Below are 144,179 nucleotides of genomic sequence, written 5' to 3' on the forward strand. Positions count from 1 at the left end.
AGGTATTTTTAGTGAATATTACATGGCCACGGCAGTGGCCATGTAGTTATGGTTAAGTTGCTGTTTCCATAGGAAGAGCACTTTTTGGGCGGCTTATAACTTATAGCTTATACCTTCGCTCCCCCTGAACGAATCCTCACCAAACTTTGCAAAAAAAGTATATGGCCCACTCTGAATTGTTTTGCAACGTTTGGTGAGGATTCGTCCAGGGGGAAAAAAGTTATAGGGGGGGTCCCAAAACTTTTTTTTTTTCCCATAGACTGAAAAAACTTTGCGCACGGCTACAGCCCGAACCGCTGGACAGATTTACACCAAATTTGCGGTAGGAGCGGCGGCCTGGTCCCAAAAGCGTGCGTTTGAAAATTTGGAGTAAATCTGTCCAGTAGTTTTTTTAAAAATGACCAAAATGTAAGGCAAAAAAATTAGTGATATCTGTGTTCGCTTCGCGGACGGACTTCCCTGTTCGCATGCGACATGTTCGCTGATTGGACGGCGAGGGGCGTGGAGTGCGTCAGATTTTCTGTGGCGCCCGCCATCTTGTATTCGCAGTGGACTGCGTACAGCGCAGTGAAACGTGGATAAAAAATTGTATTTAGTGCCATGTGTTGGTGTGTAAGAGTGTTTGGGGAGGGTGGGGGAGTATGAGATAGATTCAATGTTTTGTTTTTTTATGTGCTAGACGTTTTTGTTGCGTTCGATTTGTCCGCGGAGAATACGGCTGTTCTGACATTTTGTAAATAAACTAAATGGTGGGGTGTTTAGAGGACGGAGTATGTGTCATTTTTGTTCGCAAGGAAGGTAAAAATGAGCTATGAACACTCGCGGTGTACTTAATTGTTCGTAAATACACAAACTGGGGGTGTCCTCAGGACGCTGTCCTTATTGTAATCTGTCTAGTTGAATATGTTCTAAGAACACTCGCAGTGTCCCGAAATGGTTACAATTACACAAAATGGGGGTGTTCTGAGAACGTTGTTTGTATTGTTCGATGTCAGGGTGAAAGTGTTTTAAGACCACTCCTTTTGTCCACTAATAGTACAATTTCCTAGGGGCGTCAACCGACTTTTTGTCCACTAACGAAACGATAAATCCGGCTGGTGTGCACCGACATTATGTGATAATCCTATGACTGGCGCTATTGACCTGGCTGACTTGCTTTTGCGACACTAAATCATATCTCCCGCCCCTAAGCCTGATATTATCAAAGCATTCATATTCCCCGCCTCTCTACGTGACGTTACTGGGTGCGTAATCAAACACGCCCAGTTCTCTGCAGTCCTAAGTGACTTTACACAGAACCCGGAAGCAACACATATTATGTCACAACACAGCGCGCCACAATTCGGAATATGAAACAGTGATTTAAAAGCAAACAGCAAGATTGTAAATGTTGTAAAGTACATTTATTTGACATCAAATGTTTAGAGAATATTTAGCAATTTGCATTTGTCTTTGTTGTCGATCCGCAAAAGTTCATGTTGAGGCACGCGATGTTCCTTTGCGGTACAGAGGGTGTTAGATCAGCTTACAACTCAGTGCGCCACAATTTGGAATATGAAACTGTGGTTTAAAAGTAAACAGCAGGATTGTACATTTGGTAAAGTACATTTATTTCACATGAAATGTTTAGTGAATATTCAGCGATTTGCTATTGTCTCTGCTGTCGATCAGCAAAAGTTTATTTGGAGCCACGCGTTGTTCCTTTGCGGTAGATAGGCTGTTGGTTTATGATAAAAGCAGTAAATGGTCGCTCTGATAATCGGAAGGTTGCTCCAACAACGAGCCATTAGACCACCCTATTGGTTGGTATGTTGTTTGTAGCCTCTAGTACTGCGTAAGGGCATATTGGTCCTTGGCGATTGTCCCATAAAATGGTGAGCGTCATGAAGTTGCATATTTGGACCTGCACCTGGCAGTTGAAGACCCCATCCACTGGAGTCTGTAAATCGTGACATAGGCAAAATGGGGCCACATACCTGTTTTAAAAAACATAAATTAGTCTCACCAGCCGATCTTCATTAAAAATCATCATTTTATTTATTAGGGCGTGAAACTATTTGCTATGGAAGATAGTGCAACAGAGTATGTTAATAATAAAATAATAATATTTTCCCATTCATATAGCGCTAAGAACCGTGAGGTATGTAAGCGGTGCTTATTATTAACCACGGTGTGTGGTGCTCATTTATCGACCACGGAATGATGAAAGGCTGAGTTTGGCCTTGCCGGGATTCAAACTTGCGTTAGCAAGCTGTGCACGGATGTCAAAGCGAGCGCTGTACTCGCTGTGCCACTTGACAGGCTACAGTGAAGTGGCACAGCGAGTAGAGCGCTTGACCGCCTATAGACCGGTTAAATTATTTCTATTAACCCACCCTGTGTCGTCTGCCTTTTTCAGAGCCCTCTAAACGACAGGGGATCAATTCGGCGGTGATAGTGCGCAGTAGAAAACATTATGCCACTTTCAACGAACAAGTTCAACTTGAGCGGTCTTTAATGCTACGCTATTCTAATTATATTTGGTATAAAATAATCTAAAGGGTTACTTTCAGTACAATTGCAATTTCCATTGTCTATGAGTGGTGCAGTCCTAAAATACGACTCCGCGTGTGCCAACGATCTTTCGCATAGTGATATAATATATAAAAGTGGTTCAGTTTCAGAAATTTCATCTTTATCTTCTCTTACGTTTTAGCAACATTCCTTCAAGAGAAGTCTTTCATCACAATCTCTGTCTGTCAAGGTCAAAACACAATACAACCTTATAGTCCGCTTCGTGAGCCTCTCCGGGGCCCGAGAAAAAAATGGAAGCAGCTGACCTTCACTGTGAATGAGCATAAATTCTTACTTTGCAACATTCTGTGTAAAGCCATCTGTAGAAGTTGGTTTTTGCACGCCATGTTTGTATATTGTTTGCGTGATATTAAAAAAAGTTTGTTTAAAGGACGTTATGGTTCTAAGTACAGCCGAAAGACCCCGGAAAATCGCAAGTTATGGTAAGCTTTGAAAAATAACTCGCGCCACCACCGTGCACTGCTAAGACTAACACCCAGGACATCAAAGATGACATCGCAAATGTCATTGATGAAATCACTGATGACATCACATGTGTATGTAATTTTTATGGAATTTGTGTACTAGGGATTTTTATTATAATGTTACGAAAAAAGTGTCATGGATATTGCAATAAATATCATACCGTTATTAGTGCTTTGAACGATGCATTGATATAAATAGCATAGTATTATGGGATTCTATCTAGTATACTGAGCTACTAATGGAGAAACATAGCATTGTGTTCAGAGTACAAGATGAAAGTATAATATTTGTAATGTTAATATGTTGAATAATGAAATAATAATTGTCCTGAACTGTTTGAAAATTCACAAAATGGGGGTGTTCTGAGGACGTTATTCGTATTGTGTGATTGCTTAGCTGTAAGCAATGAGGGAATGGCACAGAGAGTAAAGTGGACGCCGTCCGCGGACACCGCGGCTGTTCGTGGACAGGGCGTGCTACATCCGGGTTTTTCCAGGAAATCCAACATGGAAAGAAGACTGTACGGGTCAGCCAATCAGATGTCGAGGTTGTGGATTTGTGTTGGAAGAGACTGTGTGTGGTGAAGATGGCAGAAGTGGAGAAAGTCAGGGTGTTGGTGCTCGGAGATATGTTTGTGCATGGTTCACAGCAGTACACTGAATGCAGGCATGTTGCAAAGAACTTTGATGTGAAAGGAGTGGAGGGGGTGTGGAGCACTGTGCCTGATTGCAATGTACAGGGAATTGTACAAGTTTGTGAGGATAGGCCACGATGAACAGTCTGCATGTGGTAGTTTTGCACTATGGTGCTTTCCATTTGGGCAACGTCAGTGCCCCTACTTTGTTGGCTGATTTGGAACGCTTGATTCAAGCCGTAATGAAGATCCTTCCAAATGCGAAAGTAATTTTTTCTGGATTACTACCTAGGGCAATATGGGACAATAGTTCAGTTTGTTGTCCTCAGCAAAATATTGCTAGGTGTGTCATCAACCGAGGCATGTGTGCCTTCATGCTTAGAGCTGGTATGTTCTTCTGTAACAATGAGAATATTGATGCCAATAATGCTGTTAATTTTAAAGAAGATGGCATTTCTTTATCTTTTACAGGAAATGCCTTTCTATTTTGGAATGTAAGGGTTGCTTTGGAGAAGGTTATGTGAAGATTTTAGGAGTAAAGTAAGAAAAAAAAAACAAGAAAAAAAATACAAAATAACAGGTGTCTGTCAAGCATCTGTAAAAAAAAAAACGGCTCTTTTCAGAGCCAACTTCAAAGGGGAAATGGGGCACACTATTTAAATTTACAATCACCACGCTCAGATTTTCGATGTGTCCGCGGACCTGGCTGTAGTCCGCGGACATGAAAATCACTACGAGGGGGTTAGTATGTTCTATGTTACATGTATATGAAGTCAGGGATATTATGGTTAAGTTGTGCTACTAAAAACCTATGAAATTCAGTGAAAAAACTTTGTTAAAGGGACGTTATGGTTAAGTTGCGCTACTAAAAACCTATGAAATTCAGTAAAAAAAACTTTGTTAAAGGGACGCTATGGTTAAGTTGCGCTACTAAAAACCTATGAAATTCAGTGAAAAAACTTTGTTAAAGGGACGTTATGGCTCAAAGTAAAACCGAAAAACCCCTGAAATTCGGCAGTTATGGTAACATAAGCAACCATAACTCGCGCCACCGTGCACTGCTAACACTAACACCCAGGACATCAAAGATTGGCCAATCGTTGTGCGTGATGTTCGCGGACATACAACGTGTTCGATGATTGGACGGCGTGGAGCGTGAAGCGCGTCAGATTTTACGGTAGCGCCCGCCATCTTGGATTCGCGGACGTCCACGGACAGCGGGGTGAAACTTTGTTCAAAATGTGTATTTTGTAGAGTGTGTTGGTGTGTAGGAGTGTTTGGGGAGGGTGGGAGTGTATGAGATAGGATGAAAGTTGTGTTTTTTATGTGTTAGACGTTCTTTTTGTGTTCGATTTGTTTGCGGACATCACGGGTGTTCTGAAATGTTCTAAATAAACTGACTAGGGGGTGTTCTAAGGACTCAATATGTGTCCGTTTTCTTCGCAAGCAAAGTGAAACTGTTCTAAGAACACTCGCGGTGTCCGGTGAGTGTTCGTAGGGGGTGTCCTGAGGACGCTGTCCGTATTGTTCTCTGTCAAGTTGAATGTGTTCTAAGAACACCCGCTGTTAGGAAAGATTTCGTAATTGTAGGTAATTTTCCTTCCATGTGGCAACCCCTAAACTTTTTGCTGTTGTTTTTCATCTTGTTCTTGACTTTGCCAGAGAAGTGCAGCCTTCTGCCGCACTCCTCTGGGCTTTCGCTCCTTTTCTTACGGGGAAACTGACATGCCCTTAAGACAGTCAGTACCGGGGAACGCTGTTTCCCATAGTTTCTTTTATCATGTTGCGGCTTTAGTGCAACATGACACAAGAGGGCACTGTAAGCTAAGTTACAGCTCTCTTGGGTCTCTAGCCTTCTACAGGCCCTAGATACTCGTTTAGGATTGTATTTGATCGGTGCAAGTAATTCAGGGACGGGAATGGTGGCAGCGATCGTTTCTTTGTATTTTGAGCTCCTTTTGGCGTTCTAAGCGCGTTTTCTACGCTTAACCCAAAATGGTGGCCTGGCTCCCAAAATGGCCAGTCCACGAGGCTCCTTTGTCCTGTCCGCTGACCGTCTTGCTCCCTTCACCTTCCCCAGGTCGAGCCGACCCGGGGCATTCCTTATTTGGGCATGTACTTTCCCGCGAAACACGGATGCTTTTGCGGGCTTCTACATGGCTTTTGTGTGCCTCCAGGATGTGGGCTGGGATGTCTGGTCCCAATACACATCCTGGGTGCCAGAGAGTCTAGGGTGGTGTGAATGCCTGGGACCACCGTGGTCCGTGATTGGTCCACGAATGGTGTGAGTGTTGATGAGCGGATCTCTCATTGGGTCCCCTCCGTTTTGGCGCGAAGGGAACCGTGGATAAGAGGGGGCTGGAAACACCACTACCATGTCGATCTCCTGAGTTCTCACGAACGAAGGAATACAGGAGCCAAGTATCCTGCAAACAAGAGGCTGGACCGAGGAATCGCTGGTGACCCGCTGAAGGACTTCTGCTCTACACTGCTGTCGCCTTGTGAAACCCTTTTCACCTTTGATCGAACCAGAAGGCCTGTACTGGTACTTCGACCTTTGGAATAGCGGAAACAGCTATTCTCGGCATCTTCATCATCTCCTGCCAGTAAGCCTTCGGAAGCGTCTCTGGGCCATCCAGTTGACTGACCAGCTTACAAGGGAGTCTTGCTCTGTAACCGCCGCCAGGTTGTGTTGTATTTCGAGTCCTTGTCACTCTCACACGCTTCGTACACTTGGCGTTCCCAGGTCGGAAGTGAGTAGTGTACATTTGGCTCAGATACACACGGCCGCTCCGTTGCCCTGCTGTGGTGACAAAACTGTGCAGGTTTCTTCGATTGGGACGTCTTTTTACTCAACACGACGACGAGGCGTTCCCTGCTCTTCTGAACCTGCCAGCTGCTGAAACTGACGCGGAGAAGCCTGGGTCTGCTTGCATCGGCGACCGGTGAGTAGTTTAGCTAGGATCTGGTCGCCCTCCTGCAGGAGCCCATTGCTTTTCCCCGCTGTGTAAAACAGCACCCTTTTGCCGTACTCGCGCTCTGCTTCTGCCCACTGTGGAGCCTGCACTTGAGTCGCGGAACTTGTTCTCCTTCATTTGTGCACTGAACTGAACTGCCTGATTTCCTTAGAAGAGACTCCCCTTTTGCCCGTTTGCACCAGCGTGTGCAGGTACTTTTGAGCACAAGGCTCCACTCTTCGCAGGGCTCGGACTTCCATCTAGTTAGGTGCCTCTGAAGGTGAACTGGGTCTAAGCATTATCTCGCACTGCCTGTTTTCCTTCCCTTTCAGGTGGACTACACATTTCGTGCATATAACGCTTGCGACTGTCGTATTTGTCTATATATTGTGTTGATATGGTATGTGTTGGTTTAATATTGTGATATTGTGATTTTCTCGCTACGGTCATTGTTTTAAAGGCCTTAAAATAAATGTGTATATATTTTTTATATAACACCTGTTTGGAGTAGTTTGTAAGTGATCTTGCTTTGTGTGCTCATTGCGGGCTTTCAGTCACCCTCACCCCTCTTGAGACCTAGTCTTGACCGCCGCGATCGCTACCTTGATTGGTCTGGCTCGTCCAGAGGTTACCCTGTTCCAAGTAATTAGGTTGGCCTTCTGAACTTCTGCGCCACCAGGACAGAGTTCAGAAATCCGTCTTAACAAATTGGTGTACAGCGGTGGGATACGACTGAAGGTATCCAGTGTTGCGCACGAACTAAGGCATTTCAGGTTATTCCAACCAGGACACATAGTGAATTGTTGTAGTAAAAAGGCCATAGCCCTATCTAACAGTATGGAAACAAATACCTTGTTAACTTTAAATGCTTCCAAATCAGAAACATTGAAGAAGATGTGTGCGGAAAGAGGTGTTTCCTCTCAAGGCACGAAATTGGAAATGATCCAAAGAATCGTGGCGTGGCAAGAAGCGCAGCTTGACGCTATAACTTCTGAGGACAGTGCGGAAGGTGGTGGGGCTGCTCTCACTGGTAGAACCGACGGTTCTGCCGCCGCACTGATCCATCGCGACCACGAGGACAGGGAGGACGAGATGTCTAATGTTTCCTCTGCCAGTGTTGATGGGGATGCTATGCTTGAATTCAAGAAGCAAGAGCTGCGGTTTAGGCAGCAGGAGCTTGAATTCAGCATAGCCAAACTAAAAATCGAACAGGCAGAAAAACAGAAAGACAGGGATCACCAGTTGGAACTGGCCAAGCTTCAGGTTGCAAATGGGTCCAAGGGTCCTGGACATGGGTCTGGGGCTTCCTCTCATCAACGGTTTCCGAAAGATCTGCTCAGTGTGTATGAAGAAAGGAATGACATTATGGACTGGCTGAATGCGTTTGAGTATGCATGCGAAGTTCAACAAGTTGACAATGCTGATAAGATTGCCTGGTTACTCAGCAGACTGCCCCATTCTGGCTGTAGTGCCATTATGGAAATGTCGAAGGCTGAGTGAGCTGATTTCGCAATGTTAAAGCAAACTCTCATTTTAAAGTTTGGGAAGACTCCGGCCCAATATTTGAAACGTTTCAGAGAGTATAAGAAAAAGGAAGGTGGTACTTGGGTATCTTATGTCACTGAATCCTTGAAAAACTTAACTGGCTGGGTCGAAGGTTATAAGGTTTCTACCTTCAAAGGCATGATAAATCTTGTCATGCTGGAACACATTTTTGCTTCTTCTTCCCCGGAGTTTAAGCAGCATTTGGCCGATTCGAAGGAGATAGATCCTAAGAAGCTGGCCATTGCAGCAGACTTATGGGTGTCACATCGAGTGTCCCATAAGGACAAAACTCATCCTGGTAAGCAGGAGGAAGGGAAAATGTCCAAAGATATGGAGGGTGGAGAATCTGCTAAATCTTCTTCTCATAAGGGCCACAAAAAGAAAAATAAGGGTAAGACACAAGAGAACTCACAGGGTAGTGGAGGACAGCCTCCGAAACAGAACTCTGGTTACAATAAGCCTCCCTATGTAAACAGACCCAATGGATCTTGTTTTGCTTGTGGAGCAACTGACCACGTGAAGGGGGATCCCCGTTGTAAGGTTAGACCTTTGGGGGTCCACTCCGCTAATCTGGCCTTCTCCTCCTACGAGGAAGAAGAGATTACAGGAGCATCCTTCTCCTCAGACTCATTTCCCAGCGTGATAGAGGCTGAGGTAGTTTTAGTGTCCCTGGGTTCCTGGGAGCCTAAAGTCGCAGAGGCTTACGCTAGGATTCCGGATAATACCAAGCACTACTTTAAAGACAGTGTGCTGATCAATGGAGTAGATACTCCAACTCTTAGGGATAGTGGGTGCAGCCGCACTGTAGTGGATTCTACCTTGGTAGACTCAGAGGAAGTTGCCAGAGCTACTCTGATGCCCACTAAGTTGGCTGACGGCCCCCTCCGTATGTTTCCCGTAATACCTGTAAATCTTACTTTAAATGGTACAGCAGTCAGGATTCCAGTGAGCATTCAGAGAAACGTCCCGGGAAAGGTCTTGTTAGGTAATGATCTCAGAGCTTTAGGGCTCGTAGGAGACACTGCCGAAAGACCCTACACACGGTCTCAAGCACGGGCAGCATTGGCCAAGTCCAATACGCCGCCCCAGCCGAAGGGGAAACCCAAGGCGAAAGGAGTCGACAAGTCAAGACGAGGGAAAGAGAATATTCCCCCGAGCTCGCCTACCACTGCGGTGGAGGAAGTTGGTCAATCGCCCGGGCCTGACGAGAAGGTGGCGATGCCTCAAGTATTTGACCCCAACGATCATCCTGAACTAAAAGACTTGTTAGTTGAAGGAGGTCCTGATAGGGACGAATTCAGTAAAGGCCAACGTGAGTGCCCATCTTTGGAAGGCCTAAGGAGACAGGCCTGCTCCCAGCTTGAGGGTGAACCTCCTGGGACGCATAGGATTTATTGGGAAGGTGGACTCCTGTATAGTGAGCCCACAGAGTCTACAGAAGGAGACCATAGGAGGTTGGTGGTTCCCCTTGCAGTTAGGCCCTTCCTCCTGCAGTTGGCGCATGAAGTTCCCCTTGCTGGTCACCTTGGTATGAAGAGGACCAAGCAAAGGTTATCCATGCACTTCTACTGGCCCAAGATGGGGGTGCAAGTAGAAAGTCACTGCAGGAGTTGTGCCTCCTGCCAGTTGTCTGGTAAGGTTGGCGCGACAATCCAAGCTCCGCTGGTACCGCTCCCAGTTGTGGGGGTACCATTTGAAAGGGTAGGGATCGACATCGTTGGTCCCCGTGACCCGCAAACATCCTCGGGCAATAGGTTTATCCTGGTGCTGGCCGACCATGCAACCAGGTATAATTAGGTTGGCCTTCTGAACTTCTGCGCCACCAGGACAGAGTTCAGAAATCCGTCTTAACACCCGCGGTGTCCTGAAATGTTCGCAAATAAACAAAATGGGGGTGTTCTAAAGATGTTTTTGAGAACACTCCCGGTGTCCTGAAATGTTCGTAGGGGGTGTCCTGAGGACGCTGTCCGTATTGTTCTCTGTCAAGTTGAATGTGTTCTAAGAACACCCGCGGTGTCCTGAAATGTTCGCAAATAAACAAAATGGGGGTGTTCTGAAGACGCTTCTAAGAACACTCGCGGTGTCCGAGGAGTGTTCGTAGGGGGTGTCCTGAGGATGTGTCCGTATTGTTCTCTGTAAAGTTGAATGTGTCCTAAGAACACTCGCGGTGTCCTGAAATGTTCGCAAATAAACAAAATGGGGGTGTTCTGAAGACGCTTCTAAGAACACTCGCGGCGTCCGGGGAGTGTTCGTAGGGGGTGCCCTGAGGACGCTGTCCGTATTGTTCTCTGTCAAGTTGAATGTGTCCTAAGAACACTTGCGGTGTCCTGAAATGTTCGCTAATAAACAAGATGGTGGTGTTCTGAAGACGCTTCTAAGAACACTCCCGGTGTCCTGGAATGTTCGTAGGGGGTGTCCTGAGGACGCTGTCCGTATTGTTCTCTGCCAAGTTGAATGTGTTCTAAGAACACCCGTGGTGTCCTGAAATGTTCGCAAATAAACAAAATGGGGGTGTTCTGAAGACGCTTCTAAGAACACTCGCGGTGTCCGGGGAGTGTTCGTAGGGGGTGTCCTGAGGACGCTGTCCGTATTGTTCTCTGTCAAGTTGAATGTGTCCTAAGATCACTCGCGGTTTCCTGAAATGTTCGCAAATAAAGAAGATGGTGGTGTTCTGAAGACGCTTCTAAGAACACTTGCGGTGTCCGGGGAGTGTTCGTAGGGGGTGTCCTGAGGACGCTGTCCGTATTGTTCTCTGTCAAGTTGAATGTGTCCTAAGAACACTCGCAGTGTCCTGAAATGTTCGCAAATAAACAAGATAGTGGTGTTCTGAAGACGCTTCTAAGAACACTCGCGGTGTCCGGGGAGTGTTCGTAGGGGGTGTCCTGAGGACGCTGTCCGTATTGTTCTCTGTCAAGTTGAATGTGTCCTAAGAACACTCGCAGTGTCCTGAAATTTTCGCAAATAAACAAGATGGTGGTGTTCTGAAGAAGCTTCTAAGAACACTCCCGGTGTCCTGGAATGTTTGTAGGGGGTGTCCTGAGGACGCTGTCCGTATTGTTCTCTGTCAAGTTGAATGTGTCCTAAGAACACTCGCGGTGTCCTGAAATGTTCGCAAATAAACAAGATGGTGGTGTTCTGAAGACGCTTCTAAGAACACTCCCGGTGTCCTGGAATGTTCCTAGGGGGTGTCCTTAGGACGCTGTCCGTATTGTTCGTTGTTAAGTTGAAAGTGTTCTAAGAACTATCGCGTTGTTCTGAAATGTTCGTAGGGGGTGTCCTGAAAACGGTGTCCGTATTGTTCGCTGGCAAGTTCAAAGTGTTCTAAGAACACTCACATTTTTCGCGGACATTAACAGTTTCCCATAGATCATAGTTGAAATGTTTGACTCTATGGATGTGATATGCTGCGGTGGTTGTTGCCAGGGCATAGAGTCTTGGGTGCACCCAAGACTCTATGCCCTGGCAACAACCACCGCAGCATATCACATTCATATTTGCTTATAACTTTGGGTGAAAAACAAATGTATAAGGAACAAAGGTATTAGATACTATGGATGTGATATGCGGCTATGGTTGTCCTTATTATTGTATACTTACTGTTTGGTCTAGTAATGGGAGTCCATGTTTTTCTTCTTCATTTCTGTGATAAAAGAAAATAGCATGTTAGTATTAGTATTTTGTAATGACTTATTACATTGAATAAGCAATATACTTTTATTTTTTTTCGACCCTCATATTTAGTAGAGTACAAATCAGAGTACTGTGCAATTTACTCAGTTTCTGTATTTGTTGCTAAAATCATTGGGTCTGTGGGAGAAAAACAAAATCCATGTTGGATTAAAAAAAAACGTTTTCTGTTATGCTACAGTTTATTTGTTTGTTTGTTTTCAGTGTTCACTTTTTGTTTCTGGCTAATGCTTTATACTTTGCTTTGTTGTATTTTTTTTGGAGCAGTAACACATTCTTCATTTGTTTTGATATTATAAAATTTTGTAGCAGTTAGATACCAATTGGCGTATTCTAACTGTCTATTTTTTTAATATATTTTAGTGGTTTTGATTTATCTATTTGGATATTGTTAACTTTTGGGACAGTTAGATACCAATTGGCATATTCTAACTGTGTATTTTTTGGCCCAATTTAGTGGTATTCATTTATCTGATTAGTTGTTGTAGAATCTTTGAACTGTTAGATAGCTTTTGGAGTATTCTAACAGTTTATATTATTTTAACACAAATTTATAATTTTGGGACAGTTAGATACCAATTGGCGTATTCTAACTGTGTATTTTTTGGTCTAATTTAGTGGTATTCATTTATCTGATTAGTTGTTGTAGAATATTTGAGCAGTTAGATAGCTTTTGGAGTATTCTAACAGTTTATATTTTTTTAACACAAATTTACTTAAAGGTTGAAATACAGTTTATTTATCAAATTTTGGTTTTAAGAACATCAAATAAGCGTTTGTAAGATTTGCTGGTAATCTTTGCTTTAGAGTAATGGTACTATCATTACATTCAAACCATCCACATTTCTTTTTTATATATGCAGTGTAGTGCCCTGAATTGGTTGTGGCTCCTGCGTGGTAGATTATACCTATTGTTGTGAAGGTTTTCTTACTAAGTGATATTTGACCATGTGTGAATCCAGTCAGCTTGCAGTTGTTTTTGGTACCATCTGCATTGTAACGTAGAAGCATTAGTATTATGTATTTACTATGTGTTTGTATTACTAACGTGGAGCGATTATCTGAATTGCAGGTAGAGCATAATCTACCATGGTTTGCATTTTGTACAAGTTGCTGAAATGGAATGGATTCACAATTTGGTATTGATATATATATGAAGCGTTCATTGGGGATTTCTTCTTGTGTCACATTGTTGCAGAGAGTGCATGTATTTTTCCACATGTATGAAATCTGAAAGATTTCATTTATAGGTATGTTTTTTTTTTCCAGTACTTGTAGTAAGTACATTAGAAATTCTTGTGGATCTTCCTGTGAGTTTATAGTGAATATCACCATTCCAGCACAGTAGTCCAACTGTGGTCTTATTCCAAAAACACTATGGCCCTCATTACGACCCTGGCGGAAATCGAAAAACGATGGCGGAAATGCAATACCGCCATCGAATAGCGCTCGGTGTGACTATGACCCGTCACCGTAAAGTACGATGCCATTAGCGACACCGTAGTGAACGCCAATGCTAACTGCACCAAGTACGCGCGCGCGCGCCATGCCAAACCGTAATTAGCACCATGGCGCAAGGGTACGCGAATTCCGACCCTAGCGGACATGTACTTAACGCCATCAAGCACGGCGGAAAGTACCATTCCGCCATGGTGAGAAGTACGGCATCGCGAATCAACCGTAAAAGGCCCCACTGAGTGCCTGTACACCGCTCCCTGGCCACATAGTACAACTCCCCGTAGGTGCAAATGCAACCAGTGAAATGTACAAGTCAGCCATGCATGCCAACGAACAAAAGAATCACAAGAGGGGCCAATGGGAGCTGCAGGGCACAGATGGCACGAATACAGAAGCCATTCCAATGGACATGACCACAGTCTCCCACCAAGAAACGCACGCAAACACAGGCACCTGTGACCAGCAATATTCCGATAATCACATCATTCCACCAATCCACCTGGCTGACCGGCATCTGTTACACAAAACCTAATCCCCCGCCCCTGAGCATGACATCATTCAAACAGTCATATTGGCAGCCCTCACCCCTGACCTCACTGGGCTTCGTAGGCAAACGCGCCCAGCACAGTACCACGCAACTATACTCCGAAGCTGGAACCCAATGCAGATCTCCTCACAATACATCGCTCCCCAAATAGGAATATGCCACATCACTTGCAAAGAAGAACGCTACACGGCCCATATCAGAATAGAAATTTAATGCACAACAAATTCACCAAGCCCATACAGCCATTAGGCCATGAACTCCAAAACACATTTCACCATTGTGGGCTGCATCCGCAATAAATGACCAGCTACTTCTTGTGTGACGCCCTGTTCCCTCATGGTACACAGGGGCTACATTCTCGTACGAAAAGGCAACATGGAAGCGCCTAGAACCGCAGGGCCGTCCCAATAGGGAGGCACTAGTCCAGCTGAAAGGCCGAAATGTTGCTCCGAGCCACTAGTACTGCGTAAGGGCATGTGGCCCATTGGCGATCGTCCCATAAGATCGTAATGCTGCTCCACTGATTAACACGAAGCAGCAGGTGTCGGGAGTAAAACCCATCTGCAGGAGTGGCATACAGATGGCAGTGGCAAAAGGGGAGGAGATACCTGTCAACCAAAAGAAAAGAAAAAGAATAGAATGGCCATCAGAACTACATTCGAACAACTCACTTCAATGATCACACTAGATCCACAGCCATATGCATGCTAGCCCACTCCAAAGGATCATCACCACCCCAAAACCACTTGCGAATCATAACTATCCATATCGAGGTGAAAACACCATCACAAAAGAGTGTACCTGTGCATGCGTCTGTGAAAACAGAATCCATCAGATGGGATTGGTAACGTGCATGGACACAAGTGTCTGAAGGCGCGTCGAGACAGGGAGGGCTCAACAAGGCCAGATAGACGATGGTCCCACTATGGCAGCCCTGCATCACATAGCGCAGGGGAGGCGGACAGATTCCAAGAAGCCCTGTACATTGCAAACACCGTATCAAATCATCTGTCCATGCATCCATTCATCATTCCCTCATCCCGTAATGATAACGCCTGTTTCCATACTCACATAACATGTGAGAATTCCATTGAGTCTGTGTGTTATGCAGCCTGCAAAATCCACTGTGCCCCAGCCCGTAATTCCAGTGTTGTGAAGTAACATGTATTTGGGAACGTCCGGCCTCATCATCCACTTCGCTATTGCGCATCCCAAACTATTCATATCAATCATTGCATCCCCGCCATGGCCCCTGTCCCAAGGACACTGAACAATAGAACGTTATATTTGCAGTCAGACCTGTGGGCATCTCCTCGCCGCTAGCTGAAGACCGAAAGCGCCGCCCTTCGAATTCCTCATTTGCAACGTCACGTCGAAAAGGCATCTGTGGCCGCTTGAAATCACAAATTAATCCATCTAGTGCGGCTGTGTGTGAAAATGGCAACTGCCTTCACTCACAAATGGGAGGCCCCGCCCGTCGGTGAACCTCGGTACAGTGATGCATGAGGGTCCACCGTTACTCGAGTACTACGTTCCACTGACCCTTCACAAGTCTGTTCGCGACTGCAAAGAATGCATGTGAAACAATGGGACCATAGCCGAATGAACATATCAACCAATGTTACACGGCCATCGGGTACAAATACATGATTGTAATAGCAAGATGCCATTCCCCGAATTGCAGCGTTGTGTGCGGGACGTGCTCGCCCAAAGGGGAGAGCAGCTTGCACAGGTGGAATGAATCACCACAGGTGGAGGCCATACAGCCTGAAAACACATAAATTGCACACCCAGTCTCCTCCCACAACCACACCCACTCCGAAATGCTACCGGCAGGACTCGCGATGTTGGCCCTGGGGGACCTGATAGCACTGCAAGTACTCCAACTCCAAGAAGAAGACGAACACCAACTACAACCGGCCGCACGGAGGAGACGCAGGAGGAGGAGGAGGGCAAAACAGGGCCAGCAAGGGCCGCCAGCACAGCCACTACCACCACGCAGGCAGCCCGCAATCCCACGCCTCCGAGCACATCCGTTCAACCTCACTGATGAGCAGATCCACACCCCCTACCGTTTGGACCGGGACACCATAGCCGCCATTGTGGACATGACACAGGCTGACCTTGTCAGCATGATAGATAGCCCAACCGCCATCCCACCCCTACTGAAGGTGGTGTCTGTACTCCACTTCCTGGCCACAGGCACCTACCAGCACACAGTCGGACAGTTGCATGGCATTTCTCAGCCACTGTTCTCACGGACACTATTGCAAGTGCTCGATGCCCTCCTGCAGCACGCAGACGACTACATCTCTCTACCACGCTCGGAGCAGGAAACAACCAACACAAAAGTGGGATTCCATGCACTTGGCGGCATACCGGGTTGCATTGGTGCCATCGACTGCACCCATGTGGAATTGGTCGTCCCACATGCCATGGAGGCCCAGTACCGCAACCGAAAACAATTTCATTCACTGAATGTACAAATGGTGTGTGACTCCAACAGGATCATTACACATTGTTGTGCCCGATTCCCTGGATCAACCCATGATTCTATGGTCTTGAGGAACTCTACAATACCACGCTACATGGAGCGACACGCAGGGAACAGATCCTGGCTACTCGGTGAGTCTCATTTCATGCATGATGATGTGGGGTATGTGATGCGGCAATGACCTGGCAGGAAGGGGGGGGGTGCGTACGTAGCAATGGCATTCCACATAATTCGTTTATCGTCCACATACAGGTGATGCCGGATATCCACTGAAGAGATGGCTCCTCCCACCAGTCCGGAACCCACGGGACCAGCATGAGGAGGACTACAACCATGCCCACTCACGTACCCGTGTAGTCATTGAACAGGCATTCGGCCTACTGAAGACCCGTTTCCGGTGCCTCAGCAGGTCTGGCGGGGCACTCCTGTACCGCCATGAGAAGGTTGCAAAGATGGTGATGGCATGTGTCATGCTCCACAACATGTGCGTACGTAGAAATGTGCCCATGCCCCCTGACGCAGAACTGCAAGCACCTGAAGATGGTCATGATGAGGGTGGGGATGTGGCAGCACCTCAAGGAGTCTGCGAGGCACAGGAGGGCCGTGAAATTCGTCAGCATCTCATAGATGCATGCTTCTAGCACTCACGCCTGGTGGCTGATACATGGACACGGGACTCGTGGCACTGTGTGTGTCTGGTACATGCACAATATGGACTGTACGCCTATGATGGCCTAGTACACAAAGATCATTGTCCACACATCTCATTGTTTGATCGTGCATTGTTTATGGCATATGTGATATCATGTTGAACACCCTATCGACCCGCCACCCAAGTGAGCCCAACACACCCCCTCCACCCTCCTACCTCCCCCCGAACACCAGTGTCCAAAGATGCTCATTGTCAGTGGGCAGTCGCTATTGCAAGCCCCCTCTGCGGGTATCAGGGGCACCCCTGCCTGTGGAGCGCAGGTTCCTCCCAGATCTACGTTGGGGGCTGCCCTGGACGGAACTTGCAACGGATGATGTCTCTGCCTGCTCACGTCCATGCATGTCCCTAAGGGTTTGTGAGAGCTCAGTGAACACACGGCGCACTGCGGCAAGTTCGGCACATACGTCTTTGGACGTCGCATGCAGTTCCCCCCTCAGGCTCTCGGTGCTTCTCTCCATTTGGACTCTCAGGCTCTCGGTGCTACTCTCCATTTGTGCCCTAAGTGTCTCAGTTGATGTTTCTATGTCTGCCTTAGTGCCCCCACATCCATCAGCATGGTCCTTGAGGAGCGTGGCCAGTTGCTGCTGTTGCACGATTAACTGGTCGAGGGACTGTTGCCTCTGCTGGGCCATGGCCATTTGCGGTGGTGTCACAGAGGGGCTGTTCGCCTCATGTTGCCCTGCCACAGGGCTTGTGGGGGATGGCCAGTCGTCGTCTTGTGGGTGCCCCTGCGTGGTATCCTCATGGTGTACGGGATGGAACAGACAGGGGGATTGGGACAGGTCATGGATGGATCTGACTTCGACATCCCCGTCTTCTGTGTCGGAGCATGCTGCCATTAATGGGGTGTCACCTATGGTGCTGCTGCCACCAGAGGCAGTACCTTCTGTGGCATCCATTGGGGGGACCTGTGGTGGTGCTGTTGTGGGCATGCTGGCTGCTGGGGTGCCTGTTGATGTTCCCTCCTGTGTGCTGCCACTTGATATGTGCTGCTGCCGTGTCTTGATGCGTGCAGCTGAGGTGGAGGGTCTTTGGCCGTCGGTCTTGGCCCTCTTTGCAGGTGTGCTGGTAGGGGTGTCCTGGAGCTCGTCGTTTGGATCGGACCCTGTGGTGGAGTAAAGGAGGGCGAGCGTTATTCATGGGTCTGTGGGAATTGGAATGGCAATGTATCACATGCATTGGGGTGGTACCTGAGGGTGATTTGGGTCGGGGCCTTGGAGGTGCTTTCATTTGTGTGTGGAGTGAGGGTGCAGTTGTTTGGCAGCCTGCAGTTAGGGTGTGCCTGCTGCACGTGTAGTGGGTGTTTTTGGGGTTTTTACTTATTTATGTATTTATTGTGAGTTTTAAAGTGCGCTATCAGGCCAATGTGTGTGGACGTTCTCCTGGCCATGTGTTGCTGTTGCGCTATGTGGACACATGTGAGTCACATGATTGGACATTGTGGATTTGGCATGGTTTTATTTGGGCCACCTACCTGATTCTCCGGATGTCTGCACTCCTTTCTCCATCCCTCCGACTCCCTCTATGCTCTCCATTCCAATGGTGGAGGCACAGATTTCTTCCCAGGGGGTCAACTTGATGGGTGATTCCGACCCTCCCCCGGTGGCTGTGGCAATGTTGCGGTTGGCAGAAAGTATGCTACGGACGCGTATCCGCAGGTCGTCCCACCGCTTCCTGCATTGCTGTGGGTTGCGGGGTGCGGTCCCCACCGCACTTACCCGCTGTGCCACCAGGGCCCATATGGCCTTCTTGTTCGCAAGTGCCGTCCTGGTCATTTGCGTGGAGAAGACGGCGGCGGCATTCTCCTGGAGGGTCTCTGTAAGCACGGTGAGTTCCTCACGGGAGAAGTGGACCTGCCGCTTGCGGTTGCACGCTTTCTTCGCTACTTTTCCCATTTTTCTTGGTTTCACTAGGGTGGATGACGGGTTGGGATGTGTCTCAGGGTGGTGTTTTTAGTGGTTGTGTGTATTTTGTGGTTTTATAGGTGTACGGGGTGTTGTTTCCCGTTCCGGGCCCATGTTTTTACTTCCGTTTCCGTATATTTACGGTCACCGTACTTTCCGGTTGGTGCTCACTGCGGTGTCCGCTATGATGGGTGGCGGTATTGCACCTAGGGCGCCGTACGGCGGTGGTGTGGGCCGTTTTGGGGTCATTTCCGCCATCGCGGACTTTGCACTTCCGCCATGGCGTGGTGCTCGTGCCCGATGGGTCGGAATGGGCCGCACTTTGCTCCATCGTGCAATGGCGGAAACGCTATTTACGCTGTGGCGGTCCGGTCAGTCACTTTCCGCCAGGGTCGTAATGAGGGCCTATGTGTTGTCAGGATTGTTTGCTGCATTTCTGTGAAGTGCTAACATTTGCAAACACAATGGGTCTGTACTGTGTAAGTAAATGTTGTCAACAATTGGTGGTAATTGAAATAGAATTTTCATTGCTACATTTGCATAGCAACTTACACCAACTATATTTGAGAATTTAAATGGTCCAGGTAGTTGTGTATCTAACTGCTTTTTTTGGAGTTTGTCTTCCTTCTTTAAAGAAGTACCTGGTTTACTTTCTCTAATTGATTCTTTTTTGTTTGTGGTACTTGATGAAGTATTCGTTTCTTTTACTCTCTTTGGAGGATTTGCAGTGACGTCCTGTTGCATTTCTGTTTAATTTAGTTTTCTTTTACATCGTTTTAGTTTTTGTGGAGCAGAATATGTCTTTAGATGGGGAGTGTATAGTGAGCGAAGTCTATTATATTCTAAAATGCAAGGAATATCAGCGTTTACTTTACTTGCATCAAAGTTGTTTAGAAATACACCGTCAAGTGTATGTAAGCGTGATAGTGCTACATAGCTCATGCCTTCTTTAAAGACTGTGTTACCAATATCTATCATTGCTTTGTCTAGGGTAAGACCTTGTGATTTATGAATCGTGACTGCGTATGCAAGAGTTAGAGAAAATTGTTCTCTGCGTACATACATATCTTTGAAGAGAAGGAATCTAGCTGTTGAGCGTCCTATCCGTTTTACTTCTGAAAGTTTGTCAAAGAGTATATTGACAAACTGAATTTTGTTGTCACGTGGGTATGTTTGAAAGCCAACAACTGTACCCAGTGCTCCATTAACTAGTCCTTGGTCCATGTTAAGGTTACGTTTAAGCATTACTCTGCAATTTAAGGATAATTTTAACATCTTTCCTAAGCCTGCTGTGTTTGAGATTGATTTTTCTAAATTATTTAGTCTTGTTGTGGCTTGGTCACACATGGGTAGTGTCATACCATGTACATCTAGTTTGTCTGTGGCGCTAATTTCCATTATTGGTTGCATTTCTTTACTTAACATTATTTAATTGAATTTGAGACAGCTTGCAAGAGTTGGCATTAAGGCCATACAATTGACATTTTTGTGGTCTAATTGTTCCATAACATCTGTAGCACATGCATTATCGCCATAAAGTGCATTAATGTGCTGAGTTTTCAATGTTGCTTCTGCTTCTTTAGAAAGTATACCAACTCTCAAACTTTTTAAAATGTTGGCATAAGTTAGATCTGCAGATTGGCGCATGTTTTCTGTTAATTCTCTGTATTGGAAATGTTGCCAAAGGTTGACATTTCCAATGCTGCCAACAGTTTTACGGCAGAGTTTGTGCCCTAATGTTTTAAAAATAGGTTCACCTTTTACTGGTGTTAATTGAAGCAGATCTCCAAAAACAATAATGTGTTTTCCTGCAAAGAGCTCTTCATAGTCTGTTTTGAGTACTTCTTGTAATCTGAGGTGAATCAAAGCTAACATCAGGTTGGAGACCATGCTCACTTCATCTATTAGTAGCATTTTCATTTGTTTCAATACTCTGCGTAATTCCATTGCAGCTTCTGCAGAAAGTTTGTAATAGTCTAATTTGTTCTGGTGTTCTACTGGTAATAGTAGTAATCGCTGTAATGTAACACCACCTATGTTGTAGGCAGCTAAACCTGTGGGGGCAGTGACAACAGCTGACAGTTTGTTGTTTGTCAATTGTTGAAGGAACTTACTAATGATTTTGATTAGGAATGTTTTGCCAGAACCAGCTTCACCACTGACGTACAGTAGTATAGGTTTATAATTATGGCAGGAACATTCTTTATTTTCATGTTTTACACCATGTGCAATTTGTTTTGTTACTTCTTGAAAAATGCTACTTTGCTCAAAAAAGAAAGGGTTGGAAATCTCATCAAAACGTTTTGAATTATGGAGAGGGTTTATGGATAATTGACTGGGATATGGTCAGGAGGGACAAGTACATGTGGGGCAATGGTAGAAGGTTTTTGGTTTGGAATGATTTGCTACAAAAGTTTTTAAATTATTAAAATTAGCCAACAATACATCCATTTTTTCTTCTATATTGTGAAGACTGTTATCCATAACAGGGTTTTCTGAAGTTTTTTCTATTCTGGTATGCTCTGTACAAAAAAATAATATATATGTTAAATGTATACAAAAAAATAATAAATACATGGTTTATATTATAAAGTGTTTACCATTAGTTTCACTATCTTGTGACATTTCTTCATGTGGGAAATTGTCCTCTAGCCATTCCAGAGTACTAGACATTTCTGTGAGAAAAAAAAGATAATATATTTTTTAATCTAATACAGAAAGTTTATAAATATATGAGTAAAATGAAGAACACCTACTATTTCTGGTAAGATAAGTCCTATGTATTCAGTGGGTCTGGTCTTGTTCTCAGTTCTGTTGTGTCTGTGAGGTAATTATGTTGGAAGCCAATTTATCTTCGTGTGGTATATTCCATTTCAGAACATATTGTATTTAAATGAATGGTTAGATTGTGTTACATATATGGGTTACATTTCTTATATATTACTATATATAATGTGTTTGTGTGCTGCTTTTTGAATTTGTTAAATGTTCCTATATTATGATATAACAATCAGACATACCCCACCACCCCCACCCACAGTTTTTAGGTAGTGGTACTGTTCTCCGAACATGTCTGCGAACATTAAATAAGTTCGCGGACATCAAGTTCATAAGAAGAGATCTAGTCAGTTCCATATGACATGTATATAAAGTCAAAGTCAATATTGTTAAGTTGTGCTACTAAAAAACTATGAAATTCAGTGAAAAAACTTTGTTAAAGGGACGTTATGGTTAAGTTGCGCTACTAAAAACCTATGAAATTCAGTGAAAAAAACTTTGTTAAAGGGACGTTATGGTTCCAAGTAAAACCGAAAAACCCTTGAAATTCGCCAGTTATGGTAAGCTAAGCAACCATAACTCGCGCCACCACCGTGCACTGCTAAGACTAACACCCAGGACATCAAAGATGACATCACAAATGTCATTGATGACATCACTGATGACATCACATGTGTATGTACTTCTCATGAAATATGTGTAGAAGGGATTCTTATTATGTTGCGAAAAAAGTGTCAAGAATCATTGCAAGAAATATACCCTAATAAGTGCATTGAACGATGCATTGATATAAATAGCATCCTATTATGGGGTTCTATCTAGTATACTAAGCTACTCATACAGAAACATAACATTTTGTGCAGCGTACAAGATGAAGGTATGATATTCGTAATGTTAATATGTTGAATAATGAAATGATAATTGTTTTCTTAATAGATTTTTGTGTACTGTGAAATATGTAATAAGTAGCTAAAAAAAACCCATGTATTACATAATTGCATTACTATAGACAAAACACAAAGACACAAGAACACATACCAATATGGGTATATACAGGGAAAGTGAAGTTAGCAAAAAAGCACAAGTAGTAGCAGAAACAATTCATAACTTAACTGATTAGTTTCATGCAAATAAATGATTGCTCTGTTTCAAAGCTGCTATTTACCCTATGTATATGTATCACTTGATGTGATTGGACCCTAAGGAAAGTAGTGTGAGTACAATGTATACAAATATGACCATATACAGGGAAAGTACAGCCATAAAAAAAAAACAACAGAACTATTAGAAAGTGCTCATAAGTCTAGTGATTATCTTTATGCACAAAAATGATTGCTGTCTTTCAAGCTTGTGTTTTCCCATATGTATATGTTTCATATGATGTGACTCTACTCTAAAGGAATTACTGTAAGAACCTACTAGAAGGATATGTATACAAATAAATTAAAATTCTTAGTTTCTGACTGTTACTGAAGAAAACCATGTGGCCTAGATATGTAAGCGAAAGAAAAAATAGTGAGCCAGACATGTGATGTCATCAGTGATGTCATCAATGACATTTGTGATGTCATCTTTGATGTCCTGGGTGTTAGTCTTAGCAGTGCACAGTGGTGGCGTGAGTTATGGTTGCTTAGCTTACTATAACTGGCGAATTTCAAGGGTTTTTCGGTTTTACTTGGAACCATAACGTCCCTTTAACAAAGTTTTTTCACTGAATTTCATAGGTTTTTAGTAGCGCAACTTAACCATAACGTCCCTTTAACAAAGTTTTTTTCTCTGAATATATATATATACAAACATGTGAATGTGTGGAACAATACATCCTTGAAAGGATGGAAGGTGTCCACTACCACCTTTACCAAACCTGGTATCAAAATTTTATGCAACGTATATCCTAGCGACATAAACTGATAGGATATACGTTGCGTAAAATATTGATACCAGGTATGATTCTGAGACAGGACCCTACCAGGGATCACTAATATCCGCTAGAAACCCTGGCCGCTAGAGGACAATGCCTTTTTTCTAAAGCCTTAAGCTGTCGCTCATGTGCGGGAGCTTAAGGCTTTAGGAAAAAAGGCCTCGGCTTCCAGCGGCATCACCTTTTCAGCTTTAATTCTGCTGCTGCACCATGCCAGGGATCCCTTTAGCTGAGAGATGCAGTGATCAAACGTGTGTGACTGCTGCATATCTTAGCTAGAGGAATGACTGTCAAAGCCACCATCAAGCCTGAAAACGTGTGGCACGGTCCCCCGCCAGGTATCTCTTTAGGTAATAAATGCAGAGATGAGGGGGGGAGGGTGCTAATCTCTACAAAGGGCTGCCTAGCAGGGGGAGGGGGCTCTAGCCCTTTAATCAGGGGCTCATCAAGGGGGCATGGCCTAACAGGCTGGCAGGCGACTCCCCACCATTAGGCCACATCCCCCTGATGAGCACCAGCTCATTTTCCCATGCCGCTTCAGTCACTGCCTACGAGCAAAGCAGTATCTGAGCAAAAAGAGTGCACCGTTGCTCTGCTGCACTGTCAATAACATTGCTTGGTGAAAACATGCACTTTGGCAGTGCATCTTGGGACTGGGGCATTATTTGAGCAATGCAAATGATGATAACCAGCTGCACTGCATTAGTGCAAAGTTTATGCATTATCTGCCTGAATAGTCTCACCAATGTAAGTATGCGTTTACTGCCTCTCACATGAGTTCAGACAATTTTTTTTCACATTTAATGCATCATGTCCTGGTGGATAGCTTATGAGTATTGTGCATGCCTCTGGCGTCGTTCAAGCGTAATTTAGCCCGTTATGTTCGATTAAAAGTCACTAACAAATATATGCACATCAGTGGGAAAACCGCGCCCTCATGCGCTATGTGCACACCAGATACTGTGCCTCAACAGGTTGGTGTTTTTTTAGGGACTATCCAGTAAGCTGCTGCTTGGCGCTTCTGCCAGTGTGGTTCCTCTGTGAAAGCACCTTGTTGAAATGGCAGCATTGAATACAGTAAAACATGCTCCTGCTTGAAAGCTGCTCTGCAGAAGATTCCAGAACTGTCAGCTCAAGAGAAGCCCGATTGTTCAAACAGGAAAGATGAGAGCATTTACCAGCCGACTCTGCAGCCCAGACCCGGCTCGCTTTACAGTAGTTGGAAGCACTACAATTCGTAATGAATGTGCGTCACTTTCACATCACGTCATGCTTCCATTTTTTGCTACACGTAAAGTGGGCTAAATTCATTACTCGGGGTAATGCCAACTCGTGTGTTTCTTAACAAAGCAACTTTGGAACCAGTTTTCCACATTAGAAATGGAGTTGGTGGCTATGCACTTTAAAAATACGAGCTGGGCTACGAAGCTTCCGGGTAAATTAATACGTTATTAGCTTAAGAAAGACCTTTAGAAAATCCATACGTAATGCCAAGGATACAGACTTAGCAGTGCATTAAAGTAGGCGAACGCTTTCACAAGATGAACGGCTATTGACTAATGCATATGAAATTAAAATGAAAGCTAAGTAGTTTTTATTAGATATTCAGATGTCAACTGAGCCCCAGTGCTCTCACATATTAATTCCTGCCATTAAGCAGGTCGCGCATGCATTTCTCCAGATGAAAATCCCTTTTGGCTCCACTCCCTTCCTAAGAAGGGCCTAGATATGATGTTTTCATGGACAAAATGGCGCCTGCTGTAAACCATGCACTGCTGGCCGGCTAATCACCTGCCTTGTAAGCACTTATTGTATTATTGTACTCTCATTAGGCAAGCAACACATCTTTTTTTCATATTAATGAATTATGAATTTGCCTGAAAAAACACTCTCTTAAATCATGATTAAACAGTCTAGGTGGGTAACCATGTGAACCCCGTTTTAAAGGAGATAGGCTCATTGAAATCCTAGCTTATGCTATATAGAATAAGAAATCCTCTAAGCCTTTGCTCTGTAGTACATGTCATATAAAATGACTGAATGATTATAGTGGAAATATATATTCATATGAAATATGTAATCCATGGAACCCATGTACAGCATTAGTGCAATATGCGATGGCTTTTGAATAGCCAGCTGTCACTTTGTGGACATTCACTTTGTTATGTATGAAGCAGAGCTAGGGTGGGGGCAGGTTTCGGCAAGTGACGTGATGAGGCAGGAAGGCTAGCAGTGTCAGCAGTTGAATAAAGTTGGAGTTAGAAGACTCACGACTGTGTGGGCCTTCTTCCTCTGCGCACACTGAGCAGTTAATTATCTGCGGCTCAGTGAGCATCGGCACATCCCGCACTGAGGCTGACATTGGTGACAAAGGGGTCGGACCCAACATCGCGGCCGGTCTGACAACCGTGAGTGCCATTCCCCAATGCTTGCCACCAACTTTGGGCCCGGGCACTGGCGGTGAGTCACAGATAGCAGCATACTTCGTCCGGGCGGCAGCGGTGATGAAAAGTGCCCTCAGGAAGCGCGGCACAGATTTATTTAAATCTCGGACTGGCGGCGGTGAATTGCTACTTTTCCTTTTTTTCTCTTCAGACACCCGGCTTATCACAGGTGCGCGCCAGGCACGACGGTGCCAGAACAAGCTGGCCTGCATATCCAGGTGGGACTCTTATACTACTGCTGGACCAAATCTATAAAGGTGAGAAGGAGAGCTCTCCACTGCACAGAAGGATCCAAGGCCTCCACATACACAAAGGGCTCATTGGACAGACACCATATACACACCTAAGACTCCCTTAAGGAGAGCCATCACACCATTGTGAAGCATTTTATAAAAATAATGGAAAAAACCACACCACTGCGATGATGTCTGATGGCGAAATACCGGCCCGCCCATCAGAAGTGTTTTAGGTTGCGCAAGGTGATGTCCCTCCATGGCAACTGGCCACCGTGTTTGAACTCCCAGATACTAGTAAATTAGGCCCACGGTGGGTCTGCTGGACAAAGGATTTTGAAGTATACGTAGGGGCAATGGGCCCCATGGATGATGAGCGCAAAAAATATATACTGCCCCCTGACAGTAGGGGCATCAGTTCGAGACATCCCAGCTGAACTGATAGATGAGGAAAAAAGCCACTTTTCAGGAGATTCAAGAGGCACTTGCCACATATTTCGCCCCCATACCAATGTGGAGTATGAGAGACATATCTTTCATACCACCAGACAAGAGAAAGGGGAAATACTGGACAATTCTGTTATGCAACTCCGCATCCGTATTAAACACTGAGCGTTCCACCGCTATTTGAATGAGGAAGCGCTACACTCTCAAGTCGTAGCGTTATGTGAATCCCCCAAATTCAGGAAAACATTGCTCCAAAAACTACAGTCCCTAGACGTGATCCTGGCCATGGCATGGACTGATTCAGCCATATCACAGCAGGTTGTTAACATGGGAGTCAGTCAAAAAACTAACGCTGGTTTCTCAAGCAACACCAACAGCACAAACAAAACCAACAAAACCTGTTTCCTTTGTGGATATGAGTTCCCCCATGAGGGCATATGCCCTGCCCTGGGCCAACAAGTGTGCAGCCTGGGGAGGTGATGACCAGTTTAGGGCAGTATGTAGGAACGCCCCCATGCCGGATCCCCAAGGGACCTCCACTAGGAGCAGCAGGCGACATCTGAAACATCGCCCTGATGACAGGAAGCCCAGTCGTAAGTACCATAAATATCACTCGATTGAAGGAGAAGGTGACAGGCAGCAGTCTCAACGATCATACAAGTCCACAGACAGAAGAGGAACCTACAGGACAAGACAAAATATAAGATATGTGGGAGTGAGATCTCATTCAGGGAGTGAATACACATCTGCTCTGGATGATCAGCAGAAGAAGGGCTATGTGTGGGCACTGGGAAACGAGATCGCCAAGAAACACAGCCCCACATTGGTCTTACAAGTCAACAACACCCCAAATGAATTCTTGATTGATACCGGTGCAACAGTAAATGTCTTCAATGAGGAATCACACAACCGGCTCCTACACCCGCCAAGGCTAACACCATCTGAGGTGGACATATTCCCATACGGCTCCAACACACCATTGCCGAGCAAAGGGATGTTCACAACAATCTGCGCCCACCAATCTCACAAGGCCAACAACCAGTTGCACATGCTCTCCACCAAATCCAACAGTGGGTGCGTCCTGAGTTTCTGAACAGCCATCAACATGGGCCTTGTCCACATCTTATATCACATGGTGTCCCACAAATTTCTGGCCCCAGATGGCAACGTTGCCAAGGCATTCTCCAACCTCTTCAAAGGTCTTAACAAACTACGAAATTGCAGTACGACTTCACATGGTCCCAATGGTCAAATCCGTTATACAGCACTATCATGGCATTTCCATAAACATCCAGAATCAGGTGGAAGAAGAAGTCAGGCACTTTCTGCATCTTAACATCATCGAACCGGCAGCTGGACCCAACCCTTGGGTTTCACCGATTGTACCCGTCCTGAAGAAATTGGCCAACGGGTCCATTCGCCTCTGTGTGGGCATGCACAGAACAAATGTAGCAATACAGCAGGAACGTCACCAGGCCCCCAAAATCATGGACATGATCCACCTCCTCAATGGGGCGACCGTGTTCTCCAAGCTCGAACTCAGCATGGGCTACCACCAGCTGGAGCTTGCCCCAGAGTCATGCTACATCCCCATGTTGTGTCTCACATGAGGCTATATCGCTACAAAAGGCTAAATCTCTGGATATTCTCAGGAGCAGAAGTTTTCCAAGAGGAGATCCCCCAAGTCAGCAAACATTGTTGCAGTCTAGAAGTTCCACAAAGTCAAAGTCACTAGTATTAAGGACACTCAAAGAACGTATTTTATGAAGAATATGCAAAAGCTCAGAGCGAGTTACCCTTCTTTTTGTTGAGTCATGGGGTCTATTCCAATTGTGAAGATCTTTGTATCTAAAATCTTCTCAGCCTCCACTGGCTCAACAGTTGCTGCTACCTTTAAAGAAGGCTCCCATGATTGATACCTTGACATTGCAATCGCTTCATGACCCATTACTTCTGAGGCTGATCTATTCAAGCTATCTTGTGAAAAAGCACATGAAGATTGATTAATATCCGTACCCATTTCTTCTATGAGCTCTGGGTCTTTATCACTTACCATCCAACTTGTAAGGGTCTAAAGCTCTTTTTAGTTCTTTTTTTACAGCAGAACTCTCTCTTTCTAGCCTTCTTTGATTTAAGGCAGGAAGCCGGTACAATCATCGAATTAAGTGGATCAACATAAGGTTTGCTAACGAGGGTTTAGTGCCTGTTTGAGGAATCATTCCACACGTGTCAGTCGCTTAGCTAGCTGCCTCTCCTTACAGGTCTGATATATGGTGGAATAATCATCATTGCAAGCCATCTCTACCCTCTCTTCAATTCCCTCTTATGTGTGTGTAGGCAGACAGGGTACTGTAAGTGCATCTTATCCCTCATTCGCGTTGAGCTGCATTTTGTCTTGCAGCAGCCCAGAGGGATGGGCTATGGAGTCACCCTGTAATTTCATCTCCTCGTGAATTGTGCCGCACAGTTTAAGGACTCCTGAACTTGTATTAGAGGCTGAGTTGCTTGCATTTCTATGTGTAGAAAAAGTGTTTGGGCACTAGGTTTTTAGTATCCACTTGCCCTTCACTCGTTAGTTTGTTGATGCTTTGTTAGAGTTTGTAAGCTCTAGTTCACGCTTTGTGGAGGTTTTGCCTACACCTCTTGTCAGTATTGTGGTTTGTTTGTACCCGGATACCTTGCGCTTTGTTAAATAATTTGTATTCTTTATAACCTTGATGGTAGTGTCATAGGTATATTATATTGTGCTCATTGGTGGACAGCCGACACATGTTTGAAACTCTCTGGGTCTTTATCAAGGCTAGAGCACATATTCCTTGGGTGCTGGTTGGCAGGGGTGTGGTGAATATTTGCAGTCCTGTTGGATTTATATCAGTCCGGATGAACTTGGGTCTGGCTGTTGAGCCTGGATTGTCCTCTGCTGTCACGTCGGCTGACCACCAATAAGTACAATAAAATATACATACTTGTCCCCCGTACCCTCTTATAATTATGCCCATGGTGACAATGACCTTTAAACCCCTTAAACTAGAGCGGGTAATGTTTACTTTGCTTTCTTACCTTCTGCTGCTGCCGTTCACTTTAATCCACTGAACCCATTGGTAGTGAACATTAGAAAAATGTCAGTCTTCCACCAACCACCGGTCCCCAGCGGACCACAGAAAACCACTCTCTGTTCGACTCTGCAGGGCGCTCTGCACATGTTTAAAAAGTTCAAATGTTCGAAGCAGAGCTCTTGCTCTGTAGCTCCTCCTGTCAGCAGTACGCACAGTAGAAACACTCCAAGTAGCAGGTTCTCTAGCAGGCACAGCAGACCGCTCTCTGTACCACTCTGCTTGGCGCTGCATGCATTTATAAAGATTGATATATGTTTGAAGCAGAGCTCCTGCTCTGTATCGCCTCCTGTCAATAGTAACCACTGTAGAAACACTCCACATTGCTTCACCTGTACAAGACTCAAAAAGTGTTAACACAAAATTTTAAATGTCAATCAATATTCTACTTTCAGCACACCACACCTTTCTCCTCACTCTACTTCCTCACACCAAACCTACTCAATCTACCCTCACACATAACCCATACTAGCTCAAAAACATTCCATCACCTCTACTACAATCTTCACTACAATAACCTACCATCATAAAACACACAGCAACACCTACTACTCACTCCAACAACAACATTTTCTGGCCCATGGCCCAACCACCAACACCACTGCTCCTTCTAACAACAACTATAATTTTCTAATCCTCAACCCGTACAATATCTCTAGCGCTATACTGTGCGTTCTGTCCTCCCTTAACAACAATTCAATAATATTGCCACAACAGCAACCCCTTATTACACGCTAAACTCACCAATACTAGCTACTATATACAATCATAATCTCATATCCACAATTTCTCATGACCCTTTACCCAGGACAGAGGGAACACCACACCTCCACTGCTTCCATAATGCGAGGGTGTCCACACCTCCTCACACCTCCTCACACCCCCATAACTGGATCAGAGGGTAAACCAGCCTCCTCTGATTTTATAATACACGGGATGGAGGGAAAACCACACTGAACAATCTAAATAATACAAAATCAAATATATGCATATTGCTGTTACTTTTCTCTGCACAGGTATACTCAGGTGACTATGAACTCTGAGTTTCCCCGATGCTGGGTCTCCCCTGGCAAATGCCTGCACCACACCGCGGTCACGAAAGTGCCACGGAGTCAGACAGCCTTCAATAAATCAGGTGACTGCAAAACCTCTGCACTTTTATTCCACTCCCTCTGGTCTTGGCAGGCCTGCCACGTGCCCTCAATGTGTGTGGCAGGGAGCCCCATGTTTGCAGGAAAACTGGAGTGCCCGCATTCTCCAACATATGCAGTCCCAAAGGGAAATCTGAGAAAAATACAAAATCAATCGAAGGGAGAGTGTACACTGTGCAAGAAGGAGCACAGCTATGTTGTTCGAAACAGCAGGTAGAAAAACAGACTGCTTGGTGGAACTGAACTGGAAAACATGTTCTCAAACCAGTCAATCTGGGCTACAATATTTATGCAACACAATCACATATTAGCATAATCCACATTAGGTACATTTTTGTGGCAGTTCTAATAGATGATTGGGTGCTCGTCACTGAGCCCCTAAGGAAGCCTGCACTTGAGCATTCAGAGTGGATAAAACATTTCTGGAAAGATAAACCATAACACCCCTTCATGCCATAATGGACCTAAACATCCCACCCCTAATGACATGAGCATGTGTTAACTGATAAAAAAAACAGTGAATTCGGATTGGCTGGCACAGCTCGCTGTTTAGGTGGATAAGCTTGTGGAAGCTAATTGGACCCTTGTGCCTGGAGACAGCACGAGCGAGAGTAACCCACAACCTGGACCAATGATGTGCCGTGCGGACATCAGCAAGGCCACAAACATTGTTGCACCCCTGGAACATGCAATCCTGTTCCTCTGATTGACTCCCTCTTCTCTCGCCCCCCTGCACCTGCTCTGTCCTTACCTCCCTTCTCATGCCTGGTGTCAGCTCTTCCTGGAAAAAACTCACAGGACACCATTGCTGGACAGTAAGTCCTGCTATTGTATTAATTCTACCATGGAAATATTGCCTGAGTCTTCATGCGCATGGCACCTTGGCCTTAGAATTATCTTCTGGGAATGCACTGGCTGGATTGCGTTGCCATGCGAAAAATCCTACCTTGCATCGTTAATTAAATCTGCTTGGCATCCTCTGCGATCCTGACCTTCGCTACTTTGGATTTCTGCCCATCTGCAGAAATATAATACAGCTGAAATGGAGCCTGTAGCCTCTGTTATGTGCTGGCTGAAAATGCATTTCTACTATGGGCCTACAAAAAGATGGCCACCCTATTGCTCACATATTGCTCATCAAAAGATCTACAGCTCTACCTATTGTGGAGAATCCTACAGATCCTCCATGAATACCCTGTGTAAAGTCTCCTCCAAGGTCGCCAGGAGATGGCAGATGCTTCCTGATCCCTATCCTGGGGGTGGTGTACTAAGGGAGGATCACTTGGTTGGAGACAAGGTCCAGGGGAGTAGCGTGATTTGCAAGGGTGAGACATGGTATCGTCATTTGGATACTGATAAAATCATTCCAAGAGAAGTTATTGTCATGGCCACTGGCCCAGAAACACTGACCTTGCACCATCTGGAGACGAGGGCAAGGGGTAATATAACTTTTGCTTGCCACTTTGGGACAATACGGCATAAAGAACCCAGCTGGACTCAGTCCTGGTGCCTTTAGCGCCAGGCTCATGAACAAATGTAAACCGGTACACTTGGTTTGGTGAAAAATGCTTTATTTTTCACAAAGGAATCTCCACGTGCATTTGTTCAGGCGTGGCTGCTGGGGAAAGCTGGATTGCACGTGTAGCATCCTTAGGAGTGGCAGGGTGGGGCCAGTGAGCCAAGGCTGATGGACGTGGCCAGAGCTAAACTATATAAGCACGCCCAGTCTTCATGCAAGCGCTTCGCGTTATTCTGCACTGATGGCAGCGTAACGCTCACCGCCACCTGAGCGCATCTTACCTTTGTGTTCCAGCTACCAGCCTCCACACCTTACCTTGTTTCCATCTACCAGCCTCAGCACCTTACCTTGTTTCCAGCTACCAGCCTCAGCACCTTGCCTTGTTTCCAGCTACCAGCATCAGCTTCTTACCTGTTTTCCAGCTGCCAGCATCAGCATCTTATCTTCGGTTCCCGCCTCAACACTTACCTTGGGACCTGTATTCATCAGCACGCATCATCGTGGACTCTGGCATTCATCAGTCATCTCCAGACCTCCGGAAGGCAGCACTCGAAAACCAATGTCACGGCACGGCGCGCAATCCTGCAAGAGAAGAGATAAAACAAGGTTAGAACTCACAAAGACATTACGTTTAAAGTCACGCTTTGACAAATCTTCACGCTCAACCTAACACCAATACTCACCCGCTGTCAGAGCATCGTGCCTCGCTTCAGGCAACGCAACTACCGCAAGACCACAACTTCACCTGTGGGTGGAAAGCAGAGGAAAGACATTATTAAAATACAGAGGCAATAATCAGGAATCAACATCACAACATTTTAAAGCCTTAAGACACTTACCATCAGGAGTGGTGCAGCCGCAGCTGGACTGGGCCGCCACCTACAATGGGCCAGTGAAGTAACTCGGTCCATCAAGAGCACCCTGCAGTGAGAAGCAGGACGGAGTGGTCATCATCATTATTCAACAGGTGAGCTTATATGGGTCGGCGCATGCTCACCACACTTTGGGAGGAAGGGTTTGAGAGGGAAAACAGTTGCATAGCAGCATTCTCACGATCTCTCATCTCCACGCAGGAGCAGTGTCATCAATCGCTGAAGCCCATAACATATGTGCAGGGGAAGAAGTCGGACATGGGTGACCCATTTCCAGGGAGGGACGCAACCGCGCCCCAACGTCCCCGCGGAGACCAGGTGAGCGTAATAGTTATAGCATCTTGCCGTTCAGACAGATGAATGTCAGTCTATGGTTAAAACTAAGCTAATAAAACCTAAACTTAAAATGTCGAAAGTTACCACCTCTACAGAACCAAAAGTATACCAAAAGGAAAGACAAATATGTATCTTTTCCAGTCCCATCTGTCTCTCAAAGGTTAAACCTTATATTTACCCTTTCAATAATATCAAGGGAGGGAGGAAAAACCTTCTTAAATCTTTTTAAGAAGTAAGAAAACGGAATCTTTCTAAGGTGGACTGCATGTCCCAGAATCCCTCAGGAACTGTGATGAAGAAGAGGGCAGAGGAGGCATGCAGGAGCCAATGACAGGCAGAAAGGATGGCCCAATAGCGTTTGGCAAGGTCAGGCAATTAACCCTAAGGGTCTGTACCTGAAGCCAATTAACTCTCACCTGAAGGGCATAAAAGGCTGCAGCAGGATGGAGCAGTAGAAAGAAGCTGGAGCAGGAGCTGGAAAGTTGGCAGTAGCGGAAGCAGAAGAAACAGAGCATGAGGGTGACCACAGAAGGGACGCCAGAGCAGAGGAAAAGCAGATGTCACCTGCAGGCTCTGAGTTGGTCCTGTGCTCACAAACCTTGTTTGGCTGTGGCAGCATTGGAAGAGGCGGGAAGAAACAGGCAGTCTTCAGATTCCGTGCAGAGGGGACCTGGCCTAGCAGTTCCGGCTAGGCTTCTACCATTGCTGGCAGTACCTGACTGATTTGCATATTGCTGGACACCTTTGGAATTGCACAGACGGTCTAATAAACAGTGGTGTGGAGAGTTGCTCAGAGCATTGGCAGTGGTTTGGGTTTTATTCAAAACCTTCCACCCATCACTTTTTTGGTTTTAGTTTGTCTCCCTATGTAAGAGAGGGTATGTCCAGACATCGGTCCCTTGCTCGCTGCACCATAGGGAACCAAGCTGCACCACACTGAGGAGGCCCAACAAGGCCAAAACACGTCTGGGGTTGTTTGTGTTTCTGTGCAGATGGGTCCTGGCCTTGCAGTTTGGGGTGGGCTGCTACTGGGCTGCTGTTAAATTAAGAACAAGTATTACCCAAACCTGAAGACCAAACCCTGTTACCGTGAAATCCACTAATTTAAGAACTAAACATCAGTACTTTAAAGTCACCTAAGCTGTTGTAACCCCACCCCCCCCCCCCCAAGTCCTCTAATACAAGGATGACAAGGTTGTCAAAGGCTGAAAGAGTCACACTACAGCCTAGGGGCAACTACTGGAAGCAAAAGACATATTAAGGTGGGGAAGAGAGATGGGTACTTGTTAAAAGAAACTTAATAAAATATGCCAAGCTGAAAAGAATGTTAAATCGAGAAGAAACAGTCTGGAAGCTAAAGACAGATTTTCTGGTATCTGCAAGACAGAAAGGCGAAGAGTACCTTGCCAACCTGTAGAGTTGAAGAGTCTTGTGGACATTTCCTAAAAAGATTTAGTAGGCGCAGTAGAACTGTGGTTGTCTGTACCTTTGTCAGAACTGTAGCAGTTGCATATAGTAGAAGCAGAAGTCAACTGGCATGGAAACTGCTCTCCTGATTACCCGTGAAGAACTGCTTGCATCCCTTGACTCCAACACCCCTGCTGTACCCATCCTCCTCGATCTTTCTTCTGCATTTGATAGAATGACCCACTCCATCCTCAAAAAAAGATTTTATGACACCCTTGGTATCTCGGAGCGGGCACTGGACTGGCTCACCTCTTTCCTAACCGATTGCTCCTCCAAAGTCATACTGGGTACCTTCTCCTCTCCTACTTCTTCCTCCAACTGTGGCGTCCCTATGACTCCATTCTTTCACTGTGGCTCTTTAACATCAACCTTACTCTGCTTGAGCGGATAATTTCCTCCTTCTCTCCTAACATCCAGTGCTATGCAGATGACACACAACTCTTCTTCAAACTTCCTACAGACACCCTTGCACCCTCCTTCATCCCAAAATGTCTCTCTGCCATCCAGGCCTGGTGCCCTTCTAATGATCTCTACCTCAATACCAGCAAAATTGAGATTCTCCCTATTTGGACTCCTGAACACTACATGAGACATGATAGGTTATTTATAACGCGTTTAATACCCAGAGGTTTCTAAGCGCAGACCGGGGATCGAACTTATGTTGCTCCGTGTCGTCTTGTTTCCAAGGCAAGCACGTTGCCCCTGAGCTATCCTCCCATGGCTACATATGCCCTCCTCTCGTCCTTCCTCCATGGGTCCTCCCCTGCTCCCTCCTTGGAAGCCAGGAACCTCTGAGTCATCTTTGACTCCTCTATCCCTCCTCCCTCATACTCAGGACATTGTTAAGAAGTCCCACTTTCAGTTCTTCCTTCTGAAATGAATCCTACATTTCCTCACCTTCCCCCAGAGACTCAATGTTACCCAGGCTCTGGTTCTCTTCAGGTTTGAATATTGCAACAACCTTCTCCTTAATCTACCTTTGTCCACTCTGTGACCCCTCCAGCTAATCCAGAATAGAGCAGCAAGACTTATCCCTGGCCTCAAGCCCAGGGATCGCATCTCTCCTGCCCTACAAAGTCTCCACTGGCTCCCAATCACAGCGCGGATTAAATACAAATCCCTTTGCATCATCCACAAGGCTGTCTGGGACCTTGGACCACTCTATCTGCAAATCTTTCTGACCAAACACCCCCCTCTAGACACCAGCATTCCTCTGACACCATCTCCTTGTGTGTGAAGCGGTTTGCTAAACAGAGAGCAGATGGTTGTTTGCTCTCCTCAGCAGGCTCCCTTCTTTGGAATAGCTTACCCCTCCCTCTTTGTCTTGAACAGGACCTCCTTAAGTTTTCCGAAAAGCCTCAAGACCTTCCTCTTCTCCTCTCTCCCCTGCTAATCACACAGTAGTTTGACTGAAGTGTAGGGCCCTTATGCATATTTGGGGATTTGACCTCCCACTTCTTATCTTCTCAGCTGCTGTCCATCCTCTGCACTTGATTCGGCTCACCCTCCCCTTGGAGATTGCACTTACCCTTTTTTCATGGCACTTCACCTGATGCTCACCATGGGTACCATAGCACTTATCCCATACCACCCTCCCCTCTGCACGTGCATGTTCTGAACACACACAATGCATAGTAGGTTCGTCTTCCCCTCCCCACTATCTTCTTTGGTTCATTTAATTAATTAATTATTTATTATTGTTTGTAATTACATTTTTTATCATCCATATCCCGTCCCTGTTGCCCTGTGGGCACTTTGAAACATTATTTGCTTCCCGTATAAGCGCCTAACAAGTGAACAGTAAATACATAAATAAACTGTGGAGCAAGGGAGCCTGCTCTCACAGTATCATTGGCAAAAGGGTGTTGCTAGAGAAAGAGTAAACCCTAAGAAGAAAAATCATCCTAACAACTGTATTTAAAGATGCCGCAGAAGAAGAGTTGTTAAGCAGAAGTGATACTTTTGTCTTCAACTTTACCCATTCTTTCCAGGAAGGAGGTTATCCACGAATACCATTGGTGCCGTTGTTTTCTTTGTGCAATTTCGAAAAGGAATCTTATTCATCTGGCAAAGAAGGCACTTATACCAGGGGATTTCTATTTGTGTGAACCTTTGTTTCTTTGGAACCTTTCAAGACTTGCTTTATGACTTTCATTTCCTTGGAAAAAATTGACTTTGGGACATCCCTGGGGGAGCAAGACCTTCCCAGCACAAGTATAAGTCACCAAACACACTGGTTGTTTGGTAACCTTTTATTTATTTAGTTTCTATGTTGCTTTGAATTTTTCTGTAGTTTAGTGTGAGGGTTAGTTTTGTATATGCTAGAAGGGTTTCCTTAGAGGATTTAGTTAGGGTTTGTTTTATAATTGTTTTTAAAATAAAATGTATAACCTTGAGAAAAATAAACACAGTTGTGAGTCTCACATTACTGACCCTCACACTATCAAAGCCCAGTCTATATAATAAAAATATCTGCTCTCTATTCTCCTACCTACCTCTGCATGGGTGATACAACTTGTCTTGTGACAACAATTCTCTCATGCTTGTGTTTCTATGTGCATGTACAGATCCATGACGTGGTACACAACTATGTGTGTTCCGCCTATGCCGTGATGTCATCAACCGCCTGCCCTCCGCATCACAGTGTTTGTTATTGAGTGTTACCCTCCTAGTTGGCACATGCGCCCACACTCCTTGTGGACATTGGATCTGCATCTCTTCAATTGTTAGGAAGCAATAATTTCTAGCTACAATTAGTTTTAAGTTAGTAGGACCTTCCACCATAAAAATATTATTTTTCATGATTGTATTTTGTAGTTAGTTGATACACCTCATGCACATTCTCCTTCATGATATTTATTACAAGTCGAGGATTTTTTATTTTGCTCTGCACGGACATCAGGTATGCTGTTGCATAGCCTAAGCTAAACAGATTTTATTAGGGGCCTGAATTTGACATAAGTGACAGATTACTTTGTATTACATGGGTCCAGGTCTGTTACCAAACCTTCTGACAATGGTTTATTGCCCTAGACTTCAGAACCAGTTTAAACACGATGAATCTGAGCCTTACTGTGGATTCATATCTTGCGATGTGGCTGGGGTGCAGTGAGGTGAATCTTATGTTAACGCAAGATAACATAAAGTAAAATCCAGCTATATGCTCGGCCATATCTCATTTCGTGTTAAAGAGTTAGCTAAAATCCAGAATTATTCAAAGTTTAGTGAAAAGAATGGAAAAATACAAGGGAAATTTGGATGGTGCCTTGTTTTCATCATTACATTTTTCATCATTGTAGTTAAAATGTGGTATTTACAGGTTATCTGGTGCACACTTATGGTGCATCACTGCAAATATTGCTGAAACAATAATTATGTTTTACTAATAGAAGAAGATTCAGTTGATTGATGATAGGTGAGTGTGAGTCTTAATTGTATTATAAGTACACATCTATGTTGGAATATTTTGAAGATGGAAAGAGTGACCATGACAGGCCAAACTTGCCTCTCCCCACACAGAATACTATTGTGCTAATTGGAAGACTGAAATCTTCCTTAGTGAAGTCATAGGTTTTTTCCACTCGTTAGGTTGTAAATGTTGCTGATATAGTGGAAGGGTCACACAGGGTTGGGATTGCCTGGGAATTGTGTTCTATCTGATTCTGTTTATACCCCACAGTGCTTATATAATAGATTTACCATACTAACCTCTTCTGAGATTCGAATCCTGCCTCTCATTTCCAAGACAGATATCAATGTGAATTCTTCTTTAGGTTCACTTTCCATGCTTCATGTCTCTGTATTTGGTATGGATGATATCAGAACCACCACCACTAAGGGAGACTTCATTCTTATGTCTCGCCAGTGGGGCAGTGCTCCTGCTCTAGCTTTTGGGCTATTACAGATACAAATCCCAATGGTCAATGCATAACTGATTTAATTGTCTTAGAAAGAGTCTTTACTATAGATATTTTAAAATGGTCTTCTCTTTCACTGCAACTACACCTTTATATTATTGCTGTCAATCCCTGAAGGAATACATATTTAGCCAAGTTGAGGTGTTCATCATTCGTGTGCAAGACATTTGTAATGTTTTCACCCCACTCCAATTAGTAATACATCTCTGGCTTTCTCAACTGGCTTATTACCGCCAAGGCAGCTCTTTTAGGCTTTCTGAACTATGCTTCTCAATAGATGCAGAAGTGTGCAAAAGTGTGCAGAAGTGTGCAGAAGTGTTTGACAGTGCTGACGGCTCTTGCTGCTGTGTGGCTTTAAGTGGATTACCCATGATTACTCTGCTGCTAATTTGGAAACTTAAAGACTGCCCTCTTCGGCGAAAGCATAGCAAAAGTGTTCAGAAGAGTTTGGTGGTGTTCGGCGAATGGTCACAGAAGACAATGAGATTTTTATGAGAAATTCTTGAGTGTGCTGTTGAGTTTGCCATTTGTGACCAGCTGATGCTCAACATTTAACCAGATATTTTAACCAGCTATAAGGAACATAGGCTGTGTTTGTTTGGAAGACAGGGAAAGGCTGTGGTAAGACTTTAAACTGCTGCTTTGGCCACACACTGTCGGAATTGAAACAATGTTATGCCTCCTATCGCAACAATTGTATGTGTATTGGCCTACGCCAAGTTGTCTAAACATCATATGCGAACAAACTCCACGGCAAGGTCTTGACCTTAGAGAAAGTAATGTAAGTCGCCATCTTGGATTAAGCCGCCATTTTAGGTTCTCTTGTTATTTGGAAGTCACCCTGAACATCAAAATGGAGGCCGAATGACATTCTGAGTAAGATTCTGGCCGTTGTGACCTCCGTACACATGAATAATTAATATGCCTGCAGGCCACTTGTCGGGGTCGCGAACTGAGACCTTGTCCTACTGTTGACCTATGTGTAAATGTACAACTATATCAGCGAAACTAATCAAAATGCATATATTATAGGATTGACCTGGCAAGGAACCCATAGGCCGACTCCTAGAATGGTTAACCCGCGAGAGGGTTGGCCAAGGGCCAGATAAAGCGTATAAAAGGCCTACATATTCCAATGTACGGTCTCTCTAACTAATGCATCGAACCTTCGTTGAAGTTCGTTACGTTACTCTGAGAGCCGAATAGCTATCCGTTTGTCAATTGACTTTGGTAACTGTTGTAGCTTTTAAATAAAGCACTTGTATGTTCTTTGTAACCTGTGTTGGTGTGTTTCTTTTGGGCTTCCCGGCCTCATATTATTTTTATGTTTCCACAACACTTACTATACTAGTATAATTGTATTTATACTCTGCCCTCTTACAGCTTACACATATGTCAGACTGAACCAGCACTGCCAAAAAATCTCCATCAAATAATTAAATGACACACTTGGAAAGAATAAGAGGTGCCTGTGGGTAACTAAGCCGCTGAGAATGCAACATATTGAGCACATAGGATGATTACATGTAAAGGTCAAAGGAATGCACTGTTTGTGCCCGAGTATTGACAGCCACACGTAAGCTGAAAAAACAAAGCTGTAAAAAGCAAAGTAAACAGTCACTGGCCATTGGAGTCACAGAATCAATTCTTGAAATTAATGAAATAGAGGCTAACGACTGTGGTAAAATAACTGCCTTTCTGAAACCGATTAGGAAAAAAGGAACTCAGTAAAGAAACACTTACTGAAAGTGCTGAAGAAGAACCTAGAGAACAAATAACAGACTCAAGCATTTTTTCTGAAAATCCTATTGACAACAACCCACTGCTAAATCTGTGTTTGAGCCTGCAAGCAGAGGGTGTGATGGAAAAACAGTCTATGGTAGTGAGAGATCAGAGTACAAAGACAGGTATTCAATAGAGTATTCCAGCTAGTGATTTAGCTAAATCACCTAATCGTACATCATTGCAAAGGGTGCCCATGCCTCTTCCCCTTATCTCCAGGAGGAGCACTCCTCTACTGATTCTTCTTTGCTGGATGACCCTCGAATAGTAACTGAATCATTGACAATTTTAAAAGCTCTTTTATCACTCTGCAACAAAATCTATAAAGACCAGCAAACAATAAATCAGGAGTTGGTATTGCTCGGAGAAAATGTACTATTGATAAAGGGGGCACTCCAATTTAGATCTAGCGAAGAGGATATGAGAAGGTTGAGGTGGCAAACAGTACAATTATTACTGTTCATGATTCTATTGACGCCCGCCCGAAGGACAATTTCATTAAAGATATGACTGCACTGAATCAGAGATATTTAATAGCCAGCAAAAAGTGCACTAAAAAGAAAAATTATGTTAATACGAATGTTAAGCTTACTTCTGAACCTGCAATAGTAGCAGAAGGATTGGCATCTGTTTCTCCAAAATATTTGGTTTGTCATGAGACTGCAAGTAACTTCACAATCGATACAAAAAAATTACAGGTAACTCAGAAAAGGAAACCTAAAGGATATATTCCGTGTCTCTGCCTTAAGTGTAATAATGGCCCTCCTTTACAGAAGATAAAAGTAAATGGCACTTTAAGAGATAATTGTTTCCTCTTAGTGGAAAACACAGAAGAAGAAGACTATAAAGTGGCGGAGCGGAGTGGACAGAGTGTTTCCTGTGTGGGGCAGTCTGTCATCCATTGCTATACTGGAGAGGAGGAGCCAGCCATTAAAATCCCCCAGCAAAACGAAGCGGAGCGGAGCGGAATGGACAGAGTGTTTCCTGTGTTCCCTGGTGGTCCGTGGAGGTCCGGAGAGGTTCGGATACTCTCACCAGCAGAAGGCGGAAGGTGACACGATTGCAGGATAGAAGGGGTAAGAGCAGCTGCGCGTGCACCTTCCCCCTATTTTCCTGCCCGCTGTCCGCTGCGCCGCGTTTACTGCGAGTGAGCTCTGAAGAAAAAAGACGAGAAGTGCACCCTACGTGAGGAGCATTTGGAGAGATCCGGAAGTCTCAAGGATGAGGACCGGAGACACTGCTCCACCTAACACGCGAGCACACGCGAAGCGAGGGAAAGTAATGTTAAATGCCCCGATGAAGGGCTTACATACCACTATCACAGCGACGCGTGGAAAGTCATCAACAGAGGTGAGAGAGGAAAGAGCAGCAGGAGCAGAGGTCTAACATGCAACGAGCACAATCTCACCGTACAACCTCGCTGCATGTTCTGAGCCCCACGCTGAATCATTGAGATCAAGAAATGTGAGGAAAGACGGCTCAATTTTAACCCGAGAGGTAGAAGTCGCTAGCTCAGCTAGTGATGAGTTGAGCATTGTAAGTGACAGCGAGGGAACAAGTGAATCAGAGCACACTGATGGCGCTGATGAATCTATGGAGGGGATACAGGTGGCTGAGGGGAGTGGGCTTACGTGAGCGAGGGACGTGAGAGCGATACAAAAGAAGGGACTCCCCCCCCCTGCGCTCCGATGCAAACTGAGGAAACCACTGACACGATAAGGACTGAAATAGAAGAGTTGCAAATACAATCGAGGTGGAGAGAAAAATGGGGGTTGAGTTGAAACTGAATATCTGCACTGCTATGGTACACTGCGGCTCTGCCGCGACAACATCTAGTGCCGGAAATTCATTCTTCAGACCCACGAGCGAAACACTTGCATTTTCGACTGAGAGGAGAAGGTCTATGAACGTTACCTCAAACCCTATCCAGATGGACGCCCAGATAGGACTTAGAGACCACTCTGATAAAGTCAAGGAGAGTGTGGATTTACCTAAAGACGATTCACACTACAATAAGCAGAGGAAAGAACTGAATAAAACGACTTGTGCGTCAGAAGAGGATACAGCAGCAGTGGAAATGAATTCCAATCTATCGAAACGACGAAGGAATTCAGTAACACATTCATGTGGAAGGACATCCCCACAAGTAGATTGGCAAGGAACTAAGGAAAAGAGCCTACACGACGTGATGACGCTAGAAGTGAACACTCCTTCCTTCAAGTCTAGAAACAAAGAGATTGTAGTTTCACAAAAAAGGAGCCGAAGAAAATTAAGCTCTGACTTAGAACTCGAAGGTGGACACAAAAGATTTAAAAGTAACACAAGACAGAGTCTGACACCCACACCGAAGAGATTAAGTGAGCAAGCACCGAGTCATGCATCATTTGAGTCTGAGGACGAAGCAAAGTCTCTCCATCCAAGAAAGGTGAGACAACAGTCTGAGCAACCCCCAGCTCCGATGGCTCCTCAAAATTCTTACGAAGTCACGACACTCGTTGAGACGACAATTGGAAATTTGGGCCCCATTTTAATGTCTGCAATTTGGGCCCCTAAACGAGAGCCTTCGCGACCAAACAACATTGGTCGCCCTGCTGAACTCGAAAATTGTAAAACTCGAACTAGATTTGAATGACATGACGGCACAGGTCGTGGAAACTAGAAGAGGTAATGACATATCTTAACAGCGCTATGAGAGTCCTTAAAAGCAACAATCGAAGATAAAAGACTCTTGGCAGAAGTGACAAAACAATCTTTGATGCTCTTACAAAAAGATTGTGAATATAGAGCGGATGCAAGTGAGAATCGACTTCCATCAAAAATTCAACTGAACTCAGAAACAACACATGCCACGATCCCAAAAGACAGCGACGTTGTATCACTAACAAATGAGAAAACGTCAAAACTAAAATCTGTGCCTATAAGAGCAAAGAAGAATAAGAAGTGCTGCTCTGAAGCAGACTTGGAAATGTCAATTCTGACGAGGGACAGCCCAGAGAAAACAAATAAGATAAAGGACTCCTCTGACGAAGTGAGTGAAAGAAACAGCAAAGAGAAAAACAATTAAAAAAAGGAACCCACTAAAGAGATCAAAGATAGTGGTAAGGTCACGAAGGAAAATACCCTCAAAACCCCAACAAAAAAAAAGATGGCCGAAGAAACGGACCTAATCGAGATTGTACAAATTGAAAATGACGAGGGAGGAAGTGAGAGTGAAGTTATAGATGTTCCAAGGCTGAGTATGAAAGAAAAAGATGCGAGACAGATGACTTTAAACAGCAAAGTCAATGTCATAACTGAAAAGAAGAACAAAGCTGAATGGTTTGATATTTTCGAGTCTAGAAAATCAAAAGGGAGCGCGGGTCAAAGTGTGAAAGGCAGGTCTGTCGACATAAATCAGAGTAAACATAAAAAGAAATCTAAAAATCAGCAAGTGCAGAAGAACAAAAATCCACGAAGTTCTGCAAACTTCTTCCGAAACATTAAAGCGCTAATCATCACAGTAAATAATACTGAGCCCATGGGCGTGACTAACAAAAAATGCAGCACAGACTCCAGCGAGGCCGCAAGAACAACGGCCACAGAAGATCCAGCTAAGAGCAAGACCAGACAGATGGAGACAAACGAAGAAGAAGGAAAAACAAAAACATCATTGGTGATTGAGGAGGAAGTTGAGGATGACGAAAATGTACTGAATATGTCAACCTATAGCTCACGGACTGAAGGAGATGTTGAGGAAGACAACGCCACTGAGACAGCTGATGAACGCGAAGTGAAAACCCAGCAAGACAAGATGAGAGGAGTGCCAACTTCGACATGCAAGACCCCTATCGAACCTGAACAAGAGGGAGCGACAGGGCAACCAGGAAAAAGAGTCTTCCTAATGGCCTGCGACTCCAAAAAAAGCAGAATCAATGTTAAAGAATAAAGAGCCCAAAGAGGGAAATGATAAAAGCTTTTGCACGTTGGAGGAGAAACGTGCAAGGATTATACAACAACAAAAATAAAATGCTGTATGTAGTCCAAGTGGGTTATCAACCAAACCAATAAGCAATGACATGAAGTGCCAAACGACGAGGGGGGCCCAATCAATTACAACACTTTCTCCGAAAAGTCAAAGAAAAACAGCTAAGCCCATCGATCACAGCTGCAAATCTAAGAAAGATGAGAATTCCACCCGATATAGGGTACTGGTGGAAAAAATTGATCTCAAAAAGAGTGACCCCGCTTTAAACAGATACACGATATTGCAGATACTCCAAAAGATCACGGTGCTAAGAACTTTAAAGAGCCCACAAATTGACAGGGTTGAAAGTATAGCAGACTCAAACCAGAAATTTGTACTGCTTCACATTGCTGAGAAAAAAGTTGTGGAACTGATAATGCTGAGCGAGAGACAATTGTTAAACGCAGGTTACCAAGTGTATGAGGCAGATAATGCACTGGGGGGAAACGACTGTGATAATCCAAAAGATAAATGTGCTCAGTTGAGAACCGAAAAGGAATTACAATTGAAAAGCCATCAGGAGAAAAGTCTAATAAATGAAGCCCAAGAACTAGACAAAAATGGATGGGACGAAGAAGGTGGGGGTATACAACACTCGTTTGAGGAGATAAAGCAGAAAAAAATCAGAATAATAGGAGAGAACACCCAGGATTTAAAGAGGATGAAGTGCAAAAACACACTGAATACTGAAGATGTGTCCCAATCATGGGGATGGATAGCAAAATCTTTAAATGGGTCACCAATGAGCTAATGCCAAAGGGGAAAGCTGGTGATAACCTCCTGGAACACAAGGGGGTTCAACCATTTATTGAGTTCAACACCAGAGTTCTTGAGAAAAGCCGATATTGTCTGCATGCAAGAAACATGGAACATGTACACCGTGTGTAGAAGGCTATGAAGTAGCTTTCAATCCAGCGATTAGCAAAAGAAAAGGTCGCCCAATGTCGGGACAATTAACCCTGATTAAAAGAAAAAGCGGTCTGAGAATTAAAGAAGGTTGGAATCTATCGTCCCATCTACAAAAGATTTGCATTGAACCAGTGTGTCTGTCAACAACTAACAATCAGACCATCTACATTTTAAATGTGTATTGGAATACAACAGCGAAACTACATCTAAAATTTGAGGATGACATCTTAGATGCAATCGACAGCATACTAGAAGGAGATCCAAACGCTCTAATAATATTGTGTGGAGACCTTAATATGAAACTGATTGAGATCTCTCAACTTAAGGCATTAGCGAATCACAGAGAAAAAACAAACTGTGATCGCTGGCTTGAGGAAATGTCTCTAAGAAACCTAGTAATGCTGAATGGAGCGATAAAGGGTGATATTCCAGCCAAACCAACCTGGATACGAGGAAGTCAAAAGTCAAAATTAGATTACATTTTCGTTTCTGACAATCTATTCCAGGAAATCGACTCTTTCCACGTGGTTATGACTAACCACAGCGACCACAACATGGTGGCAGCCGAATGGAATAAGAGCATCTCGGTGGAGCGTAGGCAATGGAGACAAGACCCATCTGTGGTTCCTGGCCGTAATAGACTGCGTCTGAAACAACGCGACATTGTGTCAATCACTGAATCAGTAAAAAAATTTCAATAACAGAACCTCCCGAGGTCAATTGAATACCAACAACTCCTTGAGATCTATAAAGTCAAAAAGAGAACGTCTTTGACGAGATCGGAGTACAGAAAACACCAGTTTTACCCGGAAGTAGCACGAAGAAAAAGAGAATCAAGAAAATTAATACGGAAAATTAGGGCCTACACGCAGTGGACATGGAAATACAGATAAAAAAGGTGAAAAACCAATATAACAACTGGTACAAACAGCGTAGAGCTATATTTGAACAAAGAGACGCAGAGTCAATGCTAAAGGCGCTAAATCGAAAGAACACCAGAGGCTTTTGGGACATTATTAACGACACACAGAACTCCGATAAGGCACTGCTATCAAGCATGGTGCACGAAAAAGAGTGGGTAAAGCACTACACAATGTTATTCAAAAGGAGAAAAACGTCTGAGCCATCAAATGAAGACACTAGACAGCCGTGGGAAATCGACATGGAAAGAGAAGACATCCGAGCGACCATCAAGTGATGTAACGCCTCCCGTGCAGCGGGACCTGCTGGCCTGTCAAATGCAGACCTAAAAGAAAATATCGAAGAAGGGTCAAATTTCTGTCATACACTTTTCAAAGCAATAAAAAAGGAAGGGAAAATCCCTGAGACATGGAAATCCGGGATTATCGTTCTGATTTACAAGAAGGGCATCCGCACAGACCCCTCGAACTACCGCCCAATAGCCCTACTCGATGTATGGGGAAAGTGTTTGCATTGATGCTGCTAGCTCAACTGACCACGTGGATCCACCAAAACACAGTATATGATGAACGCCAGTCGGGCTTTGTCAAAGGTGTAGGCTGTAGTGTAAACTTGTTGATATTGAACCTGCTAAAAATCGATGCCATCAGATCAGGACGAAAAATATCCCTGGCCTTTATCGACATGGCGAATGCCTTCGATGGTGTAGACAGAGAAACCTTATGGGAAAAACTCAAAGAAAGAGGATGCAACGCGAGCCTCATCCATGCTATTAAAGATCTACACCCCGACACCTATATACAGGTGAGACTAGATCGTGAAGGAAATCTAACCAATCCCATACCAACGGAGAGGGGTGTGAAACAAGGGTGCCCGTTAGGAGCTACCTTGTTTAACTTTTATATATCGGAAGTTGGAACAGCACTGTCATCTGTTGTTTCATTTCCACCGCTCATAAATGGAGTCCCAATAAATCATATCATGTGTGCGGACGACATGGTAATTATAGACCAGACCCCCATAGGGCTCCAAAGAAAACTTACAGCACTAAGAACTTTTGCTGAAGACTTGGGTCTTGAGATCAATGTGGCCAAATCAGAGATTTTAGTATTGGAAAACCAAAGAGGAAGAACTGCAAGTAAAAAAACAACAACTTGGTCAATAGGAACAAATAAATTAAACAAGGTGCTGCACCAAAGATATTTAGGAACCATGATTAACTCCAGCATAAATGACACCCCAATGATAAAAAAAACTCCTAAATAGCTGCAAATTATTAACAGCACAGGGTACCATTTTACAGCAAAAATATGGCAAATTTTCTTATGAAGCGGTAAGAAGATTTTACCAAAGTAAAGTAAGCCCAATTGTCACCTATGGTGCCGAGAATATGTTTGGGTGTGATTACAAAATATGGGCCCGTTGCGAAAGCATCTTTTGGAAAAGGATTCTCCAGATCCCACTAAGCACACCTACAGCATGTGTACTGTTTGAGATAGGAATCTCTACTCTTAACGCGAGAATCACCTGGAACAAACTGGCTCTGTTTAGGAAAACACACGAAGTAGCAAACTTACCCTCCGTTAAATTCTTGATAGAAGACAAAGGACAAGGAAAATCAGCATTGTGTGAGTGGAAGCGCCAGTGCAAAGAAATTCTAGCACAATTGGGTTCAGACGAAGATACTTTATGGCAGAATCCAGATCTAGTAAAACGAAAACTATTAGACTGGGACTGGATAGAAATCAACGAAAAAAGATCTTCGTATAAGTGTATGCTAAACACTCCACCTGAAGCCAAAAGACGCAACACACTGGCAAAATATCTAACGCTATCACCGTGTAAACGATTACGAAGACTATACTTAAAATTTCGCCTAAACATCTATGAAACCAAAGAGATCCTAATCCATCGAAGGAAGATTGCGGCTGGAAACTCTAAATGTAGGTTCTGCGCAAAGGAAGACGAAAACTTAAAACATCTGGTCCTGCATTGCCCCGAACTCAAAGTTCAACGAGAAAATTGCTTAAGGAAGGAGAGGAGTAGAGTCCTCTTGTATGGTCTGGAAGAATGGTGGATACATCTTCACATTGGCGAAAGTAAATCCCTGCTGATTGCAACGATGCGATTCCTTGATCAAATGCAAATTCGGTTGGAGGAGACTTCTCCATATTGCGAGGATAAGACAATCGCAAACGATTGACTTGGTGAATAGTGAAGACACTGAACAAAAAAGCATTTAAAAAGCATAGATCTGAAAACGAAAGGTGTAAAGAGTACAGAAATAAACGAGAATTAGAGGAATCTCCCGAATGGAGATATACCAAGGTCCATTTGCGCTAAACTAAGAGAAAGTTTGCCATTTAGTTGTACTTCCTATTTTTGTTTTTGGACTCAATTTTATGTATTCTAAAAGTGTTTTTTAATAAGTTAAAGTGTTTAAAAAGTTTTCAAAAAGTTTGTAAAAACTGAACGAAAATAAAAAAAAAAAAAAAGTGGCTACTACAGCAGCTATCCCCTTAAGAACTGTGGTAAACAAAAGAGCTAATGAGGAAAGGCCAGAGAGAAATACATTTGAACATTTGCCCCTCTTGAGGGAAAATAAAATGTTAGTATTGAAGCTGTTAAGCCAAGAACAGGGCTTCATACAAAATAAAAATACTGATTATTATGCCACCTCGGAAAGACCCTTTTTGAACAGATCAAATATAATTGAGTTTTTGCATCAAAACTCCTTATTCCAAATGATTACCACCAAAGACTTGAAATTAGTAGAGATTCCTCGGACACCATGGGGTCCTAACTGGGAGATAATTCATTTGGTGTCTCCTAATATTACAGAACTGATTATGACACAACCAAGTTGCTTCCTGGAAATAGGAAATATTCTGGACAAAAAGATGTACTGATAATACAGAAAGAGAGAACAAGTTCCTTTAACCATCTCTCAGAGGAAATTCTATCAGCAAAGTTCATAAGTGACATTGTTGAGAAGATTTGTGCCTCCTTACAGGCTAAAAAAGATCTGATAGGTAGCCAAAATCATCAATCTCAGAAGCTTCTAGGGTATGATTGGGTTGAATGACAGAAGTCCTCAAATGATATATACATTACTATAAGATCTTGGACTACAAGGGGTTGTAGATGTTTATTGGATAATATTGAGGCTTTACACCTTTTGCTCTCAGCTGATATTTCTTTATTACAGGAGATGTGGGTAGCTTAAGATCTTATGTTGAATGGTTTCGTGGGATGTATTGACCCACTAGGCTCTGCCCTGTGACATCACTGTGTGCTGCTTTCACCAGAACAAACAGATTAGCCGCAAAAAGCCCTATGTGTGCTAAACCTCTGAGAATTGCACAGTGAAACCGGAAAAGATGGCTGCCAATCTACTTTGCCTGGGTCAGGGGTGGAACAGGAGACCACACTGCCAAAACCTGTCATTGGGCTGCCCACAGAGGGAAATGGAACTACACAAAAGGCAATGCTTCACTGCAAGGAAACCCAGAAGTGATCTGAAATCCATTTTTCCTTGGCTGCCTAAATTGCAAAATAATGGCTCCCAAACATCAAAAAAGATCCAACATCCTTGCTGGGTGTTAACCATCACCTTATTTAAGGAATCCACATAAGCACATGATGTCAGGAAAAGCAGAATCCATCATAGGATATCCACATTAAAAAGTGTGCTTGGCTGTGAAAAATCTGTCAGAAATGGGCTCAATACCACCAGCTGCCTGTGTGACAGCTGTCAGTTGAGTGCATTAGAAGTTAAACTTGTGCATTAAAGTGAAATTGTTGAAAAGAAGTGACTTGCCATCAAAAGCAATATAGGTTGTCACTATCCAATCTCTATGTTTTAAAAAGACTGGAATTAGAGATCTGTGTGTCTATTTTTGAAAATGTAAGTTTATTTTATCAAAGATAAATTTAAACAAGTTGGGTTTTAAAGTGACTTCAAAGCACATTCCACAGCGTGCCCCAAACAAAGGGTACCTTCCTTCTGATCTCTGCCCCAGGAACTCTCAGTCAGATGTTAATGAAAAGGGGAAGGGATTTTGCTCTGCTGCCCCTGAGAGAGACAAAGGGTTTCCTTGGCTGAAAAGAATATGCAGATGGAAGTGTCGACTGAAACTCCTGCCAGAGGAAGAGAGGCATAGATTGCTCTTGGCCCACCCAAAACTTTGGGGGCGGGAAAGACAGTTATGTGTATCCTTAAACCACAGGAAAGTATATTTTTTGAAAAGGACTGACAGAGGACTGTGCAAAATTGTAAACATTTGTAAAATACAGTGTTGTTAACATGAAAATTCTGGTCACGTTTTGAAACTACTCAGAACTCTGTGCTATGTTCAGGGACATGACTACAGAATTTGTGGTTTTGTAGCAATTGTGATGATGCCAGAAACATGAAACTTCACATGATTATGCCCAGATGTCCTGCACACATATGTGTGAAAAAGTGGACAAATCTGACATTGGGTACCAGACCAAAAGTGCGAAAAACTATCAAACCTGAACCAAAGATCTCACCGAGATGGGACTCGGATGAATACTTGCTCCACTAAATCTGTGATGTAAATATGTTATTTGTAGCAAGTTGGTAAAATTGTAAATATGCCTTGTATGAAAAATAGATTTACTGTGCAGAAACAAAGGGGAGGTTCTCCCTGGATCCTAAAATACAGCGTCATCACGACACCATGTTTCCTTCTCAAATCAGGGGAGAGGAAAGACCCTAACCAATAGAATCCCTAGGGGTATGCCTAGTACAATTCAGCCTACCCACCCCTTTAGAAAATACATAAATAGAGATAGCTTAGGACCTAGAGACACACACAGATTCACCCATCAACTGATTGCTGGTGGAGCACTTTGCAAGAGAAATCCATATCCAAGACTCCAGATTCCTGACTCCAGAACTTTGAAAGCAGAAAGGCCCATTTCCAAAGCTGAACCCTTCTCAGCTTGGCTATTTAAAATCCTGAAACCAGATTTTACCCCAGACCTCCAAGGGGAACAGAAAAAAGAACAGCCTGGCTGAGCTGACCTGCTTTCTTGCTCCAAACTATTGTCAGAATCCAAAGATCCAACCCAGTAGAGCTGTGACCAGATAGTTGCGAACCAGAACCAACCTCTCAGATCCAACCAAATCCTGCTGTGCAGTGTCCAGAGTGGCGTGCTCAGTACAGAACCAGAGCGCCTTGAGTCCAGTCTGGTGTGCTAGCAAAATTCCAGTCCAGAAATCTTTGACCAAATCCCTGACGGGTCCATTCCAAACAGTGGTAGTGAGTATCCATAGCATAGGATTGTCACTATCAAATATCTTATCCATAAGTAATCCTACCCAAACCATTCTCTTATATCCAGAACTGCATTGTAGAAAATCTGTTGTCTTACCTGAATCTTTCTCTCACCCCTATAGTCCTTTGGTAATAGTAGTGTTAAAATCATCTTTACGCTAATATATTTGCTGAAGAAAGGCAAGCATCTCGGCAGGCAAAAGCCTGATCGGAGACGTCCTGATCTGGCGGCTGTACCGTTGGTAGTTTGTATCTTCCTAGTCTCCCCTAGCATAAGGAAACCTTGTTTGGTAAGTTTAAAAAGCGCATCTTTCTTATACAATTTGCCAATTTTGACTCTTTCTGAAAATACCGACCTCCACAAAAACCTTCATAACTTCTTCACCGTGTATGCTAGAAACGAGATTTAAATATCTACTTGAAGCTAACATCCACTGCTTTCCAATAAATACATAAACGCATTCAATAATTTTATACTTTTCCCGCAATCACGCTTACCGCACGTGGAAAAGTTTGGCGCACATTTTTTGTTTGGCTCAAATCTCTCATGTGTGAAATGCTGTTCCTTGCATCCGACCTCAGAATTCAGTGTTCAATCTTCTAGTTACTCAATCATCATGGCTAGTGTTTGTCTGATAACATACAAAGCTGCTCCCACTAGTATTGAATCCATTTTAGTGAATCAAATCCATTTTCAGTGTTTTTACCATTCCGTTCAGAGCCAACTTTAAAACCATTTTGACAAGTTGCAATCATTCCTGTTTTTCTCTGAGTTTGCTGGGGGAAAGTGGGATTGATACTGTATTTGTTAAGTGTGTATTCCTGAAACCTGTTTTCTCTCCTTCCATCTCTTTATACTGCATATTGGAAGGATTGAGTAGTGTGCAGGGGGAAAGAGTGATCACTTGCATTTTGATTGAACCCACACAAAAGTATTCTTTCTATGCTGAATTAATGTTCCTACCAATACTCTGTGTGATTAAAGAGATTTATTGTGATATCACCCCATTGGTGATCATTGCATAAATATTAAATATTGTGTTATATATATACATATTTTGAAATATATAAAATAAATCCTTTTAACTTTGCAAAACAGCCTGCTTCCTGGTGCAGTGTGACCGGAGGGAATCAAAGAGAGGGGCGTGATATAAGGGTATATCATTCAGAAATAAAATAACTTATAGACATAAATAAATAATTAAGGGTTCCAGCTGTGCATCACACGCTAGGCATTGACTTAGGTGGAGTGCCGGGTTAAAATCACTTACAAGATTGGGGGCTCGTGTCTGGGATTTCTGAATTAGATATACCATTTGTGACAGTCTAATACAGTGTGCTAACTAACAAGGTACATAATCCCTGTTGGGCTACCACGCTGTGTTACACTGTGAAAAGCACCCCTCAATAGAAACGCTCTAAGGAATTGGTCTGTTTTGCAAAAATAAAAAAAACTCCTGTAAGTCAGAAAGGAAATCAATATTTCCAGAATGGCAACCTTGGTAGAGATCAATATGGCTAAAGAACACCTAATGCATACATTATTTGTAAGGGGTGAATGGACAGAGCAGGATCAGAATGTGTGGTTGCAGGCAATCACAGAACAGACCACTGCAACAGAATTAGACAAATGGCAAGATCAGGGTCCATTACATGTGGCCCTGAGTGAACTGTATATGGCCCCTAAGGTAAAGGAAGAGCAAAGCAAGATTGGCAAAATAGCAGCATATTTGTACCTCCATATTGGAGCAATACAGGTCAAATATGCCGAGGGCCAAGATCTGGTAAACAAGCAACTGCAGGCATTAGAAAAAGCTCTGTAGAGCAGCGGCTGCAGAGGAGCCATGAATCAGAAATTGAAATTAGGCAGTATCTAACCAAAACAAAATAAGTTATGGGTATCCTGCAGCAGGAGAAGGTAGAACAGGATACCAGAATGCTGGCCTTGCAGAAGGATTATCAAGAAAGTTTGGACTCTTTACTGCAGAGCCAGAAAAAGCTGGAACAGCAAATACATTTTAACAGGGCATGCGCAGAGCAGGTAGTCACCCTGCAAAGCTGCCTAGACAAAAAAAAGGAAGAGAATAATAAACTAATTATGAAAGACCTGGACACCCAGGCAGAATTTAATGAAGAGTGCCAGAAAGCTGGTGCGCTCCAAAGACAGTGGGACGATCTGGCTGCACAGAGGCATACTCTTGCTCAGGAAAGGGACACCTTAAGCCAGGAAGTCTGTTATTTAAAACTGACCCAGTGCTCTAAAACGACACAGGAAGCACAGAGAGACAATGAGGCTCTCTGTGAGAAAAATGACAGGCGCCACAGACAGGTAGCTATGCAAGAGCAATTGATAGAATCTAGCAAGGCTTTGATAGAGGAACAGAAAGCTCAGGTTCTTGCATGGCAACAGGGAGCAGGGGATGAGAGAGATGAGGTTCGCTGGGAAAGGGAAACACCTGTGCATAACCTGAGGAACCCTAGTACCAGAGGCCTTCATCTCTTCCAATCCCTGGACTCTGCCTACCCCATGTCCACTGGCGCACATGAGCAAAGGGCCACGGGGATGGCAGACTTTGATCCAGTGAGCAACATGGGGCTCATGGATCAGCGCCTCCCAGGAATGAAAGGGCGGGCATCTGGGTATGGGTTCCCAAGTACTGTAAAATTTAGTGGGGAACTCCATGAGAGTATGCCCACTAAGGGCATCCTGAAAACCTCTGCCCAGCTAGGACAGTGGGGGGGGGGGTACTCATCAAATCCTGGGAGTAAGGAGGAATCAGAAGACTCCCCTGAGCGCTCCAGGACACAGGAAACTAGGCCCGACATTCTGCCAGCCATTCCCAGGCTCGCAGAATCTGGGAGAGCCTAGAAGACCAGACAGGCACCTCTGAGAGCAGTGCCTCTGAGTCAGAGGAGGAGTGGACCAGGGTTACCCGAACCAAAAAAGCAAACAAGGTCAGAAGGGCCTTGCTCAAAGACCCCCTAAAGCAAATCAAAGCGATAAGGAGCAACAACACGCCCTATCATAAGAATGCAAAGTATTCAGTTAGGGAGCACCTAGAGCTCTTTGAACAGATGATGGAAACTTTCCATTTGAAGGACAGCCAGAGCTGTATTCAATATGTGAAATGGACTTTCTCTCCAGAATACTCCAGGGGATACAACCAAACGGCAGCTAACCCAGGCAACTTTCCTCTGCACTTCCCCCAGGTGGGCAGTAATTCACCAAATCCTGGACAGAACTTCTTCCCCAGGTACCCACAAAACCTTCAACCCCAGAGCAATCCATCCTTCTTTCCCCAATTTCCTGAGCCCAGACAACCTAATCCGGGAGAGGGGAGGCCAAGGGTGGAGGGGTAACCAAACTTTCCAATCCCGGGGTATTTTCAGAGAAGGGATAGCTACCCTTCCCGGGATCAGCCCAGGGGAGACAACAGAACGCTGTATCAGCCTGAGCGGGTGTCACAACTAGAGCGCCAGGTCCAAAACATGGCATAGGATCTGGGTCGCATGCTGAGGACTCAACAGAAACCTCATTTGAGCATGCCGGTGCAGAATGCCTCAAACTCCGGACCAGGTGCTCCAGATCAATGACGGGGGAAGAACCCCGACAACCCACCGGTTCCCAGGGAGGAGGCACAAGGGGAAGGGTGGGTGTAAAGCCTTGGAGGAAGCTTCCTACCACCACTTGTAAAAAGCCCCTGGAAACCCAGGAACCAGATCCAAAATCTCCTGCCCCTCAAAGTCTGCAATCTAAGAAGCAGAGGGGGGTAGGAGAAATAAAGATCCCAAAAAGACCCATTTTGAGGAGGAGGTACAAATCTTCCAGTTTACAGGAGAGGGGTCCTCAGAGGATTCTGGGAAAAGGATCTTCTCCTTCAGAGATGGGGGAACTCCTCCCAAAGAAAAATGGGTCCCAAAGGATCCAAATCCAGACTGGGTAGATGTGGGGACTGAGCTAGCGCCGCCCATCATCCAACACCAGAATCAACAGCAGGAAAATCCCCTGGTTCAAACCCATCCTGGTAACTGCCTGCAAAAAGGGGGGGGGCTGTCCGGAACCAGAACCAGGGGAACCCAAAACTTCTCCCATATCTAGCTGTCACATTTTCTTTTCAGATTCCCAAGACTCCAACAGAATTCTGCCCAAACCACCTCTCTATCAGTGTCCAAAACTAAGAAATTAACCCACCAGTTGTCCAAAAATCTACATGATCTGTGCCCCCTTGAGGAGAAGGAGGGAAGATTCTATGTCCCGGCCCAAATACAGGGGCAGTGTACAATTCTGGCACTGGTGGACACTGGATCCCAATCTACCCTTCTGTCCAAAAGGGCCTTTGATAAACTGAATTTGGTAAGAGGGGAGAATTACCAAATTCCTCTCACCCCTCTTCCGGGACAACTTCAGAACTTCGACAGGAAGGAAATTCCCATTGAGGGGACTGCGGATTTGGACATTAAAATTGGGCGACACAAGGTGAAGCACCCGGTCATCTTTGTAACTCCAGAGGGCACCCCTTGTTTACTAGGGAATGACCTCCTGCGAAGGTTGTCACCCCTAATAGATTGTGTAAACAAGGTCCTCTGGACCCAGACTAGCCGACCAATAAAATTAAAACAGAGTGTCAACCATGTTAGTTTAAACGGCACCTGCCACATGGTTGAACAAAAATCTGACCAAGTAGAATTTCACTTCCAGAACAACCATATCCCAGACGTGACAGTAATAGCAGTAGGACATCGAACTGGTGATGGGGGGTCCTCTCTATTTCTGAAAATCAACCTTGCTTCCAGGTTAAGGTGGCATTCCACACTGGAAGGAAACACTCTGAAATTCTTTACCAATTCACAATCCAAAATTCCCACTCCTATAGTCCAGAAAGATGAGAAATCAGCTCAGAGCCTGGCTGATATTCAGCAAATTGGAGAGCAGTTGTTCATCTCTGTTCAGTTAAATGAAGGGAAGGACTCTGTTCTCTCCCGAGTGTGTGTGAACAACGGTAGAGGTTCATCAGCAAGGCAATGTTCTGCAAACTCACAAAAGATCCAGCCATTCCCACATTTAAACTGATAGACAAATGGGAAATGGACCTGGAAACCCCCAATTCAAAACAACTCCAGCCAAGCAGGTGTATGCTCAAAATCTCCATAGGCAACAAGAGCATAGTCCATAATTGTTGGGTCGTGCGAGACGTCACTGTTGCCTTTTACTTAGGCAGTGACATTCTCAATCGCTTTGCCATTAATTTGGACCTGATAAACTTCAAAGCTTGGTCCCGATTAGCGGATAATCCCATGGGCTTTGATGACCCAGAGAAAGCATTTAGGTCAGCTCAAATGCTGCCTTATGCAGTTGAAATTCAGATTGGAGAGGAAGTCATTATCCCAGAAAGGACCTGACAATTCTCACTGGAAGTGAAAGTTAGAAGAGGTCAGAAATTGAAAAGCCCTGATGCCTATATTCATCTAAAGGCTTATTTCCAATAGCAAGGGTTGGGGGTAAACCCAACACCACTAGTCAATATAGAACATGACACCATTCCAATAGAGGTGGATAAAGCGATTTAAAGAGTATCACTCCAGCCGCAGGCAACATTATTGGATTGGCGGTTGATGACCGACATTTTTCCATTGATTTAGGCAATTAACTCTTAGGGCCAATCCCCAAGGACTGTTTTGACAGTGAGAGTGATGACAACACAACACCAGACAGGATCTTCACCCGGCATGGGGGGAATTTCCTGGTGTACACTTCCTGCCCTTATGGTAAGGAAGATGTGACCTGTGAATTCAGGGGGGATGAGGTGATTTTCCAAGTCCGCGAGGACTGCCTGCCCCACCTGAAGCCACCAGTCCAAATCAGCACTCTGACCAGGGACTGAGATAGCAAAACCGGAAGTCTTCAGGCAGATGGTTGAAGAGAGAGTCAACCTAGCTGATGCCTGTCAGACTCTGGAGCAGAAGAAAAATTGAAACAAGTTTTCTTGGATTTTCAAGATCTCTTTGTGGTGGACTCATATGACTGTGGTTGCACCGACATCCACACAACAACAATTCCTAAGGACCCTGGCATAACTCCAGTGTTTGTGAAGCAATATTGCTTGCCTCTTGCATCAATGGAGCCCCTTACTGAAATAATTAAGAACCTTGAATCCCGTGGGATAATGCGTCCAGTCCACAGCACCTTCAATAATCTGGTGCTGTGGATTTTGAAGCCAAACGGCCAGTGGAGACTCTGCGCCAACCTTAGGGAGCTCAACAAATGGGTCCATACTTCCTGATGGCCTCTTTCCTACATAGACCAACGGCTGGCCCAGATCCAGGGGTCACAGGTATTCACTGCAATAGACCTGACCAATGGGTACTGAACTGTACCTGTCCATAGGGAGGACCAATACAAGCTGGCCTTTACCTTTGGGGGGCAGCAGTACACATGGACCCGAACTCCCTTCGGATACATCAACTCCGGCAATGAATTTAACATTTTTCTACATAAAGCCATGCCAGACCTGGGTGAAAGGGGTAACATGGCTTAATTAGATGATGTTTTAATCAAAAGCTCAACTGTGGAGGAACACATAGCAGAGATCCGTTATGTTCTGACACAGTTGAGGGCTGCCGGAGCAAAACTCTCCTTTCAAAAGGCACAGTGGTGTAGAACCTGTGTCAATTTCTTGGGGCATGAGATTACTCCTCAGGGTCTCTCTACCCAGGAAAAGAAAGTGGAAGCACTCCAGAAGTTGAAAGACCCCACAACTCTGCGGGAACTAAGGAGCCTCCTTGGACTGACTAATTACAGCAGAAAGTTCATTGAGGACTACGCAGAGATCACAAGACCCCTGATCCATATTTTGAAGGGGGGTCAAGTGGGAGTGGGTTCCAGAACAAGCCGAGGCAGTAAAACAACTCGAAAGAAGCCTCTAACAAGCACCTTGCCTAGCTTACCCTGTCAAATTCATGGAGTTCTTCTTGTAGACAGGGTTCTCAAATACATGCTTGACTGCAGTATTATATTAAAAGGATGACAAGGTCAATAAAGTAACCTCCTATGCGAGCAAAACGTTGTCCTCTGTGGAGGAAAAATTCAACGATTGTGAGAAGGCACTCCTGGCAATGGTGTGGGCATTGAAGAATTACCGCCCGTTTATCCAGGGGGAACACATCATAGTGGAGACTCCACACCAGCCTCTGCAATATCTTCAAAGTGACAGAATCCGGTCCAGAAATGCAAGTAATTCCCAAATTACTTCCTGGATTCTGTCAATGCAAGGCTTTCCTGTGGAGGTCAGATATGGCCAAAACAAGAAGAGTCCCCTCGCACAAGGTCTGGCTGACTTGCATGATTGTGCCAGAGAAAAATGTCTCAAGGACGAAAGTCTTAAAATCAAGGACAACATGGAGGCATACCTCAATTCCCCACACAAAGTCTTTGAAGAAGATCAGTGTAAGGGAATGCCCACTGTCTATGTGGATGGATGCTCTTACCATGTTGACAACAATGGGGAAAAAGAACTTGTGGGTGAACGATGCCCCAGAAACCTCCGCTGGGTACAAGATTGGTCCCCGAAGTAGTCAAGTGGCAGAGTTGATGGCTGTGCATCAAGCCAACTTCACTGCTGTCCAACACCAACTTCAAGAACTGGTCATAATCAAAGATTCGGATTATGTACGGAACGGGTTCGTGGAGCACCTGGTTAACTGGAAAACCAGAGGCATGCTATGTGCTAACAACAAACCATTGAAACATGGAAAACTAATTCAAAATATTGATGATCTGGTCACCTCGAATGGGATGACCATCTACTGGAAAAAGATAAAGTGTCATTCTAAGGTAGAGGGACTCGACAAAACTTTAAATTACCTGGCTGGTGAGCTGGCCAAAACCAGAGCCATCCAAGGGGATCTACTTGAGATCGAATCCCTGTTGGGGGAAATCCAGGTCACTGCTATCACTAGGTCCCAGACAAATGCTCACAATGACTCTCAACTGCACAATGGAGTAAGGAGACCCCAGATGCTGATTTGATTACGGCTCAAAAAGGGGATCCAATAATTGGTAAGTTTTATCAACACATTGAGGACTCTGAGAACTTTCCCCTGACGGACACCGATTACATTGGGAAAGAGGACCTCAGAGTGTTGATGAAATGTCCAAAAATGTTCTGAATCCAAGACGGTTTGTTGGTGAGGAAATCCCTAGCTGGCCATGATCAGTGGGTGGTTCCTACCTCATTCCGATGCCTGATGTTAAGTCACGCCCATGATGCAGCCACAGCCGGTCATAAGGGGTTTCATACAACACTTGAAATCTTTAGAGAGGTTGCAAACTGGCCACACATGGGGCAGGACCTCAACAAATATTTGAAGGGGTGTCTTGTGTGTGCACAATTTCAGCCAACATCCCTCACACACCGTGCACCTCGCCAAAAGAGGGGGATGACACTGCCACGGTCAGATTTACAAGTTGATTTTATCGGGCCCGTGATTCGCTCTTCTAGGTGGAACAAGTACATGTTGACCGTAACATGCTTGTTCATTAAATTGGTGGAATGTCTCCCGGCCCCAAATTGCAAGGCAGAAACAGCAGCTGCCCTGATGATCAACCACATCTTCTCGCATTTTGGACTACCCCAAAGGATCGAGTCAGACCGAGATAGCCACTTCACTAGCCAAGTAATGACAAAGATGTGGGAGATACTTGGGGTCAAAAGGAAATTACACATTGCCTATCGGCCAGCTTCTAGTGGTGCAGAAGAGAGATACAACAAGACAATTGTGAGCATATTAAAAACGTTTGTGGCACATTCTGTGCCAAGTTGGGATATTCGATTACCCCTTGTCCTGATGGCCATTAGATCGATCCCTTCATCTGCAACTAAAATGTCACAGTTTGAGCTAATGACTGGACGCAGGATGGTGCTTCCCCAGCAGCTGCTCTACAGGACCCAAGAGCAGACATTGATCAATGCCTCCACAACTCATGACTATGTTGAAAATCTGAGAAAACACCTTTAATATGCTTTTGCTTATGCTCACCGCAATCTAGAAAGATCTGCAGACAGTATGAAGACCCACTATGACTTAACGACTACTAGAAAAGAATACCATGTAGGAGACTGGGTCTACTTATACAATTTCCAAAGGAACCAGGCCAAACAGCGCACATTTTTGCCTAGCTGGAGGGGTCCTTTTGAAATTGTAGACAAAATCTCACCAGTCGCCTACAAAATCTGCATCCCCAAAGGCAGTTTGGCAGAGGGGAAGATAAATGGGTTCAAATCAACCAACTGAAGTGTTGCCACCCTAGGCACACCCTGCAGCAACTAGAGGATTCTTCTGAGACCTCAGAGGGGGTCACTCCAGCCCCATAGAATTCCAACTATAAAAATATTCCATCTATATAATCAATAAATTGCCAATAGAGAAAAATTGTCCTGATATGCCAAATGTATGTGTCCGCCCCACTACATAAATAGTGGTGGGGAAATGTCTACAAATATGCTTTTGCTTTGTCATCATAGAATTGGAAACCATGGAGACTAAAACCAAGGAGGACCACCCAGGGACCGGAAGGAAAGATCCAAGGGGCCCCGGGTATCGCTCCATACTCTCGTCAGGAATTGGCGAGGAGAACCGGTCTATCCACCACAGATGGGAGAAGTAGATGAATTTTGCCATTTGAACCAGAAAGAAAAGAAACTGATCATCCCAGTCTCGCAACTTCCCTTGATAGACGGTCAAAGCCAAATCGCGAGGGGGTGCTTGTGGGATGTATTGACCCACTAGGCTCTGCCCTGCGACATCACTGTGTGCTGCTTTCACCAGAACCAACAGAATGGCCGCAAAAAGCCCTATGCGCGCTAAACCTCTGAGTATTGCGCAGTGAAACTGGAAAAGATGGCTGCCAATCTACTTTGCCTGTGTCAGGGATGGAACAGGAGACCACACTGCCAAAACCTGTCATTGGGCTGCCCACAGAGGGAAAAGGAACTACACAAAAGGCAGTGCTTCATTGCAAGGAAACCCAGAAGTGCTCTGAAATCCGTTTTTTCTTGGCTGCTGAAATTGAAAAATAATAGCTCCCAAACATCAGAAAAGATCCAGCATCCTTGCTGGGTGTTAACCATCACCTTATTTAAGGAATCCACATAAGCACACAATGTCAGGAAAAGTAGAATCCATCATAGAATATCCACATTAAAAAGTGTGCTTGGCTGTGAAATATCTGTCAAAAATGGGTGCAGTACCACCGGCTGCCTGTGTGACAGCTGTCAGTTGAGTGCATTAGAAGTTAAACTTGTGCATTAAAATCTAATTGTTGAAAACAAGTGACTTATGATATGATATGATAGTTTATTTATGTAGCGCCTATACACAATGTGTTTCAAAGCGCTTCAAGGCAAGGGAGGGAACAAGGGAAAATACAATGACATTCTTACAGGCCATGAACAGTAAGGATGTGAAATTAACTATCGTACTCGGTCTGACGACATTTCAGATAGTGCAAGAGCTAAGACATAGATAAGGAAGGGAGGGGGAGAGTGGGAAGGAAATGTAAACAGACAGGTGACTACCGTACTAGGCCTGATGACATTTCTGGTAGAGCCAGAGAAAAACAAAAGGTGAGGGATAAGGGTTCTGAAAGGTAGGGGAGGAACAAAACAAGCGACTATCATACTAGGCTTGACGGCATTTCAGATAGTGCTGGAGGGGGGCGTGGGGAGGAAAAAAAACAGTAAGGGGAGGAGGGAGGAGACAGACAAGGTTGCTATCATACTAGGTCCAGGGACAATTCTGATAGAGTAAGTGCATAGAAGAAAGTAAGGGGAGGAGATGGGAAAAGGGAGAAGGGAAGTGAGGAGAGAACAGAGAGTTAGCAGTCAAAAGAGTGGAGAAGCAAGAGGGGAGATGAATACAATTGCAGAAGTCAGTAGTAACACATCATGTTGCAAGCCAGGATACAAGATGAAGATGGGAACAGCATGATTCAGGGCCACCATGAGTACAAGATGCAAAAGAAGACCAGCATGAGAGTTGAGAAAGGGTGACGCACCGTGATTGAATGAAGTCCATAAAAGTCAAATCCAGCATTGGCCACAAGACGGTGAAGGTGAAACCAGGATTTATCAAGAAAGACACCTGCAGAAGTAGGCTTGTGGGGGGTCAGGGGGGAGCAGGGTAGAAGAATCAAGAAAAACAGGCACCACGGATGTACAAGAATGGGGGGCACAAGTGAACATCACAGGGGGGACCAGAGGGGGTGGGGAAGGCCTGTGGGGACAGAGGTAGTAACACATGTTGGTGCATGCTTACCTGCTGTCTGAGCAGGGGGTCGGGCCCTGGGTCCTCCTGGTCTGAACAGGTCCAAACAGGAATTTACCTTTTCTTCGTCTGCCCTTCCCTTCAGATGCCAGGCGAGAGACTCCTTTGATCTAATAGTTAAGAGCAGGAAGGAAGAGGCAGGGCTAAGAAGGTGGGTGGTACTTAGGCCAGGTAACCTAGATCCACTTGCACCTTCTCCCCATCTGCAAAGTAAAAGAGGCTGGAGGGCTCCTTAAGTAGGGAAAAAGAGCGGCAAACAGGAAGGCACCAGGTGGGCGGGGCTTGCTAAGTGGTGAAAAAGAGCAGCAAGCAGGAAGGCACCAGGTGGGCAGGGGCTTTCTAAGTGGTGAAAAAAAGCAGCAGGCAGGAAGGCACCATGTGGGCGGGGCTTTGGACAGTTGACCTAGATCCACTTGCACCGGCTCCCCATCTGCAGGTGCATATTGCCATCAAAAGCAATATAGGTTGACACTATTCAATCTCTATGTTTTAAAATGACTGGAATTAGAGATCTGTATGTCTATTTTTGAAAATGTAAGTTTATTTGATCAAAGATAAATTTAAACAAGTTGGGTTTTAAAGTGAACTGATACCAGCCAAAGAACTTCAAAGCATACTCGACAGCGTGCCCCAAACAAAGGGTGCCTTCCTTCTGCTCTCTGCCCCAGGAACTCTCAGTCAGATGTTAATGAAAAGGGGAGGGGATTTTGCTCTGCTGCCCCTGAGAGAGATAAAGGGTTTCCTTGGCTGAAAATAATATGCAGATGCAAGTGTCAACTGAAATTCCTGCCAGAGGAAGGGAGGCGTAGATTGTTCTTGGCCCACCCAAAACATTGGGGGCGGGACAGACAGTTATGTGTATCCTTAAACCACAGGAAAGTATATTTTTTTAAAAGAACTGACAGAGGACTATGCAAAATTGTAAACGTTTGTAAAATATAGTGTTGTTAACATGAAAATCCTGGTCACGTTTTGAAACTACTCTGAACTCTGTGCTATGTTCAGGGACATGACTACAGAATTTGTGATTTTGTAGCAATTGTGATGATGCCAGAAACATGAAACTTCACATGATTATGCCCAGATAGCATGTGCACATATGTGTGAAAACGTGGACAAATCTGACATTGGGTACCAGACCAAAAGTGTGAAGAACTGTAAAATCTGAACCAAACCTCTCACGGAGATGGGACTTGGATGAATATTTGCTCCACTAAATCTGTGATGTAAATATGTTATTTGTAGCAAGTTGGTAAAATTGTAAATATGCCTTGTATGAAAAATAAATTTACTGTGCAGAAACAAAGGGGAAGTTCTCCTTGGATCCTAAAATACAGCGTCATCATGACTCCATGTTTCCTTCTCAAATCAGGGAAGAGGAAAGACCCTAACCAATAGAATCCCTAGGGGTATGCCTAGTATAATTCAGCCTACCCACCCCTTTAGAAAATACATAAATAGAGATAGCTTAGGACCTAGAGACACACACAGATTCACCCATCAACTGATTGCTGGCGGAGCACTTTGCAAGAGAAATTCCAGCTCCTTATGGTTCTTCTGCAATCGCCCTTACTGCATCCGGAAAAGTTTGCTGTGAATTTTTTGTTTGGCTCAAATGTCTCACGTGTGAAACAGCTGTTCCTTGAATCCAACCTCAGAATTAAGTGTTCAATCTGCTGGTTACTCAATTATCATTGCTAGTGTTTGTCTGATAACATACAAAGCGGCTCCCACTAGTATTGAATGCATTTTAGTGAATCAAATCCAATTTCAGTGTTTTTACCATTCCGTTCAGAGCCAACTTTAAAACCATTTTGACAAGTTGCAATCATTCCTGTTTTTCTCTGAGTTTGCTGGGGGAAAGTGGGATTGATACTGTATTTGTTGAGTGTGTATTCCTGAAACCTGTTTTCTCTCCTTCCATCTCTTTATACTGCATATTGGGGGGATTGAGTAGTGTGCAGGGGGAAAGCGTGATCACTTGCATTTTGATTGAACCCACACAAAAGTATTCTTTCTATGCTGCATTATTTTCCCACCAATACTCTATGTGATGAAGAGATTTATTGTGACATCACCCCATTGGTCATCAATGTATAAATATTAAATAGTGTGATATGTATATATTGTGAAATATATTAAATAAATCCTTTTAACTTTGCAAACAGCCTACTTCCTGGTGCAGTGTGACCGGGGGGATTCAAAGAGAGGGGCGTGATATAAGGCTATACCATTCAGAAATAAAATAACTTATAGACATAAATAAATAATTAAGGGTTCCAGCTGTGCATCACACGCTAGGCATTGACTTAGGTGGAGTGCTGGTTTGAAATCACTTACAGTTTCTCTATCTTTCAAAGAAAAGCGCAAAAAAATGGAAATGGTCGACCTTTTTGAGGTTTAATAACAGCAGTAGCGCAATATCTAAAAGTCACTGAATTCCCCCACATTAGCTATATAGATCAGGTCATTCCTATTAAAGTTGAAATTGTGAAAAATAAATAGACATTTGAAATGTTATTGGTAAATATAAATAACCTATCAGGTAATGATAAATTGGAGGTGATTGGCGAACACCCAGACACTCTGATTAATACATGGAAAAATAATTTGGCGAATTTGCATTGCCCTAGGTTCACAATACCGATGGTTATGATGTTCCAAGAGTTTAGTTATTTTGAAAGTCAGCAACATATTTGGTCAATAGTTGCAGCTGAGGCAGAGGCAATGGTGGAATGTGGTCCTTGGCGGCTTCTTTTTCAATCATACCAGTTGCTCCAGCTGGTAAATGAGAAAGGTCAGGGTTGATTTTTTACTTGGTTCAATGGAATACATTATTTGTGTATTGATGTTGTAGTAACCACATAAATTGGCTTTGTGGACATAAATACATTTTCTTTGACACATAATAAATTGAGTGACCATGTGGTGGTATAATTTTCAACTGGCCATTGATCCCAGAGAATTAGGAGAGTGAATGATAGGAAACTATGAAGTTAGTAATGGAGGGAACCGTGTTAAATGGACAGATCGAAATCTGGCAAAAGCTAGTGCTGATATAATAGATAAGCTGTTTGGGAGTAAACACCCTGAACTTATTATTTTGGAGACTTTTAGTAAGATTGCTATCTCTGTTATTAATTATCTAGCCATGGAACAGAGGAAAAGAATTGTCATTGCAGATAAGTTGCACAAACATCTTTATGATTGTGAAATTGCATGGAAAAAGCAACAATTAAAGAAAGAAATCACACAAAGTAAAAGGGAAAATGTGCTTGATATAAATACACATGTGAAGGAAATAAAACGATTAAGAATGCCATTTAAGAATTGGCTTAACATACATAAGGGCACTATGGCCTGAGCAGAATGGATTATGTATAATCTGCTGAAATGTAAAGATTAAAAAAATTAAAAAAAATTGGCATATATTCCATAAACACATTTCTGGTCAAATGTCCATGAGGGAAATTAACTCTATCATTAGTGAGGTATGGGGAAATTATATTTGATCTCTATACAATCAAAATACAATAGCAGAGAGTGTGGAGAAGTGTATATCAATTAGTAATAAGAAGCACTTTACATTTCAGGTGGAAGACCTTGGTAAATTCATTCTAGACCTAAAGCCATCAAGAGCCCCTGGGCCAGATGGGATCCCAAATGCACTTCACAAGACAAATGTCAAGTTAAGGGCTAATATTATGTATGTAATATTTCAGGAAATTGTGACTACAGGTCAGATTCTGGTGTCATGGAGGCAGTCTGTGATGATACCTATATATAAAAGGAATGGGAGAGTCCCTGGGTAATTATCAAATACTAGCAATGATAGATTCAAGTGCTAAGGTTTGTAGTAAGTTATTATTGAGGTATATTATCGAGTGGATTGAGGAACAAAAAAATGTAATGGGGTAAATAATCGGGTTTTACAAAGGCTTTTAACACGGTGACACATTTATTGGCTTTTATTATATTTTATTTGGGATACAGTATCGAATAAACACAAGACATTATACATCAGTTTTATTGATTTTACTAAGGCTTTCGATACAGTGGACAGACATCTTATGGAAAATGATGAAAGAAGGGAATTTACACATGCACATTTTATATTTCACAAGAGCACGTTATACAAATAACAAAGTTTGTATTAGAACTAATTTAGAAGAACTCAGTAAAGAGATAAAATATAATGATGGCCTAAAACAAGGGTGTACCTTAGCACCGGTCTTGTTTAATGTTTATTTGGCTAATTGAGGCAGAGCCCTACAGAATTGTGGTAATTCTCCTCCTCGGATATCACAATATCTGATTGCATGGCTGTTGTATGCTGATGATATTTTCATCTTCGAACAGACAGCGATCAGATTACAGCATAGCCTTATGGCACTTGGGAAATATGCCTTAGAACATGGTCTAATTATAAACTAAATGATGACCATAAAAGCTAATAGAAGAGGTTTAAAAAGATATAATTGGACACTCCAAGGGCACTAAGTTTTAGGAGGTCAGCAATTATCTGTATCCTGGGGTGCTCATCACTAACAATATGGATAAAGTTAATTTTGCTAAATACAAAGAGAATAACGTTTTAGTAAAATTTACAGCCATAAGATATTTTATCTCAAGGACTTGAGGGTACTCCGTAGAAGGACTGGTACATTTGTATAAGCTTGTATTGTGCCTAGTATCTAATATGGCTTGGAGGTATACTCAGCAGAAGAAACAGCATGGTTAAGTACCCTTGAAGGGAAACTGTGGAGGAGGGCCCTTGGTTTATCTCAGGCTGTGCCAGTGGAAACTTTCTGTAGTGAGTTCGGGCTCATTTCACTTAGTACAAGAAAGATGATAGCTATGTGTTACCTATATGTGAAAATGTTGTTGAATCCTAATAACAATAAGTCCCTTGATTCCGTTTTATTAGAGAATGATGGAACGTTATTAATGGTATTGCCCTGAAATTTTGGATCAAAGACATTAAAGGCTTTCTTGAGAAGATAGGATGTTCATTTGAACCTACCAAAAGCTTGGCATATCTATTTAATGAAATAAAACACAAATCAGAGAGTTGGGATTGAAATATGAGAAGTAGCTATTTAATGGGAAAAACGAACTATGGAGAATAAGCCAGACAACAATTAAATATTGCATGGCAGGGTCCTCTGATTTTCACAAATATCCGAAGGACTGAAACATGTGCAAAGGGATGAAAAATGTCATCTGAATGTGCACATCTGAGATGTATTTTTATACTATTTGTGAACAAGGATGCTCTTTTTTGGGGCAAGTGATAAGAAGCGCTGGAACCTCAGCCGGTGCTATAACTAGGCAAGGTTAGGCACTTGTCTATATGTGCCTATATGTGCAAAATGTTAGAGCGGCAAATGCTGCTTTAACTCACAGTACATTTGTGCTGCCTTGTCTGAAATAGCACAGGCCCTGTCCCCTGTACACTGTCTGCAGGCTGGTGCTGGCAGCAGAAGCAAAGTCAGAGACCACGTGGCGCCGTGAAGGTTGGGGTTGGGACAGGCCTGAGTCACTAGTGGCATCATGAGTGTGGCACCGCATGCTGGCACCTGCGCATTATGAACGGAGCACACCATGTGCCCCTCTGTGCTCTCCCTCTGCTGTGCATCATTAGAAGTAAGTACCAGGCATCCCACGATATTCAAAGGGATGCCGGGAAGAAAGCTGTGCAGGCAGCTTACTGCTACTCCCTTAGCAGACGGAGAAAATGTATCAGCTGAGACAACCTGCCCCTTTCCCCCCAGATCTGCATCATACCCTTGTCCCTGTTGCTGTTGATACCCCACTCTACGGTGCGTCCACAATTTCCATGCAAAATGAATCTCCCCGCCCCCATCAGCCCCTCCCATCAGTTTGTACAGGTTTACTCCCCTCTAGATGGTGCCCCAGTGCCCGTGTAGTGGTTGACTTGACCCCTGTGCTTGGGCTAGCTCCTCTGATATGACCGCATTTTAGGCCTTTTGTGTGAGCGGACCAGTGCCCCATGGAGTCCGGGAACTATGGGCTCATGAAGCACTGTGTATAGAAACACCAGCAAAGATCCTTACACCAGATATAGTCCACACACGCTGCAGAACAGGGCTCAAAGTCCATCATATCTGTGAACATAGGCAAAGCACCAAGGGCAGCGTTGCTAGTCCGGCCATCAAACATCACAAATTTTACATACATGAGAAGGTGAGAGTCTGGCTGAGAATGCAGATGAGTATGGATTTTTGACATTGAAGGATAAATGCCTATTCACAAGGTTTGTTGGTGGGCTGTTCAGGGATGCACAAGACCATCCGCAGGTGAAGAAATCATTGCAAGGTTGGCTGAAGTCATATAGCTCATACTTTTCCACTCCCCTTATTCTGTATCAGTGGACACCCACATCTGCCCAGCAGCACCTCCAAGGGTTTGCATTTGTGGTATTGAAGTGGTGTGTATGGAGCATCACAAATCGAAATAAACTTAAAAATACATAAATGACTTTCGGGGCCGAGCCTCCCATAAATGCAGCGTCGGGAAGTGCAAGGCTCAGTGATTTGGTGGTGATTTACAGAGTGGGCACTGATCACAAGTCCTCGATCACCTGGTGATTTGGTACCAATTCCTAAATGAGTTTGTGAGTAGTGCATTTGCTAACTGGAAAGTGTCTACTTTTCCAAAAAGCCACTACAACAGCTGAACAAGCATTGGCAATGCCAAACGTTTTGACTTTTGTGTAGGAAAGGGATATGCATTTGCCAGGTACTGCTATAATGGTAGTGACTGGCAATTATGGGCATTTGCTGTCAAATGATGTGAGTACTTGGGCATATAACAGTAATGCCTGGCAAATGAATATTTAATATCTATAAAAAGGCCAAACTGCTGGCTTTGGCAACACTTGCTTTCAACAGAACCTCACCGAAGGGCATGCACACCACATATAAATCAAATGACTGAAGGCACACTTGGTTAAGAAATGTTTATTACACCAGTAGTGCATGTAAAGTTCCAAGAAAGCCATTAATTCCCAGACGACTTCATTGAAATAACTCTGACAGGCATTTCAACCAAAGGCTAATGCTACTTCTTGTTAAAGCTAGCTCACAGAGATCCTAAGAGAATGTGCTTATGCTTATAGCAGGTAGAGGCAGAAGTGGGTGGAATGGCCATGGGGATTAGTACGGCAATGGGCAGTTAATGGGTGGACAAATAATACTTACACGTTTTGCGTCCCTCAGCACATCCCATCACCCTCCTAGCTATGCTCCAATGCAATAGTTTCAGCGTAAAGGTGATGCTTAGGATCACCTACTAGGGAAAAAATAAAAATGCCAATGCCTTCTCTATAGGCACACTAATAAGCAAACCATGTGGTCTAAATAAGCTCTATTTAAACTAACTTGACAGACCCAGAGGGTCTTCTAGGGAGAATGTCACTCCATTTTCCCATCCTCTCGATCTGCCACTGCTTGCAAGCACAAGATCCAGAACGACCGTCCACATACATCCATGCCTTGAGGTGTGTGCTACACAATTACAGTATCCACTGTGGTGCTTTATCAGCTGTTTCCATCAACTACATTATATATGCAATCCTGATGTTTCCACTGTCAGTTTCCCAGTTTTATGGCAGGAGCAGGGATGACTCTTGATCACACATACCTTTAATACATGTATGCTGCCAATATGCAAAATATGGTGGCCCATTAAAGACCAACAGGCTGGTGCCTCAGAATGGGTGCAACATGCCTGGGAAAAGACTGGCCAAGGGTGCCTCCCTCCATAATCAACGTGGTGCCAGCTCCCACTCTGCCACTGTTGTGATGAGGTGCTGTTTGCTGGAGTGTTTAAGTGCTATATTTTGATCTTTCCTGTATCTTTTATTAAATATTGTACCCCCTTGTGCGTGTGGCTTTATTTTTCCGGGTGTAGCCGAGGGATGCAATGGAAGGTATTGGCCCTTGCATGTGTTGGGAAGAGTGGTAATGTGGTATCCTGTGCTGGGAAAGACCTCAGTGCTCACATGTAACATGGAGGGTCGTTATTTGTTGGTCTGATTTTGGCATCCATTGCCTTATCTGTTTACCAGGCCACTATGAACTCATTGGCTGTTCCATAGCCAGGCAAGAGGCTCTGGTCCTCACCATAGCACTTGGGAATCAGGGTTATTATGACAGGGCTGTTCAGTGTGGTCATGCCTCTAATGTAGGAATGTTTCACACAGCATTGCCTTGGGTGATTTTGGCTTGTGGGTGGCTGACCCCTCAGATGCTGTTGCAACAGCTGTAATTCACAGTGTGGGTATTATGCCAGTCTCTTGATAGTTCTAACTTATACCAGAGGCACGGCATGCTACGCAAAAATGAGGTTTTGTGTCTCAAGTTCACTGTATCTGACATGAGCGTTATGGAGCTGACTTTGTTCTACTGAGCACAGACATCGACACATTATTCCTCCTTTACCTTGGTGGACAGACTCCATGACAACAGAGCGATGTGTGAGCTTGTGCTTCCTGCTGGTGTCACCTTTACAGGCCAACTCTGGAAACTTTGCCTGTAAAGGATTCTTACATTTCCCTGGCATTCCAGTGTCCTGCAAATGTCGAAGCATGAATTCTGACAAAAGGATGCATGAAGCTGTAGGACACAGAATGAGGGTGACCTGATATTTAGAAAAGGTTACATGAATGCACAGATTCCAGGGTAAGGGCAGAGTAGGTCAACCTGAGGACATCCTTCACAATGAGGGCTTGAGGGTGGTGGGCCTCCAGGTTTATCCTAGTTAGCCCTCCATCACCTCATTATTAGTTTTGGCTATTAGGTGGAACTGAAACTGTTGTCATGGGGAGGGGAGATATAGAAGATGGGATCCGGGGATGAAGATATTTTGTGACTTGCAATCTGTGGAGGTACACATAATAAAAAGGTTATCTTTATGAAGCTAGTGACATGTTCTTAACATTAACATATGCAACAAAAGTGTATAACAAGGTTTGTGACACAATCTCCCTACCTAACTTAGTTTATTACACAACTTCTTTCAATGTGTGTCTGAAAGTGGTGAAAGTACACTGGTGGTAAAATGAATTGTTTCAGGCTTGTATTATTTTGCATTCTGGGAAAATATATGGATCTACAAAATGAAAACTAAATATTTGTACCAACTACATCTTTGTAGGTGTGTGGCCAAGTGCTTAAAAGGCAGAGTGAGTTAAAATCGCTGCTTCACTGTTTCCCCCAAAGTGTGTGATCCTGGACAACTAATCTAATCTATCTCTGACATAACTGCACAGGTGTCTAGTATGGATTACCAAAATCATTTTCCCACTGCCTGTATTGCCTATATATCATTTACAGAAAGGATTAGATCAACAATGTTGCTATACTATCATTGGCTTGTTTAATAAACCTGTATTTATGAAACAAGAGGCTTTAATTTGACTCCTGAAACGTAACACTCTGAGTAGATGGGAGACTAAGGAAAATGCAATGGTATCCATCCACAGCAGAAGACGTGAGCAGTGCGTTAGGTGCAGGTAATGGGTTTACAGCAATCGGTAACAAAAAGAAGATGTTTGGTAGAGAACTGTTAGGATCTGGAGTGGAGTGGTGGGGTTGGGGGAGCGCCAATCTGTCAGTTTGCCTATGGTGGCAACATTCCTTGCACCGGCCCTCAACCTCTCAAGACTTGCAACAAAAAAGGTTTTGAGGATCTGCTCCTTTGGGCCTGATTTACAAAAGCGTTTTTTAATGGGAAAATGCCCTTGAAAAACACTTTGTAATACAGGCCAAATAACTTTTCTTCTGTGTGATTATTTTCATGTTATGCAGTCATGCAGGTAGAATGATTAACATTTGTAAGGTCTTGTTATTTTTGCAGGTACATTTTCAAATGTGAACTTTAATATATTTTAAATATAGCTTCTTTTGGGTTTGATTTACGGAAATTAGTTCCGAATTAATGACAACATCTGTATTGTCGGTGTGAAGCATTGTTTTCTATCAGTGTAACATGTTTGGACAGTTTCAAATGAAATAGGGTGAGCAACTTTTATTAATAATTTGATATAGTCTTGAATGAAATATTGTTAATTTTGGTAGGGTTAGCAAGGGAATATTGTGCTTTGTTGCCTTCTGTTGCCTTCTGTTATGTATTACTTGTATTTGGTTTCTTTCCCTTGTCTTGCAAATTAGCATATCCTTTTTTATTTTGATATATTCTTTTATTGGAAGTTATTATTTTGTAGTAGGCACACAGTGATAATATAATGGTCTATGTGTAGCAAGATGTCGATGTATCTCCTTTTTATTAATATGTATATTATCTACCATGAGTTTTTGAATGTGTCTCAAGTAAATTTTTTTTTTTTTTTAAGTGCAGGGTTCTGGAATAGTGTTCACTTTGACTATTGACATTTTAACACTGCCTACATAGCTTCTTTTGATATGTGGAATTGGTTTAATGCATGTTAACCTTTCTGCATTTAAGATCATTCTCAGTTTTCATTGTCAGTGAAAAGTCTGCCTTACTTGGAAAAACAGTACAGAGGCCGACCATTTTAAATGTTTTCATTTTTTACGTCTTTCATCATAAAGGACATTTGTTAAATACATACAAAGGAAGTGTTTATCTTTTGGTTCTTTAACACATTTCAAATACAACAAGTAGTTGTTTTTTTTTGTTATTCGTCATTTGCACCTTGCATATTTCAAAAATGCATTTACCGTTATCATCTACAAGCTCTGTAATGTATCTCATTACTTTTCTTACTGCTATATAATCAATATTGTCTGGGTCCTTTTGTTATGTGGTTTTAATTAAGCAATAGAACCCGAGCGTCGGGGGCATTACCATCCCAGGTAATGCCCCGGGGCCCATAGGTAAGGATTCGAGCGAAGCAAGGGCCTTACCGAAGGCCCCGGGGCATTACCTGGGACGGTAATGCCCCCGACGCGAGGGTTCTATTGCTATTAGTACCCCGGCCCGCAAAAATTGCGTGACCGGTGCACTAAAAGCTTTTTTTTCCCCAAAACGCTGCAGCGTTTCGGCGCTGCGGCATTTCGAAAAAAAAAATAAAGAAAGAAAATGGCCGCCGCCATGGAAAGGGAAAACGGAGTCCGTTTTCCCTTTCTATGGCGGCCTTCGTGAGCGGATGCGCTGGGAACACAAGTGTTCCCAGCGCGTCCGCTCCCAAAAAAGGATAAAAAGAAGGTAAGTGGGGTTGGGAGGGCGGGAGTGGGACGAAAAAAAAAAAAAAAAAGTACCTGCGTCCCCGGCGGGGGACGAGGGAAACCTCCAGCCGTGTGAAGGCACGGAGCGGGGATGGCCCCGCTCTGAGTCTCCACGCGGCTGGAGGCTTCCCTAGTCCCCCGCTGGGGACGTAGGACCAAGAAGGTAAGTTGGGGGGGCGGGTGGGAGGGAGGGAAGGGATTTAAAAAAAAAAAAGGTTTACCCAAGTCCACGGCGGGGGGCGAAGGCAGCCTCTCAGCCGCGGGGAGGCTCGGAGCGTGGATGGCCCCGCTTTGAACCTCCTCATTGGCTGAGGGGCTACCACGCCCCCCGCCGGGGACAAAGGCCGTGGAATCCCAATGGAGGGATTTCCGGCCGGGTAGGGACCTGGCGAGAGCCAATCAGAATGCTTGTTGCATTCTGCTTCGCTCTCGCCGGGTTACTAATTTTTGTTATTGCATGTTATGTCATCTTATCTCTGTATTTTCTTCACCTACATCAAGGGCATTCTTACACTTTAGGCAACAAGCTTCTATGTCCAAGTAGTTTTTTTGTATCAATTTGAAACTATTGCCTTCGTAGACATTATGGCTCACCAACAAGGAGTTACACAATTGTTGGTGTGTATGTCTCAAGCATTGTGTGCAGGGAGGATGTGGCATGTAATGTGTGTTTTACAGGTGGTGGAATGTTTTTGAATGTTGGTCCTGTTTAAAGCAGTACCATAGGTGGGTACTTTGCAGAGTTTTTAGACGATTTTCTTTTGTTTAACAGGTAGTGTTGAGTGTGTGGTCTGCGAAGTTGCTGTGCTGCAGGAGGAGTCTTTATTCACCTTCCACTGTGTGTGCTAGGATCCACCCTTTCGAAAACTCAAATCCAGCGCAGAGCGCGCACAGAGTGTGCTTAGTGTGTGGTCTGCAGTGGTCCGTGGGGGGCCAGGTGCCGGGTACCCACCCTTTCGACCTTTCTGCTTGTGACGGCTTGCACCTCCTCAGTGACCCCAGATCCTGGACTATGGAATTGGAGGCCCATCCGAGCACGAGATGCAAGCTCTGCCTCCTAAGTGAATTGGCACTTCCGAAGAAACCAGGTCTACTACCGGTGAGAGAGGAAAGAAAACATGTGGCAGTAAGGGATGCAGAGCTTAGCTCAATAACTGCGCCGCCAATAACAATGCCTATCTGTTTTCACATGGCAAAGGAAATTTGGGAGGGTTGTGGGAGTGTTAGGGGGGCTCATATTGCTGACATGCAGCACTTTCAAACATCCCAGGAAGTAGCAGCAATATCGCTATGGCTGAGCTGAGAGAAAAGCGAGGTAGGGCGTGAAACGCCAATTCGAAATTCTGCGCCAGGCACTGACTCTTTCTCAGTCACTTTCCAAGACCCCCAGAGACTGGTGGATAAGTCATCTTTCATGGATACTTCCAATGTCCCCCAGGTGAACCAATGTGTATTGATGCAAGCGGCTACAATCAAGTGCATCAACGTAATCGTGGGAACTTTGGAAACGGGGGGCAATGTAGGGAGAGGGAGACTGGATGAACCCCTAAAAGGCACTAGGTGTCTGGGGGAGAAGCAAGGGTCCCTCTGCTCTTCGTTCCAGTTGAAAAGGAAACTAGTACAATTGACTATGTCTTTTTAACCGAGAGGCTTCTGGGTATCGTTAGAAGATTTGAGATGAGAGACATTTCAAGAAGTGACCAGAGTGTCTTATATGTTTGTTGGTCTACCAAGATGGCGGCCGTAATAGACTCTGAATGACATCTAGGGAGATTGAGATCTTGCAGATGAGAATATGGGGAAATGGGAGGGGTTCAGCAGACCTGACCTCCGTGGAGGATATCAACTATCCCAGATTTCTGTTAGACTTCTCTCCGGTGGCGGGCAGATCAACAAAACATGATTTTACACCAAAACACTCTTGCAGCTGGAACATTAGGAAAGAAAAGAGGCTCCTTACAGCTCTCCCCTTTTCAGACATATTCAGGGAGATAAGGGCAAATTAATGGGAGAGAATTTGAGGAAACATTGCCAGAAATACTGCAACTGGTGAGGAGGTATAAATGGAGGTTAAATCAAGCTGATGCTGAATCTATGCTAGCTCAGTTGAGAAACAAAAACGTTGCTGAAATTGGAAGCTGATAAATTCAGTGTGGTCAGATCCTAGAGTGACCCAAGATAATGCAGTACCCGAGCAACGATGGGTGAAACAATACACTGACCTTTTTGGGTCCCAGAGAGTGAGGGGAAAGGGCCTGCCAAACCTCCAAAGTGTACCCATAGGACTTGGAATTTGATAAAGAAGATATCTGTCTGCTAATAACCGAGGTGAGCAATTCAAGAGCCCCGGGGCCACATGGTCTGACCAACATGATGCTTAAAGCAGAGCCTGGAGCGTGGGCAGATTTTCTCAAGGTTCGTTTTGGAAAGATCGAGAAGTTGGGGAGGGTACCAGACTCCAAGAAAACATATATAATAGTCCTGATTTTCAAAAAGGGTGTTTAGGACAATCCTGTCAACTATCGGCCCATCGCTCTGCTGGACGTTATTGGTAAAATCTATGTGGCACTGCTGCTAAAGAGCTTGAGGCAGTGGATTCCGGATTTGACAAGTTTTGATCTCCATCAATCAGGCTTTGTTAAACAGGCTGGAACAGCATTAAATGTATTTCTCGTGAATATTCTCAAGACGAAGGTCCTTTCGAGCATAAAAAAATATATATTGGGTGTTCGTGGACCTCGAACAGGCTTTCAACTTGGTTGATCGTTAGTTGTTTTGGGACAAACTAAGGAGTGGGGTTGCTCGGGGGGATTGCTTTTAGCAATACAGTCTCTTTACTCCGGCACAAGTCTGAGAGTAAGATTAGACAGCAGGGGGCATCTCTCAGAGTGAATAGAAATAAGGTGTGGCCTTACACAGGGATGCCCTTGTGCCCCGGAATTGTTTAAATTCTTCATATCGTACTTAGGACCATCATTGGGCAAGGTTAGATCGTTTCAACTGAGGCTCAATGGGTGGTGCATGGAGCATTTGCTTTATGCGGATGATTCGGTCTTAATTGACCAAACAACCATTGGGTTTTAACAACAGCTAAATGAGCTGCAGGAGTAATTTAAAGCAGATAAGCTCAGGATCTTTAATCCTGGAGCCTGTGGTTCGGAGGAAAAAATCTAGACCAGTATGGCATTTGGATGGGGAACAAATAAAGGTGACTACTTCCTTCGTGAACTTGGGTATGTTGGTGAATACTCGCTTAAATGATAGCCCCAGAATTGCTCAACTAAAAACGAGGATCACACATTTGGCATCACACACGTGGATCTTGCTAAAAGGATCTGGGCATTTTTCTTTAATCCTGGTGATCAAATTCTATAAAGCCAATGTGATGGCTATCGGCACCTATTGCACAGAGGTATTGCTTGCAACAGCCCACGTAAGGTGGATGGCATTGGAGGGCAGGTTCTGCCAGAGAGTATTAGACCTGCTGGGGTGTAGCCAATGCCTGCAATTAGATACGAGTTGGATCTAACATCCCTGTGCGTAATGATGGAGTGATATGTTGATATGATAGGTTATTTATAACTCGCTTATTACCCAGAGGTTTCTAAGCACGGATCCGGGAATCGAACCTGTGTTGCTCCGTGTCATCTAATTTTGAAGGCTAGCACCTTGCCCCTAAGCTATCCTCCCGAGAGTGGAAATCTCTGTCTCTCTACAAAAAGTGCAGAAGGAAACCCCCAGTAAGAGGGTTCGGTATCTTGAAAGAGGCACAAGAGGTGAAGAGTGAATCTATCCTGAACGTCTGGAACCTAGCATGTGTCAAAATGCTGAAGGAATTGTGGTTCGCTGAATCTGATCTGTTGAGCAACCCAGAGGCTATTAAAATCAAGCTATGGAGGAAGGACTGGGTGGACACAATAACAGCAAGGGAACAGAATAAGATTGACTGTAATTCAGATAAAATGTACTTCCTACAAAGGAGGTTTTGCTGTACAGGAAACAATGGCAGGAATCAGATGTAAACTGTAGATTCTGTAACAGACCAGGCACTGAAGAGTCGTTGTACCACCCGACTCTAGGTTGTGAGGGTTTGCCAGAGAGAAGAACACTTTATTGGTGCAAAATTATGAATGGTTTGACCACGCTACACCTGATGAATGGTGGAGTAAGCTCATGGCCGGAGAAAGTGTGAGTCTGACCATTGCCCTGATCAAATATCTGGATGACATCGTTCAGGGACTGGCCAGTGAGACTAAGTGAACTTTTAGGGCGTTCTGCAAGGGGCAGTTAATAATGTCTCTAACCCAGCTGTTTTGATCTAACTTATAGGCTGGGCTGGGCTCTTAACTGACTCTGGCTGATGTGTGCAATGTAGCATGTACTAGTGATTATGTGTCTGGTCTCTTGTTTTGTTTTAGGTGGAGAAGTGACATTTTATCTTGTATACGAATGGATTTTATGGATGCTTTTTTTTCAATAAGTGAAAGGTTTGCTTGTAAGCCAAATACTAAATAAATAAATAAATAAATAAAACAAAAACAACAACAAAAAAACAATGACATTTAAAATTACACATTGATATTAATGTTCTGTTTTTGGGGAGTGGCCTAGTGAGATGTTACCAATTAAACTTTATATCAAATACTGATTTCTGAGGGGCGCATTTATGCTTTTATGGATCAGTGTTGTAAAGTTTCTGATACTTTACTCGCCCAGTGTGGACCTATGATGTATATGTCGTGATGTATATCTTGCGTTATGTATGGCATACTCTAACACATAAATGAAACATATAGAAGAAAAGGAATCATTATGTGCGCTTGTGTTTTGGTGTGGTATGCGTGCCAAGGGATGGCTATTTACAGGAAATTCAAAACTTCAGAAAACAGTGTAAAAATCTGCAGATATTGTTCAAATTTCTATAGTGTCTGAAATTCCATAGTTACAGAGGGAAATCTGCTGGATTGATCCAAATATTAAAAAAACTGCAGGTCACAGCCCATAACATGCAGAAAATATCGCCGGTATCAACATCACAGTAAAACATTTGCACCAAAAAGGCTAACATGGAGAAACCCTAGATAAACTCACAGTAGGAAAGAAACTTCATAGCACAATAAAGAAGACACCATACAACTACACACATTGCAAATGTAGATGATGGATGTGTGGCACTTAAGTAATTACAACTGACAAAACGTGCTATGTTCGAATGCATTGCAAAGTATGTCCCTTTATTCTTTTTTGCTGCTCTGACACTTCTACGTGTGCGTTCCATGTTGCATCTATTGGTTGCAGATGCAAGGACGTCGTTTCACCAAAATGTCAGGGGTAGCAGAAGTGACATCACTCGCCCCTTGACTTCTGATGACATCACAGAAAGTGATGTAATTTGATCCCACCTCGAAGTGACATCATCGGAACCAATGGTACATGACCTATCACCCCTTGATAAAACCGTAAATGGCAACACATAGCATTGTTCCTAAGTACGATACAGAACATATCGTTACGACGATATCACTATAATGTGATGTACATTTCATACAAGAACGGATCACCATATGTATCGCTAATATCCGTGTCTATAGTTTAAAAAAGGTAGCAGGCGCTCCTCTCCAGAAAGAACATGGCATGATAACCTGTTCTGAGATGAGAGTTTGCAGCACACGCTTTTTGCTCACTGTACCTTTCACAGATGGGAAATATCCATTTGCATATCAGTCTTTATCCCTCCCACTTGGGCAGTCCAGCACCAAAATGCTATGGCAATTCCTCTCTGAACAAGAGTACCACCAGCAAACCCACACATGTGTTTCAGCCTTGTTGGGCCTCATCAGTGAGGTGAAGCTGTGCCTCTCTGTGCACAGTGAGCAGCGAGTCCACGTCTGGTTGCCCCCAGGTAACTCAGGGTGACCAACCCCAAGATCCTTGCAAATATTTTAAAAAAGGTAGCAGGTGCTCCTCTCCAGAAAGAACATGGCATGATAAACTGTTTTGAGATGAGAGTTTGCAGCACACGCTTTTTGCTCCGTGTCTATAGGCCCATATTACCAAATTACTGTGAATGCAGGCAGACGTCCAAGTCCAAATGATAATGATGTGTTATTATATAACACTTACGATTAACTGATTTATATAGAACAACTATACATACAATATCACCCAACCTGTGTTGGTACTCATATATCAACCTCAGTAGGATGAAAGGCTGAGTGGAGGTGTTTAAGAACAGACTAAATCAGTGACTCACCCCCTGAAGTGTGCCTGAAATAAACCTTTAATGATTCTAGCAATTATTGTATAGAATTCAAGAAAGACAAATTATTTGGTATTCCTATTCTTTCTTTTTTAGGGTCACTGCTCTACGTGTTACACTTGTGGAACACCTTGTTTTTTTAAGAAGCCTGAACAAGAAAGCCAGCCACTCTGCAAACAGAGTCACATGCCCAGGAGCTTACATTTAAAAAAAATAATACACTTTTGTTTTAGGGGTAGCAAGGGAGAGTTCCGGGGTCGGAGCTGCGACCCCTGCCAATGCCCAAATGACGTCCCAGTGCAGACGTGTGTTTTTCTTGGAATGTATGAGCACATTTTTCCTTGTCTATTGACAAACAGATAGCACTTATGGATGTTTGGACACGTTTTTCTGGCGTTAAACATTGCATATCTCAAACTTGTCTGTTCTGCTTTCAAAGTGTTTGCAGCATTAACTTCCAACATTTTCCAAAACCAAGAAGAGGAATTTTGAAACGTGGTGGGGGTAAAGTGTGATTGTTCTGCCTTTTTTAAATCTCAATGCAAAAATCTGTTCATTCTTCAGTAATTTTATAAATTGATGAAACTTTGCCAAATTTGGCATTTGTTTTTTTGGATTCGACCGGATCGGTTGCATTCCAAATCTGGTGAATTCAAAATTTTATTTTATGCTTTTTAGTTAAAACCTTATTGTTGGCATTCCAAATGTATAGATTTTAACTTTCTATGCATTACTGACATATTAGTCATTAATTACATGCATTTTCTATGCATAATCATGCAAACAGTAAAAGCGACATAATACAAAAAAAAAAAAAAAACATTAAAGAAAGCAAAGGTAAAGTGGGTTTATTATTCCAGTCAGTCATGGGTGCAAAAAAAAAAAAAAAAAACATCTCCAAAGGAATATTGTTCACGAAAAACACTTGCATTTCTTAGCATTTTTTTTCCATATCAATATGGAATGTGGCGTGACACTGCTCTTTGTAAACACATGTCCGTTTTGTGCATATTGCTAACAGGCAAGTCAGAGGTGAAAGATGGATGGTCTGGGGGTGTTCGTGGTCATTTCAGTTACAGGACTAGATGGAGGGCGCCTGCCACTTAAACAACACTGTGTGGGCCTTTAAAACAGAAGCCTGCAGCTTCGCCTGTCAGAGCTTGCCCCTGATAAAGGCTAATGACGCACCACTTACTGTAGAGCTGTAAGTAGTTAAAGAACAAGAGTTCGAGTATAAAGCGAGCGGGTGTATAGTATGGGATTAGCAGAGGAGGTTATTTGCATTCTGCCTTTTCTCTCAGGTGTTTTGTTTTTTAGTACTTTGTTAAAAGAAAATCCCATTAAAGTCAAACACGTTGTGCATGGCACAACTATAGTATATGGGGAAACTGTGTTTTATTTTATTTGATGATGAGAGGGAGAACAACGCATTTTAACAAGGTTCTGCTTTTGGTGTCTGTAATAAGCAAGCAGTTTATTTCAAAGTGATGCATTCACAATTGGTTGGTTTCCTTCATCTAGGGTGGGCGGTCTGACCTGGGATGCAATGATGTCTGTGCTTCAAGCTCTCGCAGTCATTCCTGCCTCAACTTGCAGGACGATTTCAAAGAAAGCATTTAAGGAATACAGGTGAAGAATAGGCATTCCTTTGACTCAAAACCATGTTTTCACTTTTGTTGTAAATAAAAGTATTGCAAAGAATTGAAAAATTTCATATCACTGATAATGAACAGATGTTGTTCTTCCAAATTAAAAAAAGAGCTAGTTATTCATTAACTATGGACAATTGTGAAACAGGTTATATCACCCACGAACACTGTTAAATGATGGCCCTAATGTGTAAAGGAACTTGCAGTATCAAATTAACTTAAAGCCAGAGATGACAGCCCATTCAAGTAAAAGCTCAGTGTTGTTGTATTTGAAATGTAGTTCTCTCAGGATGACTGCGTATTGGCCACATTTGCATAAAGACAGTTTATCTGCTTCTTAGAACCAGCAGATCCATCCCTGGGAGGCCAAGGGAGTGGAGTGACTAATGTTACAACCATTGTATCCTCACAAGGAAACCTTGTTTTTTTTTGGATCAGTGTGTATACTGCCATGGTACAAACATGTTAACGCTGGGCTGAGTCCATTATGCATTATATACTTAGTGAATGAATAGTAGTCATATATAAGGATATGCTTTTATACATATGATCCCAAAAGGCTCTTTGCTTTTATTCAAAGCAGGTTGGAACCCTCGCTAGCGCTATTTGTCCACTTCCCCTTCTCATAAGGGTATTATGAAAGAGTACATTTATACACTTGGTGGGTGTGTCAGCCAATCAGACAGAATCTCAAGATCCATGCATGAGTTCGAAGTAACCCACAAGCTGAACTCAACCACCAGCCATCTTCCTTTCCACTTCCTGCCACTTCCCTTGTCTCTCCACCCTGTCTTCTTGGCCCCCACTCATCTCAGGTTCTAGTAGTTGCACCACCACTGTGCTTCGCCTCACTTCTTAACCATTGTTGCTATGGAAAATTAGCCCCACCCTTTATTTCGATGCTGACCATGTTAGGTAAGGCTGTATTTGTCAGAATCAACGGATCTCAAAAAGCTGAGCTCGTTGTTTCTGACAGCTACATTGCTCTTTGCACCACGTGGGTTTGCTAATAATAATACAAATATAAACCCGTTCTGTGGGCTGAACTGGGTGGTAATGGTGCAGCAGACTCACATTAAGGCCCTCAATTTGCTTGGGTCTGTAACTTGAGCACAGGGCTGCTAGACCGAGTTCAGGCCCCAGAATGGGTATTCATTTCCATATGGTTATTCTAGTTATATTTATTGTATGGCTAGAATATACATTGGAAAACCTCTTTGGAAAAATAACAAGGCACTCTTTAGAATGATATTACAATTACATAATTTCCTTTTTAACAGTTGCTTTTGCAAAAATATCCCTATCCCCCGCTACAAGATATCTATTTTCCCCTGGTCTGGAAGCAGCCAGCAAATGCTTGGTAGGCTTTAGCAACCACACACTTAACTACATGGCTCTAACCCAGAGAGAAAGAGATATGGGGGTCATTACGACCCAGGCGTTAAGCAGGGCTATTTAACGATTGCGCCATGGTGGATGGCGGAATTACCGCCCCATTCCAAGGTTGGTGGGGAGGTAATTCCCCATTCACCACTGGCCCTTCCCCATTCCCATTTTTGCCCCATAGGGCTCAATGGGAATGGGGAAGGCGGTAATTGCAGTACTACAAATTGCGGTCCCGTAATTATCTCCAAGGTCCCTTTGCGGGTCCAATCCTTAACGGCTGGTCAAGACCAGCCGTTAAGGTAGGGACTCGCAAAGGGACCTCGTAATTAGGCGGTAAGGGGTTAACGGCGCCGCAACCTTTTACAGCGCCGTTAACCCCTTACCGCCTGGGTCGTAAAGATGCCCATAGAGAAGGAGAGAGCATGCAGAGAGAGAGAGAGAGAGAAAGAGAGAATGTGTCTGTGTTTGTGTGTGTGTGTGTGTATTGGTGTGTGTGTGTGTGTGTGTGTGTGTTGCCCACTCCTCCTGGGTATCTGCAATCATAATATTCCCTAGTGGTTGTATTTCCACATGAATGCCTCTTCTCACTGATCGTATAATTGTGTTCAATAAATTATAAAAACAAAACTTCATGTGTGTTGTATTATATTTATGGTAATATAAATATAATCTCATGTATATGTTCTCTAGAATTATTCTTTAAAGTGTTTGACTTAACATCTGGTTATGCAAGTATCATTTTGTGAAAGCATGGTTCATGCAAATACTGAATCACACAAAGTTTGACTGTGTTTAGGATCTGCCAAACATCCATAACTTTTTGGAGATTTGAATACACGGGTTTGGGCAGGCGGATTCAACGGGTTAGATATCGGAGGAGCCTACTATACCTTTTCAACAGTCACTGGGAATCATTCAGAGCGGTAGGAGGTGGTGTGTTCTGTTGTTTGTTGCTGTTTATGAGCTGGAGCATTTAGCTCTCTTTTCTATAGGAATCCTTGTGATTTTAAACACAATATCATTGCATGTTGTGCATTTCATATATTTACAGGGAGGCTAGAAAGCAAGAACATTTAAACGATACATTAACTGCCCAATTATTTTCCAATGTCCACCAATAGATCTGAATTAAGGCTACAATCATTGGCATCGATAGCTCTGTCAATGGGCCTATTTAGCAAGTGCCTTTCGGTGGATCTGGCAGCACCAATTGCAATCCTCCGTACTGAGTTAGTTTAACTTGCTGAAGAGCAAAACTGGTAGCAATCCTAGGGAATGCAAATATTGGACTAGAAGAACTAATTACGAACCCTATGAAGGTAAAAAGAAGCTTCAGAACTTAGACTGGATTGAAACTGTTGAAATGAGAGGGTTGGACAAACTAAGACTGGTGGCAATCCTAGGGAATGCAAATATTGAACTAGAAGAACTAATTGCAAACCCTATGAAGGTAAAAAAAAAGTAGCTTCAGAACTTGGACTGGATTGAAACTGTTGAAAGAAGAGGGTTGGACAAACTAAGTCTAGTTCTGCCATCGCCTAAATATAGAGATCTACTGCTCAGAAGCAGATTAAACATCTTACCCACTAGGGAAGTGGAACTGTCGAGAAATCTAATTGTTCTGGCAAACTACCCAATGTAGATACTGTGGAAACACTGGTCCTCTCAAAACACTAAAAGAGGTTTAAGGGCTCGTCAAGCAAAACCCTTTTAACAGGCTTGAAATCCTTGAACAAATACAACAGTGCTGACGAGCACAATTTGGTTTCAGGGTGGGGCACTTTGCCCTTTACACGTGAGTTTTGCACTGATTAGGTGCAATACCAACTTATAATTACTGAAGAGAGACTGCTATCAATTTAGTTATTCTCAAAAAATATACATTTTATTAGTATACATAAAAAACGGGTTAATCATTATGCACATCACACACATTTATTATGTTGTCAAAGGTCCAAACATAGGTTGAATTCACAATTTTTCAACAAAAGACAGTTAGTTTCAAATGGAAGCAAAATTGATATTGGGTGGTCGGTCATTATTGAAATGATGCATGCAAATCACTATTTAAAATCCACATTTAGCATTCAAACCAACGTTTTACTCATTCTCTCACTGAACCACACACATTCATCCCGACATGTTTCTTTCCTCATCAACACAACTATACATTTAATATCTGAAATTCATCAGGGGTACACTGTCTACTAGTTGCAATGCAATGTACCCTTTGAACTAACATAAATAACATTTTGCAGAAAAAGGATGGCAAACAATTAACTTCTTAATAGTTGCTGTTACATTTTCCAATCCTGATTCTCCTTTGATTACTTCACTCGAAAGGGAAATAGTGTCCCTCCCTAAAAAGATAGGCCAGAGCTCTCCTCGCAAAGATTCAGGAATTCCCATGGCAACTCGTTTTCTGATCTTTTCCATGCGAAACATACAAACACTTCTACCATACTCTGCAAAATGGTCCTTCTAGAGGCGTTCCTTTATTTGTTCCTTTATTTGTTCCCTTGCCATCGTGTAATCAGGATTCTCAGTTCCTGTTTGATGAAAAGCCACCATCAGTGCTTCTGCATTCAGCAAGTGGTTGTCCTCCTTTCTGTTCAGGTCCTCGCCGGGTGAAACGGCCATCCCAAAATACCCAAATTCTTCAAACCTATACAAGGGAGAGTTCGTTTTGTCATTGTTTAAACTGATTTCATTCAATGGAATGCAGATATTCACTTTTTTCAGTCTCATTAACAAGTTGTCCCCCAAGCTATCTCGGTCTCTGTGATCATTTGTGTCTTATGCTTATTATAAATGGATTAGGAATCAGGCTGGTGTCCTCCATCTTCTCCACAGTAAATACCTCTCGAAGTGAAATGACCATTTTGCAGGATCCATCTTCTTTACTAGCGAAACAGATGTAGCTGTCAGATGCATAAATCCTTCCCACCATGTGGCAGTGGTTGAAGGGTGTCTAGAGAGAGCACTCAGCCACCTCGTGCAGGTGTTCCTTCCGTGACAGCTTGATAAAAGCCCTGAAGAACCCATTCTGCCACCAATCTTGCAGGTCCCTCTTTGTTATCTGGGAAGGATCCTGTAGAGTTGGGTCAAGTTCAAAAACCTCATTATCCAGTAGCCTCCATACAGTCACGTCTGCCAGTTGCTTAATGACTTGAAATACTTTATCAATGTTGAGGAACAGAGAAAACTCTCACTCTTTTCCTCGGGCAGTGATGCGGATGATGTCAGTCATCAAAACATTAGTGGTTCTCTCCAAATTCTGAACATTAAACCAGGGAATTAAAAGTTTCAGTTCCTTGCCCAGTAGGAAAAGAATAGATGCAGATATGGTTGATGCTCAAGTACAGATACACAGTTGGAGAGGTACACGTCCCTTCCAACAACAGCAGGAGTAACTTGTGTTCAGGAGGAGAGGAATTCACTGACAGGCCCATAGGTCAGCGCTGACCCTCTAGAACTTATAAGACAAGATAGCTGCACCATGTGAGGACAGGGGGTGCAGGATTCATTTACTCCAACAAGACACAATAATGAGGACTCAATAAGTTGGCAAAGGGAAGTCCGTTTAATGACAAATACATCAAACAGAGAAACAAATGGAAATCAGCAGCATTGTGATCACCTGACTCGCTCCGACTTCCTCGAACTTTAGTTGAACAGCAATTTTTATGGGCAATATTCGTCATCATTGACGTCTAACTCTGGAAAACTCGACATGCAATATAATCGGTTAAGAAAGGAAACTTAAGTATAGGTGCTATATCTGTATATGATAATAGGGCATGCGGATTGGATAACTCTTATCGGGTGGGCGTCTACGCCCATCCCACTACACCACACGTGATTGACGTCACTACAAGTACAACGTCTTATTGGTTCTACTATCTTTAGGACTCCAGATAACTTGGTCCATTGTGATTGGGCAGGTTACATCCCTAGACATAAATCCCCATTTTAATTAGCGGCATGTAGAATGGACACCCATGTGCCTGGTGTCCCAAGTTTCACCCTGCCTCTCTTCCATCAATCAGTGTTTTAGGGCTATGTGTCAATTAGTTGGCTAATGATGGCCTCGAAACTGTAGTCTCTTATCGGGAAAAGTTATGGCATCCTCGGGTCCTGGATGACATCAGGCAGTGGTACTCCTTCGCACCTGGCTGGTCATGTGTTAGTTCACCATGAATCTGCTTCAGTTTCCAGCTTTTAATGCACTTAATTCTGTTTCAGCCTTGCCAACAGCATAGGCCCCCTTATCTTGACCTTCATGAGGCAGGCTGGTATGCTCTGAAGTTTGATTCTTGTTAGCTGACGCTTTCCTCCCTTTCTCTGGTTGACCTTGATTTCATAGGCATGAGCCGCTGTTTGTTGAGTTTCGATTCCGCCCCTTCTCTTGCCTTTGGCTGGGCTGCCTCTGGCAGCCTGGGTACATTTCTGCTTTTACAAAATGGAGTCGCACTTGTATAATGTGCCTTATTGAGGTAGATATATGGTTGGTGCTTGCCACTTTAATCTTCTACTAAGCATTGCAAGCAGTATCGTTTCTTTTGCCTCTTGCGTTCCAAGCCTATTTACACACGTTTGACAGGTCGGTTGCTCCCATCTTGTCTCGTAGCAACGTTTCCTCACGTTTTAACATCTTCTCTTCTCTGTGTCCATTATATTTATTTTCGTAGTTACTCGCACTGGCGTGCTATCTTCGATAGCTGCTTTTGTTCAATTCACAAGTCTGTTCAGGCCCTTGAGTCATTTCCACTGGCCTCCCATTAGGGCTCTCTGGGTCTCTTCATGGACCGTCTGTAGGTACTCTTCATTTCGTATCAGCGGCTGATACGGCTGTCTGATAGGGTACCATACTGCCCAGAGTTGTCTGGTTATGGGCGCTTCAACAGGTATGGATCTTCTGATGTATACTGGGCAGAGTCCCAGTGCAGCTCTTTCTTTGTTCATTTGCTCCTCATACGTCACATGCCTTGGTGAGTATGCTCCTGGTACCTCGAAATGAGGGGAAGGGGAAGGCCATGTCTGGGACATCCTCTACACTCCCGCCTCTTGTCGGTTCATCGACCACTTCTGCAACCTCTTTTGCATTTATTTCTTTTGATTCTTCGGTGTCATTTTCATCGTCTTCAGGGTTTGTACATGATGGTGTGAATGTGTGAGCCTTTGGAGTCCATATTTTTATCACTCCTTTCAAACTCCCTGTTGTTTTCACAACAACATGGAGTTTCTTCCATGCCATTAGCTGGCATTGTCCATTTGGGCTGCAATAGATCAATTTTCCTTCATACCTTCTTTGTTTTTTAGGGTATGTGAACCTTGTTCCTTCTGACGCAAATTTGCTGGCCTTCACAAAGTCTCTTATTTCTTCATCAGGTCTCTGGGCTTTCACCCTGGCTCGACATCAACCATTTTTTTCATCCCTAAGGCTTTCTTCGCAGTTTTCTGGCACTGTGTAATGATTATCTTGATAATACAGAATCCTAGCAATACCATTGCTAGTAGAGCTCCCAGAAACTTGAATATATCTGCCATCCATTGTGGGACCCTGGAGAATATGTCTCCAAACCAGCTGTCATCGTCCACTTCATCACTTTCATCGATCATCTGCTTTTTCAGGTTTGTCAACATGCTTATGGCCTCTGTTAGGGTTCCGTTTTCTTCATCGTGTGATGGTACAAATGTGCAACATGATTCTCCGATCTTTGCACAATCACCTTCATCCATTGCAGTGATCATGTCAAGCACATATCTGTTTTGAAGGGTCATCAGTCTGATTGCTCTCATCTCTTCTTTGATCACGTTGAATCCTTTTATAGTGGTATTGATGGTCTGCAATAACTCCCATCTGGTTATCTGCAACCATTTATCATTCACTCCAACTTGGATGTGGGGCAGGAGTAGTGTTGTGAATACTGTTGAGGTGAGGCTGAACAGCCTGTGTTCGTACAGGATTGCATGGAATGCCTCTTCTGATTTGGGAGAAAAGTAATTTTCCCTCTTCATCCTGGATACCAGTTCCCCAGATCTCCTTCTTCTTAGATGAGCATCTGCTTTTGGGAAACTGTCCAACTTCAGGTCATTCTTAGGGATTACTAGCGCGGGAATGTGGACGTTCACAGGTGTGCATATGCCTCCCCAGTTTTTCGGCAGCCTTTTGTATGCCTTGGATCCACACGCCCAGTAATGGTCCATAATAACTGCGGTTCCTTGTGTCATTCCTGGAGCTTCAAAGATTTGTCCGCAGTTTTGATTCTCTCCCATCTTCCTTATGCCATTGTTTCTGAAGCATAGTTTTGGGCTCTCCAGTGGCACTATCTGCAGGGGTCCCCCTCTATGTTCGACCCATGTTAGTAACTTTACTAGCTTTGGCCATAGGGGTTTATACAGTTTTTGTGTGTTTTCTATTGCTTCTTTGCAGGCTCCAAGGACCATCCAAGCTCGGCAGATCACTTCTCCTTCTTCCCATCCATTTGGGGAAACCACTGTTCCCCAGATCTGCATTTGGCCTCTGTTCTTCCAGATTTGTGCCTCTTTTGCAGTTTTTCTGTGAATTTTCAGTCTCGGGTTTGTCACCAATCGTGTCCCTGATCCTTTGACATCAGGATTCTCGTATCAGATCACGTGATTCCTGGTGTGCACCCTGTTTCTTGTTCTAATGTCCTGGACGTAGCCATCTTCGTCTGGGTAGTCCTTTTTGTGGCCCATTTCACTGAAGCATCTCTTCCCATAAATTGTCCTCTGGTGTTGCATATTGCTACGTGTGACATACAGTGTGCTGTAGGGACATCAATTTTTACAGCTACGAAGATCTTGGATTTCCCCATGCTGTATGGTAGGAGAGCACAGACGAAGCATTCTACTTCCGACTGCCTTCGTCCTACTTCCTTCATGTGCTGGTACCATATGTTGTTTCTGAGATGGGCTGTTCTGTCCAGGTAATCATTAAGTTCATTGTTATCTTTGTGCGGGCTTCTCTTGATTCTCAGCGTACTTCTGTAGTTTGCTATGACTATGTCTCTAAATGCATCTGTGCTGCTTTTCCGATCTGTGCGTCTTGGTGGCGCAGGGTCCTTTTGCCGCATTGCTGTGGTAGGAAAAGGTTTTTCGTTTCTCTTCCTCTCCTCTTGTAGTTTTTCATTGTGGTTCTCTGACCGCCATTGGATCACCATCTCCACAATGTGTGGCTGAGTCATAGATCTGGTGCTTGTTTGCAGTGCTCGAGCTGGCGTGCTTGTCGTTATAGTCTCTGCAGTTCTATGTTCCAGCTCCTTGTGCAGTTTCTTTGCTCTGATTATGAGTGGGAATAAATAATCTATCAGCGTTTGTGTTTTCTCTGTGAGTTCCTTTGTGGGTACTTCTGTTCTTTCGAGGGATTTTGCCATGTCCTCTCTCTTGGGTTTCTCACTTGACTTCTCTTGGTCACTTCCACTATTTTCTGGAACTGATTGTTGGCAGACTGTCTCCCCTTCTCTGCCACCTTTGCTGGAGGCCCTGTAGCCATTGACACTTGCCCTTGTCTGTGTGCATCCTGTGTGTGGGTGCGTCCAGTGGTCAGTGCAGCGTTGTAATTCATTCCGTGCTGACCCTGTCTCCAGCTTTTCTCTTCATTTGTGACCTCAAATGTGTCTAAATTACTGCTAATTACATTTAATTTTAGTTTGGTACTTTTATCATCAGGTTTTCTTGGGACTAGAATGACTATATAGGGTCTGGCTGCTTTCGTAGGCCCCAGACGTTTATTATCTGGTGGGTGCACTGAGATTGGGACACTTCGTGCATCAATAAAGAAAGCAGTTCTGATTGTTAATGACAGAAAAACAATAATAATAACTATACATATACACATAATCATTCGGAATGACAATTTGCAGCATTTTCTTCCAGGGAAGTGGGGGCGCCCTTCTGTTGGGGGTAAAACCAAGTTACTGTTCTGGGCCCCCATTTCGAATGAGTTCATAGTCAGTTATTTATTCCTTCTCTTGCACTGGTCTCGTAGTTTGAGAGTTCATTGCTATTAAGTGACGAGTGCCTTCCAAATGTCCCCCATCATGTGAGTGATGACGGTAGTCTCTGGGTACTCAGTACAGTTCCTGTGCTAGACTATGGAAAAGGGTTAGGCTAACAACTTTGATACAACACATCCATTATGCATATCTATAATAGGTAAGGTCCCAGTGCAGTCCTCGAGTTGCTTTGGTCCTGAGCACAGGCTGGAGCTTGCTCAATGCGAAGGAATGAAGAGATGGAACTGCAAAAAATCACACACAAATAAAATGTTGTAAAAATAAAAATAAAAATAAAAATAAAAGTGAACATATGAAAAAATAGGAAAAATGAGAAAAATGAAGGAAAAGGAAAATAAGATGGTGAAGTTCTTGGGTCCGCTCCTTTCGCTCGGTCTCTCAGTTGAAGAACAGTGTCTCCTCGATCTGCTCCATGGCGGAAAGATGACAAATCGGATAATAAGAAAAATAGAAGAACAAATAAAAAATAAACTAGGAACAAGATGTCATAATCCTCGATCTGCTCTTCTCGGTCTGTCCTTGGCAGAAGAATGAAGAACTGTGTCTTTGTCTCCCTGATCTGTCCCCGGCGGAAAGTCTCACTGGAATCTCCTTAGGAATTCTCGCTGGAGGTTGGACAGCTCCACTTGGAACATTACACCGTGAAGAAGAGTGCTCATGTGTGGGATATTGGCTGGATCTCTGAGGAAGGTGACAACGTCAACATCGGCAGGTCTTCCCACCATCTCTGGATTGTCTGTGACTAGTCTGAGCATGACATTGTGGGCCAACTGGGTATCTGCGGGGGACAGGGACATTTGCCTTGTTTTTCTGAGTCCTGATCACAAGCCCTTCTTTTGATTCGAACAGTCTCTGCACTGGCCTGCTGCGTGGATTGGCACTAGATTGTGTAATTTGGTCCACAGTTGACTTAAACGTTGGATATGTCTTGGGTCCCTGATGAACGTATGGGTATCAGTTGTTCTTCCAATGAGTCCTGGGCAACTTTCAACTATGCGGAAGAACAATGCGAAGGTGAGTTCTTCAACGTCCGTTTGCGGTGGAAGCATTTGTGTCCTTCTCACTATGCTCGGGCAACTCAGCGAAGACCTCTGCGATGACGGTTAGCATCCGCCTGATTACTTTTTTGTTAGCTGGATCTTGAATAAAGTCTGTGACACTGGCTTCTCTCCCTATGAGTGATGGGTATGATAACACCACAAGTTGAAAATAGGTTAGCACATCCCACTTGAGACTTCTGCTGGCATGCACCATAAGTTCTGTGCACAAAGTCTGAATACTGGTTGAATCAGGATAACGTGTTACCCTCTCAGAGAATATTTTGTTTACAGTCTATCAGAGTCTTGATTCTTTGTACTACTTGGGCATGACGTGCTTTCAAAAGTTTGTTTTATCAACATTGTTGTGGCTTTGGATGTGCTTCTCTTTACCTTACAACTGGGATGCACAGAGTGTTTGTTATGTCCTTTTATCCCCTTTAGTGCTTAGAGGAAATGTTCAGTGTAAAGCCAAGATTTTCACAAAGAGCTCTCTCGTTTTGTCTTTTCTGCCCATGCGTCCTTCTTCTTCACCATAGATCTTATCTGCACATGCTGAGGTCCTTCCCCATTGTCGGTAGGTTTGCAGTTGGATGCAGCTGGAAGGCTCTCTCCTATATGCGGTTTAATGTCATTTAGGAAGATACATGCCATTCTTCCCTGGAGCTTGACGGCGGACAGGGTGCAGCCCTCTACGATGAAGGGGCCATTAAATCTTGGCTCGTCCCACCTCTTCCAGGTAAAGTTCCTTATGAGTACTCTGTCACCAGGGAAGATGAGGGGCACATGTATACCTTGCGCGGTGTCTGCTTCAGAACCTCCTGATGTGTTTCGTGCTGTGCTGACCCCATCGCTGCAGTTGGCCTGAAATGACAGTGGCGCTGGATGTCATACATTTAAGGTAGTCCTGAATCTCTGTTCTGAGAACCTCTCTAGTTGACTGGGCATCGCATCTAGCTCTATCTCACGGGGTAAGAGGGGTCATCATCCTTCTGCTTGTAACTATCTCGTGCGGCGTTAGATGATGGTCGGAGCCGGGTTGGTTCTGAAGTGCATACAATGGCAGTGGTAGACAGTGCAGCCATCCGTTTCTTAATGTGAGCTTCAACTTGGCTATCCAGTCCTTTAACAGGCCGTTGAGCCGCTCACATATCCCATTCCCCTCAGGGTGATACGCCAACGAGAACTTGTGCTTTATACCAAGCAACAAGCTGATCTGTTCGAACACTACATTAACAAAGTGAGCCCCGTTATCTGATCTCATTACTTCGCACACCCCCCATCTAGGGAACACTTCCTTCACTAGTAATTTGGCAGTACAGGTAGCATCTGGGTGTGTACAGGGACCTGCTTCTATCCATCTAGAGAATGGACACACCACCACAATTAAATACCTGTACCCGATGCACACTTGAATCATGTTAAAGTAGTTGATATGCAAGTGCTGGAATGGCCCATTCAGCTGGGGGGTAACTCCTCTCACTACTTTTAATGTGTGTCCAGCGGTGAACTGTTGGCAGATAATGCAGTTCACCATGAAAAATGCAACATGCTCTGCTAAATTCGGTGTGAACCAGTCTTCTGGAAGCATTGCAGCAAGGTTTTCTTTTGTCATATGTATAGGGTAGTGTAACTGCTCCAATGCTACCTTCAGTAGGGCGACATGCATTACCGGTTTACCAGTGATGTCCTGCCTCCACAAACTGTCAGAGGGGTTTAAGGAACACCCTTGACGCTTCCACAAATTTTTCTCTTCCTGTGGTGCCTCCCTTTGGAGTTCCATTAGCTGAGTCTGCCCCATGTTACTATAGGCCTCAGGTGTGGCTCGCGCTACCATCATCCTCTCATGGGTACATGCCACCTCCACAACCATGATTGTTTCAGTTTTGGATGCCATGCGCTTGTCTTCCAGTTCCGCTTCATGGTTTCCATGTGACACGAAATCTGTCCCCTTGGTGTTGGCAGCGCATTTCACGAGCGCTATGCCCACTGGGAGCTGTAGTGCTTTCATCAACCTGTCCAGTAACGCTGCGTGTTGTACTGGTGTGCCGTCTGCTCGGAGGTAGCCCCTCCTTTTCCAGTGCGCTAGGCCTGCATGTACTGTGGATGTCACATAGGCTGAGTCACTGTACACAGTTACTTCCTGGTCTGCATGATTCTCAATGGTGAGTATCAGCGCCAACAGTTCTGCAGCTTGCGCAGAATAGTGCGTGGGTATTCGCGCACTGATGAGTACTTGGAACTCTCCATTCGCTAGGTTTTTTACCACGCCTGTATATCTTTGTCCGTCTTCTTGATCGATTCTTGAAGAACCGTCAATGAACACGATTTCGCCACCTGCTAGGGCATTGTCCTTTACCCTGGGGATTTCATCATAGAATTCCTCATAATTCACACAGTCATGTATAGGTTCTCCTTCTGCGACTGGCTCAGCTATGAATGTAGCAGGGTTCACAGTTTTACATCAAACTATTTTGATCGATGGGTTGGAGATAATCACCTCATAGTCAGATGTTCTCTGTGATGTCAGCGTGCCCTTTGGCTTCTCTAGTATGGCAAATAACGAGTGCTCGACGTATAATGTCATGGAGCACCCCATCACAATAGATGATGCCTTCTCAATGGCGAATGCGGCAGCAGCTAGATTTTGTTCGCATGGGAGGTGGCCCCTCATGACTGGGTCCAGACTCCCGCTGTAATGTGCTAGGGGCTTGTACCCCAGCGAGGTTCGCTGTGTGAGCACTGCTGTCATAAAATTACCATCAGTGTGTGAGAACAGGTAGAATTCCTCTGCATAATTAGGAAGCCCGAGAACTGGGGCCTTACAAATTGCCCCCTTAAGTTCTGCAAAACCCATCTCCATTGCCTCAGTCCATTCAATTTCTCCTTTTGTTGCCTGGGCTTTCTTCAAAGCCTGAAGCAGGGGCTTGGTATAAGAGCTGTAGTCAAAAACCCATGCTCTGACATAATTGCACACGCCTAAGAAGCTTTGCATTTGTTTTATCGTGAGTGGTTTAGCCGTGTTCATGATAGCTTCAGCCCTTTCTGGGGTTACCTTTTTCCCTTTGTGTGAGATTAGCTGGCCTATGTACAGCACCTCTCGCTGACAGTATTGTAACTTTTCCTTATCAACTTTGCATCCTTTCTCAGACAGGATTGTCAGTAGCTGGACAGAGTCGCGCCTGCAATGTTCCTTAGTGGTGCTGAAGATCAGAATGTCATCCACATACTGCAAAACAACACTGTCTACTGCAATATTGTTTAGGTCCATCTGCAGGACTCTGTTGAAAATGGATGGAGACTCACAGTACCCCTGTGGCAACCTCGTGCTTTTCAGGTGCATTTGTCTGAAAGTAAATAACGTCAGATCTTGAGAGTCATGGTGCAACGGGATTGAGAAAAACACATTTTTCAGGTCAATCACCATGAAATATTTTGCTTCATTTGGTATGTTGCACAGAATTGTGGATGGATTAGGGACTAGAGGGAATTCGGCTTCAACTATATCGTTTAAGGCTGGTAAATCTTGGATTAAATGCCAAGCCCTCCCTTTACTTTCTTGACAGGGTAAATAACCGTGTTGCAAGGTGATTCTGACGTCAGTAGGATGCACTGCTCCATCATGGCGGAAATTGTCTTTCCGATCGCCTCATCTGCCTCTCTGGACATGGGATATTGTCGCGCTTGTGGTAAAATTGCTCCTGGTTTCAGTTTAATTTTTACTTCACCTGCCCCCTTCAGGAGGCCTACCTCATAGCACCCTGTAGTCCATACCGTGGCAGGCACATGGGCCATGTCGTCATCAAAGTATTCTGGACGTATCAGCGCCACTATCATTCTCTGTGGCACCTCCCGTTAGATCATTTTGACCCAAAATGTGAGACTTACTTCCACCTTCGTCACTTCCAGCTCAGGGTGTTCTTCGAACAGATCGTCATCGGTGGCGTCAGTCACTCGATACCCTTCTTCGATGGTGATAATAGCACATCATTGTCTGCCTTCGTCATCATATCCTTCTACCAATACCACTATCCCTCGCACTGCGGCAGATTGTATCATTAAGGGAAATACTTGTCCCTCTTCTTCGTGCATAGGTATTCTTGGTCTGAATAAAAATTCATCAGGTGTCCTCATAGTTCTATCTGCGGGGCCTGACAATCCCGCCATGAGCACCTGCACCCCATATGCAAAGACTTCTGGCTCTAATGGTATAGCTCTCATGGCTACACGTCCGGAATATGCTCTGATCATTTCGCACATGTTTGAATAATGCATTCCTGGAGTGGAGCACTCTATACCGTTCTCGGTAAACGAGATTGTCATATTCAACTTATTCAAGTCATTAAGTCCCGACCCAGGATGTTTACTGGCATCTGATGTGAGTATAATAAGGAGACATTCATTTCGCGCTCTCCCACAGATGCTGGGAGTTCGTCTGTAAAGGGAACTCTACTGTGAGCTCCTGTGAAACTCTTGAGTATCTATGGCTTCGCCGGACAAGGAAAACTTGCCTTCTCGTATGCATGAGTGCGTCACACCCGTGTCAACTAAGAAGGAATATTCTTTACCCCCTATGACGACATTCACCCTAGGTTCCCTATTAGGGTCTGGTGTCACTGATAGGATAGAACAAATCAGAGTCCCCCGTGAGCTGTCCTCTTACATATATAAGTTCGGCCTACTGTATACTTGTTGATTTCCCCCAGCTCCAGGGTTGACTTCCCCTCCGGAGCTAGTGTTCTGTGACATTTGCGGTGGTCCCTGCTGGGATTGTCCCTGCGGTACATTCCCCATGTGCGGGGGATGAGCCTCTTGCTGTGCACCTTGCTGCAGGCCTGGCACCTGCTGCTGCACTGTGTGATTTTGTGCAGTGCCCTGCTGCGGACGGCAGGCTGATTCACCAAGCCTGCCACCATCCCTTGGCCATTTTGCCACATGCCTTGGCTTCTGCACACACGTGCCACATGTCGTGTCATTTCACACAGCCAACACACTGGCGGTGTTCGGGCCATCTGTCCATCTGGCATAGCTGGACCGCCCATCTGCGCATTCTGAAAGCCATTTTGATTATTCTGAAAGCCTCCCTAGTTACCTCAAAACCCTCCCTGATTACTCTGCCATCCTCTTCCTCCAAAACCCCTTCCCCTCGGGTATAATCCTGCGTTACCCTGATTGTTCTGCGATGGGTTAGTCGTTTGCTGTGCGCTTGGCTCAGCTGGGCCCGTCAGCATGGCTCCCTCGAGAGCATATTTTGAGAGTTTCTTTTGCACCAGCTTTGCCTCCTCACCCTTACGGGTTGCTTCCTTTTTCTGATGCTTTTCTTGCAGTAGTCTACAGTAACGTGCAATTGTCAACTGTATTTTGGCCCATGGTTTTGCTTCTACTCCTACCAATTTTTTGAGCTGCTTCTGCACCGGTTCAGGCAACCCTTGGCATAATATGTGGTAGAATACAGGGATAGATTTCGTCCAAGACCCATGCGTTTCGAGCACCCACGCGTCTTGAAAAATCTGGATTTAGATCAACGGATCCTCTGATTCTTTCATTTTCTGAGTCATTATAGCCCCCACATCAGAAATGTCTGGATATAGTGTTCGTAGCGCTTTCCACACTGCTGCCCTACAGTTATTAAATGGCGCTCCGTCGTGGGAGGTGTTAGTTAGGGTTACCTTAGGATAGCCTCGCCGTTTCCATACATCGGGCCTCATTACGACCCAGGCGGTAAGTTACCGCCTGGGTCGTACCTTTACCACCATGGCGTAAACTACGTTTACACCATGGTGGTTGGCGGACTTACCGCCCCATTCCGAGGTTGGCGGGGCGGTAAGTCCCCAATCCCCATTTACCCTTCCCCATTCCCATTTTTGCCCCATAGGGCATAATGGGAGTGGGGAAGGCGTTAATTACGCCACCGTAAATTACGGTGGCGAAATTAACAACATGGTCCCTTAGCACCATGGATTTTAACACCTGCTAAAAGCAGGTGTTAAATCCGCCATGGCGCTAAGGGACCTCGGAATCAGGCGGTAAGTGTCGGCGCTGTTTACGCCGCCGTAAACCCCTTACCACCTGGGTCCTAATGAGGCCCATCATCTGCTCTTTCACCAAGTATGGCAATTAGGAGGCCCTTAATGTTCCCTATAGATAAGGTGACACCCCCCGTCATTTTCTCTAACTCATGTATCCACTTTCTGGCTCCCGATGTCAGCATTGGAAGCTTATTTTTAAGGTTCTCTCGGTCCATGTGTGGCCGTGGAATGTATTGTGGTCTTGCTCCCCCCTTTTCTAGCAACGGGAATTGGAATGCGCCTTCTTCCTTTTCCTTCCTCATAGCTCCTCTATCTACCGCTGGGGTGGCATTCCCACCTTGCCGTCTTCCTGGCAATGCCCTTAATCTGTCTGCATAGGTAGGTGCTGCCGCCCCCCTCTGACCATGGGGTGTTCCTTCTTGTTGGCCGGACTACGCGGCAGACTTCAGTGCCCTACTTGTGGACCTGCTAGCGTCTGAACATGGTATCTGTCGGTCCCCTGGGGACCGTTTTTCACACCGTCTCCCTTCTTCATGTGCCTCGTTCTCCATTTCCCCACCGGAGTCGGTTTCTGAATGATCCTAGTCTCCGCAACTCCTTGCATCCTCTCCGTCCTGCCTGATCTCCAGCCTGTCTAGGGACAGTCACCTGCTCCCATACTTCGGGTGACATCCTCAGTGTCGTATAGCTGAGTGCTCTCTAAGCGCTCATCTTCCCTTCCCCCTTGGAAAATTAGTTCCAGCCCCATCTCGTCATAGATTTTATCAATCGTTTCCCCGATGCTTTTGGTGTTGAAGTCATCTTCAATATTTGTCCCACTTATACCTTGCACCGAGTCGTGTGCAGGAAATAATTCTTCTATGTCTTCTCATTCTACAACAGGATTGGGTTTTTTAACTTCCCGCTCCAGATATTCAAGATTCCGTACCCTTTGTCTGCGCGTACGTTCCATTTCCTCATTTACTTACTTGTGATTCCTCTCTTCTTCTGTAGCCTTATCTACTTCGCGCATTCTTTCATTTCTACGTTGCTTTGCCCTTCTAATTTCCTCTTCTTCTCGTCTCTTTGCTCTCTTCTCACGTACCCTTTGCTCTTCTTCCAACCTCTGCTTAGTCTGTCTGTACCGGTTTTAGGCTACCTCTTGTCTGCGATCGAACTGATTCTCATGCTCTTCGCGATATAGTTGTTCTCGCCTTACTTCCATCTCTTTCTCTCTCTCTCTCCTTTGCGTCTCATCAGACCTCTCCCTTCCTTTTCCATCCAACTTCAGTAATATCTGACCTCCCATCCATTCGTCTTTCGCAAATGCTATCTCATCAAATCTACCTTCATTTCCCTTACATTTATTTCCCTCTTTCTCCTTATCTGGAGGTGCACAGCTCTGTGCCCAATCTTTTCCTTCATCTTCGCATTGCTCTTTGTCCCTTGAGACCATGGAGGTGATATTGTTTTCCTGTTCCTTTCCCTTATTATCATCACTACTGTACGTAGGCGACTCATATGCATGGTTGCTATACCCCGTGACTGCCTTAAATTCTCTTAGTGGGTAAAGCCCCTCTGTTTTACTTCCTTCAATGACTGGTTCAGGCGGGTCTGGTGGCACGGTAGGCATCTCACCCTCTCCGTAAATGCATTTAGTATCCAGTCTGTGGGTGGTTCTTCCACCTTCGTTTCTTCAAACATCTTCCACAATTCTAGAACAGCAAGACGTTTCTCTAGCTTCTTGCCTGTATATGTGGCGTGTAGGAAGGTCGTCATATGCTGTAAAACAGCCTTAGAAAGAGACCCATTCTGTGGCCTGTTGGGTGTCTTGGCCCACGTTCAAGTTATTATGCTGCAACACTTGGTGCTGTGGGCTTAGGAAATCCAAGAGGGCAGAAAAGCCCACATTTGCGACAGAATCCTGGAGAACCGTGCAGTTTTGCGCACAGCAAAATGGTCCCCTGACCTGCCACCCACCAGTGCGAGCGTGAGGGGCCAGGAGTGCTATGAGTGAAATGTGTGCCAAAGGAAAAACAGCAGTGCCGGTGGCTAAAAAAAAAAGCGCTTTGAAATAACCTTTGTTTCTCTGAAATGCAAGCTAAAAATGCCAATTTTAAACATTGCAAGATATTCAAAAATCTCAATGAACACCAGCAGACATTTGGCAGAATGTATTCTTGTGTGCATACTAAATCTGGAAAGAGAAAGAGTCCAAAACAATGTTTATAACAAAACTGGCTGAGCTGTGGATGTCAGCAGCTGAAGTGAAATTGGACTGAAAGACACGCAAATCTAAATGTTTAAAATAAATGAGTGACCTACTGTTGAGTGTCACATAGTTTGCAACTGTTGAAATGTCATGGTTTTGAACTTAGAATCAGCTGCATGTGTAAAAATTGTCAGTTTGATTTGAATGTAGAAAACTGGGTACCAAAGTGACAATTAGCTGAAGCCTGGCTTAAAGAGATTGAATTCTGCCTGACAACCACCCCCGACAGGAGTTGAAACTTGATCAGCAGCTGTGTTCCCAGGCCTGGCTGCATTCTGCTGCCCCTGCCAAAAGGAGATGACACCTCTCTGATTGAATTAGGGGAGGAGCACCTGGGGACTACAGGAAACTAAACAAAGCACTGTCCTTGGCCCAGGCAAATTTTAAATTAGGGGGGTCGTAAATGGCTTCCTCTTGGAAGGAAACGGGAGGGGCACTGCATGTGAGCAAGCTGAGCTTGGGGGAAGTGGATAACCCAGAAATTCCACCATGTGCTTTGGAAAACCACACCCCTTTGAGGCCAGAGCATAATTTTAAAAAGATGGATAATTCATAGTGCAGACTTGTAAAAATTATATAAATAACATCATCATTCTTGTGATTTTGCTGTGCACATTTTAAGAGGTGTTAGGACTCTGGGGTATGTTCTTGGGGATAGTAGCGGAAAAAAGGTTGTTACTCCAAATATATGCATGTTAAAAATCTGACACTTTATCATCTGAAACCTATATCCCTGGTGCACATTTGTGTAAAATCTGGAAAGGTTTAGAGGTCGTTATCTGGATAAAAAGGGGAGAATTCTGTCATAAGTGGACACAACATCGTACAAAGACAGGGATCAGATGGTTTGGTGCTACAGAAAATATGTTAACTGGACATATAATATTAGAAAAATGGTACATAGATAAATATGTATTTGGATCAGAAATAGATTTGTGTGCAATTTTACAAGGGGAGGATCCTCTGACCATAAACCTACCTCATCACTCTGACTCACAACCCAGTTCCCCCAATCAAGGGAGAGAGGAGGAACTGGCCAATGATAAGTTGAGAGGGTTGGGCATAGAAGATGAGCCCACCCTCCCACTTTCTAAACACATAAAAGGAGACTGTGCAGGACAGGTAGGGACATTCACTTCCCACTTCAAGCTGATTTCTTGCGGAGCGTTTTGCCAGAAGACACCAGATCCAGCACTTAGACTTCAAATCCAGACAGAGACCAGAACTTTGAATTCAGACTTCTGAATTTGTCAGCAGGCCTCAAAATCTTTTGCAAACTGATTTACCCCAAACTTCCAAGGGGCACATCAGAGTAAAACAGCCGAGCTGAGCTGTTTGATTCTGGCCAAGAACCCTGTGCCAGAAACACCCAGAAAGCAGAGCTGTACCCGGAACCAGAGACCAGACCTTTGTGAAGCACCGAGTGCCAGACCAGACCAGCAGAACAGAGGTGACCCAGACCGCTGTAACCAGAGAACCAGTACTAAAGACCTTCCGTGGCGAGAGAACCGCAATCAACCTGACCAGATCTGTGACGAGGCCCATTCCTTCCAAAATATAGTGTGAGTACCCAGCCAGAAATGTAAAAAAACAATCTCTTAGTTTAAAATAATCTAATTCAAACTATTTTATCCTATTGAGAACTGCATCCTAGAAATCTTGTCCCATCTTTTGATTCAAAGCTGCAAAACTGTCATCTGTCATTCTGAAACTTTAAAATTTCATTTCTGAAAATCTACCTCCACAAAATCGTCCGTATCTCTTGAACCGTTTGTGATAAAAGCGAGACTTTTATCTTGAAGCTGAGATTCTAAGCTTTCCAACAAGCTCTAAACCGACTTGCTACTCCTTATACTTCCTCCGTAATTGTGCTCGACGCATGCGACTAAATTGCCGCGATTTGACATTTTGCTTCATTTCAGCCACGTGTAAAAATATTTGTCCTTGCTTTCCTTTGCTGAAATTCGTTTGCAACCTGACAATCATCATTCATAGAGCATTGCTAAAGTGATCCTGAACTAATTTAAATTAGCTATCACTCACCCTGAACCTCTAGAGGGAATTAAAATCATTTTTAGCATATTTTTCCCTTCTTTGCATACCACCTTTAAAGTACTTTGCCTGTGTTTAAAATCATCCCTGTTTATCTAAGCTTGCTAGGGGGGAACTGAATTGGGATTCTACTGTGATTGTATTCCTGAAGACTGTGTGTGTCACTTCCACCTCCTTACTTTGCCTAGAGGGGGGGTGAATTGCCAAAAGGGGAAAAGTGATTATATTATGTTTTGCTGAAATCATATCAAGTTTATTCCTGTGTTGCTTCTTTTCCACCTTGCATTTCCTTGTACCATATAAAGCATTCTCAGCTACCTTATCCTCTATACTACTCCTAAGTAATTACCCAGTGTGCTAGTATCACATCATCCATTGTTGATCACTCACTTTCATATGTCTAAGTGTGATATCAATTATTAATTTATTATAAAAGTGTGATATATATATATATTGTTTAATTCTCAAATAAACCTTTTAAATTTGCAAAACAAACTTACTTCTTGGCTCAGTGGGGTCAGGGAGATTCTAAGAGAGGGGTTTTATATAAGGGTTGTCATCCAGAGTACACGAACTGGACATAAAAATATATGAATAAGGGCTTCCCTTGAGCAATCCCAGACAAGGAACTGACTTAGTGGGACTGCTTGATTGGAGTCATTTAACAGGCCAAGGCATGAACATTTTGTAGGAGGTACCCTTAACCCATTCTGTGCTATACTTCTTGAGTTTTGGTGCATGCTTAGGTAGTTGCATGCACAGATGCGCAAGTGGGGGACCTCCTCCATTTTTGATTCCGCCACCAACAATGTTTATACAGTATTTTATTCTTCCAATAGTATGAGCAAGCACCAAATATGCAAGCTCCAATCCAATCTTTTTCTGCCAAAATTTATACCAACAATTCACTCAAAACCCATCAATTCAATGGCGATTCCCTCTTAGTTACAGAATCGTGTAAAACCAAATTTCATTTCACACAATCAATAATACAATTGTTTTACATTCGACGTACAACAAAACACATGTGACAGACACTTGACAGACTAGACAGACACAAGCTGGTCATACATATACCTGCCTTCTAATTAATACCCTGTCATGAGTTTAAACAAACTCCTTTGATGCGTCTTTAAACGTTTCTGTGGTCTATTTGTCCCTTATTATATGGGCTATGAGTTCACGTTTCTTCTGACCGCTGTATTAAAGCGCAGGAATAAGGCAAATCCTTACGTTTTTATCTCAGGTGCCCCCCTGGTAATCCTTCATTTTTATCTCAGGTGTCCCCCTGGTAATCCTTTGTTTTTATCTCGGGTGTCCCCCAGGTATCCTTTGTTTTTCTCTCGGGTGTCCCCCCGGTACCCCCTGTATTTTCTCTCGAGTGTCCCCCCGGTATCCACTCTTTATCTCTTATGCTCGAGTCATTACCCCCTATATATATATATACAGTCTTCTCTACTTCTGACTATTTAATTTTTTCTCCACCGCCCACCGTTACCTTTCCCTTACTGGCTCTAATGCCTACACGACATTTGCCAAAGTAACGAGTTTGTTTTTTCACTCACCGACCGCATCTTTTCCTCTCTGGGACTTGGGGATCACCGCCCCTTCCTCTTCCAGCCTTTTAAGGTTTTTTCGTCCGATTGGCTGCCCGTGGGAATGAGAAGGGTTATGCTTGGAAAGGCGGGTTCCTTCAGACCCACTGCAGATTTTTTATGGACTTACTCTATCATTGTCCACGGGGAACTTCTCAGTCTACTCAGCTGGAATGGCGAAAGGACTCGTGATATTGCCGAAGGCCCGGAGTTACTTTGTGCTGTCGGTCTAAGGTGTCTTAGTATTATATAAACAATAATTACTGCCGAAACCATCCTCACGCTACCAAGTGTTCAGGAGGAGAGGAATTCACTGACAGGCCCATAGGTAAGCGCTCACCCTCTAGAACTTGTAAGACAAGATAGCGGCACCATGTGAGGACAGGGGGTGCAGGATTAATTTACTCCAACACGACTCAATAATGAGGACTCAGTAAGATGGCAAAGGGAAGTCTGTTTAATAAGTACATCAAACAGAGAAACAAATGGAAATCAGCAGCATTGCGATCACCTGTCTCGCTCCGACTTCCTCGAACTTTAGTTGAACAGCAATTTGTATAGGCAATAGTCGTCATCATTGATGTCTAACTCTACAAAACTCGACATGCAATATAATTGGTTAAGAAAGGTAACTTAAGTATAGGTGCTATATCTGTATATGATAATAGGGCATGCAGATTGGATAACTGTTATCGGGTGGGCATCTACGCCCATCCCACTACACCACACATGATTGACGTCACTACAAGTACAACGTCTTATTGGTATACTATCTATAGGACTCCAGATAACTTGGTCCATTGTGATTGGGCAGGTTACACCCCTAGACATAAATCTGCATTTTAATTAGCGGCATGCAGAATGGACACCCATGTGCCTGGTGTCCCAAGTTTCACCCTGCCTCCCTTCCATCAATCAGTGTTTTAGGGCGATGTGTCAATTAGTTGGCTAAGGATGGCCTCGAAACTGTAGTCTCTTATCGGGAAGAGTTATGGCATCCTCAGGTCCTGGATGACATTAGGCGGTGGTACTTCTTCGCACCTGGCTGGTCACGTGTTAGTTCACCATGAATCTGCTTCAGTTTCCAGCTTTTAGTGCATTTAATTCTGTTTCAGCCTCACCAACTGCATCGGCATCCCTTATCTTGACCTTCATGAGGCAGGCTGGTATGCTCTGAAGTTTGAGACTTGTTAGCTGATGCTCTCCTCCCTTTCTTGGTTGACTTTGATTTCCTAGGCATGAGCCGCTCTTTGTTGAGTTTCGATTCCGCTCCTTCTCTTGCCTTTGGCTGGGTTACGAAACTTGGCCTGTCAGGCCTCTGGCAGCCTGGGTACATTTCTGCTTTTACAAAATTGAGTCGCACTTCTATAATGTGCCTTATTGAGGTAGATATATGTTTGGCGCTTGCCGCTTTAATCCTCTACTAAGCATTGCAAGCAGTATCGTTTCTTTTGCCTCTTGCGTTCCAAGCCTATTTACCCACGTTTGACAGGTCGGTTGCTCCCTTCTTGTCTCATAGCAACGTTTCCTCACGTTTTAACATCGTCTCTTCTCTATGTCTATTATATTTATTTTCGTAGTTACTGGCACTGGCGTGCTATCTTCAATAGCTGCTTTTGTTCATTCACGAGTCTGTTCAGGCCCTTGAGACATTTCCACTGGCCTCCCATTAGGGCTCTTTGGGTCTCTTCATGGACCGTCTGTAGGTACTCTTCGTTTCGTATCAGCGGCTGGTACGGTTGTCTGATAGGGTACTGTGCTGCCCAGGGTTGTCTGGTTATGGGCTCTTCCAACAGGTATGGATCTTCTGATGTATACTGGGCAGAGTCCCAGTGCAGCTCTTTGTTGGTTCATTTGCTCCTCATACGTCACATACCTTGGCGAGTACGCTCCTGGTACCTCAAAATGAGCGGAAGGGGTGTAGGCCATGTCTGGGACCTCCTCTACACTTGCAATGAGCTTCTCTGTCTTGGGAAAATTAAATCGGCTTTTGAATCTTACTAGTGCCTCTCGAAATTTATCAGGCTCTTCTTCTTGCTCAGCTAATTTGCTGCTACTCTCTTGCGCAATCAGCCCCTTTTATTTTCCCCTTGACGAAGCTTGCAATATCTCCCTTATTATCAAAGACAGACAGTGTGTGAAGCAGGTTCTGCTCCAGCTTCTCCCAGTGCTGACTGATCTCTTCCAGAGTTGCACCACCTGCCAGGGTGGAGTAAACTGGAGATCCTGGGACTTGTAAGAGGATTTGTAAAGGAGCAACCCAAGCGTTGGAATCCAGCACTGCATCAAGTGCACCGACTATGTGACCAGTGAACCATCCCCCGCTGTCACCGTTCCCTCTTTGCTGCTGAAGGATGAAGTGGTTGTTAGACTGGTGGGCTACCCACAGCTTAAGGGCACTCTTCAACAAAATCTCCTCGGGTTTTAGCCAAATCTCTCCCGGGGCGCAGGTGTTGCAGTGACCATTGCTGCTAGTCCTCAGGTCCATTAGCCTATACTTGAGTCCAGCAGACACGCTTTGATATATTCTGTTAAGCCTCGGGCGGTCGCACGCGACCCGCTGCATGTGTTCCAGCACTGGCTCTAGAAGCCGACTCCTACTGCTGCTGCCCGGCTCTGGTGCAACACAGTTCCGGCATCCAGGTAGGAGGTTCTGTGTCCTCCTCCCTCCTTCCCTTGGCCTCTGGTGCCTCCTCCTCGCAGCACACCTCTCTGCTCTCCCACCTCGTGCGCCAAAACTCTGGTCCATCTACCAACCTCATGCAAAGTCCACACATCAATATGATCTAGATTGTTGGAGGACACTGATGCCCACGCACTTAGTCTATGTGATGTGAATTGGTGGGAGTGGATCCTACTGAGGAAAGAACAAGTCTGGTTTTGATGGTCATGAAATTGGTTGATTATGTGTTTTAAGGGGAATTGTAAATACATGTAAACAACGCCACCACTAAGGAGGGGTACCTATGATGGGAAAGTTCATGAATGGAGATGTTGATCTAAGGACTATTAAGGAATCCTATGGATGATTGGTGTAACTTCTCTGTGAAGAGGTTGTTCATTTAAATTTCTTTCTTAAAGTGAAGGCTGGATGTAGCATGTAAAATCTTTTTTGTTGTTGCACATGCTGTGCAATTTGTTGAACCAATAAATTCAAAAACATAAACATAAAACATAAAACATAAAAAAGGTATATTTTGTAGTTTGAGTGTTCGAGAATTTTCCTGTAAATTTTACACAGGCATTTTTGAAGGTTGGTTTGTTGTGTGATGCAACACACCACCTTCACACATAACAGTAGGACAGAGGAGAATTCTGCACTGGGCTAGCATATTTGAATGTGTACACTCATACACAAAACAGACAGTTCAATTGTTTTAGGAGAAAGAAAACTTTGGACCTGGGGTTCACATGCAGTGGAATATATTGGCAGGTTGATTGGCTGTGTGATGCAGCAAACCGCCTGCGTGATTTCACTGGGTAGAAGGACTGAGGGGGTATCTGCACTGAGCCAGCTTGTTTGAATCGACACACTCTCACAAATACAGTCAGTTCAATAATTTTCTGTGAACAGAAAAACAAAATCGGAAAAACAATAGTGGTGATCACAGGCGGTTGGCATTTGTGGGAGGTTGTTTGGCTGTTTGACACAACATGCCACCTGCTTTAGAGTAGACAGATTCAAGAGGAGCTAGTCTTAGCACATGTGAACATTTCAGCTTCTTGCTGTAGTTGAGTTGAGGTCTGGTCCATAAGTATACAGCACTAACTATTTTTGAAAAAGGCTCAACCTGTGCTGAAAGTTGGAGTTTGAGATGTAGGAGATTTTGATCGGGCGATATCTAGTTCAGGGTATTTTGTTCCACATACCCCAAATCAGGTGCACATCATTTCTACATATTAAACAAAGTTATTCTTATATACCTGGAGTAGGCCAGTTTAACAGTATTGATTTCCTAGAGATTGCCTCCACTTTTGGGATAAGAAACATGCAGAGTAGCACAGAAGGTCTGTTTATTGAAAACGAGGAATAATCAAAACAATTTGAAATATAAAAATATACATTTTCATTATTCTAAATGAAATCCCAATGTCAATGGCTACGACAAGTTGAAAGATCATATACTGGTCAATTGAATTATCAAAGGTGCATTTGAAAATAGACTTTTTAAATCACACAACACAATATGTACATTTAGTTTATCCTGAGTGCATTGTCACCATGCTTTGAGAAGTGAATGAGGATTCAGGACAAAGGTTGAAAACCAAATTAAATCAGAACAAGCCTGCCTACCTAAATCTCTCTATTTTTCATTTATTGAAAATGAACACATTCCCCTTATTCAATAGACATGACAGCATGTCTATTGAGCGCTTTGAGGCCTGTGGGTGAACAGCGCTATATAAAAATAAAGATAGATAGATAGATAGATAGATAGATAGATAGATAGATAGATAGATAGATAGATAGATAGATAGATAGATAGATAGATTCTACAAACTCAGTTTTAAAAGACAGGCTGCTTGACATTACTGCAATTATAACACTTGCAAAAATAAAAATGTATATTTAACAATGCTAGGTTCTCTTCAATTAATTTGTAAGAATTGCCCACTTGTCATTTTCAATAGGCAATTTAAAGTAAAAAAAATGTTGGCAGTTAAAAGCCCTCTCTGTATTTTCATGAGTGGTTCGGAACTAGTAACAGGACCCTGCCCAGTGATATAACTGGGGAATTACTTCAATTATATCTCTAGGACTGTGCAAAGTGAGATATTATTTGGCTCCCAATCTTTAGATTACCATTTCACAGAAAAGGCGTCGGGGATCTCCCAAAAATGCACCTTTTGGGTCAAATCCAATTAATTCCATAAGCACTAATAATTCTGAAATATTTACTAAATTCCCAGGATGCAATGACAACTTAAATATTCCAGTTTGTTCACAAATCAAAGGACCTGGGATTTAATGTATTCCCTCTTAGCCTATACCATCCCCTAGAACTATAATTCCAATTGGCATTACACTTACATTGATATCTCTTGGGCTGTCTCACAGAAAGATGGATACCCTCTCAAGGACTGGTTCAAATCCCCCCGCCCCCAGCAACAGGTGGGCATCAGTCAGCAAGATGTATCAGCTTTCATCCAGTGTCTGAAGTCTCTCCTTCTCTCTTTCTCTGCTTCTTTTTCCACTGAGAAAGACTTTTAAAGACGGTTAAATTCCATAGACGTGTCTCACAATTGTCTGCTAACAATCCAAGATGTCCAAAGGAAAGCAAGCTATTCTATTCTACCTCCTGTTTTTGTCAATTCTTCTTTCTATCTCCTTCCAGTCAGTATGTCAGTCGGTCAATCAGTAAGTGAGCCCCTTTTAATCTATGGACTTGAACATGTACAGATTATGAACCATGTTTGGTCAGTCTATTTGATAAGACAGTATTTCAAAAGTGACAGCATAATAAATCATACCATTTATACTCCTTGGGCATATTAATGTAGAGAGCAGTTCAATCGTAGTGACTTCTAAACCCAGTTTCCCTCTAATTTGAGGTAATGTCACCTGGGAGATTGTTACATTAAACAATTGTGATTTCATAAAACAGTATGTTACACATATGTGATTAATTTACTAATTAGTCTTCCATATTGCTCACACTCAGGTTAATCTTACTTCAGAGAGGAAGGATTGCTCAGGGGCAACGCGGCGCAACACAGGTTTGAATCCCGATCCTGGACTTAGAAGCAACTAGATGGTATTAAGCGCGTTATAAATGAACAATAAAATATATACATACGCAAATACATAAATGAGGGTAGTCTCATCTTGGCACAACATGTGATGTGTGTTTTTTTTTTCTCTGATTCTTTCACATAAATATTCTAATCCCATTAACCTATCTGGCACGGATGCTAGGATATATGAATCGTTGATGTCCAATTTTTTCTGAGCATGCATTTCTACATGAATATAATTTGCATATTTACCAAATATCAAAATAAGTTGCTATGTTATTCCTATCCAAAGATATTCAAGAGTTTGTGACCCCATATGGAAAATGTAAACTGAAATTATGTTCTGTGCCACGTGGCAGGTTAAAACAATATGAATGGTATTTCCAGTTCCTGGCATGGCAACATCCCATTTGGTGTTGGTCCCTCTGAGGCTCAGAGCTGGGCCATTTATGACCCCTGAGCGTGTGGTTGTCATGTAACTCTTGTTTGACAGTTGCTGATTGCCTGAGGGATTTGGGAAGTCGACTGGAAGCCCACAACTCAGGATGCATTTCTCTGTATTTTTAGGGAATTGTTGAATAGACCCATGGCAAATGGACATTGTTCATGAGTAGCATTTGTTTTCTTTCGCAGGACCTGTTTTTTGAGAACAAAGAGATCATTTGGTCCATTGGTGCATCCAACGGGTCACAAAATGTATAGCCCACCATCAGAGGCCGAGTTTCCGCTTCCTTGGGAAAACATCGCCACACCAGTACAATTATGAGTTTGCTTTCAAGCCCACGGTTGCTGGTTTCATTAACACATGTCACATTTCAAATTATTTTTTATTTCCTCTTCTCCATGTTATAATTGAATATTTAAACATGGGCAACATTATACAATTTTTGCCGAGGAGATAATGTAGGCCTCAATTAGATATTTTCTTTTCTATAACATCTGAGTTATTTTGTATCCGAGATTTGACTGCCCTCCATTTAATAAACATTGCTGGATACTTTCATATAACTGGAGGGATACATTTCTGGCCATTTATTCTGGACAAACACTATCTTGTTGTAGATGGGCTGCTGACATTACATAATGCCCTTGCATGTGTTTCCTTCACATGCTTTGCACAGGATGCTGTCCATATATTTATTTTGAAATGAATGTTTATCATGACAGCCAACATCCATCCAAACATGGGAGAGGAAAAAGAAGGAACAACGAAAAAGTTGCATGGGTCACTGCAGTAATCACAGCCGCTGCTATTGCTGGGGATGCACAAATCTTAGGTTCTTGAATAGTACAATGTCAGTCAATAACTAGATGTTGTACATCCACCACTGCAAATACAAGCCCTGCAAGCATTCACACCCTGTGAGGGATGGCTACTATACTTTCCAATATCACATTTGACTTAGCTGTTTCTGAGGCGTCACTGCAGCCAGCCCAAACTCCAACATCCCTAAGATCATAGTCTGGCAAAAGTTTGGTTGTCTCCCATGCTCCCTTGTTGCAACAAACCAGCATAACCATTCTAGAATCCAGGATTCTATTGACGTGCCAGCCAAAGAGACAGCCACTTAATCTGTTGCAGAAGGAGGAGATGTTCGTGAGGGGAGTTTCGCTTTGCAGATAGATCCCTTCCACTCTTTTGGCCTCTGAATTTGATGATGACAATGGTGGTGATGGTGAGGAGAGAGATGGGGATGATCATTGACTGGGCACCTACCACTAACCCGAGTTGGCAGTGGCTGACAGTGGTGTAGGTTAATCAGTTACCTACCAGATGATCACAACACAAAGTGCCACCTCATGAACTTGTGAGTCTTGTGGTCCACCATGTCCCCTCTTTTTTAGCATCTGCTCAAAAGTCAATAGCACCTTCTGTGAGTCCACAACACATAGCAACATTGTGGAATTTCATTAACAGTGCATTTGGTTTCATGTCCCTCAGGTGGCGATCAAGGAAAGTCATTAGAGCAGCTGCATGCTATCCACCAAGTCACATTGTGTAACCAAGGCTCTGAGGGAGTGAGCCACACAGGAGCAGAAATCTTGAATAAAGAAAAGCAGGTGGTGGCAGATTGGTTAACTCCATGGCAACTATCAGTGGAGGTTTGTGGCAGTGGACAATGGCTCCAAATTCATTGGTCTACTGATGCTAGGGAACATAATACATGGCTCATGTATTGCACATGTTCTCTACCTTGTGGTGACATGATTGGTCATTGCTTACTCCCCTGCCACCGATATGCCTTCTCTTGCACTCAATTCAATCTCATTGTGTCCAGTGAAAGAGTGCAAGAAAGGTTTTGCATATTTTGCAGGTGCAACATCATCTCTAACACCACCACCACCACAGCTAAAAATGACAGCATATGATTGACTGGTTGTATGAGCAAAACAATGTTCTAAGGGAATAGAGATACACTCACAGTTCAGCATTGAAATTTATCTTCATCACCCTGACTAAGTGGCCACTCATGCAGAATGTCTACTATTTATTTATTTATTTATATATATAGTGCACAATAGCCAGAGGTGTCCAGGCACTTATACTTAAGAGATTGGTTGCAGTGCTTCAGTTTACAGAAGGGAATCACAAGAAGTGACTACATCAGAGAGGAACGCACAGAAGTAATTCATCACACATAAAGTGCAAAAGAGAGTTCAGATGCGCAGATACATGGTGCCTAACCCCATGTTGCAGGGTGGCAGTAGCATACAAATGCAAAAGTCAATTAGGCGGCAGATACATGGTGCCTAACCCCATGATGCAGGTGGCAACAACATACAAGTGCAAAAGTTAATTAGGCAGCAGATACATCGTGCCTAGCTCCATGTTACAGGTCGGCAGCAGCATACAAATGCAAAGACATTTAGGCGGCTGATACATGGAGCCTAACCGCTTGTTGCAGGGCGGCAGCAGCATACAAATGCAAACGTCAATTAGGAGGCAGATACGTGGTGTCTAACCCCATGTTGCAGGGCGGAAGCAACATACAAGTGCAAAAGTCAATTAGGCAGCAGATATATGGTGTCTAGCCCCATGTTACAGGACGGCAGCAGCATTTAAAAGCAAAGACTTTTAGGCGGCAGATACATGGAGCCTAACCACATGTTGTAGGTCGGCAGCAGCATACAAATGCAAAGTCAATTAGGGGGCAGATACATGGAGCCTAACCCCATGTTGAAGGGCGGCAGCATCATACAAATGCAAGGTCAATTAGGAGGCATATATGTGTTGCCTAACCTCATGTTGCAGGGTGGCAACAGCATACAAAAGCAAAAGTCAATTAGGCGGCAGATACATGGGCCCTCATTACAAGTCAGGCGGTGGACCATGGTGCTATTAGCACCATGGTCCATGCCGGAGTCCGCCATGGTGGATGGCGGAATTGCCCCATTCCAAGGTGAGTGGGGTGGTAATTCCCCATTCACCATTTGCCCTTCCCCATTCCCATTTTTGCCCCAGAGGGCATAATGGGGATGGGGAAGGCGCTAATTACTGCACCATAAATTACGGTGCTGTAATTAGCACCAAGGTCGCTTAGCGCCTTGGACTTTAACGCCTGCAAAAAGCAGGCGTTAAAGTGTGAATCAGGCGTTAAGGGTTAACAGCGCCGACGGTGCCGTTAAACCCTTAACGCATGACTTGTAATGAGGGCCATGGTGCCCAACCCCATGTTGCAGAGCGGCAATAGCATACTAATGCAAAAGTCAAATTTGGCGGCAAATACAAGGTGCCTAACGCCATGTTGCAGGGTGGCAGCAGCATACCAATGCAAAAGTCAATTAGGCAGCATATACATAATGGCTAACCCCATATTGCAGTGTGGCAGTAGTATACAAATGCAGCAGTCAATTAGGCGGCAGATACAGCAAAGGATGCCTCTCTTACAACCACAGTGAATTGATGGATTCTATTAAATTGTCCAAACAATAGGAGGGCTGAGATTATGCACAGTGCTGAATCTACTACCACAATTATTTCCGTGTTTCAACAGCATAGTGATAGTTGAAAGGTTTAACTATCAACAAATCATGATGTTGTCTCTTAATGGCATAACCATGTAAATGAACTTTATATGTTGAAAGAGCTACTTATATCAGCCCCACAGTATTGAAATAGTTATAAAATTAATTTGGAGACATTGGCAAAGTGCAATATTTTAGGCCTTTGAGCAGATGTACTGCTTCATTTGGAAGGAATTTAAAAGCAAATTTCTACAACTCTGTTAGATTGCATTCAAATGAATAAAACCAGCATTAAAAATTTGAGTTTGCAAAAATTGGCACAATGCCAGGTTTTATACCCATTCACAGACCTGGTGCCTTGCAGAATTTATTTAAGGTGTACTTTTTTTCTCTAAAGATGGACATACAGTATGGTACTTTATTGCATGAACATATGTAAGCTGTAAAGTGCTGTAAAATGCAGAGCAATAAGTCATATAAATCAAAAATAACACCATTCCCTGTAAATAGTGCAGTGCAAAATGTGAAAAAGATGCAGAACTGGAAAGTGTTGACATGGCATTTCAAGTTAAGAATTACATTATACAAGACTTTGCTTTAATTTGGCAAAGTATTTCCTTCAAATGATGTGGAATAATGTTGAATATAAATATGATGCTAGTATTGATGTAGCGAAGCATATATTAAATGAATCAAATCTCCATAATTACATGTTCAAATTCATACAGGGAAAACATTACTGTTTGATCTACATGACCAGCAATTCTAATTTCGAGTTTTGACAAAGCTTGTGTTTGCTGGTTCTTTTGTGAGTCTGATATAAGTTAAACTTCTATTCAGCCTACATTAGAACATTCTGCTGATGGGTTAAGGTTTGAGACCACAGGGAATTATCAATTCTCCATCGTGTGGATGTGGCCCTCTTATCCAGCCATCAAAGAAACACATTAGGTTCACTACAACAAATGAATTACTCTAAATGTACATGAAATGCATTCCTGTAAATTCAGATATATGGTCTTCTAACTGATAAAATGTGATTTGCTCACAGGATTATCAAGCCTTTTTACATTGAACCAGGGCTTCAAAGGAAGCCGATTGCTCTAAGAATTTCACTTTTGACTTTGCTTTACAATTCACCATAAGCAATACATGGAAAATCCAACAAACAAACCTGTCAACCACCCATATTAACCATTGCCTTCACAAAGGCGACCATGAGAGCTACTCACATGATTCATGTTGACACAGTATTTTCATGTGCACCGTTTCGCAGTCATAACGTGGGCAACATAAATCCGGAAAATGTGATGCATTGAAAATGATGCTGGCTGTATCTACAGGTTTAGAATCAAAGAGGCAACTGTTCTAAAACCGTGAGACCAAAGATGACATATTTATATGTAATGATAATTGATAAAGTATATGAATATTAAAAAAACAGTCAACATTAATCTCACAAACTCATAGATGTCTCTGAATTTGGCGTGATTTTGTAAATCTAAAAAAACACATTTCATTAATGGGAAACATTTCATACTTGATGTTATGGAAGAAAATATGATTATTAGTCCAAATTGTTCAGCTCCACCCGTCAAATGAGGACAAAAATTATCAACCTTTACAATCAAGGGGTGTATTCTCTGGAATCGTTAACATTTTAAGCAAGCCAGTGGTTGTTAACTCTTGAACGATACAAGTTTGTGTGCTTTTGCATCAGGATAGGGATGAACATCGAAGGGTACGTTTATGAACTGTTACTCTGACCAAATCCTCACTACATTTGTGGTATTATAACAAGGTAGCTAGGAGGCTAAAGACTCTACGTTTAGGATTAGTACTTTTCCATTGGTAACATCATTTGGCCATTTCATTGTAGACTAGGCCAGTACTGGAGGAGCTAGGACTTATTAGAATAAGTTTTAGATTCTTATATTCTTTCAGAGGGGAACGCTGTGATAACTAGATGTCCATGGTTTAGTTTAACCCATCCTCACATTGTTCCATTTAGAGGCCCTTCTTTAATCATAAAATGTCCCCTAGTACTTGTTAAGCATGTATCTATCCCTAAGCCTAATCATTCTGTTACTTACACTACAGATTTGTTGAAGCATAAATCACAAATAATGTGTATCATTGCCTGAGTTCCCAAACTACCCTGACGTCCATCTCCAACCATGCTCTATTTATTTAACACTATTAACGTGATTCTTTTGAGTTGTTTTAATTCTTGAAGTTTTTAACTGCAATTTTTGGGATAATTTTCGGTACAGTAGGAAGAGTAGGAGAAAATAATAAAAACATAAACAGTCCCCTTGTCGACACAACAACAGCAACGTCAACACTGTCAAATATAGTTGAAGTGACGATTCAAAAAATGCTGAATCCCACCAGTCAACATTGCCTCCTCCAACAGTTCACTGCACCTACACATCTACTAACACAATAGCATGTCAGCATTGCTGCCTGTGTCTCAGCTCTCTGGCACAGGGATTCTAGGGCACACACACTCCCTGGAATGGGTCTCACTCACTCAGTCATCTGATGAAAACATGCTTCTGCTTACAATGTAAAAATATAATTCACAGTGTCCTTTGAGTGATCAGCCTCCTTATGGGCTGTAGACACTGTCATATACCTCTCTGTGGCATCACTGCAGGTGGGTCAGGAAGGCCATTGCACCACACGAATAGCTGGCAAAGATACTACCAATCCTGCCAGACAACCACCATGAAGTGCACTCAAAAGAGAGAGCAATAATCCTATTCAAGTTAGGTTATTGCAATAGTGTTTTGAGGTCTTGAAAAGAAAGGTATTCAGGGGCTAGAGAAGCAGGAGGTGGATCACCACCACCACCTCTGGACCTGTGACCATGGGAGGAGCAGATGCTGGCCTTGCTGGAATTGGAGGATGGAGACTGGGGCTGTAGAAGATGGTGAAACGTGTGCATGTGTTCACCTGACCAGACTCACGAACCCAAATACACCATGCAGGCTCATTGAACAATAGTTTTTTAATAATATATTTTTTATAATAATTTATTTAGTGTATTTTGTCTAAGCAACTTAAACTTTAGACATATCATACAAGCAAACAGAATACAAAAGAAACATACAGTGTCTATATATACATCATATCCTAAAATACTCAAATATCATTAATAACTTTCCAATATCAATCCAAAAAACAAATAAAATCACAAAAATGTTTAAAAAATAAAATAAGATGATACCTATCCAAGTTTACAAAACACACTAGAACTAAATATGAGTGTGAAAGTTATCTTATTCACTTAACGAGGCTAGAATGCTAATGTATTAACTAGCACTGTTCTCCAATGGAACACCTACGCTGGATGTAAATATCAACTCTAGTGTTCTTCCACACCCAAACAGATTATCAGCTATCTAGGGAAGTGTTATTGCTACTTTATCAAGATTTCATAGCAAAGGACTCAAACTGGATTCTATCTTTATCCATATATTATAGAGTGCAAATAATAAGCTCATATTCCCCGATTTCGTACAATATTGCCAAAAAGACAATTCACCAATGCTTTCTAAATTATGTACATATTAGCCCAATAACGACTGTATTGTTTTGGCCATGCTATGACATTTAGTTAAAAAAATGTCCGGCTGTCTCCAGGGTTTCTGATTGGCTAAAGAGACAGCAAATTCAATCTTCTGTGGGAATCTTTGCTCTACTCCCCAAGATCATCCTAGTAGGTAGTTGTTCCATTCTGAGTAGAATAATGAATCGCTTAAGTCTTTTGGCTGAGCAAAGATTTAAATATGCTTGCGGCTTCATGAAATCGTACTGTCTGTATTGAACAAACTGATAGCTCTTTAACTCAAATGGGCATAGTTCTCTAAGCATTCCCATAAGGAAACCCGTTTACCGAGTGCCTTTTGGACTGCTTCAGAGTAGCTTGCTCCTCTATGAATCCAACCTATCTCTGCTAGATATTTAATCATGGGCTCATGTAGTACGCGGATGGAGCAACTTTTGCCTAGTTCCTGATGGACAGCCATCAGTAACGGGTTGGTGGTACCACTGATCATCCTCAGAAAGAATCCCGCTCTCTTTTTTAATACAACTGCTTTTAAAGAAAGAAGTCCCACTTCTAACCTTATGAGGGCCATTGGGACTCCAGGAAGTAAACCCAAAATCCGTGCCAGAATTTGCCTTCGATGACCTGGAGCCAAGCCAAGTCCGAAGGCCAAAGAGCCTCTAGGCTGTAGGTAATCATTGGAATAAACACTTGGATGTATAAATGCTGTGTGGCCCACAATGTGAAACCGCCCTGTTTGCTAGAATATCTAGCCATCAGGGCAGAAACTTGGGCAGCTCTAATAATGCGTATTTGTCTGCACGCATTACAATAACCATGAGGTTCAAATTCGACCCTCAGATAGCGATAGAACGGGGTGTATGCTATGCTTGTATTACCCACCATGAGATTAACACGACTGACTCTTTTATAGGTATATCTTATAACTTTGGTTTTCTGAAGGTTGATGGTCAAATTGTTGTTATTAGTATAATCCCATAGTGCTGTTGCTGATCTTCTAAGTCCACTTATGGTATTATCTAACAAAACCGGCACAACACGGCACAAGGGGATTCTCCAATTTTGGGGGGACAGTTGTTAACAGCCTCTTTTGTCACTGGCATGTCATGGACATATAAGTTATAGACTAATGGTGCAGTAACACACCCTTGTTTAACCCCCCTATTCTGCTGGACAATTTTAGTCAAGTGCCCTTCCTGATCTAGTTTAAGCCTAACCGTGGTATTATGATGGAGGAGTCTGAGGTAATATAAGAGTCCCTTTGGGCACCCAATAATTTCTGATTTTGACCACAACCGATCTCTAGGGATGGAATCAAACGCCGCCTTGACATCAATATACAGTGCATAGAGCAGAGGCTGCCCCTTAGTAAGCGCTCTAGTGTGTAAGATATCCATCACAGCAAGGTTGTGAGTCATGGAGTATTCCCGCCTAAACCCACTCTGAAATGTACACAAAATGCTGGCATTGGACACCCATTTCTGCATTTCACTAAGCAATAAAGATGCAAATAATGTTCCTCTAGCATCTAACATAGACAATAGTCAATAATTGTTGGGATCTAATCAATTTCCCTTTTTAAAAATAGGAATAAGGATCGCAGTCTGCCAGGAATGGGGAATTTTTCCATGGTCCAAGATCTTCTCCAACAGAATGGATAATAGGCTAGCACAAAACTCAGGATAGTTCTTAATAACAACATTGGCCAGCCCATCAGGTCCAGGGGCTCTTGAGGATTTTAGCTCTTTAATTTTGCCCAATATTGCCCCCTGTGAAAATCAAAAGGACGATATGGCGGGGCTTTTCCTAATGGACTGGATTCATCAACCACAGATGCAGAAGTAGGTTCTTCCAAGAACTTTTCCCATACATCTCCGCTTATTGGTTTAACCAGTTGACCTTTATTTTCCCCCTAGACTCGCTTAAAAGTGCCCAAATACTGAGCACGATTACTTACAGCCTTTTTGATGTTCTTAATAGTGGTCCTGTATCTATTTTTTGTTTTCTTAACCAAAACACCATATTGTGGCATAGGTAGGTTCCTCACCCTAATTCTACAAAGATCAGCTCTTAGGCCCCTTTTAGCATCTTTAATCTCTTTATTAAATGACGGCAGATTACCTTTCACTCTTATCATTGGTCCCCTAGTATATGTAGCATGTTTACCAGAGAAAGCAGAGACCCAGTCTTCGATTGCGTTAATGGTCATGCCATAAAAAATCAGGAGGGCTCAGAATGTCCTTATATGTTAGGGATTCATTGGCCAGTCTTATATTTTTATCCGACCAACTTAGTCTAGTCCCAGCAGTATTGACATTTATTGTGCCAATATTACTTTGTGAGGAGGTGCCCCGCGGAATGTTAAACATACACCGGAGGATCGCATGATCACTCCAATTATTTGGAATCACTTCCATATCACAAACTTGATGTAGCATGTTGGGTCACATACATATATGATCCAATGTACTAAATGCATCACCATTAGACTATGTCTGTTTACCCGGACAATCACTAAGGGGTGCGGCCGTTGATCATTTCAAGTTCCCAACAGTCAAATAAGCAACCATTCTTACCCCTCCACATCTTGTGAATCATTGTACATTTGTCATTCAACTTGTGATTCAGAGAAGAACTTCACAAACCTGCCATATGACAATTAAAATCCCCCAAGACTACTACTGCTGAGTTCCCAGGTTTTATCGACCAAGATATCATTAACTCCTGCAATGCCTCTTGGATTTGCTCCCTTATTACTGCTCCAGGTGGATTGTACACATTAACAAGGAGGAATCTTTCTGGGCTAACTGCCCGCCCAAATTCCACCTCAACTGCAATAAGCTTATTCTCTTGATTGCAGTTGACTCGTCTGAAGGCCAATGAGTTTATAACCCGAACAAGTAGACCCCCAAAAGGGTGACCTCTTTCTCCCCTTATTGCATATGTTTGATACACAATAAAACCATATAATACCAAAAAGTCCATAGCCCAAGTTTCTTGCAAGCAAATGCAACTATGTTTGGTCAAAACCTTGGCGAGCCCTCCGTGCTCAACAAATGGGTGAAGCCTCTGCAATTCCAAGTGAGGATTGTAAAGTCTCAGTGGTTAGCTAATACACCTGGGAGAGACTCCAACAACCATTTTAAAGCTTTATGTACTTCGGCCACATCCAATGGTTTTCCTTCAGTGGCAATAGAGCATACTTGTCCATTTAGTGCACTTACCGATTCCTCTAGTACTGCGCTAGGATCAACCTCATTCAGATCAACATCAATGTCAACATCTACTGACCTGAGTTAATCTTTGTATTTTCTGATAATCTTGGCTGTGGATAAAAATGTACAGTGTAAAGCAGAAACATTTGGATTAGGACCCTTCAGTGGCTCAACAAACAGAACATCGTCAGATGTAACAACACAAAGTTGTGGAACTGAATTAAACCTAACTAATAATTCAGATCGGCTAGCCATTTGTTTTTACCACTTTGATATTAGTTCTTTATCAGACACACACGATTGTCTGATGGTTCTTTACGTTCTAACTCCATTGTTGGAGATACAGTCGCCAATTTACAACCTGCACTCAATGATTTTACAGATGCAGCAGGTGATAGTGTTCCCCTTTCGTCTTCACTATGATCTGGTATTTCCAATAGTTCATCATCTTCAGCCAAGTCTGCCAACTTCTCTTGCTCCTTTAACAGCAAGCTAGTTAAACGGCCCTTAGCTAAAGGGTTCTTTTTCTTTGCTTTAGCTGCTCTTTTCCTAGCTTTTTTGGAGCGAGTATCAGGGAGTATCAAATGTTTGTCTGATGATGGCGGAATGCTTGGCTTGATGTTCATTTGTGCTTTCTTCGCCAAACGATGCTGCTTCCGAGAGACGTATACTTGAGGACTTTGTTCAGGATCCAAGAAGATATCATTACTTTGCTGATCATTGTTTTCCTCTGCAATTTGGATATCTTCAGAGACGTTTTCTTCGGCCTCTTCACGTTCATTACCCATCTGTTCCTGAGCTGGGATTAGAGTAATGGCGTTGGCCAAAATTCGTCCTGACGTTTGTAAAAGGATCTTAAGGGCAAATTGTAAAGATGCCACAGAAGACTGCATTCGGCAATCTCATTTGCCATAGGTACAGGACAATCTAATTCCACTGCTTCTTTACCTGGTCCATCTTCCATGGAAGCCAAAACCAAATTGCATTGCTTAATACCAGGTCACTGACCAAGCATGCTCAAGAGATCCATGACTATATTATAGATGATGAATTGGACATCTTATGTCTAACTGAGAATGGCTGCAAGAACCAATGGGCCCCACTATAGATATTGCTGTGCCGACCAACTACAATATCTATTTTAAAAACAGAGAAATCGGAAAAGGTGGAGGAGTGGCGATTATCGCCAAACAAAACCTTAAACTCTTCGCTGCCCCAATACAGTGCTGCAAGATTATCCACCTTAAACTGACACCGACCCACAATGACTGTATAAACATAATAGTCATCCCAACATTGAGACTATACTCCTCGGTGATATCAACAGATGGAGGGATAATCTCAATGACCCTGAGGCCATTAACCTAGAGGAGGAGCTAGAGAATTGTGCCTTTACAGTAATTAACAAAGGCCCCACTGCTATTACTGGGAACCAGCTCGACTGGATAATCAAAAATAATTCAGACGTGACACCGATAGGAACTTACCCATGCGTCTGGACAGACCATTATAAAATTGAAATTCCACTCACCTTAAAACAAAAAACAACGAAAATAAATTACTTACCTAAAACAATACTTGATAGAAATTTGAAAAAAAATCACCAGCACCATGCTATCAGAAGGAATGAATAAAATCATGGCTAATACTAAAGATGATGATTCATGTGAAAATATCATACTAGTATGTTACCAATGAATGAAAGAATTACTCGACCTTCAAGCGCCCCTAAAAAATAAACAGGTTAGACCCAATACAAACCATCAAAAATGGTTCAAAGCCGATGCCACTGAACTAAAAAAAGCAAAACGGAATCTAGAAAGGAAATGGTTAAAAGAACCTACCAAAATAAATAAAACAAACTGGAAGAATGCAGACTATAGATACAAGACCAAACACACAGAACTTCAAAAAAAACACTACAATGTACTCATAAGCACTGCTTCAAATTCCACTGGTAAACTTTTTCATATCCTTCAATCCATTGACAAACCCAAAGCACTTACTCCGCCTTTCGAACCAACAGAATTAGATTGTGAGAAAGTCCAAATGGCCTTCCATAACAAAATCATTAAGGCCAGGGAGACCATTTTTAACTGCCAGAATAATAGTCCACCTATTCTGAACAAACTAATTGAAACTAAGCCTGAACTACAAAACCTTAAATTTCAATTCTCACCCATAACTCTTGAAGAGATGAAGAAAACACTCCCAAACATAAGATGCACTTCATGCACAGAAAATGCGCTATCACCTAAACTAATACTTGAAAACTCTGATATTTTTGCTCCCTTTCTTAGACATATGGTAAACGCGTCCTTTAGGGATCGAACTGTACCCACCATAATCAAAACAGTTACAGTTACTCCACTGCCTAAAAAAACATAATTAGATCCACAGGATCCTGCAAACCTAAGACCAATAACAAATTGAAATTTCCTGTTGAAAATACTGGATAAGGTAGCCACCGAACAGCTCCAGAACTATGTGGACGAGAACAACCTCCTGCACCCTCAACAGTCCGGCTTCAGGACAGGTCATAGCACCGAATCAGCTCTAATAGATCTGCAAACCGAGATGCTAGGTATTCTAGACATGGGCAAATCAGGCTTGTTAATACTATTAGACCTCTCAGCAGCCGTTGATCTGCTTGATCACGCGAGGTTCCGAGAGGCCTTGGAACTCCCAGGAAACTGCTCACAAGAGGCAACTGAGTGGATATCCTCTTTTCATCAAGACAGACAATCCAGTATTGTCTGGGTAACCACGCCTCCAACACCAAACTAGTGGACTGTGGAGTCCCACAGGGAGCCAGTTTTTCTCCCCTGCTATTTAATTTGTACATGCGCTGCCTATGCACTATGCTGACTCAACTAGGCATATTCTTCACCAATTTCGCTGACGACACACAACTGGTCTTCGAGCTTAGTGGAGACTATAAACAAGACAGCGATAAATTAACAACCATATATAACACCGTCGAAGGCTGGATGAAGGATAACTGGATGTGCCTAAATGGTACTAAAATGGAACTAATGATCTTTGCGTCCTCTAATGCCAGAAAAAAACTAAATCCATCATAAGCCTCATTTAGTATAAAAAATGCACAAATCCCAATATCAGGGAAAGTGAAGACGCTTGGAGTCTACTTACAAGCCTCACTAGGAGCTGAGGCTCATACATCATATTTAAAAAGGAACTGTCAATACCATCAAAAACTTCTTAAAAAAATCAGACCCCTGCTCTATCAGAAAAACAGCACCACCATAGCCAGAGCCACAATACTCTCAAGACTCAGGTATGGCAATTCTTTGCTCCTAGGAGCAAATGGCACATGCCCGAAGCAATGCCAGGTAATTCACAACAATGCTATAAGGACAATCACGGGCAAGTCAAGAAGGAAACACATCACAGGTGACAGAAAAGACCTGCACTGGTTGGCCATGGAAGAGAGAATTGTGTTCAAGTCCCTCACTATAGTCCATCGATGCCTATATGGTAAAGTTCCAGCATACTTGAAAAAACAGTTCAAATGGCACAAACCAACCAGAAACCTAAGGTCTCCTAACAAAGGTTTTCTTCAAACTACTCTAGCTAAAAAGCTGAACGGTCTTAGCAAGGCCTTTCCGGGCAGAAGTATCCGTAAATGGAACGAACTACCCGTGTCCCTGAAGCTGGAAACCAACTACATGCACTTCAGAAAGAAACTAAAAACGTTATTATTCAAATAAACCCTGATCAATAAATTCCTACTACATCAAGGAACCAATATATATATGTGTGTGGATAGTCACTGTCCCGTTTCTGTCACTAAATATCCTGTCTTTGTGGAATGCGCTCTGATGCCTGCGGGCTTTAGCGTTATATACACAAATAAATAAAATAAATAAATAAAAATAAAATAAATAAATTAGGGGAAGCTGATAGTCGGCCATAGCTCTCCAAAGGATTAGGTAAGCCCAACAATTCACTGCTGGGGCTTTCAGCCTGAGGCAGTGCACTATTTTCTACTGTCAATGGTATTTGTGATAACATCCCCTTTTGGATACTTAAGCATAGCTCCAATAAGGAATTGTTATCAATGTCATCGTAGTTAGTTGAACTGATTAATCTTCTACCACTGGGGCCAGGAACAGCAATCTCTTCGGTAATTGTTGAATTGATTTCCAGAGGAGGGTTCAGAGGGGAAAACCCAGTAATCACGCCTTGATCCGCGGGAATGGAGTTCTTAGCTTTCTTTTTTGGCCTCAGATTGGTCCCCATAGAAACCTGCTCAGAACTCTCCTTGCTGGGTTGTTTCCTTAGTTTCCACAAGTTGTATTTAGACTGTGCAGAACCGTTCCCCTGCAGCATTGCAAACTTGCTAAAAGGTGGAATAGTTAACAGATCACTGATTAAACTTGCTCAATATTGTTGCCATTGTATCTATGAATCAAGAGCAGTTAACCTAGGGTGATCTATAACTTTCTTTCAGGATCAAAGGCACTAAGCCCCTAGTCTCGTGAATTCTTACTAACAAATATTCTAATGATTCAACTGGCTATTATCGTTGCTCATCTGAAGGAATATGGGCATTCTGAGCCGAGGTTTTTGGCTACCACTCCGCCTATGTTGGTACTATATACCCCGGTGTCACCTCAATAGTCTCAGGGGGAAAACTCCACCAATGGGACAAATATAAGCACCATAGAACAACCTAATTGAAAGGTATATTTTCTTATAAGGCACCAAATTACAAGGCCATTGGTCAATAGGTGATAGGGGAAGAGCGGGGGGGGGGGTAAACAGGGGAGACAAGAGAAATTGGTCTTAATTATTTACTCTTGTGAGCCAACTCCCCCCCTCCACTCATTCCCACTACAATCACCTCCTTCCTTTCTTCTCACCGCACTCCGATGCGACCCTGTCTTAGACGCCGGCATCTTGATCAGCCGTCTTCTCTGGCTACTGCACTGATCACACTCGAGGCAGGGCAGACCAGCATCCAGGACCTTGTCTCCCCAGATTCCCTGACCGACTCAACCACCGCTAGAGACTGCACGCGCTCTCTCTCGCTTTCTCTCTCTCTGGCCTGGGGGCAAGCAAATTAGAGGAAAAGACCCAGACATACGTCAAGCTGCACCAGATTCAGAGTCCTTCATCAACGTACTCAGAACTGGCCGTCTCCGAAGTTCCAATTTTTGCCACATTGTATGCCATATAGGTGGTGACCAGCAGGGTAAACACACCAGTTGCTCACACCCTTTTTTGACCCAAACAATGCCACATAGCCACCACTTTCCTGTACTCCTTTTGGACATATGTATTTGTGCATACCAACATGAACATGTTCTCCCAGTGATTTCCATATGCATAGAGATTGAGCAGACACATTTACCAATGACACGAGTGACAGCAGGGAAAAAATGCACATAGCATGTGGTGTCCAACTGTCAGCTGTGTAATGCATGACTGTTGCCTCAGAGTGTGTCTAGCTGCATCATTCACAGGTCAGCAGATTACAATGTAGTGCACTCCTGGTGGAATCATATAGTCTAACCAAGCCTCAAAACGCTGAATGATACACCATGCACACACAGGCGACATTAGCATTATATGCTTCATGGAAGTCACATGCAAGGGTGTTTCGCAAGTTGTATTTAGTCTGTGCAGAACATTTCCCCTGCGGCATTGCAAACTTGCTAATAGGTGGAATAGTTAACAGATCACCGATTAAACTTGCTAAATATTGTTGCCATTTTATCTATGAATCAAGAGCAGTTAACCTAGGGTGATCTATAACTTTCTTTCAGGATCAAAGGCACTAAGCCACTAGTCTCGTGAATTTTTACTAACAAATATTCTAATGAGTCAACTGGCTATTATCGTTGCTCCCCTGAAGGAATATGGGCATTCTGAGCCGAGGTTTTTGGCCACCGCTCCACCTATGTTGGTACTACATACCCCGGTGTCACCTCAATAGTCTCAGTGGGAAAACTCCACCAATGGGACAAACATAAGCACCATAGAACAACCTAATTCAAAGTTATATTTTCTTATGTGGCACCAAGTTACAAGGCCATTGGTCAATAGGTGATAGGGGAAGAGCGGAGGGGTAAACGGACAGAGGAGACAAGAGAAATTGGTCTTAATTATTTGCTCTTGTGAGCCAACTCCCCCCCTCCACCCGTTCCCACTACAATCACCTCCTTTCTTCCTTCTCACCGCACTCCGATGCGACCCTGCCTTAGACGCCGGCATCTTGATCAGCCGTCTTCTCTGGTTACGGCACTGATCACACTCGAGGCAGGGCAGACCAGCGTGCAGGAACGTGTCTCCCCAGAATCCCCGGCTGACTCAATCACCGCTAGAGACTGCACGTGCTCTCTCTCGCTTTCTCTCTCTCTGGCCTGGGGGCAAGCAAATTAGAGGAAAGTACCCCGTCATATGTCAAGCCGCACCAGATTCAGGGTCCTTTGTCAACATACTCAGAACTGGCCGTCTCCGACGTTCCAATTTTTGCCACATTGTATGCCATATAGGTTGTGACTAGAAGGGTAAACACACCACTTGTCACATTTTTTGATCCAAACAATGCCACATAGCCACCACTTTCCTGTACTCCCTTTGGACATATGTATTTGTGCATACCAACATGAAACATGTTCTCCCAGTGATTTCCATTTGCATAGCGATTGAGCAGACACATGCACCAATGACACGGGTGACAGCAGGGAAAAAATGCGCATAGCATGTGGTGTCCAACTAATGTCAGCTGTGAAATGCATGACTGTTGCCTCAGAGTGTGTCTAGCTGCATCAGTCACAGGTCAGCAGATTACAATGTAGTGCACTCCTGGTGGAATCATATAGTCTAACCAAGCCTCAAAACGCTGAATGATACATCATGCACACACAGGCGACATTAGCATTATATGCTCCATGGAAGTCACATGCAAGGGTGTTTCGAGACATTGGCATGCTGTATCAGGTGGAGTATGAGGCAAAGGCCATCCTGCCACATGACCCACATGCACTGAACCCAGTATAAAACAGCAATGTCCTTGAAATGCACAACACATACTGAAATCCATGCTTACATACAATCCATATGAGAACACATGCTACAGCAGTTTGTCAAAATGAGGACTCATGTGATTTACACAGTGTGGCATGCACAGTAATCCCATGCAACAACACACAACCAAATCAATGTGCCGTGCATACACAATATAATGTGAAGGTTTATGTGAAATGGGTGGATAATCGTGCAACACATCTACACCACCAATTACTTGCATGATGTTCAGCTTTCTCCTATGCTGCAGGTCAGGGGTGTCTGATACATGCATAAGTTAATTTGACTTGTTCACACATTACTTTTTTCGAGTTACCCACAGCACCTACTCAGGCAAATGAACAAATAATCTGGTAGGGAAGCAAGGAGTCCCATGGAATGGCGGAAAATGAATCCCATGTATTGGCAGCATCAATTCATGCTTCCACACATGGGTGGACCGAAAGAGGAAAGAGTCAGGAGATGTCCAATGTATGCAGCTTTCTATTAAGGTGACATTTAGAAAACTGCAGAAAAAGGTTCAGCTGACAACTGTAAAGGCGTAAGTCAGCTCTCCACCCATTCCTTTCCGAGCAAACCATTGTGGGGAATTTTGGAGGTAGGGTGATGCCCATGGAATTGAAGTACCAGTACCACCTCCCATTTCTCCTCCACCAGTACCAAACCCAAGGCTTACTGCCATCATGTCATTTCCATGGCGGACACAACATATAGATTTCCATATAATCTCTATGACATGGGCATCTGTCAAAGGCACAGGAACACAACACAAATCTATCCTAAATATAGGTGCATATTGCAAGTGGATTGTAGAATCATGGTGCCACAAATAGCAAGAACAGGATGTCAAGGCCAACTATGTGCACTGTCTATTGTAAATGAAAACCTAATTGAAGGGGCCTGCTTGCATTTAATTGCTGATGATGCATGTCACCTCAGAGCCATGTCCTTCAAATCTGACAACAGCTTATATGGTAAGATAGAGCGCAGGATGCCAGCAGCACCACATAGGAAAATAACAGGACAACGTAACACTAATAGGGGTTGCAGAGATGCCATTTCCCAAGGCTACTGTATGTGTGCATGTGTTTGAGTAATGCTAACTACAGGAATGTCCAGCAAATGAATAAGACAATGTTCATCTAGAGGGACAGTTCAACTTGCTCTTTGGTAAAAACATGAATGACGTACATCCATGTACTGCATGTCACCAAACAGTGCCTATTTACATCTGGGTAACGCAGTGCTGCCACCTTAGTACAGTGCAGTGTCTCATGGAGAGGACTCACTGATTCACATGAAAATTACTGTGAGTACACTTTATTCCAGCAATGAACCATCAAGTGCACATTAATGGAATGCAAGCACGTGTGTAGTACATGCATATGGTTTTCACAGTGTTCCATGTACTTGCCACTATGACATGAATCCCTTATCCACATGGGAGGGACATGATACAGCAGAGTAAGATCCTGTGGATAATGACAACAATGACAACATGTGAACTGAGCGACTGATAGCAGTGCAACTCTACAGGACATTGACCAACCACCAGATGACACAATTGAACCCCAGCCCCTCTCTTGCAGTACTACACAGAAGTATAGCCAGGTTTACAAGGACACAGCCACCACTGCACAAGCCCTCAGGTCATGGCCTGGGACACCCTTGTGATGGTGGTGGTGGTGGTCCATATCACTATTACTAGTGTGAAGCCATCGCTCTCAAAGTCAGATGGGGAGTGTGCTGCCTCTCCTTAATGCATCTTTGTTACTCTGCCCAATAGGACCCAGGCATACAGCATATCCAGTCCATCTCCTGTACCCCCTGCACCTGCCCCTCTGCAAGGGGTCTCTTGGCATACTTTACATAGAGACTGTTAGCCATGGAGACAGCCACAGCATGGTTAGAGGTCAGTGGGAAGGAAATGCCGGAAACCTGCAAGCAAAAAGTCAGGAAGGATGCTCGGCTTGCTTGAGAGCAGGCCTCTGCTGTGGCTGCTGATGCATCTATAGCATAGTCACATGTCTGTGCTTAAACTCAATAGGATTCTCAGCTTGCATGGAGCAGGCAGCTGTGCTGACATGAGACGGCTATTTTGGGACCGTAGAGGATGCCCGACTTGTGACACAGCAGTGCTCTGCAGTGACCACAACCAGAGAGCAGGCCTTTGCTGCCACCATTGATGCTGTTGTAAACAGCCTCATGATAATGGACACCAACTAAAGTAAGGGATCAAACCAAGGTGCACGAAGAAACCATCTTTTTCAATCAATTCGGCCAGTAGAATGTCCACAGACATTCTCAATCACTTCCTGGTTGCCCAGGGGTTATAAACAAAACATTACATTGTCATATTCATACATAACATATATTTACAAGGTGCCATTGACTGTTAAAATAAAGTCACATACATTGCTTCATACATTTCGTCTTCTAATGGGGTCATGGGGGTAATCATTATCTTTGAGCCTGGCCAGAGTCCCTCCCTCTATGTAAGACAGCATGTCCCAGACATCCTAGGACCATGCTATAATTGGTTGGCACCACAATATTCTGACATCATTACAATACTGGTGCCTTTTACTGATGTGGCTTTGGGTGTTACACTTATCCACAACAGTACAATTAACATCTGGTGGCAAAGGAGAGATGGAAAAATTGCCCCAGCAAAAGAACTATTGAAACACTCCCATCTCATCATCTCACACTGGGTCCCAATCTCCCAGACAGTCTGCCCAACCTTGGACAGCTCGTCCTTTGATGCATACTGCTGCTTGTAGGTGTCTAATCTAATTGGGTCTTGACGTTCATAGCTTATGCATTATAGTGTTAGGACAGTTTATGAGACGTTTTAGCTTCAATTTATGCAACATGTTAATGTGTTCTTCGTGTGTGCATTGAACTGCTTTCACCATTGGTGCACGGCCTGTATATGTTGCTAGTGTGTTATTGGCAAAATCACTGTCTGCACCTATCAATTAACTTTGTGTAGTTCTGTTTCCTAGCAACAAAACAAACTGTATTGTTGCATATCTAAACTAGAACGATGGGAAAGGCCTTCTTGTGCAGTTCCAGCTAACCGTTCTTTCTCTCAGCCTTGATATTTGAAATCGTCTGAACACCATTATAGACAAACACAAATCCCAATTTAGCTATTTAACCTTCAATGCTGTGCTTTATTAACCATATTCGGTGCAGGGGCTTGCAAAAGGAAAAATTGGTTCTCTTTTCATTTATAGTGCTGCTTTATAAATGTGTGTCCTACCTAACTCTGTATGCCACCATTTACTACATTCCCTCTCCATGTATTCAGCAACCTAACCCTCTCTATAATGTGGCAACTAGCTCCTTACTGTGTGGCAAAACTATCCTGCTTGTGTACATTTGTACGTGGTGGTAGCATACAAAAAATGACACCTTATTATAGTTCTTATTCTATATATATGTTGTCTCATTTAGGAATGGCCGGGCGTGGCCTTGTGCATCACTGGTCTTACCTGTACCATCACATTCCCCCTATGGTAAAAAAAAAACCTTTTTCTGACATCCTGTCATACTTTTTAGGGATCCAAGTTCTACAGACCCCCCTCAACTACCTCCTCTTCTCACATATTCCTCTGGCCCACAGGTCATGAACCAGTAGTTCCCATCTCCCTCACAATCTACCCAGTCTTGTGTATCATTTTCAGGATTGAAAAGGGGCATAACCCTACTACCTAGTGGTCCAATAGATCTCTCAATCGGAACCATTCTAATTTTATCTGGGGCATTTGTCTGTGTATCAGTGTGCACCGGGTTATCAGTACCTTCTTTAGTAGCAATAGTAAGGGACATCATGTTATTTTCTTCCTTCCCCGTTTTAAATACCTTACATTAACCCATTATTATATGTAGTATACACACACTAGTATGTATGTAGGTATGTATTTTAACCCACCACCCAACCGATATAATTACCTCCCTGCAAGAAATGCAAGTGTTTGTCTATTAAGAAACACATCCATAATAGAAATCCTGTATGTTTATCTAAGAGAGAAACAATCCGTGGCTCCACTAAAAGAAACCCAGATTAAGATGTCCCTGTTCAACTCTACTAAAAAGGTTAGTAGATAAGCCCACCCATGACACAAACAGTTTTTAACCAAACTGACCCACCCATTGACTCAGTGCTTTTTGTTTTTATTGATATATATTTTTTTTTATTTGATTTAATTGTATAGTACAATTTTTACAAAATAAAGATACAGTCCCCCCATTAACTGTTCGAGTTCCCCACAAACAGAGCGTCACGGAGTCTTTCTTTGTCCTATGTTGCAATCCACGCGTAGTTCCATATCTGATTCAGCGCCGGGATCAAGAACAGGGTCCACGTCCCTCACAGAAGAGGCAGGGTAATGACACCCAGCTGGCTATCCTGCCTATCCATATCTGCGGTCAGGAAAGCAGGTCGATCTCACGAAAAAAGCCTACCACCGCGATCACCCAAGTGGACTTTTCCCCACTTAGGAGCCGGCACCACCATTCCTCTTCCTCATAGACATATAGGTTTTTGAACAAATGTCCGAGATGTCTCTGGCGGGGGCCCGTAACACCTAAGCAGTTGAGCAAGAGGTGTCTTATGGTTTCCGCCATCTCTAACTTCTTGCAGAATCTGCATGCTTCGTCCGGGGCCAATTTTCTACGGAATAGGACTTCTCTTGTGTGAAGGATATTGAGACGGATTCTTAAGAAGTTCATCATGAGTTTGGAATCCGGACATCTTAATAAGTAAGGTTTGAGCTCGTTCACTTTAGACAACTGTGGAGGAATGTCTTTAAACAGTTTTGAGGCGGCAGCTTTTTTCAAAGTGTCGATCCAATCTTGATTTAGAAGTCGAGATTTCACCTTGGCGGGATTGTTAATCAGTTCATCTTTAGAACTTCCAGCGCTCTCTAAGATTGAGTCGATCTTTGCCATCCAACTTGTGAGCATTTTGCATGATCCAGACCGGATTTCGTACTGGATTTCTTGCATGATCCGTGGAGGACTTGGGAGTAGGCACTTTCGGAATAACATTGCTTCGTTACGAGAGACAATAGAGGTCAAAGATTGTAAAGAAAGTTCCCTTCTTATTATCACCATTGGTAACGAATCAGGAAGGTTAAGGACCTTTCTCCAATAGAAACCTTCCACTTTTAACCAGAAAGATGTTGGCAGGTTCGGTAAGGCTTCTGCTCCATACGTGAGCGTCGGGATCACTTTAGCCTTGTAGAAGGTCACCACAGGGGCCATAGTGAATCTTCCGTATTTTTTCAGTATTGCCCGAGATTGAGAGATAGGAAGTCTCGCCTTAGCCATAATGTTCTCCTGCATCAATTCTTCCTTGCTGTTCTTGTTAATGATCACTCCCAAGTATTTAAAGCTGTCTACCAATTCAATTTTGATGTTATTTACCGCCCATGTGAATTTCTCCGACTTCCTTTCGTTTCCTCCCAAAGTCATGATTTTGGTCTTTTCCAGATTCATCAAGAGATTATTCTCTTTGAGGTAGGAATCGAGGTTATTTATCTGTCTCTGGAGGCCGATTGGAGTTACATCAAAGAGAATTATATCGTCCGCATATAGCAAGCGTGAAATTTTGCTGGATCCCAATGTCGGAGGGAACAACCGGACTCTAGCTTCGTACTCTTTGAAGTCGGCCATATATGCGTTATACAGGGCGGGAGCTAGCGGGCATCCCTGCTTTACCCCTCTTACCGTCTTCATCCAGGCAGATAGGAGGCCTTGGTTGTTAAGTCGGACACATATTGTGGTTTCCGTATATAAGGCCTTTATGGGTTCCAGTATCCTTGGGGGACAGGCATGGAGATGTAATTTTTCCCATAATCGTTGCCTGTCTACCCGGTCAAAGGCCTGGACCAGGTCGATGAATGCCATATAGATCTTGGGGCTGCCCTCGAATACTTTGGCTTTGAGTGTGCTCACTGCCAGAACATTAACCAAGGTACCGACATTTTTCATGAAACCCGCCTGGAAGGGATCTGTCAGGCCAGTCACCGAGATCCAGTTACTAAAGTTGTCCAGGATTAGAGCACCAAAGAGCTTTCCTATGGAGTCTAGTAAAGCGATGGGACGATAATGTGAAGGGTTGTCTTTAGCTCCCTTTTCGAAAATAGGGACCAAAATCGCTTTCTTCCAGGATGATGGAATGGTCGAGAATCTAACACAGTTTGAGAAAACTTCTTTGATAAATGGAGCCCAAAATTCCAAATTTGTTCTTTATGTCGAAATTGGTTATACCATCGGGTCCTGCCGCTCTGGATCCATTGAGCTGAGTTATTCTCCCTTTAATTATGTTCAGATCCGTTGGGATTTCCCACAGTTCTCCTGAGCTAGGTGTCCAGTTCTCTGTCACCTTATCCCGGACTCCGTAAAGGTTTTCAAAATGTGATATCCAGGATTTTTCTCCGATTGAATTTTGTAGTGCCTGGTTCACTAATTGGGAGTTACCTTTAATCAATGACCAGAAGTCGCGTACCTTGTGACCACTAATAGCGCTCAGCATGTTTTCCGCGTCTAGCTGGTACCTATTTGCTTTAGTTGACTTCAGCCAGACTTTGTAGGCTTTTACTGCAGTAACGGCTTCAACCTTCTTGCTCGGTGACATTGTTTTTGCTGCCTCCTGTTGCAGCTTTCTGACCCCCTTTCTTCGAGTAACTAGCTGTTCGTTGATTGATATTTTTATAGAATAGGAAGTACTAAGGGTTAGAAGACCGATTAGCCACAAAGAAAACAAGTTCATCTTTTGTCCCGATGAAGGCCACCGGAAAAAAAATTTCTAGTATGGGGTTTATTCTACGGAACTAGACCGAAACGTGTCAACACATCATCCCAATGAAATATTAGCTTGAGAAACAACTTTTTTTGCATTCAGTAAACCCGAAAAAAAGTTTTTTTGAAAACAAATGAAAAATTGGAAATGTTAAGAAAATGAGTCTGTATATAACCCTCAAAATATGTTTAGTTACGTAATGTGACATTTTTTGTATAAAATGTTATAGTAAGGAAAACCATTGTTTTAAAATAAATTAACCAGCTTGATATAAACACAAGAACTCTGAGTCTGGGGTCTTTTACAATGATTCTAGAATGATATAATCATCTTTTTGTTCACAGAGTGTGGGGTTTTGGCACTTTGATAAACTAACAGGAGACAGGGGAAGTCTGTCCTTCAGAGTCATACAGGGACCAGAACACCGACCACCACCTGTCCCTCCCAGCATCCTTTGCTAGCACTTGGTCCTCCCTGACCACTGCACTCTTCCTCTTCTCCCCCCTCTTTCCCCTGGCACTTGCTTGCTTGCCTGACCAGCACTTGTCTGCCCCAACAGTGGGGGTACCCCACTCCTGCACTTCTCCCTCAACCCCCACCCTCTTGCACTTAATCACCTTGTCATTCACTCGCATGGTAGGATTGTCACAGGGACAATATGACCATCCTTTGTTGTTGTGTTCTTCTGATTTCCCAGTCCCCCCATCTTGTTTTGTGGCGCCTGGAAACACCTTTGTGTAAGCGCCTTACAAATGTCCAATAAAATAAAATAAAATAAACTGCCTGCACTCCGCTGGGTCCAGCGTGTTCGCACGTGAGATCAGACAAGACTCTTGCACTACTTGGCGCCTGCCAACCTCCTTGTTTGTGCGCACAGATTCTGGTAAATCAACACCGCAGTCCAATAGGTGCCTTCAACCCTTTCCGAGGAAATATTGCTGGGGCCTCCAAGTGAAAACATGCTCCTGATAATTCACACCAAAGAAAATAAGGGAGGAAACTGAGGTGCATAAAGAAACCAGCAGTATTCAATTAATTTGCTGGTAGAAGGTCCACAGATGTTCTCAAACACTTCCTGGTTGCCAGGGGGTTATAAACCAAACAAAGTACATCATCATATTAATACAAATAAATATTATTCCAGCTGCCATTGGCTGTTAAAAATAAAGTCATATACATTTTTACATACATTTCTTCTTCAAATTGGGCAATCATTATCTTTGAGCCTGCCCAGATTCCTTCCCTCTATGTATGATGTAATCTCCAGACAATTTCGGACTAGGCTCTATTTGGTTGGCACCACAAAATGCTAACATTGTTACAATACTGACGCCTGTTAATGATGTGGTCTTGGGTATTACACTTATCCGTCAAAATCAAATTATCTTCTGGTGGGAAAGGAGAGATTGAAATATTGACCTGGCAAAAGAACTATCAACTCACTCCTATCTCATTGTCCCACGCTGGGCCCCAATCGCCTAGACAGTTTGCCCAACCTTGAACAGTTTTTTCCTGTTCTACCTTTGATACATACTCCTGTTTTCAAGTGTCTGATCTAATTGGGTCGTGAAATGCATAGGTTATTCATTATACTGTGAGGCCAGTGTATGAGACCTTTTAGCTTCAATGTTTCCTCATGCGTGCATTGAACTGCTTTCACCACTGGGGCACTGCGGGTATATATTGCTAGTGTGTTGTTGGCAACATCACTGCGTGCACCTTGCAATTAACTTTGTGTAGTTCTGTTTTCTAGGAACAAAACTAACTCTATTGTTGCTTACCTAAACTGGAACCATGGGAAAGGCCTACTCCTGCAGTTTTAGCTATTCTCCTGTTCTCTCAGCCATGGCATTTTAAGTCGTCTGAACACCATTGTAGACAACCACAAATCCCTATTTAGCTATTTAAATTGCAATGCTGTGCTTTATTAACTATGTGCAGTGGAGGGCCTTGCAAAGGAAAAATGGTGCTTCTCTAGTCATTGATAGTGCTGCCTTATATGTGTATGATCTACCTAACTGTGCATAACATCATTCACTCTCTGTGTATTCAGCAACCTTACCCTCCCTATAATATGGCAACTAGCCTCTTACTATGTGGCAAAAGTAACTCTATCTTGTTTGTGTTCAATTCTACATGGCAGTGGCATACACAAAATGACACCTTATTCTAGTTTTCTTTGTTCAGATCCCTGGTCTTACCTGCACCATCACAATGTTAGGGCCATCGTTGGGTCCAGTGAGGATCTCCGACTAATCAGAGAGTAAGGATCTGCAGTGGTAAATAATGTAAGCCTACCGGTGAGGTTTCCTATGTAAATTGCATTAATTATGTGCATATGCAAAGAGCCAACAGATTCCAAAGGTAATGATGCACATCAGGTTTTATCATAGTCACCTGCCAATAGTCTTCTCCATCATACGTTCATGCGGAAACATTCTGATTATTGGCTTGAAGCAAATTAGGATTGGAAAATTGGGATCAGCAGATTCTGTGCCTACATCTTCTGAGTGTGGATACCAGAGTATACACTCGATGCACAGGTGGATGACGTTAGGGTCTTTCTGGAAGATTCTACAATAAGGTAAACATGGGCCTATATGATAGTTTGATGCTGAAGTGTATGCGAACCTCTGCGCAAAAACAGGCATTGATATTTGCTGGAGCAGAAAGGCTGATGTTATTTAAGTGGAGAAGGGGCAACAATTGCACAGCATGCCACTCAAACCTTATGGCAACATTAGCTACTGCTTGTACCTTCTTGTGTTGTGCTACCCAGACCCTTCTCCTGAAAGAACAACCATAGGAGGCCAAGCAGCAACTCATTTTTCCCTAACAGTATGGGGCATGTTGTGCAAGGTCTAGGTGGCAAAGACTATTGTACTTCTTTACAACCTCTGGTCACATCAACTCCTTCGTAACATCCATCTCCTGTGGACCTAGATTGTCAACCATGACTCCTTTGTCACTGCCATTTCAACATGTGCTCTTTTTTTCCAATAGGCAATCAGAGGGTTCAATTTGAGTGCAGTGTGCCTGATGTCGCTGACACCGACCCCGGTCCACCTACCCCACCGTTTTGGGTCCCTCTACTTTTTCAAAGATGACACGAGTCCCCACATACCATTAACCATGACATGAGATTCCTGAAATCCCGCAGCAAACACTGAAGATCATAAGGATAGTCCAGCTTGCTTTAGTGCTGCTTAGCCCATTGTGAAAATTGACCAGGACTGATTCAGTTTGCTCTGCCAACAAACACCCTGATTCACATAGCGGTGAAATGTGTATGTTTGCAGTGCGAAGTGACTTTGCACTAATGTAGTTTGTCAGCAGAATAGCCATAAGGGACTTATTCGTTTGGGCCAGAAAATGGAGTAAATGGGGCAAAGCACACTGAAATGAACACTCCATGCGGGTGATTTTCTACTGTGGGGTCATTTTAAATGCTACTTAATTCATTTAGTTTACTCCATGCCTTATTCTCAAGTAGTGGTATGGTGGAGAGGAGGGGTTGCGGGCCATAATTTACGATTCTGATTCTCCCTTCCTCTCTGCTATGCAAATACTCCAGTATTTAAGCCAGCATAACCATTGCATGCTGGTGCGTTTTGTTGGCACCTTGAAACACGTTTTGTTGTATAGGAGCCATACAAATATCCAATACATTAAACGAGAAAAATAAATAAAACAGATTCCTATTTGGAGTCCACCAGCATTTTGCTTCACCCTACAGGACAAGCGGTGTTTACTCAATTCTGCATGGCAGAGTGCAAAATGGTGCCGTACAAGGATCTTCACCAACTCTTTACACTCGCCTTTTGCACTCCGCCGTGCAAATGAGGAAAATGACATGGCAGGGATCTGTTTACGCAAAAGTGTTCACGTAACAGGTGCCCGCCTTGTTTTTACAGGGAACTTGTACTTGAGCCCCTACATGTTTAATGCATGAAGGAAACCACCAAGCTTACACTTATTTGTTGCTGGTCTCCTATATGTAATTGTAAACACGGTGACAGCGTAGACTAAGTGGGAAGAGTACATCTAAGCATAAATGACTTTTCTCTTCACTTTTACTCTCAGCTTTGAGAGAAATAAAACACTGTACATTTTTAGGCAGCCTTTTATAATGGTTTCCAATCGAAGCCGCCTACTACTAACCAGGTGTAAACGTGTGGTGGATTCGGTTGGAAGGAATTGGTGTTGCGCCTGCATGAAGAACCCATGTAGGCGAGTTGAGCCTATGGCCCTTTAGTAACATGCATGCAATGGATGGGGTTGCAGAATAACTCCAACACTAAATAATCGAACCAACTCAGGAAGATGGCAAAGATACTGTTTTATTTACAATGATCTAAAACAGAGAGTTACAACAGCCATCAACGGATGTTCGCTCAGGAGCTCAACGATTTTCTCATAAAAAAACATCCTTATACGCAAATAATACCTCAGAGGTGATGTCATAGTACATGGCAAATAATAGAAAACCTATCAATGGTTGGGATTGGTTAAGGGAGACATCTAAATATACTTTCTTTAGGGACAAGGATTGTTATTGGCTGCCCACTGTCAGGTGGACAACTTATGCCTACCTCTAAAACATGTCATCTTCAACACTATTAAGTACACAGTTTATCATTCATCTTCAAACTATAAGGCCCTTTGTGATACTGCCCTCTATAATTGGTTAGCACGCTCGTGCCACGTCTGGAACATTGGGTTCACTTAGCAGCATGTAAGCTCAGACACAGATGCCAGGAGGTGGACTTGACTTTGCCTCCCCACCCAATTAGCCAAACATCTCTCATCACCCATGCCTTCTGCCATGAAGATTGTCTTTGGACTTGGCCTTACATAATACCCTTTTCTCTGGGAATGTATCGGAGTGCAGGCACTCACTATCGTTGCTCTAGGACTCCAAGGACAACTCTCTTTCCATCCTTGGCTCACGTGACAGGAGACCATGATATGGTCAATTTTGCAGCATTTAAATGTCAGAAATGAATAAAAGTTGGCACTCTTGGCGTTCTTTCTTTGCACCTTAACAGGAATGATTCATCCTTTGCACGTTCACTGCTTTCAAAAATAGATAACCGACCCTGGCATGCAAAAATGACTTTGCACAGACTTTTCACTGCAAAAATTCACTTTGCAAAGGTCCATGAATCAGGAATTGTGTCGGCAGTGCAAAGTCTGCAGTATGCATCAATGATGGTTGTCATGCTTTTTCGTAGCATCTTGCATTGCTGCTCTCAGTTTTGCCATCATGTATGCATGGGGCAGATCCAGGAAGATTATTACCATGGATCGAATTATAGAAAAAAAACAATGTGGCAAAGTGATTTTGTTGCCTAAATCAGTTCTGTGTGCTTAATCTGAAGAATCATCAGATTGTACTATGGCTGCAAGGTGGATGAGGTTGGCGTCTTTCTGCTGGTGTCTACATTGGTAAAAAAACATTTTCTGTGTTGTTTGCGCATGCATAGGTTAGGCATTTGCCAGCTACTGTCATAATGGTACTACACTGCTGTAAAAAAGCAAGAGTTTGACAATGGCATGACTGGAATGCGATATAAGTACTTGGCAAATGCCTATACACAAGCCCAAGCTATTGACTATACAAATGGTTGTTTTTAACAGGACTTCAGACTTTAGGAGACACATACCGCTTATAAATCAAGTGGCTGAAGGTACACTTGGTTAATCCATTTTATTCCATATGTAACACATACACAGCTGCAATTCAACTATTTTCTCTGAGATGAAAGCTTTGAAATATCGATTTCAAGCCCTATACAACACACAGTTTGATGTTACTGCCTGAAAAAAGCTAGATCGAAAAGATGCCAATGGGATGTGTGTTGGGTGGGGAAGGGTAGGCAGTTGGATAAAATGTCCAAAGGTACTATCATAGCCAAGGACAGCCAATGAGTAGGTAAATAACCAAATAACAGCAACAGATTGTATGTTGGTACACATATGTCATCTCTCTCCTCTCTTCACTTCCACTGACAATAGATTTAGCTTAAAAGCTAAAACTTAATGAGCCATCTAAGAGAGTAGTTTGCTTCAGAAGTGCACAAGAAGTGTTGTGCAACACAGTCATGTGCCTGTGCTATAGCAAACATGTGTGTGTAAATAGACATACCGCAGAGAAGGGGCATTATCTGCACAACCAGTGGAGCCACAACATGAATCTCATTTTGTCATAAGCGTGTGGTGCTTGTTGTTGCTCCCCAAGCAAATTGTGAAGAGAACATGGCCCACACCCTTCAATTAAAAGTGGCTGCTTATTGTGACACCCCTGTCCACAATCACAGCCTGCTCATCATCCATTATCCTGGAATAAGACTGCCACCTCTGACTGCTCTCTCAACCAACAGTCCGCCATGTGTTTTTTATTTTTAATAGACTGGCAGGGACTGAATTGCTTTGCATGCACAAACATGTCAGATTGTCCGGAAACCATCACGTGACATTGGATAGCATTATCTAGACACGTATTATTCTTTTAGCTAAGCAAACCCTATTTTTTGGACCATTCAAATCGCTGTTTGTCAACCCTGCCAACATACCTTCATCATGGCACTGTGCCCTTTCACATAGAATGCAGCACCACCATATAAACTGAGCTCGTAATAGACATATAAACTGAAAGTGAAAGGAAATGGATAGCATCTCTGATTGTAAAATGTTCATTGTAACTCTCCCAACAAAGGAATGATTTAGCGTGAAGAGTAAGTACAATCTTCTAAGTTTACATCAGTGGGAAAACACTTAATTTAATGTTTAGACTTTCTATCTTTCCACTGGTGGATTCCTGAGGGAAAGCTGGCAGAACCTCAACCGCCAGTGCTTTCGCTGATGGACAATGTTCAAGTCCATATCTCTATGGACCAGTGAATATGTATATGGTGGGCGTGTGGGATAGGGGGTTGTGTGGGACCCCAAAAACCTCCCTTTTGAAAAACCTAAAACGGGTTGAATTCATGACGACCAATCGTGCACAAACAAATACATACTTTTTAATTGCAGTCTATGAAAACACATAGAACCCGTCCACTAACAAAATGGCCACTGGCAGCTATCCTGCCGGCTCTCCTCTCCACCAGGTCAAAGGTAGAAAGTTTCAAATATAGTCTTTTTCGACCAGTCAAAATCGGGAGGATTTTGTACAATCCACACTCTAAACCAGCCACTTAGAAATTAAATTAAAAAAGAAAATAGCTGCCCATTTTCAAAAGATGTACACATTTCCGGTTTTCTTTCAGTTATGAGACCATGAACAATGAAATGCGTTAGAATAGTGATCTTTATAGAAACGTGTTATAAATATGCAGGGGTGCGCACTGATCATCTAATGTAGTAGGTTGCGCATAGAGAGGTGCAAATTCAAAACAGATGTTCCTTTTATTAATGTACGTATATGGCAAGCATCTGAAAAAAAATACATAATGTATCGAGTGATTGAGACAGTGACTTGGCAGACAGACAATGGCTCAGCTACTGGAAACTCTACCACCATGCCTTCAGGCAGTAGCTTCAAAGAAAGACTCTTTCTTACATGTACTTGAAGAAGTGGTGTTTTCATGTAATCTGATCAATTCCCAGGCTACTTCAAACCTGTCATTAAATCCTGAAAAGTTAACTTTATTTATTTTCTACTTTTAAAATATATGTAACATTGTTCTGTGCATTCATTTACTTGAACAAGAATACACATTTCATTTCATGTTATTGAATTTATAAAGCGTTTCGTTCAAAGCGCTGAACAATTAATACAAATGGTACAATAAAGAAGCAAGGATGAATTCACAAAGTCAGTGTAGATGATACCAAAAGATGTGCTTCATGAGTGGAGCCGATAGAGTGCAAGATGGAGACCAGCGGATATAGAGGGGTAAAGAGTTCCAGTTCTTGGGAGCGAGCAGAGACAACGAATGATATCAGAAGGGTGCACGTGTGGGATCAGGGGCATCCAGAAGTAAAACCAAGAGAACGAGCTGGAGATGAAAAACTCCTCATCAATATTGAATCAGATTTGACAATTCATGGAACTTTCATAATCTAAATTTTTTTTATTGAAATTCTAGAATTTTTTAAATTGAAATAGATATTTAAAAATAAATGCAAACAGAAGAGATGCTGGAAAGAGAAGAAAATAACCATGCTGACAAGATTTATATTGCCACAGCTGGAGCACTAATGTGTGCTCTGAATGTAAATGTCTGCATTCTAGTGGATTCTTATTGGCTATTTGAATATAGAGTGCATGTCATCGAAATTTGGAATTGCTCTTATTTTGCTATTTTTTTTCTTTCCAGTAATTCACAATTCATCAACACATTCCACCATTATTTTGTCCCCAAAGCATCCTCCTGAGAAGGAGAATAAAGCACATCAGTTGTTGGCTATTGTTTTGCCATTAGCTATCTCGTTGTCCTTCAAGCATATTCATTCATCAAGGGTTATAACATTGCACATTCATGCTCCATCTACAATAAATATGATCATGTGTGCTGTAGGGTATTTTGTGGAGATTTGGGGCCTGACGGTATTTTCTTACCGCCGAAATATAACTTAGCAACAATTACTCCTTGTATTCAGATTGGGCCATGTACAACAATAATACAGTGAACATGCATTATTTCAGCACCCAGGCATGCATATTTGGTATGCGTGGGTGGTAGGCGCGGTTGGTGGTATTTTGGTGAGCATAATTCCCTTGTTTTATTTGTGGCCCCAATGTCCAAAATCCCTTATCTTTGCTTAGATTTTTCGTGTAATCACTAGAGAGACCTCAGACCTACATTCTAGGAATACCACATTTTTCAGTGATAGTGTGCCACCATGGGCGATCTCACTG

At 43.4% G+C, this 144,179-nt stretch overlaps 1 pseudogene; it reads right to left on the bottom strand.

Annotated features, from left to right (window-relative positions):
* Positions 1-47,103: 47,103 nt before the first annotated feature.
* On the bottom strand, positions 47,104-107,440 carry LOC138561734 (TBC1 domain family member 8-like; annotated as a pseudogene).
* Positions 107,441-144,179: the final 36,739 nt, after the last annotated feature.

The sequence above is a fragment of the Ambystoma mexicanum genome, chromosome 1q (genome assembly GCF_040938575.1).
Source record: "Ambystoma mexicanum isolate Mex_15411 chromosome 1q, UKY_AmexF1_1, whole genome shotgun sequence".
Taxonomy (NCBI): domain Eukaryota; kingdom Metazoa; phylum Chordata; class Amphibia; order Caudata; family Ambystomatidae; genus Ambystoma; species Ambystoma mexicanum.